General features: G+C 35.3%; 5 protein-coding genes and 1 long non-coding RNA gene across 9 annotated transcripts in view; 2 read left to right on the top strand and 4 right to left on the bottom strand.

The window, feature by feature from the left end:
- The window catches only part of LOC117919802 (acylphosphatase), an 8,536-nt gene extending 4,325 nt beyond the window's left edge, over nt 1–4,211 (bottom strand). For 2 of the 3 annotated variants that reach the window (XM_034837061.1, XM_034837062.1), the window contains exons 1-2: nt 3,987–4,211; nt 3,611–3,897 (exon numbers count right to left, since the gene is read on the bottom strand). In XM_034837061.1, the coding sequence (XP_034692952.1) occupies nt 3,631–3,897; nt 3,987–4,193 (474 nt within the window). In that variant the 5' untranslated portion in view covers nt 4,194–4,211 and the 3' untranslated portion in view covers nt 3,611–3,630. Of the gene's footprint in view, nt 1–3,479; nt 3,898–3,986 lie in introns of those variants that run through there. The other variant, XM_034837060.1, reaches the window with a different exon arrangement.
- A 16,458-nt stretch (nt 4,212–20,669) lies between these two features.
- Nucleotides 20,670–22,940, bottom strand: LOC117920857 (heavy metal-associated isoprenylated plant protein 3-like). The gene is made up of 5 exons (XM_034838520.1): nt 22,834–22,940; nt 22,596–22,752; nt 22,173–22,432; nt 21,896–21,983; nt 20,670–21,561 (listed from the first exon to the last, which is right to left on the bottom strand). Exons 1-5 carry the CDS (start codon nt 22,840–22,842, stop codon nt 20,987–20,989), a joined length of 1,089 nt encoding a protein of 362 aa, XP_034694411.1. The 5' UTR covers nt 22,843–22,940; the 3' UTR covers nt 20,670–20,986.
- A 7,463-nt stretch (nt 22,941–30,403) lies between these two features.
- LOC117920072 lies at nt 30,404–34,705 on the bottom strand. The gene is made up of 2 exons (XR_004652184.1): nt 34,496–34,705; nt 30,404–33,967 (listed from the first exon to the last, which is right to left on the bottom strand). It is a non-coding gene; the product is annotated as an uncharacterized LOC117920072 (long non-coding RNA).
- Nucleotides 34,706–42,382: 7,677 nt separating this feature from the next.
- Nucleotides 42,383–90,124, top strand: LOC117920356 (histidine--tRNA ligase, chloroplastic/mitochondrial-like). Its single transcript, XM_034837825.1, has 11 exons — nt 42,383–42,785; nt 43,062–43,157; nt 45,242–45,330; nt 45,503–45,632; nt 56,052–56,144; nt 62,693–62,767; nt 73,557–73,674; nt 86,196–86,338; nt 88,291–88,419; nt 89,603–89,766; nt 89,860–90,124. The coding sequence occupies exons 1-11, from the start codon at nt 42,444–42,446 to the stop codon at nt 89,996–89,998; spliced, it is 1,518 nt and encodes a 505-aa protein (XP_034693716.1). The 5' UTR covers nt 42,383–42,443; the 3' UTR covers nt 89,999–90,124.
- Nucleotides 90,125–100,829: 10,705 nt separating this feature from the next.
- LOC117920630 (glucomannan 4-beta-mannosyltransferase 1-like) lies at nt 100,830–103,686 on the bottom strand. Its single transcript, XM_034838233.1, has 6 exons — nt 103,437–103,686; nt 102,006–102,142; nt 101,795–101,908; nt 101,468–101,667; nt 101,174–101,365; nt 100,830–100,989 (listed from the first exon to the last, which is right to left on the bottom strand). The coding sequence occupies exons 1-6, from the start codon at nt 103,684–103,686 to the stop codon at nt 100,830–100,832; spliced, it is 1,053 nt and encodes a 350-aa protein (XP_034694124.1).
- Nucleotides 103,687–115,849: 12,163 nt separating this feature from the next.
- On the top strand, nt 115,850–142,705 carry LOC117920390 (transcription factor-like protein DPB). 2 transcript variants are annotated; one of them, XM_034837882.1, is made up of 10 exons: nt 115,850–116,151; nt 116,260–116,503; nt 117,023–117,102; nt 117,274–117,317; nt 124,533–124,595; nt 124,719–124,865; nt 124,977–125,045; nt 125,201–125,299; nt 141,597–141,667; nt 142,031–142,705. In XM_034837882.1, exons 2-10 carry the CDS (start codon nt 116,262–116,264, stop codon nt 142,263–142,265), a joined length of 1,050 nt encoding a protein of 349 aa, XP_034693773.1. In that variant the 5' UTR covers nt 115,850–116,151; nt 116,260–116,261; the 3' UTR covers nt 142,266–142,705. The 2 variants fall into 2 exon arrangements, with proteins under 2 accessions (XP_034693773.1, XP_034693772.1); XM_034837881.1 differs by having other exon boundaries at nt 116,257–116,503.
- The last annotated feature ends 1,474 nt before the right edge of the window (nt 142,706–144,179 follow it).

Here is a 144,179-nt window from a genome sequence, read left to right as displayed (position 1 = left end):
TCTCCATTGTGCAAAGACAAGGATTCTTTGGCAATTGTTGTTTACTCTCTTTGGGGTCTCTTGGGCCCTCCCCTCCTCGATTAGAGAGACACTCCTTAGGTGGCAAGGGTTTTTTTTGGGTAAAGGTCACAAAAAGCCTTGGAAAGTTGCCCCTTATGTATTTTTTGGACCATTTGGAAAGAAAAAAACATGCTTGCTTTTGATAATGCTGAGTTATCGATCCAAATGATGAAAACTCTTTTGTTTGTAATTTATGGTTGTCGACTAGGGCGTTTGTGGATGTGGACCATAGTTCTCTTATTGGTTTCATTGATTGACTAGGTTCTAAATGAGGGTCGATGATGTTTTTTTGTTCTCTCTCTTCCCTACTTGGCTAAGCCTTTTGGCAGCCAATGTACACTGCCTGTATACTTTGGGACGTTGTTTGGGTGTTTCCTTTTAATTCATACTCCTTTGTTTTACCTATCAAAAAAAATATATATATTATGAGGATTCAATAAATTTGATACCTAGACCAGCAGCCACAACCGACACAAACACCCAAGTTGATGTAATGTAGGTTCCATAAATTTGACTTTGGCCACCAAACTCATTTTTGCCATTTTGTGCATTCCTGACTATCCTACTATAGATTATGGAGAGAGAGAGTTTCTTCATTCAATGGTCAATCCACCGTGCAAACATCTATAGTACAGATCGAACATCCCTTAACTTGTTGCCTTGGCGTGGCTACCTCATAAAGAGGTGATGGATATTGTGGTGATTGTGTTGTGCCTACTGCACCTAACCCCAACTAGGGAGCACTACATCCTTTGTTACCACACTGAAACATCAAGAATTCCTTAGAAGTGCATTCTTCTCAAGTAATTCCAATGGACTCCACTAGTCAAGAAATTTGGAAAACAAAGCCTAGATGTTGAGAAAGATTCACAAGTATTTTCAAGATGGATGAAACTCGTAAATTCAAGTGAATCCAAAGGAAGTGAAAAAGAAAGAAAGAAAGAAAAATAGAGGGCTGATCTATGATTTATGAAAAAAAAAAAAGAAGGAAAAAAATAATAATGGGAAAGGCTCTTCTATGAGAATTGGATCAATAGTAGGCATATGTTCTTAGGACACACCCATTATTTGCTGACATCAGAAACATATGGTAAATAAACTCATGAAAGCCATCAAATTAATATTTTTTAACGAAAAAAATTCATAGATATATGCCTTACCAATAAATACTCTTCTATCCAAAAAGTATTTGTTGTCAGTAATCCCGGAATCTCTTTCTACAAACAAATCATATCTGCCTCACAAATTCAAGCACTTCCAATGTTCCATTGGAGATTCACTAAAAAAAGAGTTCATTTAACCATCTATAGCTGACATTATAAATTACACTACAACAATAGGTTAGAGTACCCTTTTCTCTCAATCATAAAATGGAAATCAAAAACACACTTTTTACTCAATGTCAATCATGGAGGTTTTGTTTTTCCAAATGGCTAACTCTAGGTGTTGATATAAAAATCTATGTTGTTTGGACTCCAATACATTGGGTGTATATACCTATGAGTCAAATTCTTTTAACTCCAAAATTTAGGATATGGGGAATTGACTAAAAAGAATCCAAATTTTAGATATGGATACCGGGATACAACATAATAAAAGGAGAAAAGGAAAAACCAATTTGAAATCAATTAAAAATATAGATTTCTTTGATAAAACCTTCCTATTCCTTTTCTTTTATCTTTATTTTTCTTCCTCGTCCCTGAATATTTTAAAATTCTCTTTTTTCAATGTAATAATCTGCTAAGGAAATTGAAAACAAAAAATAATCAAAATCAAATAGCCAAATCCAAAGCAAAGGAGGAGTATCCAACAAGAATCCTACATCCCACTTGTCATGTTGTGTTGACACAAGTATGCAAGCTAAAGTTAGAGAGTTTGGATATCATAGGTAAAATTAAATATTGAGCCATATAATATAAAAAATTTAGAGAAGAAGGTTCAAATTTAGATATTATAAGACTTGAACACATCAACAATCAACTCCCAAGTCTTACTATCCTACTAGCCAAATATTAATCCAATACAATTCAACTGACTAAGATTCATTAATAGTTCTTCAAGTTGGAATAGGATTGAGAACACAAGATTCCTTGAAATGGATTGGTAGAACATCAACAATGACAACGAGTCTATGATAATGGAAAAACAACTTAAAACATAAAGTTGTTGAATAGAAACATGTCTTCATGTGGATGATAGACGGTTTAAGGGAAATATATGGCATAGAATTGAGAACTGGGAACACAAGATTCATTGAAATGAACTAGTAGAATATCAACAATGACTGAGTCCATGATAACGGAAACATGACTTAACACAACTGATTTATTCCATAGAAACAAATGGAGCCTAAGGCTTCATGCAGATGATAGGAAGTTTGAGGAAAAGAAAATAAAGAGAAAAACAAAGGAAGGAAAGATAAAGCAAAAGAAGATTAAAAATAAGTTTAAGATCAATAAATTGATCCTTTTATCCTTTTCCAATTTATTCATCTTTTATATAAACAATGAAAAATTTTAAAATGTATATCAGTATATGTTTTTAATCATTTTTATAATATTGTATTTTCTTTCATATTTTTCATGTCAAACCAAACAAGAGGATTTGGAATATCTTCCTTGTTTTCCTTTGCCTACTACTATACAAGATCCAAGTGGGTTGTAAAGGAATTTCTTATGTGATTTCACACAAAACCATATGTGATAATGAGTTTTGCTCAAGCATTATCACTCCATGAGCTTTTTAAATGTTAAATTGCATTCATATATCACTATCTATAATGGAGCAGCTGCTTAAAGATACCAGCGATCTAATTAATATTCTCCAAGTTGATTGTTAATGGAGCAGCTGCTCGAAAGATATAATCCATCTGATAATATTCTCTAAGCTGATTGTCTGACTCAACTAATTCTTCCAAGAGGCAACTTTGACCACATGATCGTAAATTACCGAACATGCTAATGAGATTTTAACCAATAGCAAGAAAAAGAACATAAAAACTAGGAAATTAAAGCTATCTGCAAAGAATCCATCAAGCTTAATAGTACAACAGCAATTTTCATTAAAACTAATGATGACCAGACACACAATTGGCACAATTTTAACAGCTACAATCTTCCTAAAGAGACTTGGATTCTTCCCCCCTCCTCTCTCTGGAAATTACATTCTAGTCTCACTGAGAAAAAGCTACTTGCATTTGGTGTAGGATTGTATAGCATTTGGTATCCATACGTCCTTTTGAACACACAAAACTATAGAGAGAAAAAGATGAAGCCGGCTATTGTGTAAGGTGCAAAAAATATAGAGACGTCGTCCGGGTTCTGTTTATTCAATCCAACTTCGACTGTATAGATTTATGCTTTAAATGGCCATGCCCGACAATGAAAGTGAAACATCAAAACATAACAATCCCACATATCTTCGAGAATGAATGAACGAATATATACATATATATAAACAATTATGGCCATTTATTCAAGATACTGCTTATTAACAAAATGCATTACAAAATTATCTAGAGAAATGAAGAACATAATAGGAAGGAACGCACAAATGGTACAAACAGATGAATCAAACGGTGGGTTTGCGCTGAAAACCAGTCCCCGGATCATCGCTGCAAGGGACAACCTCGAACCCAGTAACCATGGCGTCGGGTGGACCACGGCGGCAGCGCTGCTCCATCTCTTGAACCGAATCTGGAGTCCCAGAAAAGAGAGCCTCAACGGAGCCATCCCTCCGATTTCGAACCCAACCCTTCAGCCCCAACTGGGTGGCGTTCTCAATCGTCCAGTTCCTGTAGAAAACCCCCTGAACCCGTCCCTTCACCACCACCCTAACCTGAAAAAACCCAACAAATAGTCAAATACCCATTTGTAAAATTGTGAATCATGATGAGGTAGGAGATGAACAGAGAGACGGGTCCATACAGTTTTGGTGGGGTTGGAGGGAGGAGGGTTTGAAGAAGCTCGAGTAGTCATGGATGATGTAAATGATGAAAGAGGATGAAGACGGTGAGAGAATCTAGGAGTTGATGAAGTAACAACACTCCATTTTTGTGGATGGTTCTGGAATGATGAGTGTCCCAGTCTGCGGATTACAAGAGGCCTAAATGGCGTTGACAGGGTTGGCGCCATTTGCTCACTCCCACCATCTCCCTTTTCTCGCCCTTTTATTCCTTCAATTTCATTTCATTTCTCGTATCATTCTCACTTACAAATTCCTAAAATCCAGCCCAGTCCAACCCACATCAACATGGGCCTCTACATTCTTCATTCACTTCTCAGTAAACCCAGCCCAGTCCAAATTCAGAAAGAAAAAAAAATCTAAACAGGCCCCATATCTGGACCAAAACATTAGGCCAACAAAAAGCCGAAAAAGAAAGCCCAACCGAAGTCTCTTTCAGTCATGCTGACCTACTTCAGAAAATAAACGTGCAAGGTGCAACTGCACCCAGACTTTTCACGACGCTTGTGGATCACACTGCTGATTCATAAGCCCACAAAGTCAAAAAAGTAGAATCCACACAAAATTTTCAAAACTTTCAATTTCTCGATTTTAACATTCACAGTCAAAAGACTCCAAGAAATTCAAACAAAAAGACCCTAAAATTTAGGCTTAAAAAACGAAGGACTCTTGGATTCGAGACTAATGGAAAAGCCCGTTGTTTATGTTAAGGTTCGATTCAAACGCCTGGCTCTTGTGGGCATTTTTCGACAACACCATACGCCGCCTTAATTAATGGTCTAGGGTCCCACATTCTTCTAGCTAATACTGAATACCAAGCGCAACTTTAAGGACTCTTACTTAAAGTTTTAAAGTCCACTGAAAATATTTATTACTTTTGATTTTTTTATTTTTTTTTTATTCCCCTTGCTCATGAGATTGGACTTTTGGCTAAAACCAAAACCAAAAAGGGCTGCTGTATTAAAATAATTACGAATTAGTATCCACGGGTGGTTTTGAAAGACCATGCGGACAAATATATTAGTTTATTGATAAACCTTGGTATAGAAGTTTTATTTTTGCTTATATAAGAAGTTTTGTTTAATAAAATTGCCTTGTAAAAATTATGAGTTTGGTGAAAGAAAAATGATTCCAATTAAAAAAGGTTATAATATTAGGATAGATATTGAATTGACAGAAAATATGAGAAAGAAAAAAAAACGCTGAGATAGAGAAAAACAAAACATAGAATGCAAGAGACGTGGTAGGGCCGTAGGGGAAATTCAAGGGGGCTGGCGTCCAAATTCAAACTCCAACGAGGCGCCATGTGTGAATGACGTGGAGTGGGCCACACACGTCGACTTCATGTCTGGTGGCTAACCGCCGTCGGTACATTACTCTCCTTGGGCCCAAAAAAACCAAACCTCTTTCATACTCCCCCACCCCCATGGCCCACTTCTTTGACGAAGCCCATTTCTGATTTCAACATGCCCATGGTCTCACCATGCCCATGTACATCCATGGTATAGACATGGCATGTATGTGTATGATGCCAGCAGAGCGAAGCAGAGTTGGAGCTGAGTCAGATTCATGGAGGGTCCATCCTTGAGTCACCTCCTCCTTTCTATGTTTGACATCTGTCTAATGATGATGCCATTTTCCATTCCCTTCCATTTCCTTTTAACTTCATTATCTTCTACGGTTTTTCCTCAAACTCCTCTAATTTTTAATTTTTGTGCACCCATTGGATCACCCACCATTCACCTAGTTACCTCACCCCCATCATCTTATTGGTCAATACAATACACAACGCCCGTGAAACCCATGGTGTTAATTTTTAAATATTTGCCACGCCCGTCACAAACGTTACAATATAATTGTGTTCTTATTAAGAATAATTTGGTGGCCAGCTTATTTAATCTCAATTCTACCTTAACGCTTATTTTCAAGAATAATAAATTATACAGGAGGAGTAAAATATTAATTCATAAAGTGTTTGTTGCGCCGTGATTTGAGAATTCATCTCGTGATTGTGCTGTATGAAATTGAAAATAAATTCGGTATGAGGACACAAGGACATTCTATCTACCAAGTATTTGAAAACAAATATTAAATTTAGAAGTATTTTAAGAAAATAAAAAAAGTAAACATTTTAAATTAATTACAAATAAAAAATTAAAAATCAAAGTCAATTGATAATGATTCTAATTAAAGTGTTAGGTGATTTTAGAATATATTTATAGTATTTTTAATATTTAAATAATTAAAAATTTAAAATATTAAAAATATTTTTTAAAATCATTATCAAACGAATTTTATAATGTATTTAAAAGTAATTTTAGAAAATGTCTCTAATATTTATTACACTTGAATGATAAAAAAATTTAAACATTAAAAACATTTCCTAAAATCATTATATCAAATGAATTTTCATAGTACGTTTTGATGATGATTTTATGAAATATTTATAAACTTTCTAATATTTAAAAATTTTTATATTTTAAGTATTTGAAAATTTAGAAACACTTTATAGAATCCATATCAAACACACTTAGTGTTTTTAGACTAAAAAGTGTTTTTAAAAATTAAAAAAAAAACCTCGAATTATTTGACAAAATTTATAAAACATTATTTAAAATATAAAAAAAAATCTCTTATAACATTAAAAAATTATTTAGTGTTTTTTGAAAAAATATTATAAATGATTTTCTTAAAAATACTTTATGAAAAAATATTGGCAAGTGCGTTATAAACATAGTTAGCATTATGATGTAATAAAGCTTATATTGAAAATAATGTTTCAAAAATGATTTTATTGGAATAAAGATAATTTTAATATTTTTAGAATTTTAATTAAAGAAATATTTACTTCTCCATTGTGAAAATAATAAATTGTGTTTTAAATATAAACAAATCAATTTTCATAGTTTGAAGCTCACATATGGTAATTTTGTTTGAGAATATTTTAAAATAGTAAAAAAAAAAAAAAAGTCCTTATTTGAATATATTTACTATTTTTTTTTTTTTTAAATAAAAATTAATAGCAAAATCTATAATAAAATATAGTAATTCTTGTATTAAAATCATGGATTTACCTTATTTTCTTAAAAGTTATTTTTAATTTCTTTAAAAAATCACAATAATTTTTAAAAACGCTGTGTTAATTAATTAATCACAAGGTCGGTGAGATGGAAACGCGTGACGCGTTGGGGGAGGGAGTCCCTGTTGTCGGTGGAGCCAAAACGCTGTGTTGGTTTTGGAGTACTGCAGTGGAATTATCATGTACTACCACCCAATAGCTTTGTACTACTGCCATTCACTGCAATATCTTAATCATTCTGTCACCATTTCGGAAACTTCCTACCGCATAATTCAACGATTTAACAACAGTAAACGACGGTGGCCCCTTGATTTCATAGACAATGTTTCATGCTCCACGTTGTTTTCAGTGTTTCCGAGGCATGTTGTTTGGACATTTTTCTGGAAGCTTCCCTGCACCTATATTCTATCATGCTCCACGTTGTTTTCGATGTTTATCACCTGATTTAATAAATGATGTAAGGCTGTTTGACGACGTTTTCCAAAACAGCTCTCTAAGGTTGCATTTGAAAAACGTTTTTAAAAACAATTTTTGAAAATGGTTATGTTCTTACGTTGTTTTTTATGTTTTAAATATAGTATTTTATTTTTAATTATTATTTATATTTATATATTATTTTTTAAAATAATTTAAAAAAACAATAGAAAATAAGTAAAATACAATATTTGAAAACACAATATTTTATGTTTTTAAGAAAAGAAAAGTAAAGTTAGTTTGATAACTACTTTTTAAAACAGTTTTTTGTTCTTAAAAAAAAAAACCTAGAAAATTTGTTTGATAATAAAAGAATGTTTTATATTTTTTGTTCTTAAAAAAAGGAAATAAAGTATTTTTAGAAAATATATTTTTATTATTTTTATTATTTTCACTTGTTTTTTATGACTATTTAAAAAAATAATTATTAAATAGAACCTAATGTATTTTGAGAATAAAATCCTATTTAAAATCTTGAAATGTTCTCAATATATTTCTATTTTTATATTTTTTTAAAACAACATTTACATATGATATTTTATTTGTAATTATTCTTCATACTTTTATAATTATTTTTTAAAATAATCTCAAGAAATTAAGAGAAGACAACTAAAAACCATTAAAATATACAATCTAATTTTTATATTTTTAAATATTTTCTAAAACTAACCTTTACATGCAATATTTTATTTTTAAGTACCATTCTTTAAATTTGCATAATTATTTTTCAAAACTATTTTAAAAAATTAAGAAAAAAACATCATTTTTCAAAACAAATCTCAAAAACCTATTTGAAAAATAATTGAAAACCACACGTGTTTTCAATACTTTTTTGTTCTAATAAGAACAAAAAAAAAACTATTATTCAAAATAACTGCCCAACATAACCATAGTTAGTGGTGTTTTCAAAAAAGTAAACACTAATATACTAAAAGCCCACCAAAATTAAATTACTAAATATGGAGGAATGGATTGGACGGGCCATTATTAAAATGATTACGTGACTCGATCTTGTTAAGAAAAAGTTGTGACAGTGGTTAGGTGGCTTTGGTCTGAAACAAAGGATGACCTTAGAGCAGCTAATCCAACAAGAAGCATGCATTAAGATGGGGTGGAGGGTGTGGATGCATGAACAATGCCAGAGAAGAGGACGTGGAGTAGCATTAATATTAGAGTGGAATTGGGGCAGGTTTCCATTGTTGTTGGATCGCAATATGTAGAATATTTGTTGGCATGTCATCATCCATATAAAATCATGCAGAGGAGAAGATTATTATATGGCAGTGGAGTGAGTTGGTGATTCTTCGTGATGTACGTGGATTTATTCACGTAGTGGAAGGCAGATGGCATTTAAAATTAGGAGGAAGTATCCTTTACATGTTTTAAATGAACCTCGCCTTTGTGATTTTTAGCTTTCTACTTGTCCAATGGGGCATACATCTAGTTGATGGAGATTTTTTTGTCCGATTAGTATATATATATATATATATATATATATAAAATTTGCTTTAAATTTTTCTTCTTGTTTTCTTTCATTTAACTCAAAGGTAAAAGGTTGTTAGAGAGTACTATTTGAGAGTTGAAAAAAAAATGCTCATGTCACCATGCTTGTAACATAGAAATAGTTGTTGAAAGTAGTTCAAAAAATTAGTTTTTTTTTTTTTTTCCTTTTTTATGCACATATTTTGTGAGATCCTCTAATATAAGGAAAACGATTAGAAAAATATGTGAAATAAATTTTTTATTAAGATTGTTAAATTGTGGGTACAAACTTTATGGTAATATTATTTCATAAAAATATATTTTTATGATTCTTTCACCTTGTTTAGATGAATATGAAAATATATGGTTGTTGAATCTTTGTGATAATGTTTTTTTCATAAAAGAATATATTTCTTTAATTCCTTTACCAAAAAAAAAATCTTTGATTTTATATATCAATCGAGCCACGTGGCTTGTTACTGAATGAATTCGTTAAAAGGCGAAGATAGGGTGTAGAGTACTTCTATCATTTCACGGATTTGTAAGGAGATTTTGTAAAGCATTTTCTTTTTTATGAAGCCTCTTTTCCCATGGAATCGTGTCCATCCATCCCAGCAGTCCTCCCATTGAAAGAAGTCACCCTTGAAATTAAGTAATTAAATTTTAGAATTTCCCAAAATTTAGTTGCTTAATTCAAAGAATTTTATTCTTTAATTTTAGTAATTTGTCTTTTTTTGAAATTTGTTACTAAGAGAATATTTTTTTTTAATTTTTCAATGAGAATATTTGTTTTCTTTAGAAATTTGTCAACAAGGGAATATTCATTCATTTTTTTGTACAGTAATCGAAATATTTGATTTTATTTGTAACTTCAAATCTCACCACGCGTCACTTTTTTAATATATGTCAAGTGTCAAATATGTGTAGGATCTACCACTTGTCAATTCTAAATTTTGTTGAATTAGAGAACCATATTTTTTTGAAAATTAATTTAATGATAATTTATTTCGCTAAAAATTTTTATGTCTATCCTTTTGAAAATGAATCCTGAGATTAAAACATGTTGTTGAAATTTCTTCTTTTTTTTTCAAAATAAGATTATTTTTTAATTTCTAATTTTAGAAAAGTATTATAAGAAACAAATTAAAGTGCATGTTAAAGATAGATTCAGAAATTTGTATTGTATATAAAGTTTTTTTTCTTTACAAAAAATCCATTTATATATTTAAGTTTTTTTAAATATATATATATATTTTTAAAAATAATTTTAACAATGTAGTCAAAAGACATCTCATCTTTTTTTTTCTTCTCTCACTTCTCTTCACGATTCAAACCATAATTATAATTATAGTATTCTATGTTAACGGAACTTAAGGCAATTTTAAAAAGAGATAAAAATAAATAAATATTAAATTATCTTTTTCCAAATTCAATAAAATCTCCATCCTAAAATCTTTTCATAAAAATTCATTTTCCCTGATGATGGTCATATTTTTTGAAACTTATTTTTAAAATTTATTCTTAAATTAAAAAAAAAAACACTTTTTTTTTTAAAGATTATGGTGTTTAATGAATTAGGATTGATGTTTGTTACATATGAAACAAAAACAATAGAGTGATACAAATAAGAAATCGTGTAAGGTCCTTGAAATTATGAAGGTTCTTGAAAAGAATGATCAAACCAATAGAAGCATTGCAAAACCATATGGTCAAACTTACTATGGGGAGCCCTTTGTGGTTAGTTGAATTTCTTGAGATTTCTATGTACAAAAGATTGTTTCCAATATTGCTAACATGGCTACCATAGGAGTATTTCCGTTAAGATTGTGGTCCTTGACCTTGAAATTAAGAAGGTCCATTCAAGGATGATCAAACCAATAGAAGCATTATCACAACCACATGGTCAAACTTATTACAAAGTCAATATTTTGGTTTGTTGAATTTCTAGAGATTTCTATGTACAAAAGCTTTACTAAAAGAACCACTTCAACCTCTTCCTCTACCTTCAAAACTAAACCCATTTCAATTAATTTGAAAATTCTAAAATATTAAAAAAAATTATCCATGAAAATTTCTTTAACTAGCAAAATTAGGATGGAATCTTTGACCATTTCCAAAATTATTGGATTTCCTTTTAATTACTAATGAGATTCTTGAAATTAGAATGAAATCTTTGACCAAAATCATTGAATTTCTTTCTAATGAGATCCTTGAAATTAGGATGGAATCTTTAACCATTTCCAAAATCATTGAATTTCTTTTTAGTTTGCTAATGAGATCCTTGAGATTGGGATACTTAACATCATTAACATTATAAGCATCATTTCTTGAAGTTATTGATACAACATATTAAACCAAGGTTTGATTAATCTTAGTTTAGATGATAACAAAATAAAATTTGAAACTAATGTTTTAAGTGTGTTTAGACAAGAAGATTTTCGAAGTGATGATTATAAAAATAAAATAAGTCAAAGGAAATTCAAGAAAAAAATGAAGACCTCAAAGAGAAGAGTCTTCAAAATTTTTTATAAGATCTTTCCGTAAGATTGTTGGTACACTAGGTTTTACTAGCATTGTATTTAAACACCAAAAATCATCTTTATTTTATTTTTTTTCAAATTCTTTTATAATATAATGATTTTATGTTTTCAATTAAAACCTTATACCAAAGGTTTTCTAAAAAGGGGTTGAACAAGTTACTGGAGGTTCTAAGCCTTAAACTAGAGTATCTAGGCACTTCATAGTACAACGAGACCAGAGTTCAAACTGGTTGGGCTCGATTGGTCAATGGACATTTTTATACTTTCTCTTTTCCAATAGCTTAGTGTTGTTGGTAAAGGCTTTATCTTTCTCTATCAAGGCTTTGTCTTTCCCGATTTAGGTTTTGTCTTTCCTGGTCAAGGTCCAGTCGAGGCCTTGAACCTCAACGGTCACCTATTAATGCAATTAATGCACAACAACTAGTGAATCGATTGATCTAATGCTTGATCGATCAACCCCTTAACTGGCCTAACGACTAGTTTGGGTTTCCAAACCTTATAAACAAAATTCAAAACTTCAATGTTTTCAATTGTAAAAGTTCAAAATTCTTTTTGAACATTATTTAAGCTTTAAGGGTGTGTTTTTTTAATGTACCTTATTTTAAACTTGCATATCATTAATACACCTCAATCCTAGTTTTTATTTGTATTAATTTAAGCTTAAATTTGTACTACGATTATGTGAGATTATCTTTTCTATCATTTTTTTTATAAACCTTTGTAAGGGGAGATCAAGTGTGGGGTATCACTTGGGGTAAATCTAAGTTTGGGGTATTACATAGTGTTTGCTAAGTATAGGGTATCACTTGGGGAATTCGATAGTGATGTATCTCTTGAAGAATTTTTAAGTACCCATTGGAGTCAATTAATCAAATTGTAATGCATGGAAGCTTAGGTTGAAAGCTTTAGGTTAATGGAATCTCAAGCTTGGGATTAAAGTTATAAGAGAGTGGACATAGACTGGATTGCACTGAACCATGATGAAAATATTATGTTTGCATTCTCTCTTCCTTAATATCTTTAATTTATATGCAATTGTTTTTCCATGACATATAACTGTCTTTTATAATTACATAATTTAATTTACAAAAAGATACCATCAAATATTCAAACCCCTCCCTCTCCCAAGTTACCTTAAGTTGATCTAGTTAAAATCCTAACTCAAGAAATATGCTATATTCTAAGGTTAGACCATAAAAAATGGCATCAATTAATATGATCAATAGTAGATAGGAAATGTACCACAAAAGAAACTTGATCAACAAGGTTACAAATTTTTAATGTATACTTAATGATTGATAAAGAGTCTTTGTTGATGCCTATAAACCATTTTTGAACTAGGCAACCTTTGTTTTCATTTGTGATACAAAGTAAATCTAAAAAATTTGATGGATCTAATAAGAAGTTTCACATCCTACCATATGAATCAAAACCCCTTCACCCATCAAGGAAAGAAGTCATAAACTCATTAATTTATCTTGCTATTTCTAATTAAACACATGTATGATTGATCTTATCACTTATTTCATTATTCGGTATGAGAAATTTCATTGAAGATGACTTTGACCCAAAAATGAGATGTTGTAGCTCATGAGCATGAGTTGCACTGAAAACCTGTTGGTGCTAGAGAAGAAAATTAATATTATCAAGTTTAACAAAGATCATTTGACTAAAGGTAATATGAATGAATTTGGCAAAAGATAAAGAAGAAACTCTCATGGTGAATGATGAATGATTTTCCAATATTGTTGGAGATGAAGACTTTGATACCATCTTAAGGAACAAATTTTATAAGACAATGAATTATGGAGAAACAAATTTTATTTGTTAAATGCAACTCAAGTTTCAACAACCATCTAGAAAAAAACCATCAAATCAAATAATATTTAAAAGCAATCATGGTTAATAGACTAATTAAAACAAATTTATGATTTAAATAAAGGAAATATAAAAGAATTTTAAAAAGGATGAAGAAACTCCTAAGAGAATAAACAAATTTCATTCATTAAATGCAACTCAATTTCTATTAATCATCTAACAAAAAATATCAGATCAAATAACATTCAGAAACAAACAAATTTAAAAAAGTTTATGATTTAACTAAAATAGTCGGTATGAACTTTACAAAAGATAAAAAAGAAACTCTCACAACGAAATATGAAAAATTAGACAATCAAATATCAAATACAACTCGAGTTCCATCAACCAGAGATATAAACAAAATCAGACCAAATAACATTTAGACTCGTGCATGGTTAATAAACTAATTAAAACAAGTTTACGATTTTATATTTAATTAATAAATACTTTTCTCTAACACTAATTAATTACTCACACTTCTATTAGTTAACATGAACTATTTTCACTTTTTGTTCCGCACAAACTATCATTTCTATAGAATAAATAATTGAAGTCAACAATGTAATGGAGTTTATAATTAACCAGATATACATAAGTCACGGCACAAACTTCCTGAGTGACGTATAAGAAAGCTATACGGAACACATAATTAAAAAATTAACGATTCCACCCATGATCACACCCCGAAAGCAAAATTAGATAAATGTAGCTATCAAGTCTCATTTCTACTTATATCATAGAGCACAACCTTCTCATTAGATTCCACTTCAATAACCCCAAAAAAAGGAAAAAAAAATACAAACAAAAAGCACGTCACCATTACATATATAGAATTATTGGATGTGTGGTATGCACGCGCATTTTTGTAAATTAATCAACATTAACAATGATTTGACTATGATATTTTTAATAAAATATTAATGGGAGAACCGAACTGTTGATGGAAAATAAGTAAAGTGAGAAGGAAAGGATGAGGATATTATCTAAAGATTCTCGCAGCCCATCATGGTCACAAACTTTATATGGAGGAAGCATGCATGCTGATGCATGCTCACGCATTGGTATCTTATCCTCTGAATCATTGGCTACCGCATTCTCTTATTTTTAATGAAGGGTTGGAATAAAAAAATATATGTGAGGATGCGTCATCGTTTTGATCATGGTCTACTCGGTTCTCTACCTGGATCGAGCCGTATATGGCCGGATATGGGTGATATGATTCATACGGTAATGATCAGAGTAAGGTTGGAAGTTTGTGGAGTTTGATGGGATAAGTGATTAACATGATCTGACTTGAGTTCAATCTAATTTAGCTCTGATCCATGATATTCAATGCAAACACCATTTAATCAATTTTGTTTTTCTTTTAGCTTTTATTCCATCGTATTCAAGTTGATTGAGTTAATTTAATTATATGATTTAAATTATCACAGTTATTTTATTTTTTACATTATACACCCATCTCTTATTGAAATTTAATTAAATATTTTTATTTTTTTTTAATTATATATATTTAATCAAAATTTTGAAGAAGGTGAATAAAATTAACTCATTTAAAAAATAAAAATAAATAAATCTATAAAAAAAAGTGTATAATATATTTAAAATTTTATATTTTCTTCAAAAATCTAAAAAATATAAATAAAATAAATATTATTACATAAGATAATATAGATATTATAAAAGTATTAGCTTGGCCCGATTAATCGAATTTATATGTGAATTCAATTCATTCAAAATAACTAAATAAATAAAATTAATCAAAATTCACTCTAAATATTAACAATGATGGTCTAAGTGGGTTTGAGCAGGATGGGAATCCACCTAACTTGTAACCCGGCGAAAGAGAGAGAGAGCCAGTGAGCGTGGTTGCCCTTGCAGCTAGGGAAAGAAAAGGTCTTGGGAGGATGTGAGAGATGGAGGATGGAGAATTAATGGTCCTAAAATGACGTATTTGATGGCTTAGCTTTTGGCCTTTTACAAACGCAGGGACGCGTACATTCGTGCGTTTGCCGTATGCGTGCACCCCACCAGTTTGCTTGAATTTGGAAGTCCTAGCTTGAGACTGTGAGAGAGGACCGCAGTCAAATCATCATCATGTGATGAACGCAATATTGAAACTCAAGGTGACTTGTTTTGGTAGGACTCCCCCACCTTTGAATGCTTGGCATCCATGATTGATAATTTGATGGGGAATCGAGAAAAATTTTACCCCATGTTTCCCGCTGGAAAAATGAAAAAGGGTGCTTTCTCTTTTTTTAATTAGATTATAAAATTAATAATAATTTATATCTAAAATATAATCATTACTATCTAAATAAATAACAAGGGTGCAACGTGGATGGTTTGATTCAGTAATTAGGTTGAGTTCAAATTATGCTTTTTCAATTGAAACTTAATTTAGGTTGGTTGAAGTTGAGGTTTGAACAACTTGAGCCTAACTCAAATTCGATTTAATATTTTTATAATATTTATAACGTATGTTTTTTTATATCATAATATATTTTTTTAGATTTTTTTTTAAAATAAAATATTATTATATTATATATATATATATATATATATATATATATTTTTTTTTCATTTTATTTAAAGAATGATATAAATTTTTTATCATATATTATTTAAATTTTAATATAAATATATAAAAAATAAAAAATATTTAAAATGAATTTCCAATTTTACATTTGAATCAACCCAATTAATTTGAATTTAACTTAATCAATTCAAATTTAGAATATGTTTGATAGCAATGGAGAATTAAGAAATTTTTTACCTCATATCTCCTTACGGAAAATTGAAAAAGGGTACATTCTCCTTTTTGAATTAGATTATAAAATTAATGATAATTTATATCTAAAATATAAACATTACTATCTAAATAAATAACAAGGGTGCAATGTGGATGGCTTGATTCAATAATTAGGTTGAGTTCAAATTATGCTTTTTCAATTGAAACTCAATTTATGCTGGTTGAGGTTAAGGTTTGAATAATTTAAGCCTAATTCGAACTCATTTAATGTTTTTATAATTTTTTATAATTTATGTTATTTTATACAATAATATATATATATATATATATAGAATATCATATATTCTTTTTCATTTTATTTTAAAAAGTATATAATTTTTTTACCATTTATTATTTAAATTTTGATATAAAAGAATGAATTTTGAATTTTACAACTGAATCAACCCAACTAGTTAAAGTCTAATCCAATCAACTCAACTGTTAGGAATTTGAGGACAATCCAAACTATGGTAATCACCCTAAGGGGGGGGGGGGGGGGGGGGGGTGGTAAATAGGGTGATGATCTCTTTTTCACAAATTTAAACTATGCAAAAATAAGAAATAATTATATGCAAATATATAATAAACAAAATAAACACAATTGCATATAATTTAAAAGAGTTAGGGAAGAGAGAGTGCAAATACAAGAGTTTATAGTGGTTCGGCACTTCCTTACCTACGTCCACTCTCCTCAACCTCCTAACTGAGTGAGGGTTCCACTATCTTGAAGCTTCAACCAAGCTTCCAATCTCTTTACAATTGGATTATGGTTCCAATTCACCCTCTTGGACTTTTGGCTCCAAGCATCCTTTACACTTCTCAATAGTTATCCCACTCTTGAACAACCTCTCAAGTGATACCCCTCACTTGAGAAAACTCATCTCAAAGATATACAAAGATTGATCTCACAAAAATCCTAGTAATAGAACTTTAGGCTCAAAGATACAAGAAAAACTAGGATTGTATAGTGCACTAAAGATATGTAAGTTATGAAACAATGATGCACTCAAAAACATTTTTCCAAGACTCAAATATAATCAAGAATGATTTGGGAAGTTAAGCTTGTGAAACAATGAAGATTGAAGCCTTTTTATAAAAGAAAAAAGTCAAATTAGTCATTGAGGGTTCGACCGGTCGAGCTAGGAGTCGATCGGTTGACTAGCCGTTAAGGAAAGTGACCATTGGACCTTAACCGGACCTCGACCGGACCTCAACCGGTTGGGGTTCAACCTTGACCGGGAAGAGAAGGTCACTGGGAGAAAGAGAAACTTTTTGGCCTCCCTCATCCGGTCCTCGATCGGACCAGCACAACCGGTCGACCGGTTGAACCAGTTGAGCCATTTTTTTTGGCTCAACACTCAACCTTTTTCAACTTAAAACATTTTAACACAAGTTTGAAAATCATTTAACACAAGGTTTTAATTGAAAACATGAAATCATCAAATTCTTAAGATATTTAAAACAATATTACTCTTGGATGATTTTGGTGCATAAATAAAAAATGAAATGCATGAAAGTCTTAGTGCACCAATAACCTTACAAAGAAATCTTAAAAAGCTTTGGTTTTGAAAAACTCTTCTCTTTGAGGTGGTCTTCTTCTTCATGATTTCTCATTGGCTTGATTTGTCTTTGGAAGTCGTATTGCCTAATCATACTTGAAATATGATCATTAGTTCTAAACCTTGTTTTGTTATCATCAAAATCAAGATTACCTAAACCTTGGTTTCACACCAACTAATCTGAATTTAACATAATCAACCCAAATTTAGAGTGTGTTTGATAATGATTCTTGAAAGTTTTTACTTTTAAGTATTAAAAATGTTAAAAACATTTTTTAAAATCACTGTCAAATGTAATCCAAGATAAATTAGACTGGGGTTGTATTAAAAATGCGTTTAACAATGATATTAGAAAACGTTTTTAGTTTTTTTAACACTTGACAATTTTTATCTTTCAAAGTATTAAAGATGATAGAAATACTTCCTAAAGTTACTATCAAACACACTCTAAATATTTTGGGGTAGAGTTTGAATTGAGTTAAATTCAAGTTAATTATTTATTAATTCAAATTAGATTTGGATTAGACACCAAGTTATCAACCGAACCAACCTGCTCAAATTGTAACCCTGACAAACAATATGAATTTAATTTATATTTTAAAATACTATTTTTAAAATTTGATGAGCTAATAATTTTTTTTTTAAATAATTTTTAGAAATCATCATCTTTAAGATAAATCTTATATGATTATTATATTTTATACACAAGTTATTATCATTTTTACTTTTAAAGGTAAAAAAAAAAAAAATGTACACCAACGATGCCTATATTCATTATTTTTAAATAAGTACGAAGTTTTAAAGTTTTAAAATATCCGTGTTTTAAAAAAAAATTATTTAATTATTTTTTAAATAACTTATTTTTAGAAAATATTCTTTAAATCAATGTAAAACTATCCTTTACATTTTTGGATTTGTTTTGCTTTGACAAAAAAAAAAAAAGGAATTTCAAGTGAATTCATTTAGGGCTTATTTCTCAACTATTTTTTAGAATAATTTTTGTTCTCCATAACCAAAAAAAATACATTTGATGCCAAAAAAACTGTTTTTTGTTTTCTACTATTAAGAATTAAAAATAAGATATTTTTAGAAAATATTTTTTAATTATTTTCTAGATTGTTTTCACTTATTTTTTAAGAATTATTTTAAAAAATAATTATATAAATATGTAGAATTATTAAAAATAAAATATTTTGAATAAAAAATATTTTTAAAGCATATTTAAAACATTTTAAGTTTTCAAAGAAAATAAAATTGTTCTACAAAACATCGGGTTTCAAAAATTATTTTTCACAACATTTTAAAAAACAATTATCAAATGGACGTCAAGTTTGGATGCACTTTGAATATATATATATATATATATATATATATATATATATATATATATATATATATATATATTCTCAATAAGGAGAGAACTCATAGAGGAAAGCTATTCCGTAGATATCAAATATAACATGCAAGATGGAAATTTCTCTTTATTTCATAAGAAGCATGCAACTCGAACACTTATTATCTTAAGTCCTTGAAAATTGTAATAAAATTTTAAAGTTTGAAGCACCATAAATTTTTAAATATATATTTTTTTATTGAAAAATTAAAATTTTCTCATATTTTTTAAGATGAATTCTACTATTTGTATACAAAATTTATTTTTGAAAACATAAAACATTTATATAATTAAACAAGAAGTATAAACTATACAAAATGAAGTGAAAGGTATTTAAAATGCACCATATTTTTTGAATATTGATATGTTCAAAATTATATTCATACTCTCGACCCATTCCAAACGTTCATGGTTCAAAGTTTCAAACTTCAACCATTCAACTACCACTTTGATCCAACGTTTAAATGTTGACTCATACTTCATTATAAAAGGTCAAAAGAATCCAATTAAAATTAATGAAAGCTAAATCAAGATTAATTTAAAAACTTTTTGGATCCAAAAAGTCCCATGGACATTTCAAAGGGCCACTTTTTCTGCCCGATCATAATTCTTTTCTCACAAACATGAACTGATTTCATTTTCATTGAGATCCTCGTCAAATTTTATTTTAAACAATTTATTGATAAATAATAAAATGTGGTTAGATAAAATAACAAGAACAAAAAAAAAGTGAACCTGGCCCTAAAAATGACCCCCGATGGTTGCGTAGCCTTTGTTGAGATGAAAAGGTAACTCCATTGGGAATATGGAAGGTGTAGCTGTTGAAGACATCAAAGGTCATTTAAGTTTTGGCTATTCCCATATGCTGTCTCCCTTTAATATTTTGAAAATGAAAAGGAAGAGGAAAAGGAAAACAACTTTCCTGGGAAAATAAAATTTTTAAACTCATGTGATTTATTACGGATGCAGTTGTTATCACATTGGTTTATGTTTTTTTAAGTTGAGAATTTTGAGGCTTTTCGGGACTTGGATATAAATGCAAGACTTAAGGTTTGACCAATCTGTGAAGAGGTTTGAAAGAGGCGTAGTTGCATGTCGTCACATGTGGTGCTGATGCGGCTGAACTACAGTGTGCGCACTCCACGGCCGAGGCTTTGCGTGAGGGCCAAAAAGTTGAACAAAATTAGAGACGCAACAAGAAAAATATCCTATTCACATCTTCCAAACACTTAGATCTCAACGTCCAGTCATGACGACCCTTTTTTTTTCTCTCGGAGTGATTTGAGTTCAGATTTACATCACTGCTAACGTATAATCACACTTTTAACTTCCAAATAGGTTACGCCATAAATGCTTATAATATTGATTTTTTAATAAAACGAAAAATATTTAGCAGCGGGTCCACTCAGCTGATATATCATTGACGGGGCCGACAAATGATAAAAAAAAAAAAGATGAGAGGAAAAAGTTAAAAAGAAACCACGTGGCTGCATTGTAAACCACAAAGTTGGCATCATTTATAATTTCGTAGATATGAACGGGCTCAGAAATTAGTAAAATAACACAAAAAATGTTCCGGAAAGAACAAAGTAATTTAACAACCTTGCTAATAGCAACTACACCGCCTTGGCCGGCTGGCTGCCGGCGTATCCAACAGGCCAACTCTATTCTAAACGAAATTTCCAGGAGGAAAAAAAAAAAACAAAAAAAGTTCCCTGTTATATAAGCTTTTGCTTTATTTACAACTCTGGGCTTCTTGATTGTCTTCCTTCTGTGAACCTGGTTTCACATGACGGAACATGCGTTGGGATTCTCGTCGCTGAATATCTGAGGCGGTGGCGTGTGCTCCACTACATAACCATGATGACTCGGACCCTCTCCGCTGTATCCCTGACCGTACATGGGTGGTTCGTACCATTGGCTCGGACCTTCGGCAGGATATCCATGATTGTACATGGGTGGTCCGTAATAGTACTGTGGAGGCGGCGCATAGCCGTATCCGTGGTACTCCATTTTGTTCACCTCCACCTTCACACCACCCTCCTCCTGCTTTCCCCCGGAGGCGGCTTTGGCGTCTCCCTCTTTCTTCTCTCCGCCGGGGGCTTTGCCATCTCCCTCTTTCTTCTCTCCGCCGGCGGCTTTGCCATCTCCCTCTTTCTTCTTCTCACCTCCGCCTTCCTTCTTGTCACCGCCGCCGCCTTTTTCTTTCTTGTCACCGCCAGCGTCGTCTTTCTTTGGTGAAACGATCTCAACGGTCCTCCTCAGCTTCTCCTTCAGGTACGGTATCAGCTCCGTTACGTCCATAGGTCCTGTGACCGTTACCAGATCCTTCTGCGAATCTACCGTCACCGTTTTAACCCCTGTTAACAACGACGTGAAAAGACCGCTAATCACCAAAATGACCAAATTGGCACTAGAATATTTAAATGCAGAAAAGGTAATCTGATAATAAACAAAAGTGAAAATAAAGAATAAAACGTGGTCCTTATTTTTCCCGACGTGCCAGAAGGAAAATTTATTTTATTTTCACTTTCCTTCTATTTCCTAGGAATCAAACGGAGACGAATAAAAAGGAGAATTCTGGAATATATGATTCATGATATGGATATATAGCGACGGTATCAGCATAGATGACAATCATATAATAAAGAAATTAATAATTCAGTCTTCACTAATGAAGGTTTGGTAATTCACCTTTGCTCTTCGAGATGATTTTCTTTATTTTATGGATGCATCCTTCACAGTGCAACCGAATCTTGAGAACCACTGTACTCACCGGAGTCTGACCAACCACAGAAAGGCAAGAAATAATAATTTATTAAAATTATAGAAAGTACACCTAACGGATTGAAACCGGAACCCCACATGGATAACATGCGCTGGGTGCGTCGCTTAGGGAGCCGGACTCATCATAGCCGCAACCGGCGCATGGTAGCGAAGGGGTGGGGAAGGCGCAGGTTAAGAGTGGTACCTCTTTTGGTTTTTTATCGTCCGCCTTCTTCTCATCCGACTTTTTCTCGTCGGACTTTTTCTCATCGGACTTCTTCTCGGACTTGTCGTCCGACTTCTTATCAGCCCCGCCATCCTTGGCCTCCTTCTTAGGAACAGGAGAGATGAGCTCAACCTTCTTCTTTGTCTTCTCCTCCAACTTCTCTCGAAGCTTCACCGGGTCAGCTTTGCCGGTCACCGTCACTTTGTTGCTCGCACTGTCTACCTTCACATCTTCCACACCTTCAACCAACACAAATTCGATTTAAATTCAACCCTACATTGTTCTACATTCAAACTACCCGAGAGTTTCGCTGCAAAATCAAAATTTATTTGGAAAAAACGAAATTGACGGGGGAAATTTTGGAGAAAGTAGTGAAACTTTAAAAAAATTTGGATTTCTTACCATCAAAATTTCGAACATATCGCCTGACTTTTTTTGCACAACCGTCGCAATGCAAGTCGATCTTAAAAACAGCGGGGGCAGGACCCTCGGCTTTCTTCTCGCCGGCATCGGCTTTCTTCTCGCCAGCATCGGCTTTCTTCTCGCCGGCTTCTTTTGCCTGCAAAACACAAAGGAAAACTCAGGCCATGATCTCAAAACGGCGTCTTAATAGATAGGTTTCGTTGGGGACTGAACTAACCTCACCCATTCGTTTGTATATTCAAAGGTTGTTGTAGAGGGATCGGGTTAATCGAAGGGTATTGAAGAGGGATATAGATGACGGTGGGCATATATAGGGGACGGTTGGTTCGTTGGCTGCTGGCCTAATGTATGTATGTATGGATGGATGGTGATGAACTTAATGATGATGGATTGTCAATCATGTTATGGGTGAGGCATTACCTGCCGTCAGATTGGACCAGTGGTATCGGCTAAGGACACTCCGCGTTGTTTCGTGACTCACCCTCTAACTTTGACCATGTGGACAAAATTTGTTATTAAATGACTTTATTACCCTCAGTCGACTTGGAAAACTACCATATTTGGCACCATCAGAGCCAGCTTACTTTTGTACTCCTATAAAATAAAACAAAAATTGAAAATGACATGTATTTAAATTTTTCTGCGTATAAGATATTTATTTATTTTTGAAGCTTTGCTCAATAACCGTGCACTCCTTCCTTCTCCATTACTTTTTAAATGTTTGGTTCCGAAAATTTTAAAGATAAAGTGAGAAAAAAATATTTAAAATCATTAAATTATTCTTATATTTTACTTTAAACCAATTTCACTTATTCTAATTATTATATATAAAAATAAATAAATTTAAAATATGTAAAATTTTAATTAATTTAATATAATTAAATGTAAAAAAATCATTTTTTCCAACACTTTTTTCAATCAAATATAATCTAAACATCATAAGAATACAATTTAATGAAACAACTAAGAGCAAAATACTACATTATTATTAGCATCATATTTTAATAATTAATATAAGAAATAATTTTCATAACCAATTTTGTTGCTTTGTTTTTGTCCTACACTCCTATGTTTGTTTAGAATGTCGGCTGCGCTAAAATGGCTTCCAACTGCTAACCATTTTTCATTAATTATTTAGATTTTAACACCTTATGGTAAGTATCATCTGCTCATCTTTTCTTACCGAACCTCCCCGGATGTGTGACATAAAAATTAATTATTGTATATGTTAAATAACAAGTGGCCCTTCAAAAAATATTTAAAAAATAGAAACGAAAATGATAGTTTTGAGTACTCTCATGACTTTTTTTTGGAAATATTTTTATGGGTTTGGTTTGATTTGAAAGTTAAAATTCAATCCAAAAAACAAAATTATAGCATATTTGAAAACTAATTTTGAGATTTGACAATAAAAAATTATTTTCTATTTTTATTTTTAAGAATAAAAAATAAAATATTTTAGATAATATTTTTTAGTTATTTTTTATTTTTTGAGGGTTGTTTTAAAAAATAATTATAAAAATATGAAGAATAATTAGAAATAAAGCATTAGATATAAAAACTGCTTTTGAAATTATTAAAAATATTTTAAGTTCTCAAACAAACTTTTATTTTATAAAAATTAAGAAACTGCTTTAAAAAATTAATTTTTAGAATTGTTTTTTAAAATAGTTATCAAATAAGTTTATAGTTACTTATGGAAATCATTTTTTAAAGTTTAATAAATATTTTTTTTGAAATTTTGTTTTAAAATTAAGTTATTTTTAAAATAAATTTAAATCTTTTGTATAATTTTTTTTAATAATAAATATTTTAAATAATATTAGATGATATTTTTTTTAATAGAAAAAGTCAAATATTTTAACTTTTTTATATTCAACTAAAACTAACAAATTGATATAAACTAACGTGTCAAAGTTAACTTATTATCAATAGTTTTAATTTAATTATATTGATTAATATCAATATTTTAATTTTAATTAAAGGAAAAAATCAAATATTTTTATTTTTTCTATGCTATCAAAAAGGAAACACTACCTTAATCAAGTAAATTAATTCATGTTGGACAAGTTTTCCAAAAATGCTTGCTCAATAAATGGAAGCAAAACCTTAATTAGGTAGGACTTTAACATATATGCCCAATATGAATATTGAAATTTTAATTTAAGAAAAAAAATAATTTTAAAAATAATTAACTATCTCTTTAAAAAAAATAGAAACTTCAAATACTTTCTATAAAATGTATGAATTTATTTTATATCCTTAAAATCATCTCAAAATATTTTAAAATGATTTTTAAAACCGTTGTCTTTTCCAAATTACTATTATTTATTTTGTATTTTTTTTAAATTACAATTATTTTTTATTTTAAAAATAAAAATACCTCTAAAATGAACCCTAAAGTTTTACACTAGTGGGGAATATACAAATAAATATAAAAATCCAAATATTTGACTAATAGGAAGATAAGAATGATCAAATAACATGCCAAAATAAAAATCAATATTTTAATTTTATTTTAATTTTTCATTTGTCATGGATGATGATGGACTCGAGAGAAAAATAGGCTTTGAGTATCAAGTAAGCTCTGGTCAATGCCCATGCCTAGAGAATGCTCTGGAATTCAACCTCGTAAGCCAAACAAAACCTAGAAATACTAAGTAGTGTGTACGTAGCCGCATTTGGCTACTGAAAATTACTAAAATTAGATGGGTAGAATTCACCCAAATCCCAACAAACTCCGCAACTGTTCACCAAGTGAATTGTGTTTTGACTTCTCGTGGATTTCCGTCATCAATGATGCAAATAAGTTGCAACCTTCGGATTAAAATCAAAACCCACCAAATCGGCAAGCCCCAATCCATTGAAACCGCCTTGAATTAATATGGCAATGGATTGAGGGTGACTTATCTTTTTTGACTCTCTTGTCAAATTGGGGGGCCATGGGCCATGAACGGTTGGAGTCATAATTCTTCTGTTAGAAAAATTCTTAAGAGGAATGAGTAGGAAATGAAAAAGACTGCTCTCCACTCAGGCTTAAATTCATGCACTTACTGTATTTTTTGGGTTGAGAACTGTCTAGAATTATTCAGAGGTTGAATGGTCGTTTGGGCTGGGGAGGGCTCCCAGTCAGTGGCACGTTTTGTGTTAGAAAAGGGAAGGTAGAGAAAAAACCCTTTTTTTTTTTTGCCAGAAAGCTGGCGGCTGTTGAATGGTTTTTAGGCGTGATAAATTTGGCATGTGAAATATGTGTATTAGTTTATGTTACCTAACCAAAATACCTAACAAATAAAATTCTATACATTATTTCATGATTTGTAGACAAATTGTTTGGATCATGAGAAGTTTGAAGGAAAATAAAGTGAGAGGGAAAGAAAATAGAGAGGAAAAGTAGAAAAAAAAATGAAGAAAAATAAATTTAATCTATGTTTGATTCCCAAAAATACTAAGGAAATAAAAAAAATATGTTAAAAAAAATGGTTTTTCTTATATTTGGGTTTATTGTGAAAAAATAAATAAATAAAATAAAATATAATTAAAATTTGTCAAAATTTTATATATTTTAAAATTATTTAATATTTATATAATAAAGGAAAATAAGTAAAATGAATCTGCATGTAAATATAATTTATTGAGTTTAAACCCATTTTTTTTATTTTTCCTCACTTTTTATTTCCTTTTACTTTTTCTTTTTATTTTATTTCTTTAACATTTTTTGTCAATACCTTATTTTTATATACTATTTTAAACTTTTTTTTTTTTTACTTATTTAACTATTCTATATAAATATTAAATAATTTTAAAATATACACATTTTTTAATAATTTTAATTATATTTTACTTTCTTTCATTATTTTTTTATAGAAAAACCGAACATGAGAAAATAATTTTTTTTTTCTTTCCCTAATACTTTTCAAGAATCAAATATAGTCTAGTGCTTGTTTGGATATTTAAAAAAGTAAAAATTAATGATAATTTTATATAAATTATAATAACTCTTATATAAAATATATATACTTAACTTATATACTTCAAAATTATTTAAAAATTTTAATATAAGAAGAGAATGTTTTATTAAAATTTAATATTTATCACTTAACAATTTAAGTTGACTTTAAGTTAAATTATATTTGAGTTGTTAACTTAAGAGGTCATTTGTTTTTTTAGTATTTTGTTGAAAACAATTTGCTTTTAAATTTTAAATTGTTTGTTTTTTTACTTTTTCATGATTAATTATAAGCTTTTTACTGAATAGAAAAAATCAAAATATTTGGTTTTTTCTAAATGGAAAAAGTAACATATTGATTTTTATTTTACTTTTTAATTTTAATATAAATAAAATATTAAAAAAACAATTTAATACTTAACATTATCAAGCATTAAAGTTCTATTTAGAATTAAATAAAATAAAAAAAAAAAAAACAAACAAACACCACTTTACTCTAAGTATTAAGGTTGTTTGATAAAATTAACTTAAAATATATTTTAAATAATCAAATTGACATATTTATCCTTACAAATTATAATTAAGGTATAGATTGAGTAACATTTGAGGTGACAGAATAACAAAAAAGATCGTGGAGGTAATTAGAACAAATAGAGAAAAAAAATAAAATAAAATAAAGATACAAACTTAAGAATAAGTTAATTGATTTTTCGTCTTAAAGTGTTTATTACTTTTAAGTCATACCATTAAGTTATTTTACCTAATATAATTTATTTAATAACTTAAATTAAGTTATCAAATCACTTTAAGTTAATAAATTATTTTACCAAACACCCACTAAGTTAGTAACTTAATTTTTCTAAAATATTTTTCAAATGTTATTGTTTTCTAAAATAAATCCAAAAAGGGTTTTGTAGATCTCTTTGTGGACCACCCAGGAAGAGTTGTTTTTCTTTCATTTTTTTTTAAATGAGGGGGACTCCTTTTCTGCCAGGAAGAAGCTGCATGGACATGTGGCCAAGAGCATGGCTTGCCCATGGTGGTGGGTGAAGATGACACACTTGCTGAGTGATGCACAGTGGGAGTGGGTAATGGCTTGCTTTTGGCTCTTATGTGTGCTGGTTTTATAGTAGTTGTTAATGGTGCAGGCGATGCCGGTGGAAGGAGGTACCAAGAACGTTGAGCCTTCTTTATGATCCCGTGCGTGAAAGACGCTCCATTGGTGGTGAGGTGAAGACCTAAGGGGATCAGAAAGTGGGGAGTTAGAGATAGGAATACACACATGGGCACGACCTGCAAGATGGGCTTGGTGAGTTTTGAAGAAGTTAAATGCTTGGATTTGAATTTTTGGACGTTGTACTAGGCTTGCAAAGGGGAGTGCATTATTTGAATATATGAATAGTGAGGGAGCATGGGCCATGTTGAATCTCTAAATGCAATGCTAGTTACACCCAAGCCCACGTGCACAGTTCTATTTCACATGGCCATCTTTCTTGGCCCATTTCTAAAGCCCACAAACTTTAAAAATTGATTTTCGAAAATCTAGTTTCCAAATAATTCAACTCCATAATCTTTCATCCTTAGATTTTTCAAGTCCTAAATTCCATTTTCCAATAATTTTCCAAATTTTCATCTTTCATATCTATTTATTTACTCTTTATTATTATTATTATTATTATTATTATTATTTCATTTATTTATTTATTATCGGTGGGAGCCTTTCCAAGTAGAGGAATTGATGTTGTAACAATTATAGGAACACATGGAATAACAGAAGGTTTAGTTTTGTCATCAGATGAGAATTTTGATGCAATGACATAAGAGGCTAACTAGTGACAAGGGCAAAGTTAATGGAACGACAATCTCCCACACACTATATTGAAGCCATGCACATATCCCATTATCATTCTTTGTGAGTGAACTCTACTTCATTTGATGTGGAAAAACAAATCAATTAGAAATAGGACAATGTGTTTCATTCGAAGATGATGGCATGTTAGAAGTTAGAACTGTAACTTGATGAGTCAAAAGCCCAATAAAATTTATAAAGACTAAGTTTGGTTGACAGGATATAATATGTATATGTTAAGATATTATATCTCATTCAATAGAAAATGTATATCTTAGGATATGATTTCCAATGAGATATAATATCCAATGAGTATGATATCTTAAAGTAACATATATCTAATGGGAAATATTATGTTATGCTTATATTTTTTTTTAAATATAGAATATATATTATTTTAATGTTTAAAATAAAAATTATATTACATTATAATATTTTCTATTTTTAAAAAAATGAAATTTCTCTTATGTGTAATAATATTCATGATTAAAATATTTAAACTTTATAATATTCTTTTATATTATGTAATTCAATATATAAAAATAATTTATATATATATATATATATATATATTTATTTAAATATTATATATTACATATAATAATATTGTTTTATAATATTTAATAGATATTGTTTTAGTTCTTCCTTTTTAACCATAAATTTATTTTATAATTAAAAATTTATTTTTGCAAGATAAGTAATATAAAAAAATGATAAAAAATAAATAAATTTATGACACACATATCCTACATCTTGATATAAGATTAAAATAATCTATGTAGAAGGAATATAAAAAATACGATGAATAATATATCTCCCTATTTTTCTTATCTCGTGTTTGACTTAATACATGATAGGACAATTTATTTTATTCTATCACCAACCAAACATGAGATACGATATAATATCTCATCTTTTATCCTATCTCATGTTATATCTAAACAATCAAACATGGCCAAAGGGAAAAACTACGTAACAGATAGTTACCAAGATTGTTCAAGGGTTAGTTAACACACCATTAGCTTAACATTCCAAAATCCTTGTTAGGTTTGCCTTCCAAAATTTCAAACTTATGATTGGTTAGGGGAGCCAGTGGGTCCTTATACGCTTCTAGCAACTTCTAACCTTGATGTAGGGAAATGATGCCTTAATGTGTAAGCCTTTTCCCTCAATTTTATAGAGACAAACACTTGTCTAGTTTCACTACCTATTTATCAAGTCTATACACTCTCTTTTAGGTTTATGTATAGTATTGTTAAACCAATATTTGGTTAATCTTAGTTTTAATGATGATAAAACAAGTTTGGATTTAATAGTTATGTTTAAGTGTGATAGATAAAAAGATCACTGTGGACCCGTATTTTTCATGTGCGTCCCCACTCAATCGGCGAGACTCGCTTTTTATTTGTGAAAAATTAATTTTAGAAAAAGTGGGAGTCGCCACCTATTTTATTTTTATTTTAAAGGGAAAATAAAACAAGAAAGAAAAACCCTAAAATGTGACTCCATAATTTTTGGGAAAAAACATGTCTTTGAAAAACCCGAGTCTAAGTCCGGGGATCAGGTTACTTATTAGGAAGGTACCTCTAGGAGGTAGCACCCCTCTAAGCCCTAAAGAGGTCTCTACTGACTGAGTTGAGGGAAATATAGCAATTAACCGATTAATCATGGATACCTAAGTAGGCTAGGTGATTTCGAAAAAAAAGCATGCTTAGCAGGAAAACCAATCACAATCATGAAGAAGATTTAGGGTACATACCTGGACTGCTTCTTAAGCGCTATCACAAGACATCAAAGGTTAGTTTGAAAATACGACGCATAATATGTATTTTATCAAAACAAATCAAGTATAAACCTAAACACTCTGGGATTATATCAAACATGGAAATGATCTTCAATAGCATGTATGTTCATAGAATTTGAGAAAATGAGTGTGAGAGAGAGGGAGAGCATACCTAAGTAGCAAGCTAAATGCGTCTGTAGAAAACAAGGTTAGCTTAATAACAAGTATAAACAATTCTCATATATATCATAGGGAACAATTGAAATCAACCAAGTATCAAACAATCCCCTCATTTGAATCAATATCAAAGAAGATATCAAGAATATCGAACCCCCTCTACCAAGGTCCAAATTGCTTTTGCACAAATTGATTTCAATTAGTCCCATTACTTGGAACTATGAAGTTTATTTGTGCTTGTTGAAAATTGAGAAAATCATGAAAATAGTTGAAAATAAAATAAAATAGTAAAAACGCATGCCTGGAGGAAAGTGGCAGCATATTTATTAAAATCTGGATTTTTAGTGGCTAGAAAGGCTCTAAAGATGGATTTAAAAATTCAATTTAAAACAATAAATTCCCAATCAAAGAAGCAAAAGGAGGATGAGGTATGTGTAGCAAGGTAGATATGATGGAGTGGAGCCTGGGAGGTTTAGCTGTAGCTGGATTGCTGATGGTTGTGTGAAGAGACCTTTGTACATTATTAGCATGTTTGGAGAAGAACTGGCCATATTCTTTTCGGAGCACATGCCCACTTGCTGCCACTCATTCTCAAGTTTCAAATCTTCATTCAGAAGTTCATCTGATTTATCAATCTTCTTATAGTGCACTTCTGGATTTTTCTGTAGTTCAGAATCTAAATTTTCCAGCTCATCACGAACTTCATCTTTTGCCTTTTCAGTAGTACTAACTGATCTTCTTTAACTCGCATAGGGAAATTCACTGATGTAGTTTTTCAAATAAATATACGGACTGTTGCAACATCTCCAAGCTGTATGTGTGTGGTGCCCCTTCTGAATTTTGGCAAGTGCTTTAAAGCTCATTTTCTTCTAGAGCGAGTTCCAATGCTAAGTGGTCCAGAGGTTGAATCAATTCTCTCTGTAAGGATGCAAGAGCGTGTCTTGAAGTCATATCTTCAACAGTTTGTACGAGTGAAAACAGATTCAAACCATCCTTCTTCTGAAGTCGGTAAGCCAGGATCAGGCCTCTCTAAACTGAACTTGGTTCTGATGGATCTACTGCTGGTTTAGGACTCTCTAATTTCTTTTTTTAGCTAACTGCAATGGAAACTCTGAGACCAAAGGTTCGCTTGAAGATTCTTTTAGACAAAATTTTGAAGGAGCATCAAAGCAACTTTCTTGTGCTATATGATTCGAAGTATGGATTTGCAGAATCCATTGAGAAATCAGCGGTGTAGAGCACGGGATTCTGGTTAGTATGCAATATAATCATGGATCTTCCACTTGAGCGGTTTATCTCCGAGGAACGAGCAACAAGTTTGTTGTCTGGATTCAGCATCTGGGAGTGTAGTATTGTATCTGTTGAATGATTGAAACTCTACCATGGATAAGTGGAATTGTGGCCTGCAAGTTCAAAGTTTTCAGTGTCCAGCATGGCTGCATAGGTGACTCAAGTACTGTTCAGATAAGCTTTTGATCAAATGTAAACCGGCCATGTAAACTTTCATATATCTCGGGGAATGAACAAAGAAAACTGATCCTAGATATGGATCTTAAGATTCACATTGAAGGCATTTCCGGCAGCTGGTGGAGTTTGAGGATGTCTTAAATCTACATCATATGGAATTGGTGCAAGGGGTGGTCTATAAGTGTTAGGAGGTGATGTTCCCAGATTTGTATCAACCAACAGCCCTATAGAGAGCGTAGAGGTTGCTCGACGAGTAGATGATGAGAATTCATGTTCTTCTGATGCTCATGGGCCGTAACAACATGCCGGTATGCTACTCAGTTCAATTCTCTTAGAAGAACGACAGCAACATGTGCATCTACTACACCAAAGGGATTATCTAGGAAATACACATCTGAATCACTACGTATTGCCCTTACCTGTTGGATCCTCTGCTTTTGGAGTTGATGAACACTATCACTGGACACTCGAGTACATAAGAAATAACCTGACCTCTGATTCTGGAATAAGAATATAATCAGGGATACGAAAATTCTTCAAGCCGAACTCCGAATTAAAATATGCCATTACTGGAAAATGATTTATTTGAGAAGTATTGCTCAGCTTCGAAGATATGGATGCCAAATTTGAGATGCTTGTCAATAAGTTCTGGAAAGAAGTCAATCCAAACTGAAGGTTCTTAATTAGTTCGGAGTTTTCACCGGTTGTCATTTTCCCATCAGAGACTACAAGGGAATCATTAGAAATATTCCGTACAGAGACTGATTTATCTGTTGTATCAGTTTGAACCTCATGTGTATTGAAGGGTGGGCCATTAAATCAAGTGTGTCCTGGTCTGGTAGTTCAACTTCTCCATTACCTTGCTGAGCTTTTGCAGCAGCTAATGTGGCATTTATAGCCTCAGCTTCGGCTGCTGAGGCCTCAACCAAGTACTCAACACCTTTACTCAGTCTCCGGGATCCCTGGAGCATTGCATTTTCAGTGCTTATATCAGTATACATATCACCATTTACAGGAGGAGCTATAGGAGTTCCCAGGACAACTGAACCATCAGAAGCTGCTTCAGGAATTGTTTGCCTTGTTCTTTCATCGATGAATCCATACCTTCCAGGTAACCTCCCTGCCTGTAAATTCGATGCAGCTGCAGCATGTGAAGCTGCGCTTGTTGTTTCAGCAGCAGCCAGATCTTCAGCAACCTCTTACCAAATGTAGTCACATAGTGATTTAGTTGTGCATAGAGAGTCCCTGATGAGTCTCATTTTCTACTGTTCTAAAAAATCTCAAGGTTCCAGGGCAGCAGCATTAAGAACCATGTATGGCTTATGAAAGATATCACTAACACCAGAGTACGGAAATAACTCAAACTTAGCAAATTTAAGCAATGTTTCATCCATAAAAGCCTGCTTTAGATAGAAAAGAGTGCCCCCAAGGGCTGAAAGTGCAAGGCTGCCACTCTCGCCTGCATTCACCAACTTGGACAAAATGTCAGGTAGGCCCAAGGGATCTTCTTCAACAAAAGAATCCTTAACACTCAAATTTGCTTCATTTAAAGATCCAGAAACTGATAGATCATTGAAACATATGTAGACACTCCTGATTTCAGAAACAGTTTTCTTAGAGTCCCAGAATTATGAGATCGGAACCAGTTCATTTACTAAGGGGCTTCTTGCATGTCTCATCAGTGCTCTCTCAGTTTCAGGACTGAGAAGGTTAGCTAGTTTTATAATCTCTACAGGCCTTAGCTCAGATAATAGACAACACAGGGTGTTGCACTCTAAATCATCCCTGAACTGTCCAAGAATAATCCTGCGTGTAGCAACATCAACTACACAAACACCAAAACTGCGTTCTTCAAACTGAAAGCTTTCAGTTACCGCCACAAGATAAGAAACATCAGGATTGGCTGATAGCATCTTGCCTTCAGTTGGTGTTCCCTTTGTGACCACTGCACATATTTCACGTTTCACGACCTTGTCCTTAGAACCCTTCTCTTTCCCTAGTCCTCAAAATTTTTGAATCAACGCTGTCAATGTTTTCCTCGCTTTCAGATTCATGCATCCCTCTGTAGAACTAATTAGAACTGTTACTGAAGGTGAATGACCCGGATTGCTTTCAAATTCTGGCACATCCTATATGAGAACTCTTAATACATCATTCTAATGTAGAAAAAATGTGTTTTTTCTTTCCAAGATTTTCAATTTTTAATTCCAGAACAGATAACGAATCTTGAGGACTGAGAATGGAGCTTGTTGAGGTGCAGGCCAAAATAGAAGGAAACAATAAAAGAGACATACAAAAAGAAGTAGAAAATAACCAACAGGAGCCACAATTTCACATTTCAAATCCATTGGCTTAGAAAAGGGGAGTGATTCAAAATGAGATTTTTATCATGAACAAGGTAGGATTTCTATCATCAGATTCAAGAACATACCCAAATGCATATTATTCTCATGTGAAATCAATGATATTAAAAAGAACGGAAGTCCAAAAAAATGAGAAATCTGAGAAAATAAACAAACAATCCGACCATTCTCAATAGAACCAATTGTGGCCCTTAGCGTCCACACTAATCAGCAAAGATTGAATATTCCAAAATGATCAAAGAATAATGGAGGATTGAACATGGGTAAGAATTCCGAGAATAACTAGGAACGTACCTAGAAGAACCTCGCTTGCAATCGCCTTTCTTCTGCTCTTCTGCGCTTTTCTACCTCGCAAATCCAAGAATCTCCTCTCCTTTTATGCGTGCTGCCAGTCCCACTTTTCCAAAAAAAAAACCTTCTTGCTGAAAAGGAAAGTCCTACTTCCTTTTCTCCTTTCTCTCCTTTATTTCTTTTCTTTCCTTCTTATAGTCGATCCCCACATGGAAGAAGTATATGTGTTGTCCCTCTAAAAATAAAATCTCCCATTTTTCAAAATTCTGGTGATTCTCCTTCAAAAAAAAAAAAAATGGCTGCCCTTTTCCTCATACCAAAGATAAGCCAAGAAATCTGAGTTAGAAAACTTATAATAAAATAAAATAAAATAAAATGAAAATAATAAAGAAAGTCATGCAAGCCACACAAGTCATGTAGGTCATGCAATCAAGCGAGTCATATAAAAAGTGAGTCTAAAAGTGCCTAATGGGCCAAATGTATCTAAATAGGCTTAGGGTGCCTAAATGGGTCAAGGTGCCTAAGTGAAGTCTAGTCTAAATCAAGACTACCGAGGATCACAATAAAGGGTCAGATAATCCCTTAACCAAAGTCTCCGAGGTGACTCAGAAAAGGGTAAGTCGTACGAGTAGTAATGGGCCACCAAGGAACTACCGTGGAGCACTGAAAGTGAATTTAAAGATATGTACTAAAGAGACAAAATTGAGGGTCTACAATCACCTTAAAGGCATCAAGGGAAAAAATATGTGGAGCAAAAGAGGAAATTAGAAATGATCAATAAAATGTTAATTAAGTTTGTCATTATGATAGTTTATATAAGATGGTGAGTGCACTAAGTGAGGATCACATATTTTTATTAAAGTAGCAAACATTGATTCATAAGTTCTTAATTAATTCTGTACTTTTATAATTTGGATGGAAATACCTACCTAAATTAGAGAGCTTTGTGGGTAGTTTTCCATGTAAATTAGGTGTCTTGTATGCAAATGGATTTTCTTTATGTTTATTGATTAGTTGTACCATATAAAAGAATTCGTAAAAATTGACTTTTAAGTTAGAATAAAAATGACTACCTATTCACTCCCTCTATGACTTGAACTTTTAATTGGTATTAGTATAGGGAAAAAAAAAAAAAACCTTACAAAGATCTCAAATCATTGAAATCACAAAGAGTGAGGTCTTCCATAAATAATCACAAGTATGAAATGTGAATATCAGTTGGATGCCACCATTAAAGTAAATTTGAGAGAATTAATAGATCCATGAGTGAATGAAAGCCCAAAATAAGAATGAGATAAAGTGGATGATACTGGCAATGAAGCTGATGTTTGGGGTTTTTATAACACGAGTAATTAGGTGAGTCTTGATGAGTTTTATGGGACAACCATATATAAACATGCTAAAAAAACTCAAACATTCTATAGTGATACAAAAAAGCACATTGTCTTTAAAATTGTCTAAGATCAATAGTTACTGCAAGATTTGGAAGCATAATGATGCAAGAAGTTGAAACAATTTTTAGATTTTATGCTAAATTAAGTGATATTATCAACTCAAGCTTCAACCTTAGAGGAAATATTCCTAACTCTAAGATAGTAAGAAAAATCCTTATGTATGTTCCTTAAGGGTTCAAACTTAAGGTAAATGTCATAGAGGAAAATTAGGACATCGACTCCATGAGAGCTGACAAATTTATGAGATTTTTCGAAACTTACGAGATATTTTAACCTAGTTCTTAGAAGCCTTAGGTGCCAACCTTCAAAACTTCTAAGAATGAAGTTAAAGATTATGAAAAGTCTAATGATCAATTATAATGAGTTTGATTTCATAATTAAAAATGTAGAGTTAAAAATGCAATGAAAACTTGTAATTTTTGTCCAAAATTAAACTCTATTAGAGAAAAAAAAAGTTGAAAATAATCTAAAATAAAAGAAAAATGGTTAATCAAATAATAAAAAAGTTGAAGGTTGTGGGGAATTAGGACACATGGTTGATTACTACTCAAAAAATGCATATTTTAGATAATAATTCTCATGAGTTTTATACATTTTGAGTAGTAATTATGCCTAATATGCCCAAGTAATACATTGCTATATACCCTTATAAGATATACTAATGGTTTTTGTGAAGTTTTTGAGATATTTCAAGGTGATTTTTGAAGTATTGAGCGACAAAAAAGAAATGGAATCGAGGAAGGTAAACAATGTGGATGATGAGGAAGAAGCAATGCACTTAGACCAAGCTTTGGAGCTAAATTGAAAGTGGTTGAGGTGGATTCAAAAGAAAGAAATGTGAGAAATGACAAAAATAAGTTGAAAAACTATGTTTTTCCATTTCGCATGAAGATGCGGAAAATTCGCACAATCGTGTGAAATGGACCAGAAAAGAATTTGGCTGCAACTCAAAAGGAAAACTGGAAATTGATTTCGCATGACCATGCAAAAATTTTGCACAGTCATGCGAAATGTTATAGGAAGGCGAAATTGGTGCTGATACATTTTCCACTTCGCACAATCGTGCAAAATTGCATTTTTTCCAAATTTCTTGGTGAAAAAGCCTCTGGAAGACCTCTTAAATGATGTCAAATGTCCACTTGACCTTGGGCTATAAATAGAAACTTGATTTACTCATTTAATGGAGATATATATACATTTTCTAATTGTAAAATTTTCCAGATTTTCTCTTTATAGACTTTTCTACTTTCCTTCATTTTCTCTCATTTTCTCACTAGCCAAACATGTCTTGTCAGATCAAATCTTCAAACATGAGTGGCTAAATCTCGTTTTTCTCGCAGGAATGAGGATATAAAGACAAAATCTATGGTGAATTAGAGAAATGAGATTGAACTGCAAAGGTAATTTGATTCAATTGATTGATTAATTGAAATTTGAGGTTTTTTCTCTTCAAATTGTCTGGGATGATTACTACAATGCAAACGAGGTAGATTCATTAGATTTTTAATGCTAGATTTGATGAGATTGAATAGTTGCATTGTGTGAATCATTAGAAGATAATTTAAGATGAATTAAATATATGATTTGAATTGATCTCATGGATTAAATGACCTAATTTGAAGAAAAATTAGATTTAGACCTAAAGTTAAATCACAAATCGGTTTAGATGAAAATTTAGGTTTTCAATCTAATTTGATGAAAATTATATTTCAACATCTATTCACCATGGAAATTGTTTTATAGAAAATCATAACTTCGAGAATTTCATTTTCTATTAATTTTCTTCTATTTTACATTTCATTTTCCTCTCAATTTGAAATCATTGTTATTTTGAACTTTTGTCATGAATTGTCAAATCATCTTCACTTGATCTCAATCATTTATTCTCCTCTCATTCAAGCCTTGATCACCAATAATAATCCATCCTTGTGGACGATACCTAGAAACCACTATACTACCGTAGTTTGTACTAAAACCACTTTTTGATTGGGTACAAACTGCTATAAAATAGTGAATTAGGTTATAAATTTTGTTTTGATCCAATAAACGACAAAAAACCGAGCGATCAATGGTCGTAGATTGTCTTAGTTCCCAAAATGTTTTAGAAAACTATGCATATGACTTGGAGTGATTATGAGTTAAATGAAAGGTATGATAAAAATAATAACTTTGTTGCTTTTATAGCATTGATTAATTTTGATTTTGAACTTGTGCATAATATAAAGTTTGATACTAATTTTAAATGTGAATTTGATAGTTTATATGATGGCTATGAAGCCTTTCTAAATAAAAGTCTAGAGTAAAGGCTGAAAGTGTTAAAGTGGACAATGGGGCTTTAGAAGTAACTAATTTGAATGACTCAATTAAGTTACAAAATGACAATATTTTGAATAAGATTTTACTTTAAAATTTGAGAATTTTTTTTTTAACAAAGTAAAATTTTTGGAGTTTAAACATGAGAATATGATCGAGATTCGAGAAAAATAAATCTTTTTTCTTTTGAAATTGAAGGAACAAGGAAGGATTGCGAAACTAGAAATGAAATATTTAACCTAAGGGCCAAAGTGTTAAATTAAATGATTAACAAAGGAAAATTTGCTAGAGACGAAAGATGGTCAAGTTATGTGAATAAGATTAAAACTCTTACTAGTGGAAAACTAAATTCTATCCAAGTTAAGGAGGGTTCTCTATTCTGAAAGCCTCTATTAACACCACTCTCACTGACCATTTTGGAACAAACTTATACATGATCAAAGTAGGTGTTATAATAGACTCTTTAATAAATTTCAATCTCATATGATTAGGCTAATGAAAGAGTACAACTTCCTTATAAATCAAACCTTAAATACAGAAAAAAAAAGTAAAATGTCTCACACCAAGTCTAGAAATAAGAAGAATCAGGTTATCACATCTCCTAAAGTCCAACAAATCTAGGTTAGGAAAGATAACCTCATTAAACTTCAAAATAAGGGTTTAACCATTTCAAAAGTTATTCATTTAGATTATCTTGAAACTTATACTCTTATGAAATCTTAGGAGCTTTCTCTTCCACATAGCACATTATGTTCAATAGACTAGGGTATTGCCTTGGTGTTTTCATTCTAAACCTTGGAGCTACGCCAATTTTAGGAGTAATAAAAGTTTTCCAACTTATATTTCTTATTAGGACTTCATTGTGTGTGAGAGTCTCAGTCATGGATATGCACTTTATAGTATTTCTAAGCCTTTAGATTCCCTTATGTTTGACTCCCTTAGAAACCTTTAGGTATGTACATCATTGATTGGTGTTCTATCATTGGCCCTACGACCGATCATTCTTTTAGGAACCTAGGTCCATCATATTTTATGCTTATAACTTAATAAATATTGTTGGTTACTTGATATGTTATTATTTTTTCTAAATAACTTAAGTCCTCTTTTGATTATTGTATTCTTTGAAATGTATTTACTTTTATCTATTATCCTTTGAAATATGGAATTTGATATGATATCCATATAAAATCATCCATTGTTTCTAATGAAAAGAAATCTTCTTAAGTTTGATTTTTGTGACGGATTTGTTGAGTGATCTAATATTTATTTGGGCTTTAGGATGTATGCATCTAAAATCATAGGCATAACGGTAGAGGGATGACAAACAATTTTTACTCAATAAGGTGTGTTAGAAATCATACTTGGGGTTTGAATGTTCCCAAACCCAAATCCTAACACAATAAAGATATCAAAACCTCATGATTTTCTATCCAATAACTCCCTCCTAAACCTTGACATATGAGAATGGTGGAATTTTTTTTGTGAGGGTAGAAGTTAGGACTATTTCTTTCTCTGGAAGACACAATGGTTGATATATCACAAGTCCTAAACCTTAAGGTTACGTTTGGTTGAGGGGATAAGATAGAATATGATTTGTATATCTTAAGATATCATATCCCATTGTATAAAAAATGCATATCTTAGAATATGATTTATAATGGGATGTGATACCCTTGGATATACATATCCCATGGACATTATATTTTACGGTAACATATCAAATGAAATATACTATATTATATTTATATTTAATTTGTGAAATGAATAAAAAATAATATGAAATATATATTAATTTCAATGTTTAAAATAAAAATTATATCACATTCAAATATTTTCTACTTAAAAAATGAAAATTTTGTTATGTTTAACAATATTCATGATTAAAATATTCAAACTTCACAATTTTTTTTTTATATTATGTTATTTAATATATAAAAATAATTTATATATATATCATATATTAATATTATTTTATAAATATTTTTTTAGTTTTTCTTTTTAATCATAAATTTAATTTATAATAAAAAAATATATTTTGTAAAATGAGTATATTAAAAAATAAAAAATTGACAAAAAAAATGAATGTTTGATATATGGGATATATATATCCCATATTTTACCATGATATTAACTTATCCCATGTGAAAGGGATGAAAAAAATAGGGTGGATACTATAATCCATTACTTATCCTATCTATGTGTGGTTGAACATAAAATATGATAAGTGATGGAATAACTTATCATATCCAATAATGAAAATATTGGTAATCACGGATATATCGATACTTCGATTTTATGGATATATCGGATATATCGATGGATATTTTGGAAAAAAATATCGGTAAGCTTAAAATTGTTAAAAATTCATGAAAATGTAAGGAAAACCTCATAATAATATAATTAGAAGTATAATAGACATTTTAAAGTTATTTTATTGAAAATTTTGATATATGTATAACATGATTTATCATATTTGATAATAATATCGTATGCATCGATAAAAATATGAATTTTATAAGTGTACATTTATTATTAAATTACACATAATATTGTGATATTTAATTATAATATGTCTAATTTTAAAATATATATTAGTATTAAAATATGATCCATTTAATTCAATTGTATTAAACAATATAAAATAAATTATGATATATATGTATATATATATTTTTAATATTTAATTAATTATTAATGATATTAAAAACATTATGAAGAAAATTATATAATTTTTATATTTTTGGTAATTAATTAAAAGATTTTGCATTTAATTATAAAATAATTATAATTAATTTGCTCTTTAAAATATTCTTTTAATATTTTCTTTATATAATGAGTTTAAGTATATATAAAATTATTGCATATTATATATTAAAGGGCTAGTTAGCCCAGGTGTTAAGCTGATGAACCCCAAACCAAAAGGTTTGGTTTCAAATCCCCTCGGCAGCAAGTAAATGGGAAAGCACGTTGACTGCACTTTCTTATTTTATTATATCTCATGCTATATGTGGCGAACCAAATATGGCCTAAGGGGTTTACCTATATTTACTTGTGGACTTAAGAGGCTTAAGGCCATATTTGGTTTAGGTCAAGTTCTAATTAATCAATTAGTATTATTGGACTTCAATTAATTAATTAGTTAAATCCAAAAAACCATTCATAAGCTCCTATGCAACCTTTTATATATATATATATATATATATTATTTATCAAAACATCCTTATGCACATTATGAATAAGAAACCCATTTATCCTTCAATTAATGTACTACCAAATAATGTGAGTAAAAGCGAGGGCCATTGGGACCATAGGAAAAATATTGGCTCTCTCAAAATCCAATTTTGAAGTTTACTCAACATTTTATTAAAGAGAGTTAATTATACCCTAGTATCCTATATCATTATATTGAAATAAGAATTTATTAAATCCAGTTTAATTTATTCATTTGGTTCATAATCTACTATTCATTGTATGAAGTATTTTAATTCCTTAATATAAGTTATTTTTAAACATATATTTCAAAAATTAAAAAATCAAAACTTTTTTTAAATAAGTTGTATTTAAAAATAATTTTTATTTTTTATTTGTGAAAAAAAAATTCTAAATTCAATTCATATAATATGAATTACATTTAATTCAAGTTTTATGGAAAATAAAATGTTTTTAATAAAACATGAATAGCAATATTATAATAAATTTATAAATTATATTTATTTTATAAATATTAAAAATGGATATTAATATCTTATAAAAGAAGAATTGATTTATTTTGTTAAAAATAAATGATGATAATTCAAAATTAATACTTACTAATACTATTTTATTTTTAATAAATTTAAAAATAAATATTTTTATTTTTTTAAGATATAAATGGGCTAAATTTTTTATTACATTCATACATTTAGTACTTAGTTATAGGCATAGTTATTTAATTTTTTTTTATTTAATTTATAATTAATTAAAAAAAATTTAATTTAAAATTATTCTTAAAAATTAAAAAATTCATTAAATAATTTAAATGTTAATTTTAAATTATTATAATAGTTTTTTAAATTACAATGATATAGATCAAATCGTGTCAATTGTTTCCATTTTTATTTTTATTTTAATTTGTTGTATTTGCCCTTTTCCTCGTATTCGATTTTTACGCACTGAATTCCTGGCGTAAACAGGTTGCAGCAGCCATGCCTGTGCACGCATCTCTCCTTATCCTCAAGCCCTCCCTAGCCACAACTTTCCTCCGTTCTTCTCTCTCCTCTGCACTCGTTCCTTTCCCACTTATACGCCTTCGCCCCTTTCCAAACCCTAGAAACCTCTCTTCCTTGTCGTCTGCAGCATCATCTCCAACGCACTCTCTTGTCTCAAGTTCCGGTGACAATGTCGGAGGCGGCAGGTCCGGGGCTATATCTCCTCCGCCGATTGAAGATTCGGTACAGAAGATTGATGTCAATCCTCCCAGAGGAACCCGAGATTTCCCGCCCGAGGATATGCGCCTCCGCAACTGGCTTTTTAACCATTTCAGAGAGGTTAGGGTCCCTATCTTACTTCATCGAATATATATATATATATATATTTTTTTTAAATTTGTTTTCTTTGTCTTGAATACCTGGGTAGGGAAAGAAAATGGACGCAATTTTGACATTCTTAGATCAACACAAACACAACATGATTCCACGAAATATTTATTGTTGATTTTTCTTACTTTCCTTTTTCTTGTTTCGGTTTTATCCTTTCTTTTACCTTGTTATTTTTTCTAGCAACGAAATGGCGGATTACAGACTAACCGGTTATTGGAATGTTAGGTTTCGCGGTCGTTTGGATTCGAAGAAGTTGATTTTCCGGTGCTTGAGTCGGAGGCTCTGTTTATTAGAAAAGCTGGCGAGGAGATTAGGGATCAGGTTAGCCGTTTGTTTCGTCTTGGAATCTTCTTTACAATTGTCAAAATGTAAATGTTGTCAGATGTTCATATAATTACTTTATGAACATAAGTAATATGTTATTCTGCTTGTAATCAAAGCAGGAGAATCAATGGTTCGACTGTAAAGAGCTTATTTTTTGGTGCAGCTGCACAATAGGTTAACAAAGCCTATTTGTCCAACATTTAGTAACCTTTTCTTGGAGTGAGCAAATTGGATGCCCATTAAGTATCCTTTTCCTGGTAGGCAAATTAGAAATATAGAAAAATAGGCACCAAATTAGAAATATATAATAAAATAGGCGCCTAACAAAGAGGGGGCATGATCATAATACACATGAAGTATACATATAATCGCCAAATTGCGGGAACAAAAGTACTATGAAGAAAGCCAAACCATGGTCTAAACCAGATATACTCAATGAATTCTAACAAAGAAAGGCTATCAATCCTGAAGGCTTCCCCATGCCTCTTAAACAAGGATTTTAGGAAAAGGTTTTTGAAACCTTAATTAGAACACTCCAAATCATCAAATATCCTACTTTATGCTATTTCCAAATACTCCAAAACAAGCATAACGAGGCCATTCCTCACACCATCTCTCCTTTCTTGGCTACAAATCTCCCATGGTACCCTAGAAGCATTTCCCTTGTTTGCTGAAGCACCTAAGGGAGTCCAAATAAGGACAAAAGGTGTCAGAAGATGCGCAGATTCCTTCCCTTGTTTTCATGGGCAACACCACTCAATTAGAGACCAAACCTTGCTAATGAGTGAGTAGTCGTCAGAACCTTCTCCCATGATGCTTTCCAAGTAGAGAAACCAACTGTCCATGAAGCTCGTGAACCCCTCAATCATTTGTTGGAATCTAATAGGAATTGCTTTGTAATATTTACTTAAGGGACCTAACTGAAAAAACTCCACTCAATTGTTCGTTTCTGATAAAAAAATAAAATAAAATTTTGTCCTCAAAATTCCCTCCTAAAACCATGGACTAAGTACATTGAAGGAACAACTTGATCATCTCCAACTCTTCACTGAGAAAAATCCTAAAGATATAAGTGCTTTGGTTACCTTGACTCATCCTCTCAGCCCATAAACCCACCACCTAAACATTCTAGTGTAAAGCATGTTGAGTGAAATGGGATAGTTCTTTTTTGTTGGAGAATCCTATTCGACACTCCTACTCAAAACTAACACCTAAGAACATAGTCTGTTCTAGAATAAAATGTTTCCCACCCTCTTCTAATAGATTTTATATCCCCATCCCATATACCCTTCCTTCCTTCCTTTCTTTGGAACACCAACTTTCTTTCACCTTCCCAAGCTTATCTATGATAGCTCTCCTCCACAAGCTAATACCCTTCAAAAATCTCTGCTTCCACTTTCCAAGTACAGCCTTATTAAGCATAAATATTTCTCAAGCCTAACTCTGTCTTCCCCATGAAGTGCTTTATTGTATTTCTCTGAAATTGAATATGAAGTTTATTATTTAATTCATATATGTGGATGATATCATTTTTGTTGATAATTGTATGATCAAAATACAAGAATAAGACAATTTCTCCACTTTGTTGGGCACAAAGGTAAGCGATGCATGGATTAGAAGAAACCGGAAGGTCAAGCAGCGTATCTGAGTTTGTCAAACCAAGTGTGATTGCTTGTTTGAATATTCATGCAGCATGATGGTTGGGTAAGAACATTACTAATGGAGAATAATTTTGGAGTTGAAGTGATCTTTCCTACAAGTAAAAGGTTCTCCTTGGCATTGATAATGTACACCTGAATATAACTATTTGTTTTTAGGTGCTTGATATTAGAGTTAGCTCTTAAGTATGCACTGTTTTGATACATCCTTCTATAGACTGCTCATTCATTTCCTAGAGCTATTACAAAGTTTTATAACAGCCACTATTGTTTTCATGCATGCATGTGCGCACAAGCACAGTAGGATTCCTTTTGGTATAGTCACTATAATGCTAATTAATGTGCTCATAAAAAGTACTGCTTAGCTCCTTTTTGTTACCTATTGGCAATGAGGAGCTATGGTGAAATTCTTTTTTGATGCAGCTATACTGTTTTGAGGATCGGGGAAATCGCCGTGTTGCATTAAGGCCTGAGCTCACTCCTTCTTTGGCAAGACTTGTGATACAGAAAGGGTACTAAGATACTAGTTCTTCTGTATTTCATTGCTTCTGCTTTCTGAATGATGTAGTGTCGACTAAAAAATTTGACTGTTCAAAGAATTTTGGTTCATTCATTTATCTATTTATAATTTTTGTATCCAGGTACAGATGCCAGAATTTGATCTCCATGTTTTTTTCTGTCCAGAAAATCTGTATCTCTTCCATTGAAATGGTTTGCTGTAGGACAGTGTTGGCGTTATGAGAGAATGACAAGGGGACGCCGTCGTGAGCACTACCAATGGAATATGGATATCATTGGTGTGCCAGAGGTTATGGTGTGTCTTCCTAACCTAAGTCTATGGAAAGATTCTCTCTCTTCCATCGCTCCAAACAATCATTACACTATTAAATTACTTACCAACCCTGTTTAATTATGATAATTAATTTGGTGACAAAATAAAATGAGAATTTACTATGTAAGCTCCTTCACAGATAAATAGCATAAAGATGTATTTAAGACATTATTAACATCAATTTGTCAATTTCCACACTATTTTCAATCCTCTTTATTTAATTGCCCTGTAAATGTCAGTTACTGTTGCATAATTTTTAATTTTTATGCTTATTTTTATAATTTTATATTTAAAATAAAATTAATAGCAGACTCTGTTGTGTGTGTGTATTGTGTGAACTACTGAGATGATTCTGCTATATGTTCCCTTTTCCTTTTGTTTGGTAGGGAGAAATATAATTTCTATTAAAAGCACCTAACAAAAGGGGGCACCACACAAGTACTTCACTTTTTTATTTTTTTAACCATGTTAATGTTCTTAATTTTCCCTGAATGTTCAACAGTGGAATCCTTAAAAGGGAAGTACTGATGTTTATGATATTTTTATATCACAATTATTGTTCCTATCAAAAAAAAAAAAAAAAAAAATCAAAATTATTGTTCAATGTCCAGATGTTTGATGGAACTCTCATGATCTGATTTTGAACTTTTTAAATAATTATAACTTGGTTGTCAATTTATGATTTCTTTGTCCTTTTTTTATATTGAAGTTTTCCCCAATATTTGCAACATTATTTAGATTCTTTCTCTTTGGTGCTTGTCACTGTATATTTTCTGTTTGTCTAAAAAAAATTTCTTTTTTGGGCAGCGTTCTCTTTATTTTTCTTGGAATCTTTTGACAAATTTTCATCTCTAGAGCTCCACTTGAGAGAGAGCTCCAAGTACACATCATTTATGATTTTTTCACAATTATATGTCTCTTAATCATCATTATTAGCTGTTCCTCTGATCTCATATATACTACATGTAGCATAACAAGAGTTCACTAATTTCAAAGGGGAGTTCCTAATTCTTTTGGAGTGTGTTTTGCTGCGGACATGAAACTTGGGAATGAGAATCATATTTCCAGAAATGAATTCCCAAAGTGAAATGAATATGAGGTTTTTATCCCAATATTTGTTTAACATCAGGAATTTGAGGTAACTTTCATTCTTGTTCCAGCATCTGGTTATCTTAGGAGCTGTCAGGGAGTGCAAATATATAGAACAACACATCAAATTATATTTATTAAAAAAAATTTATTTATAAATAATAAGAGAATAACTATAGGTTGTCTTGTTTCTTTTTTTCTTTCTTCATTTTTTTTTGGAATGAGAATAAAAATACTTGGATTAGGATTGGGAAGAGATCTGACCTAAGTTGAATGTATCTCATACCCATGGAAATTAAAGTTTTGTGCTCCTCAAACATGGTAACCGTATAGGTGAGAATAAAATGTTCCTCAATTGGTGAAATACCTACAAAACAAGCATGGTGTAGCAGAAGATTTGTTTCAAAACGAAACAAAAAAAAAAACACTCAAGAACAAACATAAAGATCACAATAGGATCTGAAAATTAGGGAATAATTCTGAAAAAATATATTGAACTCCTTTCTAACAATTACAATAAGCCTTTAAATAATGTTTGTAATGCAAAAACAAAGGAAATAACTGAAATAAGAAACTAATGATGAACTTAAAATAGAAACTAATGATGAACTTAAAATAAAAACTAATGTTGCAGGAAAATAATGATGAATTTAAAATAGAAACTAATGATGATCGTGTCTTGCATTAATCCTCTTCACTTGAAGAAAACTTGTCCTCTAGTTTTGTGGCTGCAAGGAAAATTAATCCAAGGGAAAATATTCAAAGATATCAACAACATTGAAAGTATTGGAAATGTTCATATTAGTTGGAAGATCAATCTTGCAAGCATAATCACCAATTTTCCAATAAACCACCTCTTGAACCTTGGTGGAAGCTTTAGCTTAACCATCAATGCTACAACAAAATCCATCTCCTTCACTTGCTTAAAGAAATCTGGGCCCGTTATGTTGGTGAATATCAACTTATCTTTCTTAGTAACCGAATTGTTTTCTGACGATTGAGATTGTGGCATCAAAACAATCTTATTGTCAAACCACCAAAAAACAAAAGTATTATCTTGACCCTTATAAGTGGCATTAACATCATAGTGCCATGGCCTCTCTAATAAAATATGACAAGCATCCATATCCACCATGTCACATATGATTTCATCTTTGTAATATTTTCTGATCGACAAAGGAACTTTGCCAACTTCTAACACTTGAACCTTTGGGCCCTTCTTAATCCATGCAATCTTGTATGGAGAAGGACGCTTCTCAGTCTTCAAATTTAGTGTTTTCACGAAAGCCTTGGAAACATCATTTTCGCTACTGCCACTGTCAATGATCACCCTACATACTTTATTATGAATAGCTCGAGTTCGGAATATTTTATGCTATTGAGAGTTGTTTGGCTTCTTTAGGGTAAGCAAAATTTGTTGGACAATGCACACCACTTCTTCTCCCACATCTCCTTCTGCAAACTCAGCACCCTCATACATATCTTTTTCAAGAACTTGTTTCTTTTCATTGTCACCTTCTACAAAGTTAACAAATCGTTTGTTTGGACAATTATTTGAAAGATGGCCTGGCTGATTGCATCGGAAACATTTTCCAAGGTTTGGACACGCGTAAGGGTCATTATTGACTTGTTGTTGCTGTTGGTTTTGACCTTGAGTATTAGATCAAACAAGGGTTGAAGTCCCACTTTGATTTTGCGTCGAATTTTGAGTTGAAGGGGCATCTTTATTGCTATTATTGTTGTTGCCTGAAGTTGTTAATCCCTTTAAAGCAGAAGAAGCTTCTTGGATTGATTGCCGAAAGTTACTTTGAGTGCACACCATGGACCTATTGATTTGATTTTCCACTTTTGTCGCCAAATTAATTTATCTGTCATGGTCCAAACCCCTTGAAGAGCCAATTGATCTTGAATAACCAACTTTAGGCCTCCGATATAATGAGCAATTAATTGATTATTCGTCTCAGACAAATTAACTCAAGCATTTAATCGATAAAAATTCCTTCGTGTATTCCTTCACAATGTAGTTGGCTTGTCGACAATTTTGACATTGTTGGTATAAAAATTGTTCATAATTTGGAGAAGGAAATCGCCTTTGTAACAATTGTTTCATCTTGGGCCAAGTATGAACATGTTGTTTTCCTTGCCGTTGACGATTATGTTGAAGTTGTTCCTACTATGTAGAAGCTCTGCTTTTCAACTTATATGCCATAAGCTTTACTTGATTTTCTTCTGAAATATTCAAATAGTCGAAAAAGTTTTCGACGGTATGGAACCAATCAAGAAAATCTTCAATGTGTAGTCGACCGTTGAAACTTGGTAAATCCATCTTTATCTTAAATTATTGGTTATTTTCACCCCGATTGTTAGCTCGATAATTGAAACGAAAATCATCTTCTTCTTCAAATCAATAATCCAACCTTCGTTGCTGCATATGTTGAATATTCCTCCGCTTTGGAAGTCGAAAATCATCACCATCTCATAAAGGTGGAAAAAACTCATCTTGTTCATAAAAAACCCCTCGTCGGAGGTTGTTGTCATCTCGCCGCTTAAGAGCTCCCCGATTCCGATGCTCATACACTCGTAATGGAAGGGGCTCATGAAAATCACGATTTGCACCTTCGCCATCAATTTCTGGCCCAATTTCTGGTCAATGTTGGTTGTCATATTCACTCTTTGGCCAATTGCCACGCTAGTTTGGTTGTCGCTTCATGGGTCCACGTTTCCTTTCAACAGTCAATGCAGTCACCATCTACGTGAGGTTGTGAAGAGTTTTGTTGATCCCGTCGAGTCTTTGCTCGACATTTTTGAACCATCATTTGTCTTTGATAGTTTGTTTCCCACTAGAACCATCATTAGCCATCAGATTGAGGTAAAAATCCTTGCTCTGATACCAATTTTGGTGCAGCGGAAGATTTGTTTCGAAATGAAACAAAAAAACACTCAAGAACAAATACAAAGATCACAATAAGATATGAAAATTAGGGAATAATTTTGAAAAAATTATACTAAACTCCTTTCTAACAATTACAATATGCCTTCAAATAATGTTTGTAACACAAAAATAAAGGAAATAATTGAAATAGAAACCTTAAAATAAGAAACTAATGATGAACCTAAAATAGAAACTAATGATGTGGGAAACTAATGATGAACTTAAAATAGAAACTAATGATGTAGGAAACTAATAATGAATTTAAAATAGAAACTAATGATGATTGTGTCTTGCATCAAAACATGCCATTAGTTTTCCATATTTTTAATTATTCATATTTAAAGGGGAGAAGGAAGAGGAAGGGTGGGGCTTGGTTTGTGTTAGGGGATATGGATTTGTGCTAGTTGGTTAAATAGATAGGTTGACTAGCTCAAAAGGAGGGGATGAAACATGCCAAATAAATGTTATATTTGCAAAAGGGGTGAAAAATTATTTGATTATTTACTCCTTTAGTGTTTCAAGGCAAGCATGTTGTGGCAATTGATCCTCTCTTTGTTTGGTGTGACATGGATGATGCTTTCCACAATTAGAGAGAATCTTATTAGCTAACTTGGTTCTTTTGTTGGGAGGAAGTGAAAGAAAGCTTAGAAGGTTACTCCTTTGTGTCTATTTTAAACTCTTTGGATGGAAAGAAACGAGGAGTTGTTAGAGAACACTGAATGTTCAAAGCAAGCATTTTGTGGCTTTTTTTAGAATGCATTAATTAGTATATAGAGAATCAATCTTTGTCCATGATAAGCTTTGTTGATTGGTTGATCTAAGGAGAGGGAGGTTGTTTTTGTTTTCTCTTTCCTTTTTTTTGCCTTTTGGTGCTTATTGTATACATCATGTGTACTTTTTGTGCAATTTCCAAGGTTTTTTTAATACATTCTCTTTTATTACTTATCAAAAGATAGGTTTAAAGGTTTTGTGGAGGGTAGAGGAATAAAACTTAGAGTAAAAAGGGGAAAAAAATTCCTTAAGGGAATATAGATTGTAACAGAGTTTTAATGATGTCCATGCACTAATGGAATTTATGGTATTAGAGATAGAGGTGGGGGCATATTCTTTATCTTCCCGGGTTAGAAATTGTGAAGATTTTTTTGTTTTTTTTGATAGGTAAAAAAGTGTATATATAAAAAGGAGGTGCCAAATGAGTGTCCAAAAGTATACAAGAAGTATATATTGATCGCCAAAAGGCATAACCAAGAAAAAGAAAAGGCTACAAAAAATACCATCCACCTTCATAGAGAATCCAACTAATCAGTGAAGCTAATTAAAGATACAAGACCATCATCTATAAACAACTTAGTCCATGATCATAAATTACAAAGAAACGAGTTTTTTAGCCTTTAGTTTGAAAGCTCCTAATTTTTAAAAGCAATTTTGTTATTTTCCTTCTAAACTTTCCAAAAGGTGTATTTGTTTTCTAGGCCTTACGTTTTTTTGCACACAAAAGAACCATACTAGCCTAGAAGGTCTCTTTAATTGAAGATGATAGCATCTAAGACACACCAAAAAGAGTAAACGACAATTGCCATAAAACCCTTGTCTGTACACAATGGACAAGGATGTGGTCTATGGATTTTTCTTTGTTATGACAAAAGAAACATTTGTTTGTTAAAGATCACCTCCTCCTTTGAACCTGATCCAAGGTTAAGACTTTTCCCTATGTTGCCTCCTAAGCAAAGAAGCCTACCATAGGTAGGACCCAGGAATTCCAAATAATGCTTATTGGAAAAGAGACTCTCGGTTCCAAAGTGGAATAGAGAGTTTTGACGGAAAACTTTTCATTCTTTGTCTTTGTCTAAAGCACCCTTTTTTCCTCATCCTTATACACCCTCTCCTCTTGAATTTTCAAAAGAAACTGTTCCACACTTTCCACCTCCCAATCGTTGAAAGGCTTAGAGAATTAAGGAGTCTAGCTACTCTATCCTTTATTTCGTTATCCTCTGAGAGCCCAATTCCATTAATTTTAATCTCAACCAAAAAGTTCCTCTTTCTGTGGGCATTGGCCATTTTATGAAAGAACTTAGTGTTTCATCACTCTTCTTCAACCACACTTCCCTTAGTTTATGGCTACAAGAAATTTCCTCTAAAAGGACCCATTTTTTAAAATCGTCTCTTGCTTCCTTTTTGGCTTCCACCTCCTCTAGAGTTAAGACACTAGACTTTTTAGAATTCCAAAAAAGCCACTTAGTTCAGGGCCATTGCATTTCTGATTTTAGCCTTGTTGAACACTTTTTTGTTCCAAACTTTCAAATTTGACTTTAAAGCTTTCAATTTTGGCAACCAAAATGAAGCTTGATGAATCATTAAAATTGAATCCCGCCCTCTTGGTTTTCAACAAATACTTGAAACCCTCTTCTAATAACATGTTTTTGAATTTGAATGAGGAGGTACCTCTCCTCAACTTTCCCCCATCTAGTAAAATGGGAAAATGATTAGACCCTAGTTTGGGTAAAATACATTGCTCAACCCCATTGAAGTGACATTCCTAACCCTCAGAAACCAAGAATCAAGTAAGCCTTAACTTGGATTGATTATTCATGTCATCACTCCAGGTGGAAGGGCCCCCTTACAAGGATAAGTCTATTAGCTCTAGATCTTTAATGACCTCTAAGAACCTCCCCATGGTTGAGGACAACCCATCTCTTCTTTGTTCCTCCTCAACGTAGGGTCATACACTTATATAAAAATTCAGAAGAAGTCATCCTTGCATTTTTAAACAAACATGAAATTGAGAATTAACCCACTTCCATTCCAACCACCTCAAGCACCCTATTATCCTAGAACACAAGGACCTTGCCTGTTGCACCCCTTGAGTTGATTGCTCCCTACTTTAAGCATCTTCCCGCTCTTAGACTTCGCACCAACGTGGTAGACATCTCTTGAATTTTAGTTTCTTGTAAATAAACCAAGTCCACTTTGACATTTAATCATTGACTTAATAACCTTCCATTTGTTTCTATCATTGACCCCTCTAACATTACAAGATAAAATTCTTTACTTCATTTGTAACTTGGAGCAATGACCCCACCTTCCGTGTTGAGCCCACTTTCACAACCCGTTGCAAAGTTGTTCACAGAACACCCTAACTTCTTAAGTTCCCTTTCTAACCCTTTTGCCTTTTTCTCATTTTCATTCTCTTAAGTAGTTTCAAAATCTCCCCCTTAAACCCCTCTATTGGCATGCCTAAGAAATTACTGAATTTTACCGGACAACTAGAGGACCAACAATTTAGAGGCCTCCCTACTCCCTTATGAGACCTGTCAACCATCTCATTTTCCTTAAATAACCTGCCCTTGCCTCAACATATTCACGCTCTAGACTTGTTGTACAACCCAAAGCCCTCCCATCGATCAAGATAATCCTTAAAGGATCAAGGATAACCTCCCCTTCCAAGTTGTCCATGCCACAACAATCATTGCAACCACCCTTGCCAACAAACCAAGGCCCAATCCAACTTAGAGAAAGGATAATCCCTAAGGAGACGAAAGACCAAGGAAAAGGGCCAAGGTACTTGGATGTCTCTACTAAGAGTGCTTTGTCTGTTATCTTTGAATGATAGTTTGTCGACAACCACATTGATGACATTGCATCATTCTTGACCCTACTAGAAAGCCCTTCAACAACCTTTCACTCCACAACAATTTGGGACTCCTCAAGAGCCTTAACCCCTTTGAAACGGCTAAGAGGGCCTTCACTTCCCTAAATCTTTGGCCCACATTAACAATTGAGCTAGGTTTGCTTCCAACCCTTACCAATATAGCTTGGTCCAAGCTAAACACCTTGTGGGCTTAGAAGCCAACGCCCCTCTCCATAGGGCCTCTAATCACCTTGGCCTCATTCCCATTAGAAGCTTGCAAGACTTAGGCCTCAATTGCTTCCTGTTGGTCCAAATCTATCCTGCACCCAACCCCACTCAAGTCTCCGTTAGAGGATGCCTCTTCCACCGAGTCTCTTCCACCTATGACTAGACTTCTCCCCAACACCTTGCTCTAACCCACTTGTAGTCCCTTTTTCAAAACTACTAGTTACAAAGTTTGCTCTTATTTTTCTCCCTCCATCAAAGAATGGCACGCACCCAAACTTCCTTAGAATGCACACCTTTTTGAAAACACCCTGTTTTTCCAAATGCAAACACTTCTCAATCCTCTCCTACCCTCGCAATCTTTAATTTAGCTACATCAGCAAAAGACCCATTTGTTGGCTCCAAAGGAACCTCTCGACTCTTCTCAAGCCTAAATGCATCTAAGTTAGTAGGATGCCTTGTCTTTGCTGGGGAAACTACACTTAGAAAGGGAAGCTTCTCAGCCAAAATAACCTAACCCCCTAGAAGCCCTTTATCCTCAAGGAAGATTAGTCAATATCTCTTTACTTCCAAATGAAGAGCAAAGCAGAGAATGAACCTCCCTGCCTCATTTGAATGCCACTCCAACTTGAACTTTCTTTTTCCATCATCTCAGCCTTTGTAGTACCTCTTACTATTGTCCTCCTAGCAACATGCTTCCACACCTTTCAAAAACCAATGCAAACTCAACTCCCAAAACCTAATTCAAGAGGAGAGACCTCTGCTTCTCTCTAAGATGAACCTCTTAGCTTCCCAACAACTACCCCATTCAAGAGTTTAAAGGACTTAGACTCCACGATAAACCAACATCTTCCTCTTCTTGGAGCCATTACACTTGTTACTTAATGGAGATTGTGAAGATGACATCACTTAGACCATTTTAGGGATCTATGGTCCACTAACGAAGATGGAAAGAAGGGATATAGAGGGATTGGGTAATTAGAGGGTGATGGGATGAGTGATAGTGCTTGGGACCATCCTAAGAGGGGGAGGGGGGTTGGCTTTCAATGTGGTTTGTTAGTGTTCCGAGAGACTTAGTAGTTGGATGCCTTTTGTTGTGAGAGCTTTCTCAAAGTTCATTAAGGAGCTTGAGTTGGTGAATCCTTTAATTAGATGTGGGTACACACAGAGGCAGGGGCAAAAGGCCTACCCTTTTCTTAGTTAGACCATTCTCTTTCTTTTCCAAGGATTGGGAGGATCACTTCTATTCTATTTCTCTGGTAATTTTGCCTAGACTAGTGTCAAACCATTCACCTATTATATTGGATTGGGGGTGAGGGTTGGTGAAGGGTGATGGTTAAGGAAGAACCTTGTTTAGATTGGAAACATGTGGTTGGAAGTTTAGAGCTTTGGTGACTCGGTGGCAAATGTTAAGGGATTTGTAACCACCATGCTATTGAGGTATGGATTATTAAGGGCTTGCTTCTCTCCGACTCCTTCCTCCCCACCCCTCCTCCCCTCTCCCCTTTCCTCTTGGTCTCTCTCTCTTTTACTCATGATGAAGGGATGGGTTTGAGTGAACAAATGTTGTTTTTAATATTGTTGAAAAATATCAATAATATTTTAGTTCATTGTGGCAAAGCCAATTACTGTGGGATATCTTTTCAATTTTGATGGGCCAATTACCATGGGATATCATCGTTGCAAGTTTTGGGCTTCAGTGGAGGAAATAGTTAAGGATCTTCTACAAGGTTTGCATATTCGTATATGGATACTTGGAGGAAAAAAAAGTGTGTTGAATGCCTTCCTTCTGTTTGTTTTGGTTATTTGCAGAGAGTGCAATTAGTAGGTTTCTAATGAGGAGGAGCTTTCTGATCAAAGATTAAAGGAAGTCTTCATTAAATCCCTTTTGAAGGGGTCTATTGTCCCATTGGAGATGGTGAGTGATTTTGATTTTATTGATAGTCTAAGTTGGGAAGCAGAATTTTGGTATAGATTATACTTGTTTGTTTTTTGTGCCTCTTGTATACTTCCAATGTACATGGTGTGTGCCTCCTTTTTTTTTAGTTAGGCCCCTTTTAATATATCCCTATTTGCCTAGCAGAAAGAAAAAGCCGCAAATGCAGCAATATTTTAAACAAAAGAAAGAAACTATTCCTGCGGGTCACATGTGAAGTCAGATTGTGCTTTTTCTGTGATTCACTTGATTAATCATACAACTAAATACTCATAAAACTAGGATGTGTTCCCTGGGGTGAGCATTTGTTTGAGAATGCCTGAAACATTAAAAATAAGACTTATTTTAGTGCAATTTTCTTCTTTTCCTTTTTCTTCTAAGAACATCCTGAGAGTTTCATTTTGATTCTGAAGCATCCTTTTGAACTCTCTCTTTTTCTCGCATCTTCCTCTTTTCTTTTGTTGCAGGATCAGAACTTTAATTAAAATTCTCTAGCTGGATAATGTGTCCTTTAAATGATTGTGCTATACTTATATTTCAACATGCACTCATTTTATATGTCAGCTTACATCTTTGCTCTTCATTCTCTAGGCTGAGGCGGAGCTTATTTCTTCTATTGTAACATTTTTTAAGCGAGTTGGTATCACAGCATCAGATGTTGGATTTAAGGTCTCTAGCCGAAAGGTATAATGCATTTTCCTTGTATGCTTTTAAACAGCCAGTGTGTGTTCCTTCTAACATTAGTTGCATATTATTATCTTTGCAAGGTATTTTGTGTAAGGCTTTGTATTATTGAAGCTTTCCAAGATATTTCGTAGTCAGATTTTATGTTGGAATGAGTTGCTCCTATTAAATACATTAAATTTAGCACTAAGGTTGGTTTCTCCAAAATGCATTCTCAGCTTCACTTTTTAATGAAATAAATTATTAATTGCATGACTAGTTTAGTAATTTTTTTTGCAAACTATTTCACTAGAAAGGACCTGATCTACTTGGACAACAAGATGCTCAAGTGGTAAAGGGTTGAGGAGGGTTTGTGGAAGGTTCCAAATTCAAGGATTTTTGAGGACAAAGCAAGGAATGCCGAGTATCTTTGGGATTCTATTTGTTTTCTTACTTCTTTTTGGGCTTTTTGTTCTAAGGTTTTTAAGGGGATTCCTCTTAACATACTACAACTTGATTGGTTAGCGGCGTGTAACTAGAGTGTCTTCTTTTCCCTTTTTGTACTTTCTTATATTTGTTTACTTGTAGTCTTGTTTTTCTTTGTTGGGAGGATTCCTCATCCTTCTATTTGTACCTTCTTTTTATCAATATATTCCTTTGTCGTTTCCTATCAAAAAAAAAAAAAGGTTCCAAATTCAAGTCCCAATAGGGACAAGAATTTACCTATAAAAAAAACTAAAAAAGATAATTGTTTCAATAGCATTACAAAGGAGCTAATGGAAAATTCTTCTTCCATGAACTTTGAAAATGATTATAGCTAATTAAATGCCTTTTGGTTTTTGAAATATAAGTTGATGGATGGGTGGGGCAGCTTCCGAATGTGTATTTGGGGCTGCCGTTGGGGGTGCCTAATAAGGCTGCTTATGGCTGGGACGGGATTGAAGAAAAAATGAGAAGGAGGCTTGCTCTTTGGAAGAGCCAATATATATCAAAGGGTGGGAGAATCACTCTAATTAAAAGCACTGTGGGAAGCATGCCAGTGTACCAGATGTCGTTATTCCGTATGCTCATTTCTGTGGCAAGAAGGCTAGAAAAATTGCAAAGAGATTTTTTGTGGGGGGGGGGGGGGGGGGGGGGTCTTATGGAAAGGAAAACTCATCTGGTTAAGTGGGATGTGGTGTGTGGAGATAAGGAGAATGGGGGGTTGGGTCTAAGGAAGTTTGCTACAATGAATAAAGCGCTTCTTGGTAAGTGGACGTGGAGGTTCGCTTCGGATAAGAAAGCCCTCTGGAAGAATGTGTTGGAGGCAAAGTACAGTCAGGAGGATTATGGATGGAGGACCAAAAAGGCAGTGGGTGCATGTGGTGTGGGGGTGTGGAAGGAAATCTTAAAGGAAGCTGGATGGTGCTGGGACAAAATGGAGTTCAAGGTTGGGAAAGGTAACAGAATCAGCTTCTGGACTGATGTGTGGTGCGGGGATGCAGCGCTGGCCCAAAGATTCCCGCATCTCTACAGCTTGGCAGCCAACAGAAATGCAAAGGTTGAAGACATGTATGACCAGAATGTAGGGGAAGGAGGTTGGAATTTGTGTTTTAGTAGGGATTTCAATGATTGGGAGGTGGAGTTGATAGGTGAGTTGCTTCAAACATTGAAAGATGTTAGGATTACTCGGGAGGAGGACTCAGTTGTTTGGAAGGGAGGGGGAAGCGGGCAGTTCAGAGTGAAGGATGCGTACAGCTGGTTGGATAGGGCTAGGGCTGTCAACTTTCCGAAGAATAAGATTTGGGTGGGAAGAGTTCCAACTAAAATCATGTTTTTCGCGTGGGAAGCTACTTGGGGAAAGATCTTGACTCTTGATAGGATCCAAAAAAGAGGGTGGCAGCTCCCGAATAGGTGTTTTTTGTGTGCTTGTGAAGAGGAAAGTGTGGACCATTTACTTATTCATTGTACAGTGGCTAGAGTTCTTTGGGACTTGGTGTTGGGCTTAGTTGGGGTCAAGTGGGTGTTCCCTTATACTGTAAAGGAGGTTTTATATAGTTGGGGGGGTTCTTTTGTGGGGAAAAAAAAGAAAAAATTCTGGAATTCCATTCCATTATTCATATTTTGGATGGTTTGGAAGGAAAGGAATAGATTAGCCTTTAGGGGGGGAGTCTTAGTTATTCAGAGGTTCAAATTTTCTTTTGTTTGTAATATCTGGGGTTGGGCTAAATTGTACATGGAAGAGGAGCCGCATTCCCTTTTAGATTTCCTGGAGTGGTTTGCCTCCAGATGAGGGATGGTTTGTTTTTTGGTCTTTTTGCCTGTTTTGGCTTGTGCTACTTTGTATACGTCCTGTATACGTTGAGGTTTTTTGCCTCTTTAATGAAATGTGTTTGCCTATCAAAAAAAAAATATAAGTTGATGGACAAATCCAACTCAAAAGAATGGGATCTTAGTTGAATAGCTTTTCTTGAAGTTTCTTCTGATAGAAACCTCTTTAAAATTAGTTTAGTTTTATATGGTATTCCATGAACTTTGAAGATGATTATAGCTAATTAAATGCCTTTTGGTTTTTGAAATATAAGTTGGACAAATCCAACTCAAAAGAATGACAAAGGAAGTATCTATTGGCCAATGACCAACCCCTCCTTTGTAGTTGGTCTAAAGTCAAAATTTTCCCCTAAGTTGCCTCCTAAGCAAAAAAGCTTACCTTAGGAGGAATTCACACATTCCACACAACACTTGTTGGCATCGACTCTACACTTCTTGCCTCAAGAATAGAGTGAAGGAGTTTAACAAAGAAGGATCCACTTTTTGTCTCCACCCATGACACCTTGTCCTCTCCTTCCACAACAACCACCTTATCTTGAAGCCTTGTCAAAAAGCACTCCACAATCTCAATGTCTCGGTCATTTAGAGGTTTAGAGAAGTTGGGAATCCAAACACCCCTCTCATTAGAGTGCACCCGCAAGTTTGCCACCCTAGCCTTGTTAGAGTGCATCAACCGACTATTCAGTCTTCCACAATATGTGAAAGAACCCATTATCAAAAGGAGATTGACTGGGGAAGGCTCATCTATCAAGTCACAAAATCATATCATGGTTCTCTAACCACGTTAAAGTCTCCCCCAAATGTAGCAAGGGTATTTCTAGAGCCCTTAATGGCCCTCTCTCCTCCCAAAAAGTTTCATGTTCTCTCTCTTCCCTTGAGCTATAAATCTTAGAAAACACCTAAGTGAAGTTATCCTCACAACATTTGAAATGACAATGGATTGAATGAGAACCAATCTCCATCTCAAGCAGCTCCAACACTCTTTTGTCCCAAAAAGCCACCACCTTTTTGGCTACTCTTATTGCTTCCAGAGTACCCAATTCTAAGACTCTACTCGCCTTTAAAATTCTAACTAGGGCCATCAACATAACATCACTAAGGAGGAGATTGATGATACCCTTCTAAGGTTGTATAAGGATAAAGTTCCTAGATAAGATGTTTTTTCTTTGGCATTTTGACACAAATTTTGGGACTTTGTTAAGGAGGAGGTTTTGGGTCTTACGGATTTTTTTGTTGGGAATACGTTTGAGAAAAGTCCAAAGGACTTCTAACCCATTAACCTTATGGGTAATTTGTATAAAAGTTTAGCTATGGCTTTGGTAATGGGTTGAAACAAGTGATTGGGAAAGTGGTGTCAAATTCTTAGAATGTATTTGTAGAAGAGAGGCAAATCCTAGATATGATTCTTATTACTGATAAGAGTAATGGTTTGAGATTGAGGAGTCACAGAAAGGGAGTTCTTTGTAAGTTAGACATTGAAAAAGCATACGACTAAGTAAATTGGAGCATTTTTTAGAGGTGATGCACAAAATGGGCTTTAAATAAGAATAGATTGAATGGATTTAGTTTTAGATTTAATTGTAAGGTTTTCAATTTTGGTTAATGGTTCACCTTTTGGATTTTTTCAGAACTCAAGGGGTTTGAGATAGGGAGGAGTTTTTTGTTTTTGTGATAAAGACATTTAGCATTCTCTTGAGAAGGGCAAGTAAGGGTTGCTTCATTTTTTTTTTTTTTTTTCTTTTGATGAGAAACAACATATTAATATATTAAATAAGGATTAAAAGGAATAAAGGAAGGATGAGAAATCCTCTCAAAAACAAAGAACTAAACAAATGACACCTCCAAAATACTAAATAAACCTATACTTTGTGAGGCAATTACACAAAACAACCTCTCTTACTAGCTCACACTTTTGGACCTACACACCAACGACCAATCAAATTGGATCATATTAAGAGGAATGCCCTTGAAAGTTGTGATGCAAGATGTCCAAAAGGAAGCAAAGAAATGAATAGTATCTCAAAGAGCCTTTGAAGTCCTTGCCTTATCCTAAAAAATTTTCGTATTTCTTTCATGCCACACAACCTAATTCAAAGCCATACATGCATTTTGCCATAGTACCAATCCTCCATTGGAGTTTCCCATTCCCTTATTTGCAATGGTTATCATATGCAAATACTCCTTAGAGGAACCTAGCCTAACTTAGCCAATCCAAATAATCTGTGCCACAACCCCATAGTCAAAGAACAATGCAAAAAAAGATGATCGACTGATTCTCCACACTCCATACACAACATACAAACATCAAGACTGAGGGCTTTGTAGATTTCCTCAGCTGTGGTATGTCATTGGTGTTCACCTCCTTCTGTGCTACTAACTAAACAAATGACTTAACATTAAGAGGGACATGAGATTTCCAAACAAAATTAGTAGGAAGGAGAGGAACTGGGTCAAAATGATTAGATAAGACCACAAAGAAAGACTTCACTGTAAATAAACCTGAAGAAGATAAAGACCTAGGTGATACCAAAAGACTAATACTATGATATAGGTGATACCCCTTAAGGATGGGAGTGTCAATTTTCTAAAAAACACTCTTAAGAGCCTGCCAATATGCCTCATGTCCCTTTTTGTTATTTCTAAGTTAATAGCATTAAGATTAGAGAAAATTCAAAGGGATATCCGATGAGGGGGAGGGCTAAGGCTTTTGAGAATAAACCTCATCTAATGCATTGATCGTCGATATGCAAAGATAAAAAGAATGAGGGTCTAGATATCAAGGAGTTGTTCATTCTTAATAAAGACTAATTAGGAAGATGGTATTAGAAATTTGCTATGGAGAGAGATATCGTTTGGAGCTGGGAAAGTCTAAGGAAGGGCCTTGAGAATGGCACTCTTGGATTGGGAAGGGTGTGGTATTGACTTGTGGAAGGTGAGAAGAAAAGGATGGGGAATTTTTAAGCCTACGACAAGGTTTGAATTAGGCAATGAGGGAAGAATCAAACTTTGGCGTGGTGTGTGGTATGGTGATGTTCCTTAAAGGGCTCTTTTCCATCTCTATTCTCTTTTGAAGCTTCCAAGGAAGCTTGGTTGGATGATGTTTGGGTGATAGAGGGCAGGTTGGTCTTGTGTAACCTATGCTTCTTAAGATATTTCCAAGATTGAGAGATGAATGATGTTGAGGAGCTGCTTTGAGAGCTACATGTGTTAGGAAGGAGTGATAGGGAGAAAGATACAATGGTGTGGAAAGCTAGTAAGAGTGGGGAATTTTTAGTGAAGACTTTTTTTTGTCCTTAGAATTGGAAGAAGAAGAGTCTTTCCTTTCTAAGATAGTGTGGGGCTCTTGGGCTCCTATTAAAGTGGGTTTCTTTGTGTGGAGGCTGCTTGGGGAAGGATTTTAACCATGGACCAACTCAAAAGACAAAAACGGATTTTGGTGAGTTATTGTCATATGTGTAAAAATGTAGAAGAATCAGTAAACCATCTCCTTATCCATTGTGGGAAAGCTGAGAGTGCCACAACACTTTTGGTTTTCCTTATTTGGCATCTTGTGGGTTCTTCCTTCTTCAGTGAAAGAATTGTTAATAGGTTATCATGAGAGTTTTGTGGGTAAAAAAGGAAGGCAGGCTTAGAGAACTACTCCTTTTTTCCCATTCTGGACAATTTGATGGGAGTGTAATTGAAGAACCTTTGAAGAGGTGCAACATTCGGATCAATCTCTTAAGGATTCCCTTATTTGGAACCTACACTAATGGTCTTGAAGGACTCTACAAGATGATGTTCAAGTTGGGTCCTCGTCCTTGATAGACTTCATTGAGTGCTTGTGCTCTAAGTATTTAGAATGTGGTTGTGGTTGTTGGTTGCGGTCTTTTACTTTTTTGATGTGTACTTTCTGTCTCCTACGTGTGTGCTTCTTTCCTTGATTGGCCCTTTTAATAATTCTCATTTGCCAACAACCATGCATATCATACTATCTATTGTATATACTTTATTGTAGATGCTTTTCAATATGCTATGATATGGTTGTTTTCAGCTTTGTCAGGAAGAGCAATAGGAACCATGATTATTGAACTTTCAAAATAAAAAGCTGCATGTACCTTTACTTTCCAACATGTGCCAGCAAATCCATTATTTTATGCTGTGCCTTTTCCAACAGTGCTCATTCTTTCCCTGCAGTTGACAATTTTTATATTTTGTTTGTGCAATTTTTTTGGGAATTGTACAGTTCTATCATATGTGTCCTTTTCCATTCTTTACAGGTTTTACAAGAAGTATTGAGGTGCTACTCCATTCCTGAAAACTTGTTTGGAAAAGTTTGTGTCATCATAGACAAGGTTAGTTTTTTGAAGTTGCAGGCGTTGACATGCAGTTAAATTTTGTTTCTGTTCTTCTAAATCATGGCTTCTCATATTTTTCGTAAACTAATGCATCTAATCTTTTAAAGATGCTCCAGTCCTTGATAATTCTTTTAAAAATGCATTTGAAAAGAATACTGAAATGGACTCTATTTTTGTATAGGTTACCATCTTGAAAACCTGAATTAAAGTGGACATCAGATTCCAAATAAAAATACCATATGGAAGCTTAGTATCCCCATAAAGGCTGCTTGTCCATACAGGGATTCAAACTTAATCTGACTTCCATGAACTAATCTCAATTTGGGAGAAAATGCTTGATAGCTAAAATCTCTTATGCTTACTGTAAACACTTTGCCAATTGCCTTTTTAACTTTTCATTAGATTTCATCTATTAATTCTTTTATTCTATGGAGTTAAAAAATTCCAGATGGGACTGAATTTTATTGACTATAATGATGGACTCTTTCCCTCTCTCCAAACTATGCCTCAGTTGATCATAGAATTGTCGCTAAACATGTTCTATAGATTTCCACAATATGTTGGAGGAAATTAATGAAGAAAATGAAGAAGAAAGAAACATCAATTTTTTGGAGCAATCTCAAATTCTTCTCTTTTTTCTTCGTCTTCTTTTTTTATTTGGCTAGTGAATGGAAATGCTAAAGGGTGGGTCAAGGCTTCTAGAGGATTAAGGCAAGGTGACTCTTTATCTCCTTTTCTGTTCACTATTGTCGCAGATGTGTTGAGTAGAATGATGTTGAGAGCTGAGGAAAGAAGTTTGTTGGAGGGTTTCAGGGTAGGTAGGAATAGAACTAGGGTGTCCCATCTGCAATTTGCAGATGACACCATCTTCTTTTCTAACTCTTGCGCGGAAGAATTGCAAACTCTTAAGTGCTTGGGCAAATTTTTGGGCTTAAGGTCAATCTTGACAAGAGTAATCTTTCTGGCATCAACTTTGATCAGAATCATCTCTCTAAGCTAGCCTTGTTGCTTGATTGTAAGACTTTTGATTGACTCATACTCTACCTGGGTCTTCCTTTGGGAGGGAACCCAATTGCTTGCAGATTTTGGTATCTAGTGATTGAGAGAATCTCAAGGAGATTAGACGGGTGACAAAAGACTTACTTATCTTTCGGAAGTAGGATAACTCTTATCCACTCTTGCCTTTCCTACATTCCTAGCTACTTTCTCTCTCTGTTTAAGATTCCCGTTTCAGTGGCTGCAAAAATTGAGAGATTGCAAAGGGATTTCCTTTGGTCAAGGGTTGGGGAAGGTAAAAGAGATCATCTTGTTAGTTGGGATGTAGTGTGTAAGCCGAGGGTAAAAAGGGGTTTGGGGTTTGGGAAGATTTCTTTAAGGAATCTCACTCTTTTAGGGAAGTGGTTGTGGAGATATCCTAGGGAGAGTACAACTCTGTGGCATCAAGTCATTCTAAGCATTTATGGGACACATACAAATGGTTGGGATGCCAACACTTTAGTTAGATGGTCACATCGTTGTCCTTGGAAGACTATTGCACAAGTCTTTTAGGATTTTTTCAAGCATACTCGGTTTGTGGTAGGAGATGAGGAAAGAATTCGCTTTTGGGAAGATTTGTGGTGGGGGACCAGCCTTTGAAATCCCAATATCCAAGACTATATCGAATAGTCACGAATAAAAATAGTCCTATTTTTTCGATTCTCGGTTCTGCTTGTCCTTTCTCTTGGAACTTTAATTTCCGTCGTAATCTTTCCGATTCTGAGATAGAAGATCTAGAATGCCTCATGCGATCTCTTGATTGTATGCATTTATCCACCTCGGCTTCAGATGCGAGATCTTGGTCTTTATCTTCTTCAGGATTGTTTACAGTCAAGTCTTTCTTTATAGCCTTGTCCCAAGTGCCCGATTTATCTCCTTGTTTTCCTACTAAGTTTGTATGGAATTCTCAAGTCCCTTTCAAAGTCAAGTCCTTTGTCTGGTTAGTGACACACAAGAAGGTAAACACTAATGACTTGCTACAATTGAGAAGACCCTACAAAGCTCTTAGTCCTGACATTTGTAAGTTGTGCATGAAGCAAGGAGAATCAACAGATCATCTTTTCCTACATTGTTCCTTGTCTATGGGGTTGTGGTACAAATTATTTCAGCTAGCTAAGATGGATTGGGTTCCTCCGAGAAGCATTTCAGATATGATGTCTATCAATTATAAAGGTTTTGGCACTTCCAAAAGAGGGATAGTTTTGTGGCAAAATGCGTGCATTGCTTTAATTTCGGTTGTGTGGCGGGAAAGAAATGCTACGATATTTGAGGACAAAGTTAGGAATTCAGAGAATTTATGGGATTCCATTCACTTGCTAGCTTCTCTTTGAGCTTATTGTTTCGCGGTTTTTAAGGGCATTCCCCTTAACGTCTTACAAATAGATAGGCTAGCAGTATGTAGCTCCAACAGGATGGTCTAGCCAAGAGAGTTTGTTCGTAGTTTTCAAAGTATAGTTTCTTGTTCTTTTATTGTGTTGTTTAGTTTTATCTTTGGTGGGAGGATTCCTCATCCTTCTTTTGTACTTCTTATTCTTTCAATAAATATATTTGTTGTTTCCTATCAAAAAATGTCTATAGAAGTAAGTTTTGTATAAAGGTCTGTTAGTGAATTTTGTTAAACTTGCACCAAGTAAAAGCAAAGGGGTGGGGCCGAAAAAGGGGCAAATTGGTGAACTCAAAAGAACCAAAACAAATTGAATCAAGTTGTTTTTTTTTTCAAAAATTTCAATTTTATTGGCTAGAATATTCTTTACTCTAACTTATCCTTTACAGTTTTTAAGTAAATCTATGCCTACCATTTTTCCAAAAAATGTTGGCCCCAAATTGAATAAACCAAACCAAGTCAAATTGAATCAATGTTAAATTGGGTTGGTTTCAGTCGATAAATAAATTAGTCCTAAGCTAAAACCGATTAGCTTGGATCTGTTCTCGCGTTGGTTAAAAGCTGACCTAAAGTGAACCATGCGCATCTCTATTAGGAGTATAACTTCCTCTTCCAGGAGTATTAGTTCTTCGATTGCTAAATTTGAACCTATGGGCAAAGGTTCAATTTTCTATTTCAAATTATCTCTTTAATGGAAGTTCAACTATCTAAAAAATTTGGTTATTCTTTTTCTCCGTCTTTAAGACTAGGTTTTGTTCTTAAAAAAATACTAAAGAAAGAAAAAAAAAAGCTAAGGAAAGTGACTTTCTTTTGTTTCATTTTACTATTGAAAGGACAAAATAAAATAAAATGAAATTAATATTGTTGAAAGAGAGAGAGAGAAAACCTTAATTCTCATTCATATTATTAACTTCTTACGATAGAGAAATATAAATACAAGGCTAGGTTGAACTAACTACCATATATGTGACTTATATTAAGAAAGGAAAGAAAGATTGTACACTATAAATACATTATATTCAACACTCCCCCTCAAGCTGGAGCATATATGTCATATGCACCAAGCTTGTTACAAATGTATTTAATCCTAGGACCTCTGAGAGATTTAGTGAAGATGTCTATTAGTTGATCATTTGAATTAACAAAACTTGTAGCAACACACCCTGATGCGATCTTCTTTCTAATGAAGTGACAGTCAACTTCAATATGCTTGGTCCTTTCATGAAAGACTGGATTGGATGCAATATGTAATGTGGCCTGATTGTCACAGACTAGCTTTATCTGTTAATCTTTTCCAAATCCCAATTCCTGAAGAAGTTGCCTCAACCATATGAGTTCACATGTTGCCAAAGCCATAACTCGATACTCAGCTTCGGTGCTTGATTTGACCACTACATTTTGTTTTTTACTCTTCCAGGATATTAAGTTACCTCTAATAAAAACACAATACCCTGAGGTGGAATGCCTATCTGAGGGTGAACTAGCCCAGTTTGCATCTGTGTAACCAACAATTTGGGTATGACCCCTGTCTTCATACAACATACCTTGACCTGGTGTTCCTTTAATATATTGAAGAATGCGGATCACAGCATCCCAATGGTTGTCACATGGTGACTGTAGAAATTGACTAACCACACTCACATGAAAAGAGATGTCTGGCCGAGTGATGGTGAGGTAGTTCAGTTTGCCTACAAGTCGTCGATATCTCCCAGGATCTCTTAGAGGCTCCCCCTGTCCTGGTACAAGTTTGACATTTGGATACATAGGAGTGTCAACAGGTTTACATTCTAACATACTTGTTTCTTCGTGACATAACCACACCTGAACTGGATTAAGCTATTTCAAGTCCCAGAAAGTACTTGAATTTGCCCAAGTCTTTGGTTTGAAAGTGGTTGAAAAAGTGTTACTTTAGTCTTTGGATACCATCCTGATCACTGCTTGTAATGACAATGTCATCCACTTAAACTACCAAATAGATGCACTGGCTCGAAGAGTTATGATGATAGAAAACTGAATGATCTGCTTCACTCCGAAACATTCCAAACTCTTGAACAACTGAACTAAAACGCCCAAACCATGCTCGAGGAGATTGTTTCAAGCCATATAGAGAGCGGCGTAACTTGCACACTAAACCAGACTCCCCCTGAGCAACAAAACCAGGTGGTTGCTCCATATACACTTCCTCGAGAAGTTCACCATGAAGGAAAGCATTCTTAATATCCAACTGATAAAGAGACCAATGACACATAGCTGCCATGGAGAGAAATAAGCGAACAGAAGCAGTCTTGGCAACAGGAGAGAAGGTGTCACCATAGTCACAACCATAAATCTAAGTATCACCTTTAGCAACCAAGCAGGCTTTAAGGCGATCAACCTGACCATCAGGACCAACTTGAATAGTGTAAACCCAACGACATCCAACTGTAGATTTACCAGAAGGTAAAGAAACAAGATCCCATGTGCCATTGGAGTGCAGAGCAGCCATTTCATCAACCATTGCCTGTCGCCACCCAGGATGAGAAAGTGCCTCACTAGTGCTCTTAGGAAGAGAAACAGAGGATAAAGTAGAGACAAAGAGAAAATAGGATGAGGATAATCGATGGTAGCTTAAAAAAATTATAAATAGGATGAGGATTACGAGTAGATCGATTACCTTTTCGAAGAGCAATAGGCAAATGATCAGTAGATGACAGGGCCAAGGTAGGAGAAATCAGTGGGACGGGAGGTGAGTCATCAGGTACCTTAGCTGAAGAGAGAGGAGGAGCAACAACATGATGTCGACGATGATAAACCTGAAGAGGACGAGAGAGCGCATCTGAAGGGAGGGATATATAGGGAAGTGACAATACTTCAGAAATGGGAAGATATTAAGAGGATGAGAAGAATGGAGAGTCCTCAAAGAAGGTGACAGAAGCAACAGAAGCTGATGTGGCTGCCTGATATCGGAGATATGCATCATAATCACTACCAGTAAGGGTGATACTCTGAGATGTGGAGCTCGCAGCGGAGTCAGGTCGAGATAGTAGAGGATCAGATGACTGAGCAATGTGGGTAGTGCGAGGAGGCCGTCCATGTAACTGATAGCAACGATCTCGAGTGTGACCAAGCTTATTACAATAGGTGCACTGAGGACGTTGTCCTCGACCTTGATTGCCACTACGTCCTCCTCGAGAGTTAGTCTGAGAGGCTAACACAGAGTAATCTGAAGGACCATCAGTCGACAAGGTCTGAGTAGAGGAGAGGTGTAAGAGACGAGCGAACACATCATCCAATGATGGTACTGATGGACTAGCAAGAATCTGATCTCGGATAGACTCAAGATCTGGAGGGAGGCCAATGAGGGCTAACACCATAAAGAACTTGTCAGTCTGTATTTGTTGAGCTTCAACACCATTAGTGAAGGGCATCAAAGTTAAGAACTCCTCCTTAAGAGACGCAATCCGGCTAATATAAGTAGACAGATCCATGTCTAGCTGTCTCACATGAACAATATCAGAAACCACCTTATAAAATCATTGAATATCAATCGTGTATAATCCTTTAGGCTGAGTCCAAATTTAAAGCAGGTTTTGTAGGCACGAAGATGATGTAAAATTTTGGGATCAACAGATTGCCATAATACGCTGCAAAATTGTGCATCGATTTTCTTCCATTGCACTTTGTCAACATTAGGTATAGCATCCTCAGGTGTAACAAGATGATCCTCATAACCTTGTCCCATAAACCAGAGTTCCATGGATGCTGACCAGGAGAGATAATTCTCACTACCAATCAATTTTTCCGATGTGATAGTAGGAGATCCAGAGATGACTGATGTAAAAATAGGATTTTTAGTCGCCATATCCACTTCACCTGAGATTGAATCACGTTTGGATCAAAGAGAGCCCTAAAGGGAGGTCGGATCACAACTGTGGAAGAAGAACCTGGTATGTTGAGACCCAAACAAAGGAGAAAAGTGATTGGAGATGAAGAAGAGGCCTTCCCAAGGCACATACAGGTCTCGGCTAAGGAAGGGAACTGCCGTCAGAGGCCCAAGGAGGCTGAAAGAAGACCTGCAGAGGCGGAAATGCCAAAAAAAAAATGGAGAAGCAGGGTTCGGAGAGGACTGACCGAGGCTTAGAAGTGCAAGACGGCACCGGACGAGCCTGGTGGTAGAAGCTCGACACCAGAAAGTGGGCCACGCGCCCTCACGCGCTAGTGCGTGGGATTCAGGCCACCGAAGAAAAATGGGGCTTGGGAGGCCCGTGGATCGGTTTTTTGGCTCCGATGTTTTGAGAAAAGTTGCAGATCTTTTCTTTGCACTCCTGATGATGTGGTCGGTGTCGAAAAATATCGCCGGAAAAAAAAAAAAGTCGGAAATATCTCCGGAAAATATCGTCGGAAAAATGTTGACAATGATAAGGGTTTTCTGACCACGATATGGCTGACCGAAAAGTTTTGGGAGATGAAAAAGGTGATCGGAATGAAACACGGTCACTAAACAGATTCCCGAAATTAATTACACAGGTAAACCAGAAAGAATAAAGTTTTCTCCCTTGGCTTTGATACCATGTTGAAAGAGAGAGAGATAAAATCTTAATTCTCATTCATATTATTAACTTCTTACAATAGAGAAATATATATACAAGGCTAGGTTGAACTAACTACCATATATGTGACCTATATTAAGAAAGGAAAGAAAGATTACATTATATTCAACAAATATTAATTAGAAACTTATGTATTTTCGAATAATCTAATCTTTATGTAGAAGAGTTAAAAATAAGTGAAATGAATTCGAAGTGAGATGTGTATGCCTATGTGTATAGTTCTTCTTGTATGGTGGAGAAGTGTAGTCCTACTTTGATCAGTTCTTTTATTTTGTGGAAAGGATCTCTCATCCTTTTTTTTCAACTTTTATTAATATGAACACGGGGATTGATGTAAAATTCCTTTCTCGTTTGAAAAGGTTTCCAAAACTTTATTAAAGTACTCAGTCCCATTATTAGATCTCAAAATACTGATTTTTGTTTGAAATTGGTTTTCAATCATTCTATAAAATTCTTTAAAAATCCTTTCGACTTCAAAATTTTCCCTCATTAAATATACCTAACAAAGACGTGTATGGTCGTCTATAAAGGTCACAAACCATTTTTTTCCTGAAATTGTGGTTACTTTTGAAGGTCCCCAAACATCACTGTGAAAAAGATAAAATGGTTTTGATGCATAGTAGTGTTTTGGAATGTAAGTTTTACGTTGGCTCTTTGCCAATAAACAACTTTCACATTGAAACGATAAATGATCAACCTTTTAAAATAACACTGGAAATAAATGTTTTAAATAAGAGAAACTAGGATGACCTAATCTGCAATGCCAAACCATTATTTGATCACGAACAGAAAGAGAACTAATACTACTTAGTCCTTGAACAATTTTATTACTAGGTAAATTATCCTTGAAATAATAGAGACCATTGATCATCCTAGCACTGCCAATCGTCTTCTCCAAGCTCCGGTCCTGAAAAATACAATGGGATTCATAGAAGATAGCACAACAATTAGAATCTCTAGATAATTTGCTAACAAACAAGAGATTACAAGTAAGTTTAGGAACATGGAGAACAGATTTAAGATCTATTCCCTCAGAGATTTTTATTAGACCTTTTCCTGCAATAGGTGAGAAATTACCATCAGCTATCCGAACCTTTTTATTTCCAGGACATGGTGAATAGGATTCAAACATGTTTGAGGAATTAGTCATGTGGTTGGATGCTCCAGAATCGATTATCCATGGAGTAGATTTAAAACGACAAGATAGAACATATAATTCATTACCTGTGTGTGCCACAGAAACACTAGAAGTACCAGATGACGAGTTGGATTTCAGTAGTGCGAGAAGATGCTCCATTTGCTCAGTGGTGAAGGGGCTGGTCTCAGCCTCATTAGTAGTAGGAATAATGGGTCGGCCTAGTTTGTCACCTATTTTTCCTTTCCAATTTGCAGGTTTCCCATTAATTTTCCAACAGTTCTCACGGGTATGGCGAGGTTTGTTGCAAAAATCACACCAAACCCGTGGTCTTTCATCTGATTTGCGCTGAACATAGCGGCTTTATTACAGCCTCCACCCGTGGTAACCAAGGCCGAACCTTCAATAGCAACTCCAGGTCCCTTCTTGCCCAGCATCACATTCCTCCGATTCTCTTCTCTTCTAACTTCTGAAAAAACATCACCAATTGAAGGCAGGGGTTGTCTTCCAATGATTCTCCCCTTTACCTCATCAAACTCGACATTAAGGCCAGCCAAGAACTTGAAGATCCGATTGTCTTCCATGGTCTTCTTATGATGACGTCCATCCTCGGCAGATTTCCACTCATAGGTGTTGAATAGGTTAGGGTCTTGCCAGATCCGCTTCAAGGAGTTGAAGTACTTTGTGACGTTTTCCTCCCTTTGTCGTATCTCACCGAGTTTGAGGGTTAATTCAAAGATCTATGATTGATTCCCTAAATCAGAATACATTTGATTTACATTCTCCCAAAGCTCTTGTGCTGTTGGATAGCACATGTAATTAGAGCTAATGTCTTCTTCCATAGAATTCACAAGCCTTGTCATCACCATGGAATTCGCAGCATCCCATATAGCATAGTTCGGATCATCCACTGCAGGAGCCTTTTTTTCACCCATCAGGTAGCCCATCTTTCCACGTCCTCTGATGTACATTCGAACTGATTGAGACCATCTCAGAAAGTTGTCACCATTCAAGCGAATCGTGGTGATTTGGACAAAGTGTGATTCTGAGGTGGTAGGACTGATTTTTGAAGAATCAGTGATGCTGGGATTGTTCAGAAAAGGTTGAGGAATAGTAGTGGACTCGTTTGAAATATCCGACATGGTTTCAGAGAGAACAGGGAATGAAAGAGAGGAAGAAGGAGGATTTCGGCAAGCAAATTGCTAGCTCTGAATCCAACTTGAAGATTAGGGTTTCACAAGAATAATATTCTTTCATTGAGATTATTCTTTTATAAAGTTTACAACATATACAAATTGGAAACTAAATCACTGATTAAAGGGAAAGAATTACTCCTAACAATTACTTTCCTAAAAATACAAATATCCTAACAATTACTTTCCTAAAAATACAAAGATTGACAACTAATAGCTAATTTACAGCTTTACAAAGTTATTTCTTTCCATATCAGTTTTGGTTTTCCAACATACTGGTACAGCTTTGTCCCATTGTTTCCCCCACCTCTTTGTCATGGCTGCTCATAGGAATGCAACAGTGGAGGAAATGTGGGACCAAAATTCTGGTCAAGGAGGTTGGAATCTAATTTTTTTAAGGGACTTTAATAATTGGGAGTTAGATATGGTAGGGGATTTGATCCATGTTTTGACGGGTCATAGGCCTTCTTTGGAGGAAGACTCAGTTTTTTGAAAGGGAGGAAGAAATGGACAGTTCAAGATCAAGGAAGCGTATAGCCTGCTAGCGAATCCTAATGACACCGCTTTCCCTTCAAGGTGTATCTGGGTGGATAGAGTTCCAACCAAAGTCGCTTTCTTCGCTTGGGAGGCGACGTGAGGGAACGTGCTTACTCTTGATAGGCTCCAGAAAAGAGGGTTACAACTCCCAAATTGCTGTTTTTTGTGTGATTGTGAAGAAGAAAATGTTAATCATATTCTTATACACTGTATAGTGGTCAGAGTCCTGTGGGATATCGTTCTTAGGTTAGTAGATGTTAAGTGGGTCTTTCCAGAAACTGTAAAGGAGGTCTTAATTAGCTGGAGGGGCACTTTTGTGAGGAAGAAAAGGAAAAAGGTTTGGAAATTCATCCCGTTGTGTATTTTTTGGACAGTTTGGAAGGAGAGGAATAGATTAGCCTTGAGGAGGGGGTGTGTTGAATATTCAGAAATTCTAAGAATTTTTTTGTTTGTAATTTATGGAGCTGGGCTAGATTGTATAAAGGTGAGGAGTCTTGCTTCTTTATAGGCTTTTTGGAGTGGTTAGCATCCACTTAAGGGGTGGTGAGTCTCTCTTGGTTTTTTGTTTTAGAGGCCTTAGCTGCCTTGTATACCACCTGTATGCTGTGTGACTTTTTGCCTCTTCTTTAATGAATTTCTGGTTTACTTATCAAAAAAAAAAACATTTATCAGATTATTCTGAGTTTGTGATGGGGTCGTTGAACTGTGTTCTTTCATTGGATGACAATTTTTAATTCAGTTTATTGATGCCTTCCTTGCAAAAGGATTATGCCATCTTATTTATTAGTCTTTTGTTCATTGCTTGTATGTATACATTTGTGCATGCGCCTCCTGATTGTTGATGTTTCCTTCTCTGTTTTTTTCATCCTATAATTTTTCCCTTTTTCTTCTGGTGGTGTGAATTTGGAAACAGATGGAAAAGATACCCATAGACGAGATTACCAAAGAATTAAAGTCTCTTGGGATGTCAGAAGAAGCTATCAAGGATCTACTGCAAGTGCTTTCAATAAAGTCATTGACAAAGTTAGAAGGTTGGTTGTTGCTGCATCTTGATAGAGAAGTACCACTGATATATTTTGGCCAAGCTTGTAACTACTTCTTGATTTAGAGGTGGTTTGATGCTCTGTGCAGACCATGGCTTAGCCTTTATTTGTTGGATTTATTTTCTTTTGCTTGTTCCTTGTATGCTTCCTATATCTCCATCCTCCATCCTCTACTGCCACCCCTGATTTGCCTGCCAAAATGGGTAAATTCCATAATAGGAACCTAGAAATCAGATTGCATAATTTAAGGGATCTTGTCAACCCTTTTTTTGTATATATTGTAAATCCAAATGCAATGGAATACAAGGGAGATTACCTTTTTTTTTCCAACATGGTATAAGAGAAGGAAGTCTAACACGACCATGATTCGTAGAGACTTCATTGCTCAGTCATAAACAACCTTCATTGTTCACTTGTTTTTCTTCCCAAACTAGCATTAATTGTTGGTGACTTAGTTCCCCATTATAATTCCCTTGAGTTTGAGACTCATTTTCTCCACAAACTAGATACTTTGTCTTCATTTCCCCAAAATGTCTAAAACCCATTGAAAATACATCATCCTCTAATCACCACTCAAAAAGTCCATGGCCAGAATGTCCTGCAATGGTCCCAATCAACTAAACTTTTAATCAAATGAAAAAGGAAAGATGGCTATATCATAGGTTCCAAATCAAAACCTGGCTCCAATGATCTAAGATATGAATTTTGGGATGAGGAAAATTCAACAATCATGTCTTGGCTACTGCACTCCATGTAGTCGAAGATTAGCCAAATGTATTTGTTTCTCTCCACTGCTAAAGAGAGTTGGGATGTGTCAGTCAAACTTATTCAAAGATTAGAATGACAGCACAATATATGAGTTGAAGTGTTAAATTCATGCTAATTAAGCAGGGAAGTTGGGCTCTGATTGAATATTACCACAAACTTCAAAGTTTATGGCTGCAATTATTATTGACACAGAAATGTAGCTGTTGTGGATACTGCCATAGTGGAGAAAATAATGGAGCAAGAGGGTGTATTTGAATTCTTGGCTGGTCTTAATCCAGAATTAGATTAAGTAAGAGTCCAAATATTGGGGAAACAACCTCTTCCATCCATGAAAGAGGTGTATACCTACATGATTGGAGAAGTGAGGTGTTGAGTTGTGATGCTTGGAGGCTTTACTCTAAAAAATTTATCATTAACTACTGTTGGAAATTTGAAGCCAATGGCACCTAAAGGAGAAGGAAGGATACCAAATGATAAAGATTCACTTTGGTGTGATTATTGTCATAAACCAAGACGTACACATGAATCTTGCTGGAAACTCCATGGCAAACCTCCATTAGGAAGTAAAAAGGGGGAGTGGTAGAGGAGGAAAACATGTCATAAGATCCAGATAGGTGCATCAAGTGGCCATTGTTGATGTTTCTCATGAAACTATCCCAGTCACTAAACAATAAACTATTTTGCTCAACAAGGACCATTTTGAAAAGCTGAAAACACTTCTTAGCCAGCTTGAAACACATGCGCAAAGTCCTACTGCAAATACTACCTCATGTTCTTTTGTCCAAACAAGTAATATCAAAGCTTTAAGTGTCTATAAGGATTTTTTATCTAGTATTTGGATCATAGATTCGAGTGGTACCAACCATATGACAAGTAACTCCAATTATTTTTCAACTTTTTTTCCATGGTTAGTCAAGGCATAATCTCCATTACTCCTTTGTCCTTGAAATATGCGTTACATGTTCCAAATGACACTTTCTTCATTACTCCTTTATCCTTGAAAAATGTGTTTCATGTTCCAATCTTTTCTTGTAATCTCTTATTTGTTAGTAACATTACAGCATGGTAAGGGTAAATGTGGATCTACCACCTTAATACACTTTGGAAGATTAGTGATCCTATTCCACAAGCTCTTGTTACCACTAATAATCCCTCAAAAGTTGATCAAATATAATTATGACACAGATGGTTGGGACACCCACCTTTCTTTCTTTTGGAAAAAATGTTTCCTGCATTGTTTGGCATGGGATTTTCACTGCCAGGTTAATGAGTTTGTAAAACACCACCATGTGCCTTTTCCAATAAGAAATGGATTTTTTTTTTCTCCTTTTAGTTTAATACCTTTGGATGTTCCCTCCAGAATACCAAATATTTCGAGTTCTAGATGGTTTGTTACTTTCATTGATGTCTACACTCCTACCCACTTGGGTCTATCTTCTAAATTTCAAATATGAAGTTAATTCCATTTCCCTAATATTCCATAAATTGGTTTTTACTCAATTTGGTGCCAAAATCCATACCTGAAGGTTAGATAATGGGAGGGACACTTATCTTCAAAATGAAAGTGTTGTGCATTAATCTTCATGTGTAGATACCCCCTCAACAAAAAGGGTAGTAGAGAGGAAAAATAGACATCTCTTGGAAGTTGCTAGGTGCTTTTACTTTTTCAAATGAATGATTCAAAATTGTATTAAGGGGAAGTCATTTTGATTGCTATATTCCTAATAAATTGAATGCCTTCTCAAGTCTTTGACTTCAATCTCTTATTTGTGTACTCTCCAAGTCTTTTCCTAACTTTAAGGGTATTGAATCCCTTCCTCAAAAAACACTTGGGTTTGTCTCTTTCATTCACATTCCCAAACAATCTAGAGATAGACTTGATCCAAGAGATCTTAGGTGTGTCTTTCTTGGATATTCCTTTACTTAAAAGGGATATAAGTGCTACCATCATCTCACAAAAAGATTATATATCACCAAGGATAACACCTTCTTTGAAAGTTAATCTTATTTCATACACACTTATCTTCAAAGGGGAGATTGGAGGAATTGATGATAAGATATCAAAAGTCGTTGCTATGAATGATGGGGGTGTTCTTCCACAGCTGGTTGATGTGCCAAATGTCTTTACTTTAGATTTCACATCAATTTTCCCTATTATCTAAGATTTTTCAGCCCCATAATGTTCAAATTTTGCACCAATGTTTCTTGTTGTTTCAAATGTTCCAACCTTGGATGCCTTTAATGGATTGGCCAATGAACATGAGAAATTCCAATAAATTTCGAATAAATTAGCATCAAATTTTGAGGAAATTTTAGATGATTTGTCCATTGAAATTCGAACCAATGAATATGAGGATCAACTCAAGGAGAGGTAACATATAGTTTGAGCAAACACCTTTAAACTAATAGGGCATTCGAGAAAGGAAAAATCTATAGCATCCTCCCATATCCCATCATCATTCTAGTGTCTACGGTGATTTGTGTTGGCTTATTCCATCAAGAAAGGCATTATAAGATATACGCATCATAAATTTTACCTTATTACATCGCTCATTTTCTACATTTTTTTTTATAGGTAAAGAGTAATTGAATTAAATTTGTCTTCTACATAGTAAGCCCTTATTATCCAAATGTTGTGTTCCAAAGCAATGCTGTGCTTCAAAGTTCACTTGGATAAAAGCAAGTCTCAATAGGTGGATTGGATAATCTGGAGGCTTTGGAAGCTTATGATTGGGTGTAAAGTGGATAACAATGCGAGAGAGAGAGAGCGTGGGCGATCCTGCGAGCGAAGAGGGAGAAGGGGATAGCAGGGCGGAGAATCGAGGGAAGAGGAAGAGAAAAAGCTTCGTGGTGGAATCAAAGGAGTTTGAAATAGTGTCTGAGGAGAAAAATGGTAAGAGCTTTGCCATTATCTCGGAGAGCAAGGGAGGGGTAGTTTCTTGGGTCCGGCTAGGGCCGGCGAGTGTGGGTCTACTCTTAGAAGGGCTGACACAGTGCTTGAAGGACGGAAAAGATGGCAAATGGGAGAAAGGGTGGAAGGAAAAAGGGAGGGTCTACTCTTTGGTAAGAGAGACTAACAGGGCCGGGAGTTTCATCCGCTTGGGGTGACGGATCAGGAAAAGAGGAGATTTGGGATTTGTATACCAAAAGGGAGAGGGGAAAAGGGAGGATGGGTGTCGTTGATGGAGTCCCTCTTGTGGGCTGGATTTCGGCGCGAAGGAAAAGCAGTGGAACAAGGGCCAGGGGAGTCGGGCAGGTCATATGCAGAGGTGGCCAGGGGCTCGGGGTTAAGGGACTCCGCAAGGGTTAGAGTAGAGCTGAAGGAGGAGGACATACGGAGCAACGTGAACAGACTGAAGCATTGTCTGATAGGGAAATGGAAACCTAATTCGGCTTGCGAAGAAGATCTATCGAGGCTGGGGTGGACAGCGGCAAGAGCGTGGAGATTGAAAGGAAAGTTAGGGCTGGCCAGACTGGGAAAGGGCTGCGCTTTGATGGAATTTGAGACGGTGGAAGAAGCTAAGTGGGTCCTTGCCGCGGGGGAAAGATCAGTGGGAGGACTCCATTTGGGCTTGGAGATGTGGAGTCCGAGATTTGGATGCGTTGCAGAGGATGAAGAGAGGAAAGATGCGTGGGTAAGGATCATGGGGCTCCCAATCTCGTTGTGGGTGCCGTCGGTTCTGAGGAAAGTGGGGGATGAGTGTGGCGGTTTCGTAGGAATTGATCCTCAAACAGAAAGGAAAGAGGATTTGGAATGGGCAAGGATTAAGGTTAGGATGAACGGAGGCTTCTTGCCGAGTTCGCTGGAGATTGGGGTGGAAGGGGAGATGTACGTTGTATCCCTGTGGTGGGAGATCCTGCCGGCATTGAGAAGAAACCAGGGGGATGGGCGTGAGGATGCTGGACGGGGTGATCGCTTTCCACGCGCGGGTTGGTGCGTGGGAGAGAAGCTGGGCGCTGGAACCAAGGAGCAGCGCCGGTCAGAGGAAGTGACGGGAGAGCAGGTGGGAGGGGAAGGGGGAGAAGTGTTTGAAAGTGGGCCCATGTCGGGCGGGTGGCCCGACAGAACTCTGGTCCAGCGGGTGATGGGTCAAGCTCCTCTGGATCGGGGCTTGGCCTCGTGGGCTTGAAGCGGGATAGCGGGCCAGTGTTCCAAGGCCCAATGGAAGCAGGTGGGTTAGAGTGTGGGCCGGCTGAGGTTCAAGCCCCTGATGGAATGGCGCTCCTGGCCCATGGGCCTGATGTTTCGGCTGGGGGTCTTCTGGGCCAAAGGCAAGCCAAGTTCATGGGCATAGGCCATGAAGAAAATTTGGGCCTAAAATGGAAGGGGATTTTATAAAGTGTCGCGAGAAGGAGATCTTTGGAACGCAGATGCCGGCTCCCCTGTGCTCCATGGCAGAGAGAGCGATCGTGGAGGAAGCTCTCAGGTACGGGTCCTCTTTAAATCTTAGGGTTGGGGATTCTTCTCCCTCTTCTTCTTCTCTTTTTGGTCGGACTCCGGCGAGGGAGTATTGCGACCTTTCTGGGGATCTAAGGGTGAGCCGCCAGCGAGAAACAACATAGAAGATGCAGCTTCAGGGGGGGAGCCAGCGCGAAGAGAGGCTGTTGGATTTAGTTGCGATTAATGGCGATGCTCTTGAGGACCAAAACCCGGACTGGATGCCAGCCGTGTCTGGATCCCAGGCCCAAAGGAGTGTGAAGGAGACAGATTGGGAAGAAAGCAGCTTGGCTAAGTTCAGCAAGCTGTTGGTTTTTCAATAGAGGGATTGGAGAGGGAGATCTTGGATTTCCTGTCTAAATAAGGAAAAGACGGGAAAGGATACATAGCAAGGGATTATTGGAGAGAACTAAATTTGAGAGGGAGCTCAAAAGGCTGGAATGCTCAGTCAAGTACAAGGGGAAGGAAAGAAGATAATTCCATGAAAGATGGAGGGGGTCAATTGTTGTTGGGTTAATGAACCTCAAACTAATGAGCTGGAATGTGAGGGGTGCAAATGACGTCAACAAAGAAGGATTATTAAGTCTGTAATTAGAAAACAGAGGGTGGATTTGGTGTGTATCCAGGAGACAAAAATTCAGTAATGACTGATGGGTGGCGAAAAGCTTAGGGTAGGGAGATTCTTAGACTGGAGAGCTATTGCAGCTGCTGGTGCAGCTGGAGGTGTTTTGGTTTGTTGGGATAAAAGGTCCTTGGAATTGTTGGAGTGGGAGGAGGGCATTTTTCAGTTTCTTGCAATTTAGAACTGTGGAAATGGGGCACATGGGTGTTCACGGGTGTGTATGGCCCCTTCAACAAAGAGGATAGGGAGAGTTTCTGGAATGAGCTAGGAGCAGTGAGAGGTCTTTGGGTGACCCATGGTGTGTTGGGGGTGACTTTAATGCTATTCTCGCGCAAGGAGAAAGAAGCAGGCAAGGGAGGGTGACCTCAGTTATGAGGAGGTTCGTCAGGTTATGGATGACCTTGAGCTTATTGATTTCCCCTCCAAGGGGGAATTTTCACGTGGAGTGGGGGGCTTCATAACCAAGCCTGGGCAAGGCTTGACAGATTTCTGGTCTCGTCCAGATGGTTGACCAGTTTAGCATGTGACTCAGAAGAGGCTATCTAGGCCTACATCAGACCACTTCCAATTACAATTGAAGGGGGTGGCAAAAGAAGAGGCCCCTCACCTTTCAGGTTCGAGAAATGTGGCTAAAAGTGGAAGGCTTTAAGAGCTATTGAGGAGTTGGTGGCAGGGGATATCGGTTAGTGGTAGGGCTAGCTATAAATTGGCAACAAAACTGAAAGGAATTAAACAAAACCTTAAAATCTGGAACAAGAGGTGTTTGGGAATTTGGAGAGTAATAAACTGGCTGCCTTGCAGCAAGTGGACTATTGGGACCAAGTGGAAAGTGAGAGGAGGTTGTCTGAGGAGGAATTCTCTAGAAAGAAGAAGCAAAGAAGGATATGCTAAGTGGGTCATGCTGGAAGAGACTCACTGGCGGCAGCTAATTAGGGAGCTGTGGCTAAGAGAGGGGACAAAAATACGGGGTATTTTCATAGAATGGCAAATGCGCACCGAAGAAGGAATGCCATGGAAAGAGTTAAAATCAGGGGGGCCTGGCTGTCAGAGGAGAATGCAATTAGGACCGGGATAGTAGACGCTTTCATCGGCTATTAACGGAAGACTCGAGTGGAAGGCAGATATAGGGGTTTAAATCTGAACCAGATTACTCAACAAGAGGCGGACTTCTTGGAGCGGCCTTTCATGGAAGAGGAAGTCCACTCGGCTCTAATGGACATGAATGGGACAAGGCTCCAGGCCCGGATGGCTTTACGGGAGCTTTTGGCAATTCAGCTGGGAGTTTGTGAAGGAGGAGGTGTTGGAGATGTTCAAGGAATTCCAAGAACATAACACCTTTCTTAAGGTCTCATGCCACGTTCTTGGTGCTGATAACCCCAAAAAGGGGAGCGGAGGAGCTAGAGGACTTCAGGCCGATCAGTCTTTTGAGCGGATTATACAAACTATTGGCTAAGGTGTTGGCCAATAGGGTTAAGAAGGTGATGGATAGAGTGATTTCATATGACCAGAACGCGTTTGTAAGGGGAAGGCAGATTTTGGACGCGTCCCTAATCGCAATGAGGTGATTGACTCATGGAAAAAGAAGGAAAGAAGGGCCTAATCTGCAAACTAGATATTGAAAAGGCGTACGATAGCGTCAATTGGCAGTTTTTGATGAGGGTAATGGAGAAATGGGTTTTGGGGGCCAAGTGGAGGGAGTGGATATGGAGCTGCATATCGACTGCCAAGTTCTCGGTTTTAGTAAACGGGGAGCCAGCTGGTTTCTTCCCTAGCTCTAAGGGACTCCGGCAAGGCGACCCCTATCTCCATATTTGTTTATCATGGGGATGGAGGTGCTGAGTGTCTTGATTCGAAGGGCTGTGGAAGGGGGCTGCATCACTGGATGTAGAATCCAGAGGGGTAGGGGGCAGGCTGTTAGCATCTCTCACCTCCTCTTTGCGGATGATGCCATAGTATTTTGCGAGGCTAAGAAAGAAGATATGACCTGTTTGAGTTGGACCTTATGCTGGTTTGAAGCTGCTTCGGGGCTGAGGATTAACTTGGCTAAAAGTGAGATTATTCCGGTGGGGGAGGTGGAGGAGATCCGGGAGATGGCTGTGGAATTGGGATGCAAGTTGGGCAGCTGCCTTCAATCTATCTGGGGCTGCCCCTGGGTGCGCCAAATAAAGCTAGCTACGTGTGGGATGGGGTGGAGAACGGATGAGGTGGAAACTAGCCTTGTGGAAGCGGCAATATCTCTCTAAGGGTGGTAGAATCACCTTATAAAGAGTACATTGGCTAGCATGCCACTATACCAGCTGTCCCTATTCCGTATGCCTAAGACAGTGGCGAGAAGACTAGAAAATTTGCAAAGAGACTTCTTGTGGGGAGGGGAAGTTTGGAGAGGAAGCTCACCTTGTCAGTTGGGAGGGTGTGTGTGAGCAAGGAGAAGGGGGGGCTTGGCTTGAGGAAACTAGTATTCTTGAACAAAGCCTCCTTGGAAATGGTTGGAGGTTTGCTCATGCTAAGAGGAGATGTGGAAACGTGTTCTTGTGGCTAAGTATGGACAAGAGGAATTTGGGTGGAGAACTAAAAAAGCAATGGGCTTTTGGTGTGGCTTTGGAAGGATATTATGAAAGAAGCAGATTGGTGTTGGAACAATATGGCTTTTAAGGTTGGAAAAGGCACCAAAATCAGTTTTTGGAAGGACACTTGGTGTGGGGATGTGGGGCTGGCAGGAGATTCCCTAATCTCTTAATGTGGCTGCACAAAAAAGTGCACTGTGGGGGAGTTATGGGACCAGTCTGCTGGCCAAGGAGGCTGGAACTTAGGTTTATTAGAAGGTTCAATGATTGGGAGCTGACCCGGGTTGACGAATTGCTACAAATCTTAAGGAGTCAAAGAATATCCTTGGAGGAAGACTTGGCTGTATGGAAGGGGGGAAAAATGGGAAGTATGAAGTCAAGGATGCGTTATGGGCTGGTGACCAGCCATAGCATCCCTATGTTTCCCAAAAAGAAGTTGGGTGGAGAATGTTCCTTCCAAGTTAGCGTTTTTTTGCTTGGGAAGCGACTTGGGGAAGGGTTCTTACTATTGATAGGCTTCAAAAGAGAGGATGGCAGATGCCTACAGGTGTTACCTTTGTGGTAGTGAGGAGGAAAATGTGAATCATCTTCTTATTCAGTGTACAGTGGCTGGAGTGTTGTGGGGGATGGTTCTTAGCCTGTTTGGAGCCCAGTGGGTTTTTCCAGAAACTGTAAAGGAGGTGATATCAGCTGGAAGGGCTCTTTTGTGGGCAAAAAGAGGAAGAGAATTTGGAGATCCATACCGTTATTATTTTTGGACGGTGTGGAAAGAAAGGAATAGACTAGCATTTAGGGGGGGGGAGCTTGCTATACAGAAAATTAATATTCTTTTGTTGTAATTTGTGGGGTGGGCTAAGTTGTATAATGGTGCGGAGTCCGCTCCCTTATAGGTTTCCTGGAGTGGCTAGCCTCCAGTTGAGGGCTGGTGGGTTTTTGTTTGTTTTTTGGTCTTTTGTTGTGAGGCCGTCGTCGCCTCGTATACTCCCTGTGTACCTTGCGGCGTTTGCCTTTGCTAATATATTTGTGTTTACGTATCAAAAAAAAGAAATAAGAATTGGAGGAAAGCAATTAATGAAGAGATGCAAAAAAGAACAAGACATGAGATATAATTGAGTTGCCCAAAGGGAAGAGAACAATAGATTGTAAGTGGATTTTTACAATTAAATACAGGGCTTGTGGGACAATGAAAAGGTTTAAGGCTAAGTTGGTAGCCAAGGTATTCACTAGAACTTATGGTGATGACTACTAAGAGACCTTTGCACCCATGGAAAAATGAACACTAATATTATTACATGTTTTTTGATGGGTACTGTTTGTATTACACGTCTTTAGCTGCTAATCTTGATTGCCTTTGTAGATTTGATGTGAAGAATGTTTTCTTACATGGCGACTTGGAAGAAGAGGTATATATGGATACCTCTCTTGGGTTTGGTAACAAGGCTTAGAAGAACAAAGTTTACAAACTTAAGAAGTCCCTTTATGGACTTAAATAGTCTCTAAGAGCATGGTTTGAGAGATTTTCAAAATCAATGATAAAAATGAACTATCATCAAAGCCACAGGGATCACATACTGTGTATCAAACACGACTCCTCTGTTAAGTTGACCACCTTGATAATTAATATGGATGCCATTATTGTCACTCAAAATTCTGAGGGGGGAATTCAAAGAATAATAGCTTATCTGTCCAATGAATTTGAGATCAAGGATTTAGGGAGTCTAAAGTATTTCCTCAAGATTGAAGAGACACTCAAAAGGAAGAATATTTATTTCCCCACAAAATTTGTCCTTGATTTTTTTGTAGAGCACAAGGATGCTAGGATGTAAATCAGCAGAGACTCTAATTGAACAAAATCATAAACTATAAGGAAAAATAGAGGATGATATGGTAGATTGTGGCCTCTTTGATCCATTGAAGATTCGTGGGGCAATTTATCTATTTATTTAATTCATACTCAACCAGACATTGTGTATGCTATAGGTGTGGTAATCCAATTCATGCATTCACCACATGAATCTCATGGAGGTAGTATATAGTGATGCTGACTGCTGCAATTGGAAGCTCACAGTGATGCTAATTGGGCTGCATCAATTGTTGATTGAAGGTTTACTATTGGATATTGTTCCTTCTTAGGAGCAAATCTAGTTACCTGGAGAAGTAAAAAGTAATCAACAATAACTAGATCTAGGGCAGAACTTGAGTTTAGGGTCATGGCTCAAGGGATTTGTGAACTACTCTAGATAAATATTATTTTTATAGGCTTGGACATCACTTTGAAAGGACCCATAAAGCTATATTGCAATAACAAAGTTTCCATAAATATCACTCATCACAATTGAATCAAGCATGTGGAGATAGATTGACATTTCATTAAAGAAAAGCTTGACATCGGGCTGATTTGCAGTTTGTATGTTACCTTTTTTAAACAGTTTCCAGACATATTAACAAAGGGCTTATCAAAATCAGCATCTTATGCAATCTTAGACAAGCTAGGGATGAAATATATCTTTGTACCAACTTGAGGGGGAGTGTTAGAAGAATAACCTAAAAATCAATGTATTGCCATATATTATTCTTTTCTTGTAAAAGTTGATCTAAGATTTTGTACTAAGAAATTTGGATAAATTCCATTATAGGACCCTAGAAATTGTAAAGCAAAATGCAATGGAATATAAGGGAGATTTTTTTATAGTGAGGCATTGTCTGATCAAAGGCTAAAAAGTTTATTCATAAACAATTTCTCTATGTGGGTTAGGGTGTATATAGGTGGTGGTTATATGTATTTAATTGATTTCATTGAGTGGTTGGGTATTGGGTGAGGGAGGGAGTATTTTTTTGTACCCTCTTTTCTACTTTTTGTTTGTTTTACTTGTATGCGACTTGTATACTCTTGCGCTCTTTTTGTGCTTTTTTAATACAATTTCTTTCTTATATATATATATATATATATATATATATATAAATGTAACCCCTTTAACATACAAGTCATGTTTATGTTTGGATGTCCAACCCATGTAACATTTTAAGTTAATTGTGTCGATATGGCATGATTATGTCCCCAACCACTTACAACCCATTTGGCCTATAAATTTATGAATCTTGTATACTGTAAATTATAAAAGTAAAATAAAATATAAAACTAAAAGTTCATAGAATCTTCTACCTTATAGATACTAAAAATTTAAATATGTGTTGTTTGTTTGGATACACTTCTTGTTTTATATTTTTAAAAATAGAAAATGACAATAACTTTTATATAAAATGCAATACCTTTTTGAGAGTTACTTAAAAAGATGATGTCTTTTAAATACCGTTTCAAAAAATTGAGATCTTAAAGAAACTTTACCACCTCAAATCTTAAAAGTGTTTTTTAAAGATATTTGGTAAGTTCATACATTTTATATGAAAGTTACTATAGTTTATATAAAAGTTAAAAATAGAAAACATAAAGTGTATCCAAATGTGCACTAGTTTAATTAATTAACATAAATGTTTTGTAATTAAAAAATGATAGAATTTTTACAAAAATGTAGCACTAAACATTTGTATTTATAGTTAAGAAGCTAAATAATTACAGTGATGAAGGCTTTAAAAAATTTAAAAAAAAAACAAAGATTGAAAGTAAAAAACAAGCAAAGTACCAAATTACCAAAATAAATCCTTATATATTTAAACATTGAAAATATGTTGTGATTGAAAAAAGTACATAGCATTCTAACAAAAGTTTAAAACTAAAAATTTGCTTTATCTTCCATTTAAAAATCTAAATACTTCAACTAAAAAATATGAAAAACTATAGTGTAAACTATCTAACTAAAATTAAAAATAAAAAATAAAAAATAAAATACAAGAACAAAGATCAAAAAGGTTCAAGTATAAAAATTTAACAAAATAGAATTAAATAAAATTTTAACACCTTACCAAATTGAATCCTTATGCATTTTAAAAATTATTGTATGGCTAATGCAATAGCCTGCACTATATGATTTACTAGTACAACAGAGACATCAAACATGATTTGATGTCTGCTAATGTGAGTTTATTGAAGTAAGTTTTTCTTGAATGAAACAGTTGATTAGATAGATGTGTGATGGGATTGTTGTTTATAATTGTGCAGAGATACTTGGAGCTGCTGGGGAAGCAGTTGCAGATCTGAAACAACTGTTCTCCCTTGCTGAAAAGTTTGGCTACTCTGAGTGGATTCAATTTGATGCATCTGTTGTCCGTGGCCTTGCCTATTATACTGGAATTGTATTTGAGGTTAGGTTTGCTATTTATATCTTTCCTGTTTTTACTTTGCTGTATGAATGGATGTGGAAAAACAACCTCAGCCACTTTTATTCCGTACTGCTTGAGGGTTTTATGACACCTTTTTTCTGAAACACGGTGCTGTCCACATGAGTTGATGAGTTAGCAAATAGGCTGATGTGATTCTAGCAAAGATTGTTTTCATGCTAGAAGCTGAGGCCTTGAGGGTTGAAAGTTAAGGAATTTCATTCAAAAGAAGTTGTTGATCTCTTTTTTTTTTTAAGAGTGAGTATAGTTGGAAAGATTCGCGAATTCTAGTTTGGAGGAGCTTCTTAAAAATGAAAAATCAGTGGCCGCACAATCAGCAGTGGGCTTGATTGATTGTACCACATAAAAGACTGCTTGCTTGATTGTACTTTATATATGTAGATGAAAGTGATGACTTGGTCGTTTGTCGTCATTATACAATTTTGAAGCTTGACATATTGGAATCATTGCAAAAAGAAGTAATCCAATGCACAGAATCGACTTGAATGGGCTATTTGAATCGATATGGGTGTAGCCAAGCAAGCTAGCCAATGCGAAGCGTTCTGTTATTATATTATTATTGGATAGAAATGCTCTTTTCTTTAATAGCGCATCAAGTGGGTGCAAAGGCGGAGGCTTTATGCTTCCTTTACTTTTCCTTAGGCAAAAGCACTTCACCCAAAGTGAGTCCTTTTTAGCATGGATAGCCCATATGTACTTCAAGATAAAAGCCTTGTTCCATTCATCCAACCTTCTAATGCTAGAGCCCCCCTCCTCAAGGGGCTTACAGACATATCCCAAATCAACTTAGCACTTGCGTGTTTAAGATCAGCACCTGTCCGCAAGAAATCTCTTAACTTATTTACCATTCAAGATTATAAAGCATTCTCTTAGGTAGAATAAAAGGCCCAGACCATTACATCTTCACACTAGATAGTACTGACTTGATAAGCTGAACTCTACCAGCATATGACAGTGTCTTAGTACTCCAACTTTTTATCTTACTCATCATCTCATCCAAAAAGTTCTTATGAGCAGCTGCATCCAATTTTGTAGAGATCAAAGGTAGACCTAAGTACCTAAGAGGAAATCACCCCTCTTGTATTCCCAGATATCACAAAGCTGACCTCTTTCTGCTTCATCAACCCCTGCAAAAAATAGATTTCTTTTCTGCAGATTAGGCCTAAGCCTGATAATTCTTCAAACTCAACTAAATCTGCCTTAATTTCTGTCATATATCTAGGAGTAGCCCCAGCCAAAACAAACAAATCATGAGCAAAGATGATATGTGATATACCTAAACTGCAGCACCTGGGATGATAATAGAAAGGCTTTTCCTGAATGACAGCTTCAAAAAGAGAAGAAAACCCTTCCATGGCTAGCAAGAACAGATAAGGGGAGAAGGTGTCCCCTTGTCACTGAGTTGATGATTTATGGTTCTGATTTTTGAATTACTGAAACACATGTATGTTTAGCTGAAAACAAATGTGGGAAAATGTCGATGTTAGCATTACAGCATTCTTATCAATTATGGGAGTGCCTACACTTGTATATTTCGAAGTTTTTCCAATTCCAAGTGTAAAGCACTAACTTCATATCTGCGTCAGTAGATATGCAGACATTGATTTTGGTACTGTTTTTCAGCTTATGCTTGAATCAAGAGGCATAGACATTATAGGATCATGTGAAATCCTGAACTATTGAAATTCCAGATGCTGCAAATATGCTATTCTTAGCACATATGGCCATTGCTAGTCTTGCATGTCTTGAAAACAAAATTTAAGTTTTACTGAATGAGGGCTAAGTATGCAGCTGAAACAGCTAATTTCTTTTACTGATAATTATTCTTCTCTTTATAGACATGCACATGGTGTAATTTGTTCATAAACAGTAGACCCTCTTATTTTCCTTTCCCAACGAATTCATCTTTTCATCAGGGATTTGATAGAGAAGGAAAGTTGCGGGCCATTTGTGGTGGTGGACGATATGACCGTTTACTCTCTACTTTTGGAGGTGATGACGTCCCTGCTTGTGGCTTTGGATTTGGTGATGCTGTCATTATTGAAGTGAGTTTATGCCTTGTATATCAAAGAACTTTAATGAAGTGAATTTGTTATATTAAATTGCTTGGATGTTATATTATTTAGGCAGAAGATGCTTCTCCTGTTCCAAAATGGCTTCCCTAGTGTCATTATTATTGAGATAAACCAGTTTCTGTACGACAAGCATATTGAGCCTAGTAAAAAATTTCCCTCCCTTATTTTGTTATAGTGCCAACTGATTTTCAGAGACGATGATGAATGTTCTGACTACTTATGAGCTGCAACTTACATTTCTTTCTATAACACATATATCTACAGGGCAAGAAATTTTAATCTTTCAGTGGAGGGACTGAACCTTTATGCTATGCCAGCTGAGTCATCTTTGACTAGAATCGACTTTTTCTTTATTTATGTATATATTGTACCTTGGTTTGATGTTTTAAATTTGATAGGTATTAAACTTTGTATTCTTTTCTCCTTTTTTGGCCCAGTGAAATGAAATTCCTTCAATAGGACATTTGAGTCAATGACTGACTGAACTTCACAGCCACTAACATGTGCTATATATCTTGTTTGGTAGTTTATACCTATGTTGGATTCAGTTACGCGTTTCCTGTGCAGGTGTGTAAGTAGATGATGAATTTGTCCAGGCCCCAAATCCTAGGGCAAAGAGACTCACTGGATTGACAGAATGTTCAAATCTTCTTCTTTAATACTCCAGGGTGCAATAAAGTATGTGTAGCTTTGCATGTTCAAAAGTGGTGCTTTACTCATTTTGGAAGTACTGTTGTAACAAAGAACGGACTAATTCCATATCTGTGTTGTATTTGTTTGTTCTTTTTCTGGATACATTTGTTTGGCATCCTGAAGCTGCATGTCATAATCAAATGCCATGCCTGTACCCTTATGTGTTTGTACCTGACCTGCCTTGTTTAAAGTATGCCTATAATCTTGAACCTAATTAAAATATTTCACTTTGATCTTCAACCTATTTAAAATATTTTACTTAGCTTCTCTATCTCATTCACTCTCTTTCTCCCTTTATGCATGTGCATGTATCTAACTTCACTCTTGATGGATGATGGTTTCTTTTTCCTTTTTCCCCCTTTCTGTGGGATCTCACTCTTGATGGGTATGGGTTCTTTTTTCCTCTTTTCTTCTTGTTCTTTTTTCTTCTTATTTTATTTTGTTTTTAATTTTTTATCAGTTGCTCAAGGAGAAGGGGCTTCTACCAGAGCTCAGCCTCCAAGTAGAGAATATCGTCTGCGCTCTGGATCATTATCTTCAAGGAGCAGCTGCTGCAGTTGCTACAAGACTCAGGGAAAAAGGCCAAAGTGTTGATTTGGTTTTGGAGAGCAAACCACTCAAATGGTATGCAATTTCATGTTTGGGTTTTTATAGCTTCCTACCTTGACTGTGGTTTCTGATTTGGTAATATGCATACCACTTGGCCTCATCTTCAAGGGTGTTCAAACGAGCAGCACGGACAAATGCACAAAGGCTGATATTGGTGGGGAATTCTGAGTGGCAAAGAGGTATGGTTAGTGTAAAAATCCTCTCGTCTGGGGAGCAATATGAAATCAAACTTGATGAACTAGAGTGATTAGAAATTTATTATTTTTTATAATTAATGAAACATATGAATTTGATTGTCTTAGCGATTCCTATGTACTCTTTTAATGTTTCAAAGCTGGGATAAAATTTTTGTGAGTTACATTTGTTCCCCTGATGTCATGGTGAAATTTAACTCAAGCTTGCAGTGTAAATGTGATAAAAAAGCTGTCTATCAAAAAAAAAAAAAAAGTAAATGTGATAAAAAAAGCTAGTCTTTTCTTCTCTGACTGAACTAAGATATTCTTCAGTCAGAGGAGCTGGAGTAGTGTGGCGAGATGGTCAGTCAGTGACCCTGTAAGGTGTGTGTTGGGACTACAATTTCCTAGGGGGCAAAAGATGGTAGTTTCAGGAAGGGCAAGGAAGAGGGGTCGTGGCAGTTTCTCCTAAGGGTTTGTTTGCTATGTCTGTGGTTTTTTGTTTTGCTAGCTTTAAGGCAAAGCCTCTACTTTGGGGGCCTGGTTTGTGGTTTTTCTTTGCCTCTACTTTGGGGGTCTGGTTTGTGATTTCTCTTTCCTTTTGCTTGTTTTAGGTTGCTACATGTATGCTCCGTGTGTACTTTGTATGCTTTTTCCTAGCGCTTTTAATATATTTGCTCTGTTTACCTATCAAAAAATAAAAGATATTCTTCAGTTTCTGTTTCTGTAATTATCAGTTTACTCTTCTTGTGCATTCATCCTGTTCCTCAACTGTTTCCTTGAGTAGAGAAATATGCTCTAGCTTTAGCTGGGCCCTTAAGAAACATGTATTGAGAACAGTAGATATAAGGATTTTTTGTGAATAAATAGCAAGAGAAATGATATAAAACAATCCTAGGGTGGTTGTCTATAATCAAATAGGTGGACTGGAACTCCACTAGTTTAGGATTGAATGAAAGGAACAAGGAATTAAAACTATGGCCATATGCAATAAAAGTGCAAAAAAAAAAAAAAAAAGGGTATAGAGAAGAAAAGATAGAAAACCTTAAGAGTCTCATTAAGGTCTTCTAAGATTATCTATTAGAAGAAACATAATGGAGTCCTATCATCAGAAATAGTAAAGTATGCAGAAAAATTGGTATCATTCATCATTCATTTATTAATCTCTTTTCTACATCAAATAGTCTTATTTACTAACTTTAGAAAATCCCAAAAACTTATAAACCATATTGAAAAAAAAAAAATCCTAATCTGTATAGTAACTTAATAGTCTATAACTATAATTTTTTTTATTGGTAAAATCAGCAATTAAATTAGAAGTGCTTGAAAAAAGGTGCACCAAAGAACACACAAAGTATACAAATAATATAAAAAAGGCAAGCAAAAGGAAAAAAGCAACAACAACCACCACTCAATACAAAACCAATGCCATAACAACCTAGTAAAACAGAAAGCCCCCCCAACTGACCTTGCCTTCTCTGCACTTGAACCAAAGAATCTTCCTACTCCATGGCTCCTCATCATTGGGACCAACAACAAAAGCACCTTTGATTCCTTAAAACATACCAAATACAAACTAGGTCTATTTTTTTAGCTCTAATAATTGACTTTATGATTTTTTTTCTCATCCCTATTTTTGGCACCTCTAACAGACAACCCTTATACTTCACAAAGCACTCAAGCTTCTTTAATTCCCTTTCGAATTTCAAAGAAATGGAGTTCTTTCTCCTCTTTCCACCAACCCAATACTTCACTTCCTTTGTAGCCTTTATCTTCTAAAGAAGTTCCAAAATCTCTGTTTCATACCCTTTCATTGACATTCCAAGCCAATTACTGAACATAGGTAAGCTGTTGGAAGACCAGTCCTCCAAAAGGATATCCCCTCTCAAGGCTAAACCATGAACCACTCCCTCTTCCTTAACCATCTCCACCAAAGCATCAAGTGACCCTGGCTCCCTCCCTAGAAACTCCACCATGACCAAAACCATCCTCAGCGGGCCACTACCACCATCGTGCAAAACTACATCAGAGACCCTCTCATGTCCCTTAAGAGCCTAATGTCACAAGATGCTTCAAATGACGCTCCCCATGGGCTTATATAGGAGGAGGGAAGCTTCTGGAGACTCCTGGAGCCATCTACACTAAGACATTGGTTGGAAGAGTGTGGAAGGTTCTAGAGATGCCTAGAGATGTTCACACATCTCTACACTATGGTGGAAGGCATGAGAGGAGTCCAAGGCTTTCTAGAGAATTCTAGAGATCTCTTGTATATTCTTGTACATAGGGTTGTACATAGATTAGTGTAGGGAGTTCTAGAATATTCTTAATTTGTAAGGAATCCTCCAAGGTTCCAAAGAGTTCCATTGGTGTCTATAAATAGGTGAGGGCCTCATTTGGCCAAGGCACCACCCAAATCACTTCCTAACCAAGCAAGTGAGCTTCCAAGCACTTGTAAAGGCTTCCTTGAGTTAATAAGAACTTCCATTCTTTAAAGAGTTGCCTATTAAGCTTCTTAAGCTTTCGAGTCATGAGCATCTTAGCCTAACAAGCTAAGCATTAGGAGCAAGGCTGACTTAGCAAGATCAAGCGTCTTGACTTGCCTAAGTGCCACACGAGCTTAGTGAACGACTAAGTCCGTGACACTAAGCACCCTTAGAGAAAGAAGAAGAAAGAGAAGCCTTCATCCCCAAAAAAGAAGCAGGGAGAGGAATAGAACTTGGAAGCCTTGTCACCTCAGCGAAGAGGGCCACATCAGAGCTCAAAAGACTATTCTCCACCAGTAAAACCATCGTCTCCTCCTCCATGGTAGTTCCATACTTCTCCCTTATATTCTCCATTCCTCTTATAAAGAAGGCCTCAGTGGAAAAAGAAGCCCTAAGCCCCTTAAAGTTCACAAGGGCTTGGTTTGCTTGTTCCAATAGCCCAAAACCAAGCCCATTAAAACTAGTAAGTTGAGGGTCCACCCTAGAACCCTCTTGAAGAAAGGGCTCTCCCTTGCCCATCCCTTTTAAAAGGCCTACCCCAGCTTGGTCCATCACTATAGCCTTTACTAGCTTATCTTAGGAGTTTTAACACATCACGTTGCCCACTCCATCATTACCACCTGCTGCTCACTCCATTTCTCTTTGGGCTCTTTTGATGCATTTACGGCCCACCCTGTCATTCATATCAACATTAGTGGACCTACTACCTCCCTCAACTCCCACCTTTACCTACAGAGACTTCTATAGCAACATCATAGCAAGCTATTTGCTTTCTGCCTTGATAGTTCTTCAGTTAGCGATACATTCCCTATGCCAAACTTTAATAACAGAGAAACCACCCATGCTTCTTCCCCCAAGGCATGGCTTACCCACCTCTTTACCCCTAACCTCCAGTCTGCTGCCAGATCTCTTGTAACCACCTAAGACAGCCATGGGGAAACTTCCTACCACAACTAGACAGCAAAACATGTCTGGCTAAGCACCAGCTGCAAAGTTCCAAGCTTTCTTCTTCCATCAGATTTCACTAAAATTCTTGCCTATTGCAGATCGTTGCACTGGGTTGTATCTACATTGACAACCACAAAACCTCTACACTGGTCATCCAACTTTCTAAACACCTCCCAACACCACAAATGCAACAGTATCCCCAAAATACTCATCCAAACTTTTTGTGCATGCACTCCTTTATGGAAATATCCTACTTCATGAGCCGAACTATCCAAAAATAATAATTTGTTCTAGAACCTCCTCTGTCCACTACTTAAAACAGACACTACATCAAAGCTTTCTTCAAAATCAAAGAGTACCGTACCTTCAAGGTAGATCCATCCCGTTGTGTATTTTTTGGACAGTATGGAATGAAATAAATAGATTAGCCTTTAGGGGGGATTCTTTGGATATACAAAAACTCAAAAATTATTTTGTTTGTAACTTGTGGAGTTGGGCTAGAGTGTACATGGGAGAGGAGTCCTCTTCGCTTTTAGTCTTTTTGCAGTGGCTAGCGGCTACTTAAGGGCTGGTGAGGCTGCTTGTTTCTTTTGTTTTTGGGTGTGACTGCGTTGTATACTCCCTGTATGCTTTGTGACTTTTTGCCCTTTAATACAATTTGTGCTCACTTATAAAAAAAAAATAAAAAAATCAAAGAGAAGGAGAGCATGTCCAAGCAGGGATAGCCTCACCCATACTCATAGTTCTGAAAGGCGCGCCTAGGCTCGAGGCGGCGCGACGCCACCCTCCGGCGCCTCGCCTGAAGGGAGGCGACGCCCCTTCACGAAGGCGCCGCTTAAGCGCGCAAGGCGCTCACCTCCAGCAAGGCGCGAGGCGGTCTCCCGAGTCGCCTCCGACGGCCCGACCAGGTACGCGCTCCTCCTTCTCCTTCTCCTTCTTCTTCTTCTTCTTCTTCTTCTTCTTCTTCTTCTTCCTCCTCCAGTCGAGTTGCAGAGACGCGGCCAACCAGCCCTAATTTTTTATTTTATTTTCTGGGCCCAAAACGAGGCCGTTTTGGACCCTGTTCACTTAAGTGCACAGGGACCAAAACAACGTCGTTTTGGAGCCTGTTCATTTAAGTGCACAGGGACCAAAACGACGTCGTTTTGGACCCTGTTCTTTTAAAAAAAAAAAAAAGGCCAAAACGACGCCGTTTTGGCCTGTTCTTTCCATCCAGCCCCCTTTTCTGGTCTTTCTCAACCCGAGACCACTGCCATTCTTTGCCCTAGCCTCTTCCGTGCTGGAGAAGTGAAGAAGAAGAAGAAAAAGAAGAAGAAAAATAGGGGGAAAATAGGAGAAAAATAAAGGGGAAATAGTCACGTACCTTCCGGACCTCGGTATTTTTCTTTTTTCTTCACTTTTCTACATTTTTTTCCATTCTTATCTCATAACTCTCATTGGTAATTTTTTTTTTTTAAATATAAATATTATATTTTGAGTTTTTGACATGAAAATTTTACAAAATAAAAATAAATAAATAAAAAGCACTCATGCATATTTGTTGTTAATGTGATATGCATTTTTTTTTCAATTTTTTTTCTTAATTTAATTATAATTATTTTATTGTGGAGTATAGATAATTTGTTTGCAAGATGGATAATGAGAGTGAAACTCAAGTGGACTCTAGTGCAAGTGGAAGAAGAGATTCGGGGTGGAAATATGGTCGTTTGGTTAATGAAAAAGATTTGAACACCATCATATGCATTTTTTGTGATAAAGTAACCAAATGAGGCATATATAGACACAAACAACATCTTGTTGGTGGATATAGAAATGCTAAAAAGTGTACAAAATGTCCGGAACATGTTAGAGAAGAAATGGAAGAGTATATGAGTTCCAAGAAAAATCAAAAAGAGCAAATGAATATGGGGAGCGAATATGTTAATGAAGATTTGTTTGGTTTGGAAGATGAAGATATTGGTGAGGAGATTAATAGTAGAACGAATGTCACCAACATTTCTAGTGGAGGTAGTAACCGAGGAGGAAGTGGTGGTGGGACGTTTTCTTCAAAAAAACCAAGACAAAAAGGTCCTCTGGATCATTTTTTCACTCCTAATGCAGAGATGGTTGTTCAAAATCGAAGGAGTGGAAAGATGAATCAAACTACCATCAATGATGCCTACAAAAAGGAAGCAAGAGAAAGAGCTTGCATGCTTATCACAAGATGGATGTATGAGGCTGCTATTTCATTTAATGCAGTCACATATCCGAGTTTCCAACCAATGATTGAGGCTATTGGCCAATATGGTGTGGGTATGAAGGGACCAACTTTTCATGAGGTAAGAGTTACTAACTTTAAGAAAGAATTGGCTCTCACAAAAGATTTGATGAAAGATCATATGGTGGAATGGGGGAAAAATGGATGTTCAATTATGTCAGATGGATGGACCGATAGGAAAGAGAGAACTTTGGTGAACTTTTTGGTTAATTGTTCAAAGGGAACCATGTTCATGCAATCCATTGATGCTTCTTCAATGATTAAGATGGGAGAAAAGATGTTTGAGTTACTTGACAAATGGGTAGAGCAAGTTGGTGAGGAGAATGTTATTCAAGTTATAACAGATAATCACTCAAGTTATGTGATGGCAAGTAATAAATACTATTTCTTGAATTTTTATTTACTTTTAAAATTTGAATTATTTATCTTGAGAACTTATGTAAATTTATTATCTACAATTTCATATAGGGAGGTTATTAGAATTAAAGCGCCCACATTTGTATTGGACACCATGTGCTGCACATTGCCTTGACTTGATGTTGGAAGATATTGGAAAGCTACCAAACATCAAGAGGACATTGGAGAGGGCTATATCACTAAATGGGTATATTTATAATCGCTCAGGGCTACTCAACATGATGAGGCGGTTTACTGGACAAAGGGAATTGCTTAGGCCTGCTAAGACTCGGTTTACAACTGCTTTCATCACATTATCGCGATTGCATGAACAAAAAAACAATTTGAGGAAGATGTTTACAAGCTCAGATTGGTCAGATAGTAAATGGGCAAAAGAGCAGAAGGGGAAAACTATAGCCAACATAATTCTAATGCCTTCATTTTGGAACACTATTGTGTTTTGCTTAAAGGTTTCGGGTCCCCTAGTTCGTGTGCTTCGTTTGGTTGATGGTGAAAAAAAAGCTCCTATGGGATACATCTATGAGGCCATGAATAGAGCTAAGGATGCAATTGTGAGAAGTTTTAATGGAAATGAAGAGAAGTACAAAGAAATCTTCAACATCATTGATAAGAGATGGGAGATTCAGCTTCATCGGCCTTTGCATGCAGTAGGGTACTTTTTGAACCCGGAATTCTTCTATGATAAGCCAGAAATAGAGCATGATGCCGAGATTATGAGTGATTTGTATAAATGCATCTTAAGGCTAACAAGAGACCCTGCTAAGCAAGAAAAAGTTGTGGCCGAAGTGAGTTTGTTCACAAATGCCGAAGGACTATTCGGGAATGAGTTAGCTGTTAGGACAAGAAAGACTAGAGCACCAGGTTAGTTATTTAGTTTTGTTTATTTAAATGATTAGATTGTATTTTTGCTAAAATAGGTGAATTGTTTCACTAAATTGTTAATATATATACTACAACTGAATGGTGGGCTGCATATGGAGCTTCAGCTCCAAATTTGCAAAAGTTTGCAATGAAAGTCCTCAACTTAACATGCAGTGCATCAGGTTGTGAACGGAATTGGAGCATCTTTGAAAATGTGAGTGACCAAATCCAAAATAATTACAAGTAATAGTCTAATAGAGTCTTGAATGTAACTTAAAAGTTAAAACTTTAAAATATATTTATGAGCTTATGAATTTTTGCAGATTCATAGCAAGAGGAGAAATAGGTTAGATCATCAACGCTTGAATGATTTGGTGTACATCAAGTATAATCGAGCCTTGAAGAGAAGATACAATGAACGTAACACCATTGACCCAATTTCCTTGAAAGATATAGATGATAGCAATGAATGGTTGATAGGGAGAATGGAAGATGAGGATTCTCATGGAAGTGCACAAGATGATTTTGTATTTGATGATGACAATTTGACATGGGGTGATGTTGCTAGAGCTGTTGGAGCTGAGGAGGCCAGGTTTGATACTAGAGCTAGAGCTAGAGCTAGAGCAAGCTCAAGCATAATACCACCAACAAGGGGGATAGCTTCAAGTTCTAGAACTTTGCCTTCTTATTCACTAATAGATGAAGATGAAGATGGAGACATGGTTGATTTAGCAGATGAAGAAGATGGGGAAGGCTACAAATGTGGTGATGGAAATGATGATGATGATGATTTTGTTGATTTGGAGGAGGAGTGATGATTGCTTGTTGTGGACAAATTTGTGATTTAAGTGTTTTTTAATGATGTTTTTGAATTGTGGACAAATTTCATGTTTTGGACCTTTAGGTTTGGAAACTTTGGATTTGGATTTGTTTTTATGCTTGGAGTTTTTTATTTTTATGTTTTTTGTTTATTAAATTGAAGTTTTGGATGATATTTGATGATTTATGTGTTTAGGACAAATAAATTATTGTTAAATTTGATTATATTATATAAAAATATATATGTAAATTAGGGTGCGCCTCACTTCACTAAAGCCCGCGCCTTAGATGCGCCTTGCGCCTCAGGCTCCAAGACTACTTTGCGCCTTGGTACGCCTTGAGCCTTTTAAAACTATGCCCATACTTACCTGCCTTTCTTTCCCTTTAAGTGCCAAGCCTTAGTAGACCATCTCTTCAATGAAGGCAAATTAAGAATGGAATTAGAAAACTTCCCCCATCTCCCCACTAAACAACTCTTTAGAATCGCCTCCCTTTGCTGCCCCTTGGTCAAAGACTAATTGAAGCAACAACCCTTCATCCATTACACCATTTTCCCTCCATCCTACCCTAGCAAAAGGCCTTTTTGCAAGCATTACTTGCCCTCTACTCCCCTCCTTTGACCTCTAGTGTATCATCTCTCATTGTTGAAATTGAGAGAAAGAGACCATGCCAAGAACCCTCAACTTCTTGGTTAGAATGGACCACTCTCCATCTAGTACCGTACCTTCAAGGTAGATCAATGTGAACCTCTTGGCCTCCATGGACTTAACCGAATATTGAATAAACCTTCTAGCTTTGTTTGAATGATTTTCCATTCTAAAAGACCTCCCTCCTTCCTCCCAAACCTTACAAAATGATGCAAAACCACATACCCTCCCAAAAGCCTAGGCTAATTGGAGGTAGACATAACCCCATATATAAAACCTAACCAATGTTAGTAATAACCTGATGTGGTCCATGTGGGACATTGGACTTCCATCCATCTTATGTCCAACTCCCCCACTTATCTGTTGACGCCCATGTTACCGAGCTAGGAACCTTGCTTTGATACCAAATGATGTGGGACCTCATACACTCTCAAAAGCCTAAGCTAATGGGAGGTAGAGGTAGTTCCATATATAAGGCCAAACCACTGTTTCTAATCAATCGATGTAGGACATTAGACTTTTGTTTGTCCTACGTCAAAGTCCTTCCCATTTATTGTAACAAGCTTCCAACCCCTCTAACAATTGGGATAAGCTCACGTTTCTGAATCTAATCCAACTAGAAGAACCTTTGCCCCTCTCCAAAATGCTTCCTCTCAAGTGACCTTCTCAACATTGATTTCAAAGGACTTTGACTCCATTGTGAACCAACTCTCACTTCCGATAGGGAATCATATCTCAAGTATCAATTGGCCCCTTTCTTTCCTAGAACTATTATACCTTTTTCTTAAATGAAAGTAGAAAATAAAAATTTTTAGAAAACACATAATTTTTAGAAAATAGAGACTTTTAGAAAATAAACACTATTTAGAAAAGAGAAACCTTTTTTTTAAAAGAAAAAACAGTTTTTACGAAGATAGAAACTTTAATCCCCATCAGGGTGCCCAATTGGTTAGGGCGAATGCCAGGACATGTGGTAGAGATGCAGAGTCTAGGGTTTGATTCCTACAATTAGTTAAATGCCCTAGATTACTTGGTATTGGTTGTGGCCAGCTTAGTTAGCACCGAGAGGTTTGGGTCCCTATGAAGAGTGTGAAAGGCTCAATCATGAAAGTTTCCTCAGTTATTAATAATAAAACCTTTAGAAAAAGTGATTTTTGGAAAATAGAAAGTTTAGAAATATAAAAACTCTTTTTACCGGGAAATTTCTAATGAAACAACCTCCCAATTCTAAATGAGACTAAAATAAACTATTTACTAATTATGACTAAAGAAATAAAAATTTCTAAATTTTTTGTTGTTTCCCTTTTTCCCTTTTCTTGAATAGCCTTAGACTCATTCCAATACAAAGGATTGAATAACTGGAAAGCAGTATATTCATTAGAGCTTGAAAGTAATGTCAAATGGTGACAAGATGAGATATTTTGCAGATGATTATCTGTCATTTGCATGAATATTGATGACTGCAATAATTGGGAGGAGCAAAATGTTTTTGACATTGGTACTTGGTAGGGTTTTATTAAACAGAATGCATAAGAAAAAGGTCAATACAATAGGCTTGGCTGAAATGTGACATTGTGTTGGACAAGTGGTAAGACAAGTGATGATAAATAATCAATCTGCATTTGTGATAACTTCAAGGTAGCACCCAATGGGTGACAAATGAGAATGAAATTAGGGCGCTTAAATATTTGCCGCAAAGACCAATAACTCCATTGGCATGAAGGTGAAATACCTTTGAGTTGAGAACCTGGAGATTGGTTTCATGATTTAAGAAAATTATGGCCCCAGTTATAGAAAAAATGGCATATATTGTTCAGCCAATTGCAAAAGGACTACCCTTAAAAGTTGGAACATCCTTCTAGAACATGGAATGACTTGGTGTCCTTTGGGCCCTGGAGTCTCCTTTCTTGCTGGCATTTGGTGCATCAGTGAAGGAGGAGAATACCTTATTTTTGGGGTCTTCTGGAAATTAAGATATCCTTAGTGATCATTTGTAATCTGTTGGAAGTTGTTAAGTTCCTGCTGATTGCTATTCTATGTGAAACTTCACATGTATTGTCAAACAATTGGGTAGAGAAAATCCCCGAGTGTAAGAAATGTAGATCAACAGTCCTTTCAGGTTTCTTCATTGATTGATATATAATAATAGTCATTTACTAATGAAACGACACATATATGGAAGAAATTTCTCTTCAAGAACAAACTAGGCAACACATTTACTTGCAACACAATATTCAGTTGCTTTTCTATAACATATCATGTGGGAATATAAGATTGAGAAACTGTTCAAACTATTCTAAACACATACACTAATACTCTATTAGGTAGATTTAACCATTTTCTTGTACAATAATACTCTACTAGGTATGTTCAACCATTTTCTCCCCTTAGTGATACACACATCTAAAGAACTGATCTGCCTGCTCTCTATGCTTTTGTACTGTCCATGGCTTGACCCAGGTTGTCTTATGCTCTAGTTGGATACAAATGTCCCCACGTATCCAAATCCCATTATGAAGAAAGCTCCAGCTTGCAGTATGAGATATATGAAGAAATGGTCTTCTCTAAATAGGAGATTATAGATTGCACAGTGCAGCATAAACATCCCCATTATCAGCTCCAATAAATGGATCCTGTTTGTAACATCACAAAGTTAGAAATTAAAACTAGGTGCTAGTGATCATGGTTTGTGTTATGAGTGTGCAAAGTTCCATAATTTCACTGGTCTACTTGTCATCTTTGTGGTTGGGAAACCTCCTTGAAATATGAAGTGTGAAAGACAAGAAACAAAAAATAAAAATAAAAATGAAAAAATACCTTTCTCCTACTCGAGATCGTGATTTCTTTGATGCTTTGGCATTCTTTTGTTTCATTAGGTTGCCTAGCTTCTCAGTCACAACCCATTCATTGACACGATTGGCTTCTAGAAGTCCTATAATTGCCGCCTTAGTTCGATGGAGTGACATGACATTCTCAAACAGGATCCAAAAGACAACCAGATGCAAAGACCTGTGTTGAGCATTATTGACAATTTGAGGAAACATGGGAGGGGAAAAAAAATGACTTTATAGGTTGTGTTTGGATTTTTATTTTTTTTAATTCTATTTTTACCTGGGAGTGCAGACTGCGTTTAGAAATGTAATGGTTGCTGGAATATAAATGGCTATCGGCTTTGGGAGAGCGACTTCAGGAACTAAAACGCTTAATGGGATAACCACACAGTAAAAGAAGAAAGTGACCCAGTGCGCAATTATCTTCCTCACAAAGAAGAATGCGTAGATGACATGCAATTTCTTCCAGGTTGATACCTTCTGCAGAAGATAAAAGGTTCTATATGATTTCTTCATTGTGAGGGATTTTTTAACACAATCTAAAAGTTATTTTAGTAGGATTAACCTAAATTAGATGTTTTATTGCCAAAGTTTTGGGTTTACTTGCCTCGCAGAGAATGATTTCCTTGGTCATTTTCCTGAAAAGGTTAGCTGGGCCACAAGACCAGCGATGCTGCTGATATCGATATGCCTTGAAGGTACTGGGCAGTTCATTTTTCACCTAGGAAGAGTGTGAGTGTTGAGAGATTAATGATATATTGATGCTTAAAAGACATTCACAGCTGCAGTGAATTTAAAAATGAACTTGAAAAACTTACGGATAAATCCCCCACGAAGAGAAATTTCCAACCCTTAAGGCTAGCCCTGACTGCAAGATCCATGTCTTCCACTGTGGTTCGATCTTTCCATCCGCCAGCGTCATTTATTGCTTGAATCCGCCAAACACCAGCAGTACCTATGAACATAATCACTAGAAGCTCAGCTGGTGTTTTTCTTGTAAGCACATAAAAATATCGATCTTCATTAAAAGCTTAGTTCTATTTTAGATTACCGTTGAACCCAAAGAAGGAACATGTCGAGGAGCCCACTTCTTGCTCAACGCTGAAGTGATAGTCTAGTGACATCTCCTGGAGTCGGGTCATTAGACATTCATCCGCATTCACTATGGAGAGAAAATCAATATTGATTACCTTAAGCAATCATACAATCAATAGTAGAATGGGGAAAAGAACAATTGATAGATACTGAGTTCCTTGTGTAAGTAAGCCATGGGTCAGGTTTATAGAGTGAAACCCAGCCTGAAGAAAGTAACTTCAAAATTTGAACTTGATCATACTCTAAAACTTTGGAAGTTTTACATGAAATCTTGTAAAATAGCAATGTCAAAGTAGCTTAATTAGATCAATATCATGAAATAATGGGTAGAAAATTTTGAGCTGATTTTTCTGTTCATGAAATAATGAGTAAAAATATTCAGGCTAATATTTCTGTTAGCAGAGAATAATAGGCAATAGCAAACTATGGTAAGAATGCCCAAAACAAGGGAAATTTTTGGAAATTTGTGATTTTTTTTTGTTGTTCTAAGAATTGCCTAGATAACAGAAAATCAAACAAGAATAAAAAGTTAATACTAGATTATGGTGAGTTTTCACGGACAGTAGTGTAGCGATTTATTTTGGTGGTTTCAATGAAAATAACAGCCAAAAACAGTAGAAGAATAAAATATTAAAAATAATGAGAGAGTTCTCACTATCATATCCCAAATAGAAATGAAAGCATAGATTTATGTAAAAACTGACAGTTAAAAACCTTGAACTTGTAAAATTGCTTGTAAAGAACTTAGTATTTGACTTTGTCGAGAAGGACAGCTGTGGTTGAGGTTAACTAGCATCTTAATCTATAGAGTCATGGAAACAGGCTTATGGGTTGAGCTTAGCAGGTGAACCTGACCATTATGTGATGTATAGTACCTAATGAACAAGACCAAAAGGTATAGCTGAGCAACAACAGCTCTTCCAGTGGAGTGTTAACTGTTGAAGCACTAAAAACAAGGAAAAAAGAAACGGCGTGACAACTTGGCCTCAATACAAGAGAACTGATGGAGCAATTCTCTTTGAATGTGACATGCTTGCACTATGCAAAATAATGCATGGGTCTTAATAGCCATCAAATGATCATCAACAAAGAACGGACAATTATCAGCACCTATCAAGTAACTAAGTAGTTATAATCTTGTTTAATGATCTTACCAAATTTCCATCTAGCCTGAACCAAGCCCAACCCTGGATTCTCTAGCAGGAAAGGAATGGTCCTCCAAAGAAAATTCTCCTCTGGCTGAAAATCTGCATCGAAGATTGCTACAAACTCACAATCTTCAACATATTGCTTCTGTAAACCTTCCCGAAGAGCACCAGCCTTGTAGCCATTCCTGTTGTTCCTAGTCTCATATTTCACATTCACTCCTTTGTCTATCCATTTCCGGCACTCCAACTCGACCATCACCTAAAAATACACGTGTATATATATATATATATATATATATATACCAAGGTTATCGTGGATTCACACTTTAAAACTGTTGATAGTTGAGGTTATTTTTAGTTTGAAAAATACCCTCAAGGCTTCATTGGTGGAGTCGTCAAGAACCTGAATTATGAAGCGATCAGAAGGCCATGAAACACTGCATGCTGCTCCAATGGAAAGCTTGTAAACCTGGAGAAGGAGAAGGGGAAGTATCAATTATGCCACAACTGCAAACATAATCATGTTATTAAGACAACACTAAGCTCCATTTGGTTGGCCCCACATGATTTTCCAAACATGGAAACGGCCAGTCCTGATGGCGTCAGTAAGAAAAGTCCATCACCGACTGGTCTTTTCCTTACTTTTGTTGGTAAGCTGCGATAAAGCACAAAATGGTTGCGTCCTGTTCAGATGCACTAGCGTTTTTCTTTTTTGTCTGTTGGTGCGTCAATAATGCTTATATACAGATGTTTGTATCTAGAGCTAAAGATTGGAATGGAACAATTTAGATCACAGCTTTTGCAAAGGAATCTACCTGCTTGTGGGCATGATTAAGATGGGGTGCAATTAATGTTATAAAGCTAGCCTAGGTTTGGAAATTCATAAGCTTGAATAACAGTACAAGTGTATAAACCATTTATTATATTAGCACATTTACTAAGCAATAATGGTAATAAAAATGTTTAAGATAAAAAGAAAATAAATATTCATCCTCAATCTCAACAAAAATTTTGAAGTGAACTATAATATGTGTATAATTGAAAGAGGGTGAGGGGGTGGAGATGGATTGTTGGGGGTTTAATTCTAATAATGCCCCCACAAAAAGGGGCAAGAAAAACAACAAAATCTAAAGAGGACAGGGTGGAATTATCATTTGAAAAACAATTAGGAGCAACAATAAAAAAATTGTTTAATAAGTGTAATCCATGCATATGCATAAGTTTATATTTATATGCAGCTTACTAAATCTTACTGAATTCCAACTTTGTGGCAGAATTAGAAATCTTATCCCAACTATGTAAGATTTGTTACACGAATTATTCTTCATCTTTCTTCTTCATTTGCTGCCATATTTGCTTGTAGTGCATATCTTTATGTGCAAATATATGTGTGCATGGATCTTTCTGAGAAAGAAAGTTCTTTCTCTGTATTAAATAAGAACAAAATTTGACATGCAGACGATAAAAAAGAAATTTGTTGATTGTTTATCATTCAATACAGAATGACATCTCTGATCTGAAAATTTGGTCATTGAACAATATTTTGTTATAAATGAATGATTGTTTTATTTATTGCTCCAAAATTTAGATGCATGTGGATTTTTTTGGATGGAAGGTTGTGATAATTCATGTTTCTATATATAACCCTGCAAGTTTTGTGTATAGTCTATATAAAACTAGCAACAATAAATGTTTGGGAAAAGTTAGGTATACCTCCTTTTCGTTATACATAGGAATTTGGATCAACACCTTGGGGTAGCTTTTATTAAGCTCTAGGTCTTCTTTCATGGTGTCCAACTTATACTTGGTGTATCTTTTCTTCCTCATCACCTTCACACACAAGATTATAATTGCCATATAAACCCGCTCGATGAAAAGCATAATAGACATTGCTGCACACACGAAAATTGCAAACCAGAGAAGTGGTGCAATGACTGGAACTCGTATGCACTGCCAGGCATAACTCAAACTGCTTGTAACATCATCGGTCACTCTCACCTCAGGCTCTTGAAGAACTAAATTTCTCATAGTTACTAGGGTTTATATTATGAAGAAGAATGATACTCAAAACATGAACCTGAGAAGATAGCAACTCAAAGCAATAGGAGATGAGGGCAACAGCTATCGAGTGGGTGCTGTACTGTGGGATGCAAGCTTTGCCTTAAATAGAATGGGGCAAACTTAAAGAGACAATGGGGACACGGACTTGGGGTTTAGGTGGAAGAATGTAGTACGATGAGTGAACGGTCAAGTTGAGAGTGTTGATATTGATAGACACACGGTAGACATGCAAGCTGGCGTGCTGCAATGTATAAATGTGCTGGCTGGATATCTGGCTGTTCTTGCCGACAATGTGCTAAGAAGTTTTACTCTGAATTGTTATAGAATCGTAGTTAAGTTCTCCTCTCTCCATTATGTGGATAAACTTAAATTGAGTAACTTGCCATATTTTACTAGTTCTGAGACTGGAATCCAGCAAGAAAAAGCAATATCTCAAATACATACAAACCGAAATCAAGCTGTCATTTCTCATTTCTTGTCTAGCATCCAAGGTCTTCCATCTTGCAAATAAGGCATATCTTGTCTAGGCAAAATTTTGGAAGCCGAATAAGTGGATTGGTCCAAGTGGAGAGGAAAGAAAAAAAAGGATTGAACTGCTTTTCTCCATGTATTTGTCTTTTTTTTTTTTTCCAGTTGCATGAGAAGGGAAATAAATATGTATATCTATATATTTACATTTTACTATTAAGTGATGTCATTATATTTCTGTTTTGACCTTTTCTAAATGATTTTAGCAAACGAAGTCAAAGGCAATTGAATTGAACCACAAATTAAGGCTAGGTTGAGTTTGAAATTACAGAAGTAATAGTAAAATTAGAGAATATATGGAACTACCATAGCTAACCATTTGAAAATGAATAATTACTGATTGTCCAAATCAAATCCCTAAAATAGAATTCACTTACGTATCTCATGCAAAACGGAACATACATTTTTTGGACAGACTTGCGTAAACCGCAAACAAAACTTATTTTGTGTGCATGCGTGTTGAAAGATGGCATTAACATTGTCATGTAATCAAATTGCGGGTTTCCTTGTCAATGAATTTGCTGTTGAATTATGATTGACACATCACTAACTGGGTTGGCTACAAAACTGTATATAATCTCTTACTTAATGGTTTTTTTTTTTTTTCTCTTCTTTGAGACTAGACTGAACATTAATGTTGTTTATATGAGCCCTCTTTCAGTGAGATATTAGCTTGATCCTTTATCTGCTCCACTTGATATATTCAATTAAGCCCAATTTTCTTGTGGGGAGATTTTATGGTCAAATTTCAGGTTATTATCATTCATCTAATGTATAGGTATTGGATGGATGTTTTAACCATGCAATGATTGATTGATCAAAAGTACAGAATTTTTGGTCCAAATTACTAATTTTGATTTGCTATGCGAAATTCATGCTAGTGTGAGAATATTTCATGCTAGTTATTAAAGATCTATATTTCATTCTCTTATGATTAGTGTGAGAATATGATTCCTGTCTACTAAATAATTTTAGAAGTTTGTCTGACTAATTTTAGAATAGATGAACTATATGAAATATTCCCATGTCATTTTTAACTATTTATATTGTTTTTCCATGCTGCCTTCACATATCATACTTTAGAGAACCGTGCCTTTTCATCTAAGAAATAAAATATTGGTCAAAGATAGTTCGAAACTAACAGTAAATTCTGCTTTTATTGACAGAAACCATGTCAGATATCCCCTTTGTACCATTCCTTCTCTGTTCCTCTACACTCTTTTATTGTATTTATTTGAAAAACAAAACAAAACCAAAAAAAAAAAAAAAACGTTCATCTATTGTGTATCATATTTCATGCTATTGTTCAGAAAAATGGGATATTAGAACACACAAAATTATACCATGCACCAGCTGATTTATGTGCTTTGTGATACTTCTGCATATAGTATCAACTCTATGCTAATGGTATTGATGAAATTCTCATGCCATCTCATATAGGTCCATGGTTCTATTATAAAGGTACATATGGCTTAAGGATAATAATTTAGTTGATTGCCTTTCAATAAAATAACTTCATTTCATTCTGAACTGTTTAATCATTGATGCATTTTGCATAAAATATAGCTTCAACTCCTGAACTTCTTGATATGAAAAGAATGAGAGATTATTCTTTGTTTTTGTCAATTTATTGTCATTGATTTTCAGTGACTTTTATTCCACTATATTGTTCTTTTTAAAATTATTCTTGTTTCAAAAAATTTGATTGTTTTACTTCATGTAGAGAGCAACCATCATTTCCATTTGTTAGAAGCATATCTCAACGGCTAGGACAAGATTGCGCCTTATGTAAATTTTTGACATCCGACCATAAATTTACTTGTAGATGTCATAAATATAGAACTTACTAAGAATTGTTTTCTCCCATATTAAAATGTAAAAACAGCTTCTTTTCAAGAAGAAAAGAAAAATGCTAAATGAAAATCAAAATTGTAAATGAGATAAGTTGGAGTATTCTACATTATATTGCTGGAACAAAAAGTGGTTAAACATAACTGTAAGGTTTACCTTTTTGAGTTAGTTTACTTGTATCTAGGGAATATCTTTTACATGAATCCAAAATTGAATGTCATTATCACTGTCGCTCTCTTGTAGTGCTAATATTATTTTTAAAGTGTTTGCAATTCTGAATCACAATGGGCTCAATTATCAGCATATTTTTGGTCAATATGACGGATCCATCAACGTTTGTAATTTAAAATACAATCCTATTAAATGAAAATAAAATTTCTTAGGTAAGTTTTTTATTTATCATAAGTGACTTTTTAGAGAATCTTTTCATAAACTAGAATGGCTTGATATGTAGATTATAGGAATGTTTGTTGAAGATATTTGCTTAAGTTCATTGGAACCACAATCGGACATGATTCACTTTTTCCTAGTCTAGATGATGTGATATAGTAAGCTAATGACTTGTTCCATTATTCTTTGTTTTACAATGTTAATAATCACGATTTTCTGTAATCTCAAGTGCATGGGTAGTTAGAAAGAAATATTGTGACAGTTTGATCTCTACTGATGATTGCATTAAGGTGACATTGCCGTATTTTGTAGTTTGATGCATGCAATACATGCTATTGAATGATTCTTGGAAGCATTTTTGCTGCTGAGTAGATCTTGATTGTTGCTTTCACCCTCATTTAATGGAAATCGTTACATTTTTTCCATAATAATGCTAACAGGAACAATGTTGCATGATAGGCTGTAGCATTTTCATTATTGAATGTGGAATGTTTCTTGCATTGTCGATAAACAGGATATCATTGAATGTCTTTAGTTTGATGCTGGCAGGCAGAGTTTGTATTATACTGTGTACCAATTTTGTTGTTGAGTTTGATATGGATTTTTGCTCGTGTTGTTATTAAATGAAGATACCATGTCTTTGGTTTGATGCTAGCAGGCAAAGTGGTGTTTGATACTTGGTATGATTTTTTTATTGTTAGGTTTGACCTGAATTGTTGCTTGTAGAGTCAATAAAGGGAGACCACTTGGGCTGTTGGAAAATGTTTTTGAAAACAATTGTGAAAATAGTTTTTTGAGAATTATTTTTTAAAATTGTTTTTGGATTTTTGTAGAATAAAATTCTATTTCAAAACTTGAAATCTTCTTACTTTTTAATATTTAATAGAATAAAAGTTCATTTTGAAACTTGAAATGTTCTTACCATATTTATTTTTTTATGTTTTTTTAAAAAATAAATTTTATTTGTAGTGTTTTATTTTTAATTATTTTTTATATTTATGTGATTCTTTTTTGAAATAATGGCAAAAATAACTAAAAAATATTTTTTTAAAATACTTCTTTGATTGTGAAACATCCTTTCTTGTTTTGTTGTTATAAAAAACAGAAACTTGTTATTAACAATAGTTAACAAACAGGGCTCAGAGCTCAGGTCTCTATTTGTTCCTAGCAGATGGTGTTCTATGAGAACATTTGGTAATGAAGTAGCTAGAAGACAGGGAACCCAAGTGATGAGCTGTTATAAGCCTGAAATGGACCTCTGACTATTGACACGTGCTTACATTACAAAATTTCCACGTGTCAGCCTGGTTACTGTAAATGTGCCACATGGGCGTACCAGCTTTAACAAGTCACCTCTTGATGATAAGAATGTTGATGGGCATACGGTCTGGTATACAGCTGGAACGGTGAATTAAAAAATCAATATGACTTGATCTGATTTTAACTAGAAGTTTGGTCCGTCTTCTGTTCCTATCATATAATATGCTCCCAAGGTCCCGGTACCCTTGTTTTTGTCAATTTCCATTCGGAGGCCATTTTGCGTGTTGGGAGGCAAGTAGCGCTGAGAATAGTTAAAAAAAAAACGCTATTAAATCCGTGTCATCCATAAATTTACTTTCGGGCAGGCAACAATATAGCCGTCAGTCTTCATCCATAAATCGCGGCAAAATTGGATTTATGATACATCATATGGGTGAGAGAATTTCAATGCATAATATTCTGTGTTTTCTCTCTCTTCCTTCGCTTTTATTCAATGATGCATGATTTGGTAGTAAAATTATGAATGATCCTTTAAAAAAAAAATTAAAGAAAGTTTAAATGATTAAGAAAATATGTCTGTTGCATAGTTTTAAAGACTTTTTTGAAAACCGTTTCCTTTTTATTTTTATTTTTTTTTGAAGTCTATATAAGCAAAATTTTGATTTTACGGTTATTTAATTAAAAGGGGTAATACAAATATATTTGAAAGAGCAAATATATATTTTAAAACTATTTAATATAATTTATTTTGGACAAATATGTTTACCATTTTTTTATAGGTTAATTTTGGACACTTCATCTTCTTACATTTGAAATTTAATCAAACATCTCCTTTATTATTTTTACTTGTTTTCTCTCTCAATAATGCTTTTAGACTTGGATCAGTTATTGGATTGGAAAAATTATTGGTTCACAGTTTAATGGTTGAAAGAAAAATTATTGATTCACAGTTTAATGGTTGGATCGGATCGTAATCGAATTGGGGTTATTACTAAAATTTAAAGAACATATATAATTAAAAATGAATAATTACAAAGCAACTGATTGTTCAAGCCTACATTGATCCCACATCGGAATTGGAAGATGTGAAGAGCTTTATAAATCTCTTCTATTCATTACAAAGCAAACGGCCTACTGCGCTATGAGGTTCAGTGTTCGAGTCATGGGCCCTCTTGTAAAAGGGGGCATTGAACGTTGGCCATGAAGAAGTCTGATCCATTTTGCCAAAAACTATGGAGCTGTTGAACCACTCGGTTCTCACAGAATCCGCGTCAAGACTGGTTCAATAGGTGAACCCTTTAATAGGGGAACCTGACTGGAAAGTCCACCGGTCCGATTTTCAAAGTATTGCCTCTCACTCAGTCACGGGTCATTCTTGTTCAGGTTGACACTTTTACTGTAGAAACAACCTTTATTACTGAACATTTTATATATGAGAAAGAAAATGAAAACTCTTTACATCTTGTACTTGATTTGTAATAAAAGCGGCATAAAGAAACAGAAATATAATAAATTTTATTAGAAAAACAAAATGTTTCTAAATTATTTATGTTCTATGCTAATGAAAAATAAAATTAAAATAAAAGAGTTTATTTTTCTCAAGCTTAACTGTTTTCTTTCCTATTTCATTTTATTTCTTTACTTGGATGAAATATTATATATATATATATATATATATATATATATATATATAACAATCAAAGTGGTGATTTCTTTCATTCTTTTAAAAAATATCAATCAATATAAATATTATCTATTTAAAATAAATTAAAAAAAAATTTACCCTTTATTTTGAAATTTAATCTTTTTATTTATTAAATTTAAAAGCTTTTCATTATAAAAAATAGAAAAATAAATAAATTTCTTATTTTTAAAATTATTAATATAAGTCTTTTTGTATAAAATCAAAGTATCATATATTTTTTCAATTTATATAAAACAATATTTATTGGTATACTAAAATTCAAGATGGTATTAATTAATGGAATTGTAAATATTAAAAAATAATGTTATTATTTTTGTCAAATAAGAATGAGAAAATAGAAATTTTTTTGTTCTCGACTCTGAAGTGGACTCATTCAAAATACGGGCAACACAAGAACATGGAATTTGTATTCGTTAGAATATAGGCATTAGTAAGATCTTTTTGTTATTAGCCTGCCAATGAAATTAAGACACATGATAAGGTCATCTCTATATATAAAGATGACCTACAGACTAGGGATTTTTTAGAGACATCACTTGGCGTTGTATGTGAGAATTAAGACAAAAAAAAACCTAATTCGCACAATAACGTCGAGAGATATATCGAAAAATGTATAAATAACAACAAGGGACAATTTGCAATATTGGAAAGACAATAAAAAATTAAATAAATAAATAAACCAACAACAACAAGAGCACTGCAAGTAGGTGGAAAGTCTCTTTCCCACAACTAAAGCCTTACAATAGAATAATGAGATGATAAAAGCTACTACGACAACTCATACTCCTTTATACGCACCAATCTCTCTCTAGTTAGTAAATCAATAACCTTCTTTTCAACTTGTCATGCTTGCTATCAAACCAATCTAAATTCCAAACCCTATCCTTACTCCAAAGAGTGGAGCTAAACACAACTCTTCCATTCCCACTAAGAGCCAAGCTAGTTTGCATTCAAGCACCGAACAAGTGGAGGATAGTGTGATATGAACTCTCACCCATACCCTAAAGTATAGTCATGTTCAACCAACAACTCGAATGGAATAGGCACATAACACAACCTTCTACATCTCGGATGACGTGGTAGCAACATCATTCATGCATCATATTCTAAGGAAAGAAACTCCACAATAATTTTCAATGCTTAAATTCAAAATGTATGATGGAACCGAAGATCCCTATGACCAACTGATCCACTTTTGACATGTAATGACTCTCGAAAGTAATAATGATCCTTTATTATGCTAAGTTTTTCCATCTAGTTTATAGAAATTGCCACTCTCTTAGTTTTATCAATTATTAGAGAATTCAATCAACTCATTTATAGAGTTATTTGAGATTTTCACTATCCATTATTTATGTTAACAGAGAACGAAGCGAAGTGTAGCCAATTTATTTCACCTAAAACTAGATTGAGGTGAATCAATTTGAGATTTTATGAAAAAATTGGAGGAACAGTATTGTAACTCAACAAGGTTAGCATGGACATGGTCATGCAAGCCATTAAAGAATCCATATTCTTAAATACCTTGGCTTTTATTCCTATTTCCCTAAACCCTTTGGGGTTTATAGACAAACTCTTTCAAATGACCAACGGATACTCCATGTTAGAAAGATGATCTTCATGCAACAACCCAACACATGATGACCCTAGCTCATGATGATGGTCAATGACACACAAAGGACTATACTAGTCATTGAGGTGGTAATAGAAAATTTTCCCTACAAAACCCAAGGAAATGGCTTGGGTATGAGAGAGGATCCAGCATACGGTGTCCCCACACCCCTCTCCCAATCAACCATATCTATTCTTGTCTCCTCCCAATCAACTAAGGATTTGTAAGATTTGCCTAACTTCATCTTATGAGAGGGGATCCTTGACAACATGATTGATCACATTTTTTGTGAATACCACCGAGATAACAACCACACCACTGATGATTGCCAGAACCTATAAAACCTAGTCGAAAGAATGATGCAAACCGAAAAATTGAAACAATATGTAAATGAACACAAGCCACATTAGGGGGAGCAAATTGTAAATGACATCAATGTTGTTGCACCAAAATCTTGAATTGTAATCAATGATATACATGGTGGACTAGTTGATTTGATGTGAGGATTGAAATCTTAAATAAAACGATGTATTTGAGAAATAGCCCTGCAAATCCTTATTGCTAATGTTTAGTACACTTTTATTGAAAATAATGCACAACCTATAGATGGGCCACTCATCTTCGATCCCTTTAAACTCAGGCAACCATTAGTCCCATGAAGACGTGCTTGTCCTAACCTTAACCGTAGGCAAACATCTCATTTATTGAGTTCTAGTTACAACTCAAGCAGTTCTGTCAACTTGTTCCACCTACTTACTTTCTTACAAATGGATAGACTAACTATGCTATAAGGAACTTGTATCCTCATGAAGAAGATTGTATACAAGGAATCTGTTGTACATGGAAAGACATCGAGTGCTCCAAAATAGACTTTAAGTGAGTAGCAGTAAGTAACAAAGGATAATGTTTATCATCTTTATTAAGATGGAGGACAAAGCTGACTTTGTTATATCTCTCCATTGATAGCCACTCGACTCATTTACCCTATTTACAAGGCCTTGATGTAGAAAAAAGTACGCATGCTTAAATATATGCTAGAAAATAAACAAGATCTATAAAAAAAAAAAAATCCAAATAGATAGATATACCAGGTTTTTAAAAGAAATAATTCAAAGAAATTTTTTTAAAAGATTCTTTAGAATTGCATTTTGAATGATAGAAAATAATGACATTACTGCAAACCGCTCTTTTGTTAGTGGTTGACAAATAAACCACCAATTAAAGTGAGCGAGTATTAGCTAAGAGGAAAAACCTCCTTCATGGGTGAGGTAAAGACAAATGAATGGTCTATACTTGACCGAGACATCTTAAATAAATGATGAACTTATAGAAAAACATACTAATTTCGTGATTAAGAAAAACTAGACATCTCGAATTTCCCAAACTAACAAAAGTGACTTTTTTCAGAAATATGGACCCACTTATCATCAATACCTAACATTAAAGACATGGAAAATAGGAAAATCAAGGAAAAACCAAAAAATATTTTAACAACCAATCTACTTAAGACCAAGGGGCATCTCGTAGGCAGTTTATCAAATAAAGCAAAATCATCAAACAAATACCAAGAATAACTAGGGAAAAAAAAAGAGAAAAAGAAAAAACCAAATATACAAGACTTACCAAAAACTAGGATAGGTAGTGGACTCTTGCGAACTTGTGAAAGACAAGTAAAACTTAGAACCTTTAAATAAAAAATCCAAAGCTTCTCACCATGCAATGATAGGAAACAAAGAAGAAGCAATGAACACAAAAGAGTAACCAACCAAAGTTATGAAGTGCAAGAAATGAAAAGGAAAAAAGTGAAAAAGATAAAAAAGTTACAAGAAATCATTTCGCTGCCATTTACTATTTGAAAAACCTAGAGACTTCTACCAAGTGTAAAAAAGGCAACACAACCTAGTGGTAAGGACAATTTAGATATTTTAATGCAATTTTTCTTGCTTGAAAGCCCTTTGGACAAATCACCTTTAGGCAGGAAAATGGGGCAAGTAAAGTGGACAAATTTGTACTCATTTAAATAACAACATGAGTCTCATCCTATGAGTAACATGATAATCCATATTCATTAGAGTATGAGGGTTCATATTATATTGAATACGAGAGAAATTTATTATTAGTAAGATTCCTTTTGTTATCGACCTACCAATGAAATTAAGACATGTGGTAAGATCGTCTCTACATATAGAGATGATTTGCAGACTAAGGATTTTCTAAAGACACAAAACAAACTCCCTTGTCTTTTCATTTTTCTTCCCTTTATATCTCATATTTGAACTTATGTAAGAGATACTCTTTAGTACACCTTTTTTTTATTTATGTTGGGAGAATAGAAAGGGAGAGTCCATGCAGAATCTATTGGACACTTGCTTTCGTCCAACTAAAAAATATATTTTGAGAAACATATTTCAAATTAATATCACAATGAATAAATTTTTAAATATTTTCAAATTTATAAAAATAAATTTAATTTTATGAAATAGATTGGTATTTACTATTTATTTTCAAACCATGATACCAAAATATATATTTTCCAATGTAGAAAACATAAAAGCTATAAGAAAAACTCTTTAACATTTCTTTATTTTTATTTATATTAGATTAGTGAGTTTATTTAATTTTTAATATTTTATTTTATAATATATTTATATTTTATAGGAATGCAAGAACCTAACTTGTCTACGAGGTTGATATGAATTGGGTTTGGCATGCTTTATGGGTCATTGTCTTGGGTTGTAAGTTGGGTTGGGCCAAGTCCGATTTTCTAAATCGGGACTTGCTCATGGGTTGAGATATCTGGTCTAGTGACTGCGGGCCAGATTTACATCCGACCCGAGTAGTGGTCTGGCTTTGCTGCCTTTGCTTGCCACCAAACCGCATGATTTGGCTTCCATGTCTCAGGATTGAAATGAAAGGGTCCCATCTTCCTGAAAAACGACGCCGTTTCATTCGGAAACCCGCCTGTTTTAGTATTTGTTCCAGCATTCGGAGACCCATCCAGACGACGTCGTCTCGATTTCTCCCACCTGTTCAATTGCAGTTTGTTTTCCCCAAAAGCAGTACAGTTACCTAACCCTGAGTTCCTCTTCCGAATGCGGTGGACCCGTGGTTTCACCCATTCCTCGTCCGCCCCCTCTTGTTAGATCAACACGTCACCTTCAACCCACAGTGCACAATAGAGACGCACCTCGCCTGCTTCACCAGCGCAGTCTTTGTTGGTGCACTGAGTAGAGAGAGGAGACTTGTCACTGATGCTCATCAACCCCTGTACATGCGCAGTCCCTTTCAGTTGTTTAAGACCCAGATCCTATAAGGTAAGTTCTCATTAGGGTCTTCTTCTAACCCTGAAATTTTCTGTTATTTTTGTTGGGTTTTTTCTTCATACATATCTTGTTTGGGGTTCAATTTTGGGGTTATAGAAGAAATGGTGACTGGAGGGAGTCATCAAGAAGATGGGGAGAAGAACCCAGCAACCGTTTCTAAGGGAGGAGCTACAAGGTCCTGGGGCACCACGGTTTCGGGCCAGTCAGTGTCTACAAGTGGAAGCGTGGGGTCGCCGTCGAGCCGGAGCGAGGCCGCATTGGCAACACCGGCGAGCGAAAACACTTTTCTTAGATTAAACCATCTTGACATTCACGGTGATGATGCCGGATCTCAAGGGGCCGCGTGAGTCTTTTATTCTCTTCACCATTTAGTATCTTTTCTTTAATTCATGTAAAGCTGAATTGTTCGTGGGTGGGAGTTTTCAGTTTTGAGGGCTTTGCCTAGTTTGGTAAAACCCTTGAATTGTGTTTTTTTCTCATAATTGTAGAAACTGCTGAAATTGGTGGTTTATTTAGTATTAGTTTGTTTCTTGAAGTTGTGGGGTCCAAAAACGATGATATTGCTTCTGCAAATCGTGAAAATTTTATGTTTTTATTGAGTCGGTTTTGATTATGATTGAGAGTATTGTGATAATGGGGTTTTATATTATATCCTTTGCACTTTAATTAGGCATGCTACTGATAGTTGATACTGCTCTAGAAGTCTTAGATATGGAATTCTTAATATTAGTCCTTTTGGCCATATTTAGTCTTACAATTTTGTTCTGAGTGGTTGAGCTTAAATTGCTTAATGTTATGCTAATGGTTATGCGTTTCTGCTTGTTGCTCTTTATCAATATAAGTGACCATAAGTTCTCAACAGTAACAGGAAGAAGAAAAGAGGTCAACGGGCAGTTGGGGGGGATAAGAGTGGTAGGGGACTTCGTCAATTCAGTATGAAAGGTGTTTGTTTCACACCCATCTCCAATTCTCATGTTCTTGTGAGGCTTGATACCTATATATTTCATACTAAAATTAGTTCTCTGATGTTGATAGAGTATGACTCACCTTTGCTGAGATGAGCCTTGGTGCAGCAAATACTAATTTGATGTTTGTGCTGTTTTTGTTGTCTAGTTTGTGAGAAAGTGGAAAGCAAGGGAAGGACCACTTATAACGAGGTCAGATGGTTTATAAGATTCATGCTTAATGTTTACATTTAATTTTTTGTGCTCATTGTTTGGATGCTGATTGCCTATTTTATAGATGACTGCATAATCATTTTTCTTACTTGTATGCTGTGTTTTTGTCATTGAGCTTATTCACTCTGAAAAAGATTCAAAATTTGGTTTTAAATGGTTGGTGTTGCGTTAGATAGATTGCTATAGTGGAACATGGCGGTTCTTCTTCTTCTTGTTCATCTCTCTCTTGATTGACAGGAGCACTTTACTATGCTATTATTAGTGTGTGGTTTAGGCATTCTACTCAGTTGGAGCAACTTTTACATGATCCAAATTTTTGTCATTGAGGGCCTGTTGGTTTTTTCTAATTACTTAAATTTAAAATATCCATGAATTGATGTTAATCAAATATAGTTTTCCAGTAACTCACATGCTACATTGGTGTGGCTTTCCAGTAACCCACATGCTACATCGGTGTATTTTGATGTGCTCTCTCTATCCTGGTGGTTCACACAGCTCCTCACTGTAGTTCTGGTGATAAAGGCATTTCTGTTTTAGGGATGATAAGGGCCCCAAATTCTAAGACAATAGAATCTATCCATTTGGGAAGCGGTAATATATAAATTCTTTTAACTACCTTGAAAAGTGGTCAAATTGTTGTATTCTCCCCAATTGCTTTTATGTCTTCTTTCATGCACTTCACATTTTTACCTTTTGATGAATAAGAAAATATGAAAGGTATGATAGGCACTCACCAAAGGACCCTACCTCTAAGATAATTGTCAAAGTTCTCAAATGAGATGGTCAACATATCTACCACACATTTGAAGGAAACCAAATGGAGGTATGCTTTAGAGAAGGAGCCCCTATGGAAGCGGGTCATTGATGGGAAGCATGGGAAAGTAGAGGGGGGTGGTCCTTATGAGGTAAGGGATGGCATGGGTTTAGGGTATGGAAGACAATACAAAGAGGGCGGGGGGATTTTAAAAGTAGAACTTGTTTTGAGGTGGGAAATGGAAGGAGAGTAAAATTCTCAACGGACACCTTCGAGAAGGACACTTGGTTGAGAGGTGTCACAACATTGAGCATCTTTTTCCCTTCATTGTTCCCCATAACCACCTCAAAGGCTGTGTGAGTTCCGCAAATATGGGAGGAGTTAGGGGAGGGAGGGCATTGGAGTCACCGTTTCTCAATGGGGAGCTAGAAAATGTCGAGGCCTTTATGGAAAAACTGAAAAAGTATTCAGTGAAGAGGGGTATGGAAGACAAACTGGTACAGAGGGAATGAAAAGGCAGACTGTTTGTAGTCAAAGCCTTCTACCCTTTCTTAAAGCCAAAGAGAGAAAGAAATTTCTAGTAAATGTAGCATGGAACCCTTAGATGTCAACAAAAGTAGGATTCTTTGGTGGAGTGTAGTTTGGGGGAGAATTTTGGCTTTAGATTAGTTAAAAAGTTGGGCATGAATTTTGGTGAGTAACCATAGGCATGATTGGGAAGTGTTTTTTAAAACAGTTTTTAAAAACTATTTTTTAGAACGGTTTTGTGTGTTCTAAAACAAAATTTTGTTTGGGAACTGAATTCCAAAAACAACTTTTTGTTCTTAAAACAAAAAAAAAAAAACATGTTTGGTTAAATTAGTGAAAAATAGTTTTATAAAACAATTTTAAAAAAATTATATTTTCTTTGATCAACTTAATATTTTAAATATAAATAATTTTAGATAAAAAATTTATATCCATTTTAAAAATAATTTTCATATTTTTAAAATTAAAAAATTGTATCAATTTATAAATATAATATTTGTTTTTATCATTTTTTAAAACCTTTTGCATTTCCCACCCCTCACCCCCATTTTTTTTTTCTGTATGGATCTTTTTATTTATTTATTTATTGGATAAGTAAGAGAAGTATTGTATTACGAGGAGGTGCTAAAATAGTGACTCAAAATATACATAAAAGAAAATTAAATACCCACCCCCTAACAAGAGAAACAAAAAGTTGTCCACAAAGATATACAAAAAACAACCCCTCTCTTAATGTGAACCCACCCAATCTAAAAACTCCAAAAAGGTTGAAGGACCATCTTTTATAAACGTTTAGTCTTTGACCAAAGTGAGTTAAGAAAAGAAGTTTTCAGCCTTTGGATGGACAACACCTCATCATCAAAGGCAATTCTATTCCTTGTCTTCCAAATTGTCCAAAAAATGCAAAGGGGACCGGCTCTCCAAACTATCTTGTGCCTTTTTCCCACAAAGAGTCCGTTCCAACCCAATAGGGTTTCCCTAACTGTAGACGGAAACACCCAAGACACTCCAAAAAGAGTGAATAGCAACTCCCACACTGCCCCTCTCTTTTTTCTTCTGGATCTTTCTTCTTCCCTTTAAGATCTCTCTCATGATCTCTCGCTTTCTCTTCTCATCACTATTGCTTCCACACTCCTCTCTCCCTCTCCCTTCTCATCACCTCCATTTCCCCATTCCTTCTCCTCTCTCTCTTTCTCTTTTTCACACACACACACACACACACATTTTCTCATCTAAACATAGTCCACAGTCATATCCACCTTTGTTGCCCCATCTAAGTGAAGTTCACATCCCAATGTTGCCACCATCCTTCGCGACCAACATCGTTGCTAATCCATTATCTCCTTTGGAAAAGGAAATGGGAAAAAAAAAAAAATTGAGAACACAAATTTAAGGGTTTTTGGGTTTGTTCTTTGTGTGTGGATTTGAGATTTGGTTCAGTTTGTTGTATGATACACAAATTTACATGCACGCACACACTTTTTTTTTTTTGGTCTTTTTTTATTTGGTTAACAGTGTAGAAAACAAGGCAAACAACTTCAAAATGTTCTCTAAAAACATCGATTTGAGAATGTAGATAATAACTTTGAAAACATGCAGAACATTTTCCAAACACGTTTTACAGTGTTTCTGTTCTCAAGAACAAAAAACAGATTTTGGAAACACCTTCCAAATAGGCCCTATAATTTTTGTAAAGTTGAGAACAAATCAACTGTTCATGTTCTTCATTGTGCTAAAACAAGATTTATATGGCGCTTATTATTGTCATTGTTTAAAGTTAGTAGTGTTGAGTTCTACAACTAGAGAAACTTTATCACCTTTGTGTGTGTGGGGGGTAATCGTAGAAGGGTATGGAGGATTACCCCTTTATACTTATTGTAGACCATTTAGAATGAGAGGAATCATCCGATCAAAAAAAAAGAATGAGAGGAATCATATAACATTTGTCAATGTAGAGCAAATGGATTAAGTTGTCAAAAATTCCTTTTTATGCTCTTTCTTGCTTTAGGATAGAATGTCTTTAAATGGACCACCTGTGTTTATTTTGTACTTTGTTGATTGTTTAGGTTTTTTTTTTTATAGGTGAGAGGTTTTATTTTTTATTTTTTTGTCACCTTTGATACTCCCTATGTGCTTTGGTGTGCCTTCTTTTGATTAGGCATTGTTAAAAATAATCTTATTTACCTATTAAAAAAAAGAGTGAACAACCTTTGCCCAAGTTCTAGTGCTAATGATTTGGTTTATGTAGTAGGGGAAAAAAAATACTAGGGACTTTTTGAAGAAATGTGGTGGTCATTAGTAGCTATTTGGGTCTTGGTTTACCTTTTCTCATCTCTAGGCCTTTGTTACTAATGCCCAGATTTCTTGTTTGCTACTTTGAGAAATGAGATGAGAAAGTCTTCCTAATCTCTTACCATTTCAAGAAGGTTCAATAAAATTAAACTTTGATGTTGTTAAGCCACTATTATGGTATGAGGAGACTTCACAATGCCCTTAGTCCTGATTGTTGCAATGTGTATGAGGAGTGGTGAATCGGTTGATCATCTCTTTTTATATTGTCCATCGACTTTGACAATTTGGCATAGATTATTAAGCTGGCCTGACTGGATTGGGTCCCTCCCAAGAGCATTTGTGACATGATGACCATTTCCTGAGGTTTAGGGAGAACAAATAAAGACAAAACTCTCTAACAAAATTGCATGCTTCACTTTGGTTTGGATAATATGGAAAAAAAATGCAAGGATTTTTTAGGATAAGTGAAGTGCAGAGTCAATATAGGACCTAATTTATTTTTATTCTTCTTTTTTGGTCTTAATAACTTTAGCTTTCAAGAACATTCCTCTTGGTGTTATTCAACTTTACTGGAATTTGGTGTGTAAATAAAGGCTTAAAATGTGAAACATGGAGCAAAGCTTCACCTCTTTTGTATGTGTATTGATCTCTAAGGAGAGTAGAACCACATTTCCTTTGTATAGTTTTTTGTGGTATATAGGAGAAATCTTATTAATTTGTTGTTCTTTTTATTAGAGTTTTTTTATTTGGGTATTTCTCATCCTCTGCGTGTAGTTTCTAAATCTTTATTAATGAATTTCTTGTTTTTGATTAGAAAGAGAGAGAGAGACCATTGCGGTATGGTGTTGAGTACTTACTCGCTTTTGTATCAAAGCTTCATTTATAAAAAAACCCAATTGGTTGGACAGAGGTTGGCCATTGAGGCAGAGATATTAACTTTGTTTTAGGGCTTGTTGCAAGTCAGAGACTTGGGCCTTTTCAACCTTAGTGTGGTGAGATAATTGAAAATTGCTATTTCTTGTGTGTTAATAGAGAAAAGTTCCTGGAAGTTTGGTGGTTGATTCTGCAAAATTATTGATACCACTAGAGATTTAGAATACTCCTTTTCTTATGTTCCATGGACAGCTCATCCAGCTGTGAACTATTTAAGCTAAATAAGGGGCAAAGCATTTTGTTTCTTTTGTGGGAAACTTTTTAGCTCCTCAATTATATCATATAGTTTTTGTACATTTACATTGTTTTTCCTGCCCCTGCCCTCAGCTCTGTGTTTTTTTTTTTCTTCCTTCTTTTGGTGAATGGTGTAGGTATACTTTTCTCCCTTTTTTTATTAGCCATTGTATGATGTAGTTCATCTTTGTCAAAAGGAGTCATGACACCTGTTTAATTAATCTTTAAGTAAGACAAGTAATAGTATTATAAATGATGACTATCAACAATGTGTACCTTTTCTCAATCCCACTCTTTTTTGTTTTCTTCCAAGGGGACCAAAGAATGACAAAAGAAATAGTTTTTTCAGGCTATGGTTAAGGTTCCATAGCCCCCAAAAATTGTTTTTCTGCCAATGTGATGCTCAAATCATCCATATTGGTGCAATATGATGACATGGAAAGCACAAACTAGTTTGTCTTCATATAGTAATTCACTAGACACAGATATGGCATGTTATGCAATGTGGTAAAGTGCCACCAAATGAAACAGTGAAATTCTAAGTAAATATATTATTATAACCATAGCCAGTTGACATTTTGTATATCCATTATCTCATAAGATAGTAATTCCTTATCTGGTATGGGATATGTTGTATGGATTTACATTTATATTGATCACTGTATTTGTGTTGGTCATGTGCTGTGCACAGTGCAGCGATTCCATGGATATAGACAGCCTTTCTACATCAATAAAGTTTTAATATGACATCACATATTAATCATTTTTAATAGGCAATGACATGATGTATTGATCATATTAAGCCTTCACTTATATGTCTATACTACTAAGAAAGCAAACACCTAAATATCCCTCTCAATTGTCTCCTAACCTCTTACCTATGCCAAATATCTTTTATTTTTTTTGATCAATAAGTATAAGATTGTATTGCAAAGAGGCGCTAAAGAAGCGACCCACCGAATTACAGTATAAAGGGACTTACCCCCTTACAAAAGGGCCCAAACATCAAAGGACAAGGCAAAACAAAAAAACCTCTCCCTTAATGCATACACACCCGCTCTATAAATTCTATTAAGGTCGAAGGACCATCTTTTATCCACGATTTGGTTTCCAACCACATAAAATACACAAAAGATACTTTCAGCCTTTGAATGGACATCCCACAATCCTCAAATGCAATTGAATTTCTAGCCTTCCAAATAACCCAAAACAAGCATAACTATCCCAATTGCCACGCCACCTTCCTTTTCTTTCCCACAAAAGAACCCCTCCATCCTAAAAGGGTTTCCTTGACCGAACGGGGAAAAACCCACGAAACACCAAAAAAGGAAAGGAACACCATCCATACTTCCCTTGTTTTTTCACAATGGATAAGAAGGTGGTCAATTGTCTCCTCACTCTTATGGCAAAGAAAACATCTATTTGCCATAACCCAACCTCTCTTTTGCAAGTGATCCAAGGTTAGAACTCTCCCCCAAGAAGCCTCCCACGCAAAAAAGCTCAATTTGGGCTGCACACAAGAGTTCCATATAATTTTTGAAGGGAAAAAAGCAAGAGACCCCGGCTGCATGGTCCTATACAAAGATTTCACCGAGAAATCCCCATCCTTTGATGCAAGTTTCAACAAATCCCTGCTTTCATTCAATTTGCAAGTTTCAACAAAAATTTAACAAAAATGACAAGATATATATATATATTTTGGATAGACAAAGGCAGATTGAATTAAGAAGACGCCAAAACAGGGGGCGCACCCTACGTATACAAGCAGTATACAAAAAGAGCCAAAACTAGGCTGCAAAAAGAAAGAAAGAAAGAAACTAGAGAGAAATTAAGTTAGCCACCATGCCAATCACCCAAAAAATTCAGAAAAGAGGGAAAATATATTACACCAGAAAATGACAAGAGATCTCACTTCAATTTCGTATTACTCAACTTCTTCCCTTCCCATATCTCTCAGATTCTCCCATTTGCCCCATCTTTCAACTTCTCAAACTGTAATTATTCCACCACCCTTGCATACAACTAGAGGTTTGAAGTTTGGACCCCAATTCTACTGGATTGGAATGTAGCCATCACTAACAGAACCTTCTCTGAGCTTCTATTGAAGTTATGATCAATTAACTTTTCATTAACAATCCCATCTGACCTAGAAAGTAGAGTTCTGCTGTAAACTTGATAGAACTATTTGCCCTATGTTTAGCTTCACTTTTAATTGTTATCATATCCATCCAAAGCTGGAAGCTTATAACTTGTTTAGAGTCTTCGTGTATTGTTTAGAGCATTAAATCTAATTTTGAATATCTGCCCTTATAAAACTATACCTGTGGTTGATGGATGATGCTTCTCACTTTTACTGGCTTGTCTTAGTATTTCACTTATATTATATCACTTATCGTGTTATCTATCATCTAACTGTTGCATGCCTAATTCTGAGAAGTTGAAGTTTTTTTCAGGTCGCAGATGAACTGGTAGCTGAATTTGCTGATCCTAGCAATAGTCTTACATCTCCAGATCAGGTTGGTACTCTCCAATCTGGATGATGAAAATCTTATTTGCCTCCTTAGTTCAATATCCATGATCTTGAAAGATCAAGGTAGTACTTAGTTATTTATTCCTTTTTTTTTTTTTTGAAATGGCAGCAACAATATGATGAGAAAAACATAAGGAGGAGAGTATATGATGCCCTGAACGTTCTAATGGCTATGGATATCATATCGAAGGATAAAAAAGAAATACAATGGAAGGGTCTGCCTCGCACTAGTCTAAATGACATTGAAGAATTAAAGGTTTGAGTGTAGCTTTTGTTTGTTAGAGTTTGGTCATAGATTTGATTTTTAGTTTTAAGTGTTCTGGATTTAATATGAGTTCATCCAACTTCTTGAATGTAATTACTGCAGACAGACCGCATTGGACTGAGGGGTAGGATTGAGAAGAAAGCTGCCTATTTGCAAGAACTGGAGGAACAAGTAAAAACTAGTATTTACATTCCCTATTGGGATTAGATTTCAGAATTCTGGCATGATGTTGATTTCCTATTATAAATCTGGATTGAGGACCTCCTCTTTTGGTGAGTTATGTTGGATGATCAATGTTTATTGACTTTTTCTCTCCTTCCATCAAGTTTGTAGGTCTTCAGAACCTGATACAGCGGAATGAGCAATTATACAGTTCAGGAAATGCTCCCAGCGGGGGTGTGGCCTTGCCTTTTATTCTGGTCCAGGTAGAATTTCTTGGCAAGTTTTCTAGTTGAATTCCATTCCTGCAATGATTCTCATTAAAAGTGTCATCAAGATTTGGTTGGCATCTAGTTTGATGTTGCTGACTTGATTCAGAATATTTGTTATATTTGCCAATTATATGACATACACATTTTGATAAAGGCCACTCATTTCAGATATCCACTATTTAATGAAGGGGGAACCTCCTTTAAATTCAAAATAAGGCATTTGCTAGTTAAATTTATGTTTTGGGATCTATAGAACATGGTATGAAGAAAGTGCTATTTTGACTTATATTACGTGTTCTAGAGGACCAGTCCTCTTCATAAAAATAAGGGCATCACATGACTTTAAGGTGATCATTGCATAATGATGTTAATAACCATCATGCTAGTGAAGTTTGATGTGATATGTAGAAGCATAGAAGGAAATATTGACCTTTTTATGCCTGAATCAAATATTTTTCGCACATTCATAAAATCTGCAATGATTTTTACAGAACTTTTTACTTTTTATATTTTCCTCTCTGAAATTGTGCTTTTTCTTATCTTTTTTCCCCATTTTTGTTTAAAATCAGGAATGGCACTTAATAAAATATGAATTAAAAAGTTAAAAAAACGATAATCTGCGTCAAAAGGATTACAGAATCTGACCAAAAGGAATGTACAAGATAGGAGTTTCACCAATCCATTTGATGGAAAAAAATTTGTGTTGCAACCCCTGTTTGGGTTCTTTGGTCAAGTGGTCTCTTCCAGCTTGGCCAACCTTTTTGGATTCCCCTTTGGCCCTCAGGCATTCTGCTAACTCTTGATCCAGAGATGGTACAACTCATGCTTGCTATACAGCTTCAAGAACTTCATGAAGAAGCTTTGTTGACATGTTAGCTCTACAAAAGAATATTCCTGGCTCAATCCTCCATGAGAGCTTTAAACTTACTAGGAAATAGTAAACTTTCCCACCATTCCTTCTCTTCTCATGATCCCTGAACCCTCTAAGCATGTTCTCTGACCGGAAAGGACCTGTGAACATCCTTTACCTTCCCTGCCTTCAGTAAGACAGTAGATCAAGCATTATTGTGAGATATATTTCTCAAAATCCATCTGAGCAAGATCCAGGAATTTTCTTTCTTCATGGGAAACCTACCTAAATAAAAGAGCGATTTGCAAAGAGGAGTCTACCCAAGTCCCAACATAGAACATCCAAGCGTGTCCTGATTCTGACTGATATCCAGTATAATTGCTCCAGCCAAGGCAAGGGTGTCCTGGTTATTGTATGAAGTGTAGATTGCTCCCAACAAAGCAAATCCACCATTTCACTGTAATTAATGATATCTGAAAACTCCCTCATTTATATATACCTTCCTTTACCTATCAAAAAAAAAGAAAAAAAGAAAAAGAAAAAGGAAAACTCCCTCATACTTGATATGATCTAGGATCCTTGCATTGTCTTACCCCTGAACGGAATGACATCAAAGTCTCCTTCCTAACATAAAGGGTCAGGTCAAATGACTCTATACTTCTTAGTCCCTTCATAGGTTGGGTCTGAGCCTTATCAAAAGGCTAGTAAACTTTAACCCAATTTTTTTTTTTTTTTTTTACCTTGATTGAAAGGAATTTTTTTAGTACAAGTCCACACCTCTAGAACAATGAAGTTTTGATAAAAGACTACTTTAGATAGACCCCTCAAAGGTAAGTTAGGCGCTTGGCTCTTCTAGACCTCTCGCATCTATAACCACACTATTATACAAGACTCCACTTTTTCTCCTATAAGATGGCAAGCAATATCAATATTCATACTTCAAGATAAGATTCCGTTCCCCTTTTTTGGCTTTGTCCTTCCTATCACCAACCACCCAAAATTGTCCCTCACAATTGATTGAGAAAGTAACATTTTTGCCTTCCTTAAAACTTTTTCTAATTTGTCTTCTCTTGATCTTTCTCTAACTCTTTTTTATAACCTTAAACAAACTTTTGACATTCTATTTTTTAATAGGAAAATAAAGATTTGTTAGAAAGCCCCTTCAAACTGGGGATACACCCCAAGCACATAGGAAGTCAAAAGACACCAAATGTTATTGGAAAAAAAATTTTCTAAAACCTCATTAGTGAGATCCCATACAATCAATAAATTTAGCAATGACAAACAACTAGCTTCTAAGAAAGATCTATACCTAAGGAAAGTGATGCTCTTTGACATAAGATAATTTTGAGTATCTATGGGACTCATTTGAATGGTTGAGGTGCCAACATTCTAGTTAGGTAGTCACATTGATACCCTGGGAAGGCCATTGTTCATGTTTTCTAGGATTTCTTAGGTCATACCTATTTTCATGATGGAAGATGTGATTAGAATTCACTTCTGGGAAGACTTGTGATTGGTTTTTGTGTTTGTGTTGTGGGGGGTGGGGGTTTGTTTACCTCTATGTTCTCAATTTCCAATTTTTTTAGAAAAAAAAAATATATAAAAAATAAAAAAAAAAAAAAAAATTGCTTATGATAAAGATGATCTTTGGAAGCAAGTTATAGCAGCGAAATATGGGCAAGAGGGTCATGGTTGGAGAGCAAAGAGGGCTTATGGGGCTTTCGGCGTGGGGGTGTGGAAGGAAATATGGAAGGAAAATGATTGGTGCTGGGATAACATGGGGTTCATAGTTGGCAAGGGAAGCAAAATCAATTTTTGGACTGATGTGTGGTGTAAGGGTACAAGGCTGTCCTAAAACTTCCCCCATTTATTTGCTATGGCTGCTCAGAGGAATGTGACGGTGGAGGAGATGTGGGATCAAAATTTTGGTCAAGGGGGGTGGAATCTAAGATTTTTGAGGGACTTTAATGATTGGGAGATGGATATGATAGGGAACTTGTTGCATATTCTGAGGGATTACAAGCCTTCTATGGAGGAAGATGCAGTCTGTTGGAAGGGAGGAAGGAATGGCAAATTTAGGGTCAAAGAAGCCTATAAATTGGTGGCCAGACCCAATGAGTTTGATTTTCCTTCTAGATGCATTTGGGTGGATTCAGTTCCAACCAAGGTTGCATTCTATGCTTGGGAGGCTACATGGGGGAGGGTGCTCACTCTTGATAGACTTCAGAAAAGAGGATGACAGTTTCCTAATCGTTGTTTTCTATGTGGTTGTGAAGAAGAAACTGTAAATCATATGCTTATTCATTGTATAGTGGTCAGAGTTCTGTGGGATATTGTTCTTGGGTTATTAGGTGTGCAGTGGGTCTTTCCAGAAACTGTAAAGGAGGTCTTAACTAGCTGGAGGGGCCCTTTTGTGGGAAAGAAAAGGAAAAAGATATGGAAATCCATTCCGTTATGTATTTTTTGGACGGTTTGGAAAGAAAGAAATAGGCTAGCTTTTAGGGGGGGAGTGTTAGATATCCAAAAGCTTAAGAATTCTTTTGTTTGTAGCTTGTGGAGCTGGGCTAGATTGTATATTGGTGAGGAGAGTGTGTCCCTTATAGGGTTTTTGGAATGGTTGGCGTCAAACTAAGGGGTGGTGAGCCCTTCTTGTTTTCTTTTTGTTTCTGAGAGGGGGTTGTTGCTTTGTATACCCCCTGTATACTTGTAACTTTTTGCCTCTCCATTAATATATCTTGCTTTACTTATCAAAAAAAAAAAAAAATTTCCAATTTTTTTAGAGTTATCATGATTAGAAACTCCTCTATCTTTTTTATTCTTAGACCTCCTTTCCCATTTCTTGGAATCTTATCCTTCGTCATAATCTCACTGATGAGGAGAGAGAGCTTCCTCTATTTTGTGCTCTTGGTTTCATTTATCCTTGACAAGATATTTTGCTCTTTATCTTCTTTAGGTATATTTTAGTAAAATCCTTCTTTTTAGTCCTTGTCTAATCTACTAGCTCTTATCCATTTCTCTTCAGCAAAATTCATATGGCAATCTAAAGCCTCATTTAAGATAAAGACCTTTGCCTAGCAAGCGGCCAACAAGAAGGTCAACACCAATGACTTGCTATAGGTGAGAAGACCTTACAAAACCTTTAGTCCTAACCATTGCACTATATATATGATGAGTGGTGAGACGATTGATCATATCTTTTTACACTATTCGACAACTATGATGCTTTGGCATAGATTATTCAGCTTGGTTGGGCTAGATTGAGTTCCTCCTACGAGCACAAGTGACATGATGGCTATTTCCTTCAAAGGATTGGGAAGTATAAGTAAAAGCAAAACTCTTTGGGCCTAAGCAACTTCATATTTCAAGAGCACTCCTCTTAGTGTTACTCAACTTAATTGGAACTTGGTGTGAAAATGGTTAAAAACAACTCCTCTTGGAGTAAAGCTTCGGCCTCCTTTGTAGATGCACTTATTTCTAAGGAGAACAAAACCTCACTTCTTTTGTATAACTGTGTGTGGTATATAGGTGACATTTCATACATTAGATCTTTTTATCATAGTTCATACGTTTGGAAGGATTTCTCATCCTTCTCTTGTACTTCTAATTCAATATTAATTCACTTTTGTATTGGATAAAGAAAAAGACAATCCTTTCACAATTGAATTGAAAGCTCTAGACCTTCGAACATCCTACAATTTAGCTTCTACCAAATGGTCCAAGATAAACAAAACAAGACCATCCACCACACTTTTCTTTGTTACTTAGAAAATTCGCATGCCACCCTAGTAACACCCTTTTCACTAAATGAGGAAGCACCTGAGAAAGACTGAATAATAAGAATAACTATTGCCACATGCTCTCACTAGCTGCCTCAAAGAAGAAATGAAGGATGTGGCTAGCTAGACTCATTGCCCTTTTCTTTTTCCTTTCCTTTTTTTTTTTTCTTTCTTTCTTTGTTTTTGTCGTTGTTGTGATAGGCAAACAAAAACTATGATGAAAGTTGAACTTATTGTTGTTAAAAAAGAACATTAGCTGAAGGCCACCTTCTTCTCCTTAGTTAATCCATTTTCAATATCTTCTCTCAGGCCACCTCCCAAGTAATGAAACCTACTTTTGTGGGAGCCCATGAGCTACACTCTTTTTAGAAGGGAAAGGTCCTAGAAAAACTTACTCCAGTGAGCAATAGAAAAAATTAACTAAGAATTGTTATACTTAGCATCCTGCTACACTAACTTGCCCTCACAACTTTACTGTATTGCTTAAAGAAGGATCCATGCTTTCAAACTCCTAATCTTGTAAATTTCTTTAAAAATAGGGTTCCAATATTGAACTCCACCCGTGTTCTCCTAATAATCAACAACCCAAGCATCCTTAGACACTGTAATGCAGAGCAAAGAAGGATAAGAGAATCTTAAAAAAGAATTACCACACTATAAATTATTCCAAAATCTCACTCTCCTACCATCTGCACCACCAAACTAGTTGCCCAATACTAGCATGGAACTTCATCAACTTTCTTTTAATCACTATACCAATCATCTCCATAACTTTCCTTCCCCTCACCAAAAGACCACCCATGCAAATCTTTCAATGTCATTTTTTTCTTGGACAAGCATTTTCCATTTTATAAAAGATTTATATTTCTATCCCCCTTCTAGATCCTAAAACACAAGAGGTTTTCTCTTGTCCAACACAATGGTTATAATCTTTCAAAGCCAAATTTGTAGCCTCTAACTCTTCTACTAATAAAATCATTTCCTTATTCTTCTTGAACATAAATCCTAAAGCTCAAGCCTTATGCACCACCATACTCTTGAAAACCTTTTTGTTCCGAGCTTTTAGCTCATCTTGCAAAGTTTCACTTTGAAATTATGAAAAAATTGGAAAGTCCCCTTAGCTTGTAATAATCCTTGAAACCATCCACCTTAAGCCGTGTGTCCTCAAATGGAGCAAAGTTCTTCCTTTTCACCAAGAAGAATGGGAGAATAATGGTGTCCATAGACTAGTCTACATAATAAAAGCTGCATCAAATTAGAAAATAGCCCACAACCAGAAAATGAGCCACTATAGACAGCAAACCATGCCTCCGCACCAAGTAAAAGCACAAGGAAAGTTTACAAGGTTGAAATCCTTCATAGATTTAGAAAATTTCCTAATAGCTCCAGAAATCTTAAGGCAATTTTTCCTTTCATGAGGGAATCCAACTACATTGAATTGCAGTGCTCACCCAATCCGCTAAGGATTAAAAGCCCCTTGATGATCCCTTAGCTCTTCCCAAAAAGCATCAGGCTCTTTCCCAAAAAGTCCTCACCCTATACACCAAGGATTACGAGCTCCTCTATTATCCCTTAAGACTTCCCTAAAAGCTTCAGGCTCTTTCCCAATTACTAGCTTAGGAAGGAAATTCTCAAAGTTGTGGTATTGATCTCTAAGTAGGTTCTAAGATTGATTGGTCTTAGCATCTCATATCAATATCTGTCAATATGCATAATGGTAGTTAAAAAACTCAAAATCTTTAGGAAAAAAAAAAGTAAGAAAATTCTTGAAAAAAATAATTGCAATAAGATGGAATCAACAAACTAATAAAAAACATTTATCACATGTTTAGATAATTACAAAAACATCCTTCAAATAGGTATGAAAACACATATTTGGATTGGCTTATGTTAGTATTAAGAGTTGAGAGCTCCTAAAACATTATCATACTCAATTTTCTACCTAATGCCATTTTTTTATAATTGGTAAACATATTAGAATTATAACTTCCTAAATATGAATTGTTTTTTTGAAAAATAAAAGATGAAAATGATAAAAACAAACTTGATTGATAACAATTCAATAATTGTTTGAAAAGAAGTTAAGTTGATTTTCTTTTTTCTATAAGAGATTGTATTAATAAAACGTCAAGAAGCGCACAAAGTACATAAGTCGTATGCAAAGAGCACCAAGCAAAAATAAAAAAGAGGGAACAAAAGATACTCCCTCCCTCAATCGCGACCCAACCAATCTATGAAATCAATCATATGTGTATACCCTCCTCCTATATACACCTTGACCCACACAGAAATTGTTAAGGAATAAAGTTTTTAGCCTTTGATAAGATAATTCCTTGCAAACAAAGTATCTCCTATTTCTTTCCTCCCGAATCGTCTAAAAAATACAAGAAGTAGCTCTCCAAGCCTTAATACGGCTTCTCCCTATAAAAGAACCCTACCACCCAAGTAGGGTCTCCCTAATTGACTCAGAAATAACCCACCAAACACTATAAATAGAGAACATCAATTGCCATAATAATCTTGCCTTTTGACAATGAAGAAGGATATGATCAATGGACTCTGACCCCTTTTTGCACAATGCACACCTGTTGGCCGAAATCCACCCTCTTCTTTGAAGTTGGTACAAAGTCAAATCCTTACCCCAACAAGCCTCCTAAGAGAAGAAACTCACTTTTGAAGGAATCTAAGAGTTCCAAACTTTCTTTAGAGGGAAAGGGATGGTTCTATCAGTCTCCAGCAATGAATAAAGCCCTTTTATAGAGAAAACCACTTTGCTATAACCCTTCCACATTACTCTATCCTCTTGCTCCCTCTTCACTAAATGTCCTTGGAGCTTAGAAAGAAAACACTCCAAGATACCCAATTCCCAATCATTCAAGTTTCTAACAAAACAAATGTTCCAATTTCCTTCTTCTCCCTCTTCACTAAATGTCCTTGGAGCTTAGAAAGAAAACACTCCAAGATATCCAATTCCCAATCATTCAAGTTTCTAACGAAACAGATGTTCCAATTTCCTTCTTCTCCTCGATGTTCGTCAAATCAACTACCTAAACCTCTTTAGAATCAGATAAAGCAAACAAGGACAGGAAAGTGTCACATAAGGGCTCGTCACTACACCACCTATCTTTCTAGAACTTCATCTTGCACCATTGCCCACAACAAAGGAAATCATTGAATTAACAAGCTACCACTGCTTCCTAATCTCTTTCCAAACCCCAACCCCATAGGAATCTCTCACCATGCCTGACCTCCATCCCCCTTCCTCCTCCCTAAACTTTCCCTTTATGATTTTCTTCCACAACAAATCTCTTTCACTCACGAAACGCCAACACCACTTACAAAGAAGGGCTTTGTTAAACAACAAAAGAGAACAAACACCTAGCCTCCTTTTGACTTTGCTTTACAAACGGTAGACCACTTGACTAGATGTATTTTCTTTTCTAAGGGACCTTCTTCCCATGAGAAGTCCCTTTGCTTTACAATTCTTGTTCCTAGTTATGAGTTGAAACATTTTTTCTTCATTTATATAGGGAATCTCTAAGAAATATAGAGATTCTCTATTTTCTTTCTCTTGTTTTATGGATCTAAGTCACGATGTCGTGAATTTAAGTTATATTGGAAGTTGTCTTGCCAAGTGATTCATATCCGAGTCAAGATTGAATTTTTGTTGAACCACCAAATACTTGTTTGCATTGGACTTGTTATGGCCATGGCCCATGATAGAGATAGATACTACTTGGCCTAATCATACTAGTCTAAGTCGAGTCATATTGTTGTCAACCAATACTTCAAACCATACCAGGATATCTTATGGAGGTGTGTGTAGAGATTATTGTGGTATAGTACTTAAAGCATTTTCCAAATAGGTGGGAGAAGGGTATATATATTACGGTAGAGATTCAAGCTTTTTTGAAGGGTTTGCTGTAAGCCAAAGCTTTGAGATTTTTAGATACAAGGTGACTAATACCATTTTCATTTCGTGGGTGTCCAAGAAGAAAAGAAATCCATGGAAGGATGATGGGTGTACCCGACAAATTTATTAATGTTTCAAGTGACTTGAGATATATATATATATATATATATATATATATATATATATTCCATTGAATTTTGTGTGTTGCTAACCTAGAAATGGATCATTTAGCCAAGAAAGGGGCTAGATGCTTGGTATCCTTTGTTGGGGACATTTTAACCCCTTAAGATGTGTAGTGCTGCATTGTTTTGGTTTCATTTGTGAGATGAACAGTTTGTTTTGCTTCCTTTAGAAGGTATAAGTATACTTTCTCTTTTTTAGTTCTTGTAAATCATGGGTGGGTTTCTCATTGTTCATTGCATTCATTGTACTTCCTAAGTTCAATGCAATTAATCCTTGTTTCTAAATCTATATACATATATATATACACACATACACACACACCTTATTGTTGGTACACAAACTCTTGGATCAAGTTGATTGGTGGGTGAACCCAACAACTTCTCACCCAATTGGTTGGCGACCACATGAACATTACCACTTCTCTCCGACGCACTCCTATGCATAAAGGGTAGGAGAGAAATGCCCAAGTACACCCCTCCAAAAATCAAGATAGTAAGGGTTAGGTGAAAAAATGAAGATAAATGGAAAAGGATTGGCACTAGGCTTACGACATAATTTTTTCCCTCAACGAATGGAGTGGATAAACTCAGAGTGGTTTTTCAAGTATGAATGAACATGCCTCCCCCCTATTGAGGCCCAAAGGTCCTTGTATAGGATGCTTTAACCATGGTCATTTAACCTTAGTTAAGCCAATGGCTACCTTGTCGCTCGTATGGGCATTGGGTATAGGTGCCATTGGTTGAACCATTATGGCTTTTTAGGTGGCACATGAACATGTTAGGGACTCCATTTGTTGATCAGGGCAATCCCCTTTTGCCTCAATGGTGTTGGTCGGCTTTGTAGGGGTGGCCACTTTGGTTAGGCAATCTTGTTCATCCTCCAATGTGTCCTGCCCGATGTTTGTCATCATCTACCTAGTCTAGACGTGTTGGTCCATGTGTCTTTAGGTTGATACTGGTTCAAGGGCCCGACCCACCTAAAAGGGCACAAACCCATCACTAGACCTTGAGGATTCCTTTCTATTTGAAACATTTATTTATTTATTTACTGATAGGTTCCTTTCTATTTGAAACATGACCACCGGTCATGGACAATCATGTGCTAAATTGAGAACTTCCTAAAATTGCCCTGTGTAACCATCTTACCATACTGCACACTCTTCTCCTCATCCACGAAACTTGGGAAGAAAAAGAAGTAGAAGCCACATCCACATTCGAGAGAGTAGCATAAGACAGGCCTTGTCCAGAAATTGCACTTCAACTTGAGTGGCCAGCACGACCCACTCCAGAATAGGAATTGACTATGAAGCCTTGGTGCCTCATCTTGTCAACTGCTCCAACCATCCTTCAGAGACAAGATCAAATTTCCCAAGCCCCATCTCACTTGTTGCTTCAATTAGGCTGCCAAACAGCTGACTGGGCACCCTAGCAAAAGAGAGCCTCTCCTCCCCCAGGGCTTTAGTCTCAGATGCTAATTGTTTTTCATGCCCATCGCCACCCAGCCTTTGAGACTTTTAACCAAGACTCCTTCCTCACCCTAAACCTCATAGTTTTATCCAATATTCAATTTGATACTTTTTACGTGACATTGGAATAATTCCCAAACTCTTGATTCTGCCTCAAAGAACCCAAAGAAAAAGGTGACTTGCAACAAATCTCCCTCAAAACAGTTTAACAATCAATTGGATGCCCTCCCTCCTCCTTTCTACAAGGAGAGAGAGGATCTTTTGGGGTTTATTTGGGACATTTTTCTTTTTTAAATATTATACTCCAAAGGGAGAAGAAGGTGAAAAGAAAGGAGGGGGGGTGGTAGGGGGTGGGTTGGGGGGAAGGGATGGTTTGGGGTAGCTTAAGTCCTAATTAATTAGGAGGGGAGTTGTTTCATATGGGTGACTGTGTTCCCTCCTGAGTGGGTTCACAGGGGCTTCTGAGGCTTGGTGCTGTATTTTATTTTTGTACACTGTTTACTACATGTTTGCTTTGAAGGGATCACTCGTCCTTCTCGTGCGTTCCACTTTTTACTAATGAAAAGTTTAGCAATAACTATTTAGTTAGTTTTTAGGAACTTCTGTTAAGTAGAGATACTGTATTAAGCACTGTGGCAGTTACTGTTCATTTTACTTTAGTAATCCTGATCACACCACCATAGCTGTAAATTATTAGGTTATTTGTTTGTTTTTTATTTTCTTGAGTTTATATTTTGAGCTTGCTAAGTTCTTTCTTGCTATGTAAATCAGCTTATTTTTCATTTTAGAAACCTTTTTTGTCTTTCTTTTTTCTTTTAGAGAACCTAGCAAGTTTTCTAATGTTCATACTCGAAAGCAAAAGTTGAGTTTTTTTGGTTTTTATTTTTATACGCAAAAGTGCTATAAATTATTAAGCGTCAAAAAAGGCCACACAAAGTACATAAAAAATATACAAGTATGCTTTGAAGCAAAAAGAGAACAGAAAACAAGAAGAGAGAACAAAAAAAAAAAATACTCCCTTACCATATAGGTATAACCAATTGACAAAATCAAACATAAACACGGAGCCTACCCCTAGTACCCTTTTGGTCCATTCTAAAAAGTTACACATAAAAGATGAGTTAGGCTCTTGATCTAATAACTCAACATTTTCAAAAACCCTTATACTTCTCTCTTTTCAGATGGTCCAAAATAAACAAAGAGGAGCAGCATTCCAAGCCATCTTTCTCTTCTTTCCGACAAAACAATTATGCCAACTTAGAAATGTTGCTTTGATTAAGGAAATGCAACACCCATACCACTCTACACAAGGAGAAGACCAACTACCATAATAAACCTGCCTTGGAACAATGGAGAAGGGTGTGGTCACTAGATTCCTCCTCACCTTTCTATAAAAAACATCTATTCACCAACATCCAACCTCTCCTCTTCATGTTGTCGATAGTTAAAATGTCTTTCCAGGTTGCTTCCTAGACAAAAAAAAACTCAATAAATCCCATGAATTCCAAATAAGATCCATCTAGAAAGACTCAAAACTGCTCTGAACCATCCTAGAATAAAAATATTTAACTAAAGAATTGCCTCCTTTGCAGCCATCCACACCGTCCTATCATCTACTTCCCTACTCACTGATATTCCTTGCAATTTAAAAAAAGCTTCAATACAATCCAACTCTCAGTCATGGAGATTTCTTAAGAAACATGGGTTCCAGAGCCCCCCCAATCTTCAGCCTACTCCCACACATAAAAACCCAAGCATCCTTAAGGTAGCTATAATGAACAAAAGAAATCTTACTTTTGAAAGCACCCCGCCCTTTCATTATAGCCTTTCACAACCCTACGTCATACCCCTTCCTTGTCTCCAAAGAGCACCAACCCCTCTCTTCTTCCCCAAACTTGCCTATGATTACTTGCTTCCACAAGGGCTCTCTTTCTAACGCAAACCTCCAAAACCACTTGCCTAGGAGAGCCTTGTTTTTGCAATTTGTTTTTCGAGTTAGTTGTGTTGGAAATATTAGGGTTAGGGTACTATTTATCAAAATGATAATAATAGTAATAATCCTTGTCTCTCTTATCCTTGGGTTGTGGTACTCTCTCTCTCACCCTTAGGCTTGGGTACCATTAATTGAACAAAAAAGGATTTTTAAAAAATGAAAGAAATCCTGGGTTATTGTCTCTCTCTCTCTCTCTGTCACGCTTGCGCACGCACATACACACCATGTTTTTAAGGAAGCCTTGGGGTTGTGGTATCTTATTGTTATTCTCTTGAGTGATCTCCATAGTATTCTCATTTACAACCCTAGTATTGTACTATTCATCAACTTTACTTTCTTATTGTTCTTCTCTCAAGTGATCTCCTCTACTCTCTTTCAGAACCTTTGTTCATATATCTATACATGTCTCACTGCCTTCCTTTGTCAGGCATCCCTTAGCCTCAAGGCTCTAAAGGCCATCCTGCATTTTTTGTCTTTTTAATCCCAGAAATCCACTTTCAACTGCAAAGTTGAATCATAAGACTAAGTAGCCATCTCCTTGACAGCTCCTAAGGTCCATTTTGCTACCATCCTCCATAATAATGGAGTTTTGTCATTAACCCTCGCTAATGTAATCAGAAAATGTGGTGTCATCACACACCTCAGGTATTCATTGAGAGCATCAGGATAGAGTTCTCATTAGAATTGAAAGTAGCAGTAACCCACTTTTCTTCCTTTAAACCTAGCTTTAGTGTCATGGGCTCTTCACCATATTATGCAAGAATCCTACTTGATGCTACGAAAAGAAACAAGGCATCCTTGGAGATCAAAAACTTACAATGGCTAGGCACATGCAACCTTTGGATGGCCCGAGTCTAGGGTTGGACCTAGTTGATTTTAGGCTTCAATGGAATCCATATGGATATACTTCTCTTCTGGATCTACACCCTATTGCTGATCCATATTGGGGGGCAAAACCATCTTCTGCTCAGTGATGTTGATGATGATGATGATGAGATAATTATGATAACGATTGCAACATGGGGCCCTTGTTTGGAACATCATAAGATGTTGCACCCTTGTGTTTATCACCTGTCCCATGAGTCTGCTATGGGCACTATTTTGCTCCCATGTCTCCTTTACCATGCAAACCACTTCTATACACCACTTGATTGTTATATCTCAGCTTTACATGATTATTTGAGATGTCCTTTGTTTTAATCATAGTCCTTGTCCCCAGTATGTCAGAAGCTGGTCTGCCAACACAAGTAGGGTTTGAATGGTCTATAGATCCAAACTTGCCATAATCTTGTGTTTGCATCTGATGAACTACTTCAGTCTTTTAACCTCCCCCAGACTTGTGGACACACAGTATCAGCTTCTCAAATGTGCCCTGTGAAATCCATTTGTTAAGTTCTACTGCCAGAAAAAAGGCCCAAGATAGTCACAACTTCTGATACTTTTGTTGTTGTTTTTTGAGGCCTTAGCTGCCTTGTATACTCCCTGTATACCTTGTGGCATTGTGCCTTTTGAATGAATATCCTTTACTTATAAAAAAAAAATAATAATAATAAATATGACAACCATGAAATAGGGACAGATCCAATTCCATTGTCAGCATGTCCATTTCCAAAGATTTGGCAAAACTCTTATATTGCTTCCTTTACTGAATAATTAGTAAGATAGGGAGTCCAATCCCCTCTCCCCATTTAAGCCACCAAAGATAAGCCATCCAGTCCTCCCACTAGATCAAATCTGCCATAACAAAGTCCACGCTACTGTTACTTATTGTCTTAAACAGAACTGAACTCAACATGTGTAGCACTCCATCAATTTGCATCAATCTCATCGTTTTCAGCTTGAGAATGGTTGAGCAACCAACCCTGAAAAATCACAAATTCAACATCAGATCAGCTTTCTATTTCTTCATTGATTCCCTTCTAGTGTCCTAGTGTTTTCTGCATATGACAGAAATTTGAACATAGTCCTACTAAGGCCTTTGGTCAATGGGATATGGAAAATCCCTTCTTCTGTAACCTTTTGATAGGCCAATCAAGTGAGATTAAAAGTGAAAAGATATAGCACACAAAAGTACATAGGACGCCTACAACAGTTGTCAAAAGGCACATCCAAAAAGAAGCAACACTAAAAGCTACTCACTCCCTCAGTGCTATAACCTTGATGTCACTGCTGTCTTTTAAGGAAAGGGATGACCTCATGACAGGTTTGAAGCTCCTCACTGCTGTGTGGACATAAAGAGGAAAATAAGAGATGGAAAGGAAGACAAGGGATATGAAATCTCCTTTATTCTTTTATGTTTATAAAAAGAAAGTAGATGTAAAATTGAGGGGGGAAATTTCTAGTGTTTCATTGCTTCTCTTTGGGCTTTTTGTTCCAAGGTTTTTAAGGGGATTCCCCTTAATGTGTTACAACTTGATTGGCTAGCAGTGTGTAATTCCATTGGGTTGGTCTAGTCTAGAGAGATTGTATGTTTTTAAATTGTATTTTCTTGTTTTTGTATTTTTGTAGTTTAGTTTTTCTTTGATGGGAGGATTCCTCATCCTTCTCTTGTACTTCTTTTTTCTATCAATATATCCCTTTGTTGTTTCCTATCAAAAAAAAATTGAGGGGGGAAATTTCTAGTGTTTGGAAAGAATTTGTACCTTGTATGATGAACCTAAAATGTGAAGAAAAAAGTTAATCCTCCAAATTTGACCTACTTTGAAGAAAATTTTGGTGGGCTTGGTATGAAATTTTTTAATTACGTTTTCCCCCCATGTTTTCCTTATTTTCTCTCCTCACTCTTGAACCAAGCAACTGGAGTTGAGGAAATTTTAAAAGTCTCTCTTCCTCTCACATCTTTCAAATCAAACAAGAGTGGAAATTTACACCAAGACTCGATTTCTGTTCCTAAAATCCCCAATATATATAACAGAATATTCTTAAAAATAAACTCCTATCAAGTATAAACTACAAAAACAGATTTTGGTGTCATACTATCACTGGCGTGTCCAATAAGATGCATCACAAAATACATAGAACATTTGTTCTTGTGTGTTTTTGTATGTGCACACGTCTGCATGTCTCCAAGCATGTTCGTGTAGCACATGAAAGGGCAGTAAAATGTTGCTTTTTCACAACTATTGCAAGTCTCAAGCTCCTTTTCCCCCTTTTTCTCTATCGTCTTGACAAACAAAGGTACCATTACTGTTCTCCCAAACTAACAGCAAGTTGAAAAACACAGACAAATCTTTGCCTTCTGAACCAGAAAGAAAGAAAGAGGAAAAGGAACTGGATGGGTACAAAGGGTTGAAGATAAGATTGTGAATTGAGTGTGTATGGAATAACTTAGAAATAACCCTATTATGCAATGTAAGTGTGTCGATTGAGATATTGCCTTAATTTCCAAAGGTGGCAAATGGTGCATGGACAAGATGATTTAAGTTGTTATGAGTTAAAGGTGCTCAGTAGGTAGAATTATTAAGAGATTTTAAATATCTTGGTTAAACTAAAGATATGCCTTTTGATGTGAAGAAATGGTGAAGCAGGATTTGATTGCTTGCATGTTGCATTGTTATTAACTCAGATCTGTTGAATTTTCTTGGAAGTGTGCTCTGATCAGCAAGATATCTAGATTTATGTTACAAGTATTATAGGCTTTCTTTTCACTGATGTTTTCCCAAGTGCCATCCAGTTTATCATGCATATATGTTACCCATATATGAAGGCTTCCTACAAATCTCCTGTATGGTTCTCTCTTTAAAGCTTCTTTCCATTATTGCATTTTGGCTACAATTTCACTTCAATTCCCTGTTTACATATGCTGCAAGGGATTCTACAAAGGTCACCTTGCTATGAAATGAAAATGAGAAATTTTAAGTTGCATTACTGAACTGGATTATCATTAAGTTATACAAATTTGCTCAAATATTTTACAAGATTTTGCATATCATTTCAATCTTTGGAAGATGGTATTGACATTCCAGTAAATTTACCATAAAATTTTCCAATCCTATGAAAAACCTATGTTATTCTTAAGTGTCACATCATACCTGTGGTCTTGAAACTCTACTAGATGTGTAGTTGCATTTGTCTAAATGTCTCTGATCCTGTCATTTGGAAATTGTAGACACGCCCTCATGCAACTGTTGAGGTGGAAATATCAGAAGATATGCAGCTGGTGCATTTCGACTTTAACAGGTAGTGCATCCTGTCAGCATGTTATCTTTCTGATATCCTTACTGGTTATGGAGTGATGATGTCTTCTGTTTAATGTCTCTAAACCATTTGTTCCTTCTAACTGTTGACTCATTCTCTCTTAATACTTGGGATAATTCAATCAATACTGCAACAATTTGGGAAGCTTTGTTACCAAACTAGAAAAGACACAGAGTAGATGGTTTAGTGTTGACGCTCCACTATTCCATTACAACCTGCCAAATCTCTTTTCAGAATCTTATGATATATATATATATATATATATATATATATATATATATATTTAGTTAAATGGATTTTAATGTTTTCTGATTTTTTTTGCCTTGATTTGGAAATTATATGCAGCACCCCTTTTGAGCTCCATGATGACAATTATGTTCTCAAGGCAATGAAATTTTGTGAAAGACCACAGGGTGACGATGTAACACATGATTTCCCTGCTGATGGAGAAGGGTCCAGTATGCCTGGCATGTACCAATCCCAAATCCCTCATTCCTCACGGTCAAGCACACTGGGTAGACCTCCAACCTCCCCACCTCTGCCTGGAATATTAAAAGCACGCGTCAAGCATGAGCACTAACTCACTAGTTTCCGGCTTGATCACATTATGGGCAATAATATCATATTTGTAAATTGTGTAAAGTATATTTTGCCAAAGTGGGGGTAGGAGCCCTCAAGATCTTACTCACCTCTATAGTTTTTGCCCTGATTTCAAGGATTTGAAGGAAATGAGCAGATCATTCCCTTTGTTTGTAGACATTCATGGGGTTCTGGTTCTGGCAATTTCTCTGCTTTACATATATCCGTGATCGGTCCTGTAATTGTTTAATCCTATATTTTGGTGATTTTTGGTCTCATTGTAGTAGAAACTAGGAAGTGATGTTTATTTGTATGGGTTGATAGAGGGTAGTCCTACTGCATACAGAATCAGGGGATCAAGTCAATATTCGGACCATCCCCTGTATTGCATACTGCTTTTATGTCATACTCACTCTAATGGCAACATTCAACTTTTAATCATGTGTTTTTCTTTTGGCTCATATCGACCCCAATGTAATGGTAGAGAAGAAAAGGTAAGTGAGAGATCCAATAGTCAACTGGGGTTCTGAATAAACATACTATTTCTTTACTCATCTTGTGAAGATAATGGATTGTCCTAGTCAAGTGGTTTCGCACGGTCACCATCATCATCTTTATGTCTCATTTCTCATTGGGACTAGACACCTGCACATTCTTGGTGCTGACCCCCCAATCCCCATCATCTTCCGCCTCCTTTTCTATGAATCGTGCTAAGATGGGAGGAGTTTTGCAGTGTTCTTGGAATACTTAGAGACGGCCCTTTCCTTCATCCCCATACTCTTAACTAAAATTGGACTGTCGAAACTGAAACTCAAAAATAAATCAAGATAGGTTTTTCCACTTAAAACATAAATTGTGGGAGTGGTTGTTTGGGAGTAAGGCTGGTTGTGATTTTGATTTGGGATGTCAAAAAAGGGCTCACAATAGAAACAATAAAAGAATTAAATGTTAATAATGTGAGTTGTTGGCTGGGTAAAGATGGGGACCAAGTGTTTGTAGAATTGCAGAGTAATGGGGGAATGTCCAACCCAATCTCTGCAGTGGTCCATCTACCAATTGAAGTTGGTGAGGGCAAAGGTTGGACTCCTCAGGGTAGGGTGCATGTGGTGGTTGCGATGACACTCCCACGTGAATAAACAAAACTCCATCCTCATGCACCGCATTCTACAACCCCCACTCCCCTTCCCCAAACACCGAATAAATACCATCACCATCAAATATGTTTTATGTTTCCAAATGATGTACAATTTGATTACCTCCACTATTAAAATTTAAGCCTAGTTGCACTTGAGGTGGCCACATAACCGCCCACATGTCAATCTCTATTGTACTCGCCTACTTTCTCTTCCAAGCTCTCAACTATAAGTATGTCTGTCTGCCGATGTGAGAGTAACTACTCTCCACACTCTTTAGTCTCTCCTTTGTATAAAAATGTGATGCTCTATGGCAAAAGGTGGTGGCAGTCAAGACTCAAGTTCCTCATTTATCTGCATTTGCACTTGCACCTTATCCACTTTCCTTTTTAGTGCCATGCTTGCTTCATCATCCTCCCAAAAAACCTTAGAAACTCAAATTATGAAGAAGTGCAGATGTAGGTGCAGACAAATGGCATCTTGATTTTATCATGATCACCAGCAACATCTCCACTTGACTTGTCTCATTTGCCTTTCTACCTTCCATTTCATGTGCTTCTTCTTAATTACTTGTCGTTGCCTTCAAGTTCAAGGTATGAAAAAATAGGTCTCACTTTTCATATCTATTTTTTTTTCTCTATCATTCTGGTTGTTTTGCTTCCTCCACGCATCATATTGTTAAGTGTGTTTTTTATTTTTATTTTTTTTGTTTCCATGTTTATATATATATATATATGGACTAATTATTATTTAATAATAATATGTTAGAGAAGTTTTGACAT

The sequence above is a fragment of the Vitis riparia genome, chromosome 8 (genome assembly GCF_004353265.1).
Source record: "Vitis riparia cultivar Riparia Gloire de Montpellier isolate 1030 chromosome 8, EGFV_Vit.rip_1.0, whole genome shotgun sequence".
NCBI lineage: Eukaryota > Viridiplantae > Streptophyta > Magnoliopsida > Vitales > Vitaceae > Vitis > Vitis riparia.
Note: the sequence above shows the minus strand (reverse complement) of the source record. Positions and strands in the feature narration are given on the sequence as shown.

Coding starts and splice junctions, on each gene's coding strand:
- LOC117920857 (XM_034838520.1), bottom strand. Junction 21,984..22,172: donor ACGATAAAAAACCAAAAGAG/GTACCACTCTTA, acceptor GTGGTTGGTCAG/ACTCCGGTGAGTACAGTGGT. Junction 21,562..21,895: donor AATCATCTCGAAGAGCAAAG/GTGAATTACCAA, acceptor CGTTGTTAACAG/GGGTTAAAACGGTGACGGTA.
- LOC117920356 (XM_034837825.1), top strand. CDS start 42,444: ATGCCTGTGCACGCATCTCTCCTTATCCTCAAGCCCTCCCTAGCCACA. Junction 62,768..73,556: donor TTTGTGTCATCATAGACAAG/GTTAGTTTTTTG, acceptor ATTTGGAAACAG/ATGGAAAAGATACCCATAGA. Junction 88,420..89,602: donor GTGATGCTGTCATTATTGAA/GTGAGTTTATGC, acceptor ATTTTTTATCAG/TTGCTCAAGGAGAAGGGGCT.
- LOC117920630 (XM_034838233.1), bottom strand. CDS start 103,686: ATGGTCGAGTTGGAGTGCCGGAAATGGATAGACAAAGGAGTGAATGTG. Junction 101,668..101,794: donor AGGAAATCATTCTCTGCGAG/GCAAGTAAACCC, acceptor TATCTTCTGCAG/AAGGTATCAACCTGGAAGAA. Junction 101,366..101,467: donor AACGCAGTCTGCACTCCCAG/GTAAAAATAGAA, acceptor TGCTCAACACAG/GTCTTTGCATCTGGTTGTCT.
- LOC117920390 (XM_034837882.1), top strand. CDS start 116,262: ATGGTGACTGGAGGGAGTCATCAAGAAGATGGGGAGAAGAACCCAGCA. Junction 117,103..117,273: donor TCGTCAATTCAGTATGAAAG/GTGTTTGTTTCA, acceptor TTTGTTGTCTAG/TTTGTGAGAAAGTGGAAAGC. Junction 141,668..142,030: donor GTGCATTTCGACTTTAACAG/GTAGTGCATCCT, acceptor AATTATATGCAG/CACCCCTTTTGAGCTCCATG.